Source organism: Malaclemys terrapin, chromosome 4 (genome assembly GCF_027887155.1).
Source record: "Malaclemys terrapin pileata isolate rMalTer1 chromosome 4, rMalTer1.hap1, whole genome shotgun sequence".
Lineage (NCBI taxonomy): Eukaryota > Metazoa > Chordata > Testudines > Emydidae > Malaclemys > Malaclemys terrapin.
The window spans coordinates 74,128,090-74,252,683 of NC_071508.1; the positions used below are offsets into that span (position 1 = coordinate 74,128,090).

At 41.7% G+C, this 124,594-nt stretch overlaps 3 protein-coding genes across 6 annotated transcripts; 2 read left to right on the forward strand and 1 right to left on the reverse strand.

The window, feature by feature from the left end:
- Positions 1 to 7,383: 7,383 nt before the first annotated feature.
- On the forward strand, positions 7,384 to 15,907 carry RAG1 (recombination activating 1). The gene is made up of 2 exons (XM_054027434.1): positions 7,384 to 7,454; positions 12,423 to 15,907. The coding sequence occupies exon 2, from the start codon at positions 12,443 to 12,445 to the stop codon at positions 15,575 to 15,577; it is 3,135 nt and encodes a 1,044-aa protein (XP_053883409.1). The 5' UTR covers positions 7,384 to 7,454; positions 12,423 to 12,442; the 3' UTR covers positions 15,578 to 15,907.
- An 8,331-nt stretch (positions 15,908 to 24,238) lies between these two features.
- Positions 24,239 to 33,583, reverse strand: RAG2 (recombination activating 2). 3 transcript variants are annotated; one of them, XM_054025629.1, is made up of 3 exons: positions 33,473 to 33,583; positions 30,820 to 30,875; positions 24,239 to 27,034 (listed from the first exon to the last, which is right to left on the reverse strand). In XM_054025629.1, the coding sequence occupies exons 2-3, from the start codon at positions 30,830 to 30,832 to the stop codon at positions 25,419 to 25,421; spliced, it is 1,629 nt and encodes a 542-aa protein (XP_053881604.1). In that variant the 5' UTR covers positions 30,833 to 30,875; positions 33,473 to 33,583; the 3' UTR covers positions 24,239 to 25,418. The 3 variants fall into 3 exon arrangements, with proteins under 3 accessions (XP_053881604.1, XP_053881603.1, XP_053881605.1); XM_054025628.1 differs by having other exon boundaries at positions 30,774 to 30,875; XM_054025630.1 differs by lacking the exon at positions 30,820 to 30,875.
- Positions 28,480 to 100,727, forward strand: IFTAP (intraflagellar transport associated protein). Of its 2 annotated transcripts, none has more exons than XM_054025631.1 (7): positions 28,480 to 28,526; positions 47,857 to 48,010; positions 64,975 to 65,132; positions 66,143 to 66,214; positions 68,032 to 68,098; positions 79,693 to 79,823; positions 89,063 to 100,727. In XM_054025631.1, exons 2-7 carry the CDS (start codon positions 47,905 to 47,907, stop codon positions 89,225 to 89,227), a joined length of 699 nt encoding a protein of 232 aa, XP_053881606.1. In that variant the 5' UTR covers positions 28,480 to 28,526; positions 47,857 to 47,904; the 3' UTR covers positions 89,228 to 100,727. The 2 variants fall into 2 exon arrangements, with proteins under 2 accessions (XP_053881606.1, XP_053881607.1); XM_054025632.1 differs by lacking the exon at positions 28,480 to 28,526 and adding an exon at positions 40,600 to 41,205.
- The last annotated feature ends 23,867 nt before the right edge of the window (positions 100,728 to 124,594 follow it).

A 124,594-nucleotide genomic window follows, 5' to 3' on the forward strand; every position in this document is an offset into this window, starting at 1 on the left:
AGGATCAGGGTTGGTTCTGAGACAGGAACAAGGCTGGGTGAAGGGCAGGATCTGAGTTAGAGCTGTGGAGGAGCAGAGCCGGGGCTTGATGAGAGATCAGCACAGGACAGAAGAGAGTCTGTGGACACATATGTTGAGCACCAAGCAAGCTACTGCTCCTGCTAAGCTTAAGAACAGGCCTGCTGCCTTCTGCAGCCAATCAGGCAGGGTGTCAGGAGTACTGAGCAGGTGCAGCTGCAGGGCCTTACTCCTGACAATGGCTAGGTCTTGTGAGTAATATAGTTTTAATAAACACTGTGATTTGGACATCAACATGGCCATGGGGTTCTTTCATATTATACTTGTTGTGTAAAGAGAAAAAGACCCAACATGTGCCTCAGTGTGACCTTGGGTAAGTCATTTAGGCTTTTTGTGCCTCAGTCTCCTGCTCTGTAAAATGGGAATAATGATACCTTTGTAAAGCGCTTTGAAAGCTTTGGATGAAAAGTGCCCTTGCTGTTCCTGTAACCCACAAAATAATACTAGTGCAGGTGCTCATCCTAGGAATGGGAATATTCAGGATTCTGAAATCCCAGTCAGAGTTTATTCCGACACTTTATTTCAAATCTAGTTTAAATGACCATATTCAGTGCAACCTCCAATTTCTAATGATTTATGAGGCACTGAGGCCCATAGGGGCTGTCCATAAATTACATAACACCCTTTTTGGTGATTTTTTTTGCAACCCAACCCTTGTAACACTGAAACAAAACAGGCAAAATTAAGGGCCTACCCACCCCTCCTGCATTAGGTAATTTATAGACAGCCTTATAGGTTATGTCTACACTTGGAGCTGGAGGTGTAAATTGCAGCTCAAGGAACATACCCCTGCTAGCTTTGATTGAGCTAGCCCTCTAAAAATAGAGTATTGTCCTGGCAGGACGGGTTAGCCACCTTAAAGACGTGCCTAGCGCCTTGGATAGGTATGTACTAGGGAAGGCGATCCTCCCCAGCAGGTACACTCTATTTTTAGCATGCTAGTTGATCAGAGTTAGCGCAGACATGTCTCCTCGAGAGGGAATTTACATCTCCTGCTCAAATGTAGACATACCAATTGCTGCTAGATGCCCACCTTGTGACATAAAGTGATGCTGAAACCCTGTTCACCACTTGGTGGTGCCAGCTGCATGGGGAAAACAAATACCCATTTGGCTTAATACCGCACACACTACTGCAGCAATTAGGCTTTGGCTGGGAATTAACCACAGCCGATGCCTAGGCTGCTGCAATTCAGGATGAATTAAAACATTTACAAGCTGACTTCTTTACAAGACAATTCCACGTGTGCTTGAGAAGCAACGCATTAAGCTGCATGCATAAGAACTCAAATGGCTATTTCCTAGAGCACCTGATAGTCTGTGCTAAAATCCCTGCAGGGAGACAGAGCAGGCATCCAGCCATCTAGGTGATGTTCTGAGTAAACACCTCAGAGAGGGATTTGCTAATCTATTTACCAAACAGCCTCTCCAACAATCCCCATTGTTAGTGAACTGCATCTGTGCTGCTTCATGTAAGCAAGGAAAGCATAGCCTGTGTCAGTGGAGAGAGATTTTGATTGATACCTGCTATTGCAGCCTGACTTGGAGGGCTTTGGAAATGTTTTCTCCAAGAGCTAGTGGGCGAATAGTTCCACTCAGGTTACAAGGAAGTCCAGGCAGAAGGGGGATTGGAGAGGCAGCAGGGCCCATGAGAGGCACTCTAGTTAAGGGTCCAACAGAAATTAACAGTTCAGCTGTGAGATTTCCACTTTCCTGCTGACACTTGGCAGGGACTGTCTTAGTCTGGGAATAAGCTCTGTGTTTTCACTATGGACTCAATCCTGAAACCCCTGCTAATTTGTTACTCAAGCAAAAATCTCAGTGATGTCCTTGCTCCCCCAAACTTCCACTCATTTCAGTGAGAATTTTGCCTGGGTCCAAATTTGAGCCAGGTTGTCAGGCTCTGGCTCTGCATTTGGTTTGGATTATTGTGAACAATTTGCTCTACGGTGTCTCATTAAACCCATTTACTGGGGCACGGTTAGCATCCATTATGGTACATGGTGCAATTTGAACCACTGACTCAGGAGTAGCTGCACTTCTATAGGCCTCATCACTCTTGAAGCAAGTACTCTTAAGGGGCACTGGAGTTGGGAAGTATGGAACCCTCCCACCTCTTTCCCTAGTAGCAAGAAAGGTGCTACTGTGTCTTGTATGAGAAGATTTAGATAAATAACATCTTAGCGAGCACAGTCTAATTGGAGAGAGGCAACGTGATCCCGAGGAAAGGACACCTGACTGTGAATCAGGAAAACTAGGTCTCTCCCTGGCTCTGTCTGCTCTGTGATCTGGGCAAGTCACTTTACCTCCAAGTGCCTCATTTTCCCCATCTGTAAAATGAAAATGGTGATATTTACTCTTATTTATAAAATGCTTTTAGATCTCTGGATGACAAGTGCTATAGAAAATAGGAATTAATTAATAGGAAAATAGGAATTAATAGCTAGAGAAGAAGGTGGAGGTGTTAGACTCTTGAGACCTAATGGCAGTTGTGACACTTTCTCACTATTTGATCTAGAGTACTTTTCTTAGGGTTCAATTCCCAAAAGTGGGTGCCTAAGCAAGATGCCCGAATCCCTTGTTTGGATATATCATCAATTAATCAGGGCTTATGTGAACAAAATATGGGATTTTGGGAGTAGATATAACTTTTGCCACATCTTCTGATTGCTTTCCTCAGTCTGACAGCATCACTGTAATCTCATCTTGATTCAGCCTCAGCCAGCTAGTCCTCATCCCTGCCCCAGACACCATATAAAGCACTTCATTGCATCAACTGGGAATCGGTAGATATGGAGACATGGGGCTGTTGGTCTTCAGCAGAATGAAAGCATGATAGCCCATGTTTCCTTACTACCCCTCAAACTGTCCCATACTCCTGTTGAATAAGGGTATGTCCAGGGAGGGGGAGAAGGAAGACAAGCTGGAATCGTATGGAAACACAGTGAGAGCACTCTATGAAAGAAGAGCAATTTGCATGTGCAGTCAGGGATGTAGGTGTTTATGTAGTTATGGCAGGAATCACAAGGTGGTGTGTTACACTGAGGCTATGTCTACGTTTGGAGCTGGGGGTGTCATTCTCAGTGTGTGCAGACATACGTGCACTAGATCTGCTCAAGGTAGCACTAAAAATAGCAATGTAGCAGTATGTAGCATGGCCAGTAGTGAGTGTGTGTGTGTGGGGAGGGTGTTGCACTGAGGGTGGCTAGCTTTTCCCATCGCTTGCCAATGCCCATGTTGTCACAGCTACAGTACAATTTTTAGCATGCTAGTTTGAGCAGAGCTAGCATGGGTACGTCTGCATAAGGTGAATCAAACACTAGTTCCAAGTGTAGATGTAGTCTTAGTCTGCCAACATCCTGTTTTTAGCATATGAGCAAAAGTTCAGTATTGGGAAGACTAACTGGGTGGTTAGATTTTGTTATGCAAGGTTCTGTGTAGGGGACTGGTCCTTAAAGAGCCTACTGTGTGAGCAACAGGAGAGTTTGCTCTCCTCTTTGCTCTTTGATCAGAGTCAATTCTTGAGGCAAAGCTTCTTCCTGGGAACTGGTTATGGTGTTGGGGATGAGATTTCTAAAAAAGGGGATTGTCTGCACGCTTTTTGTGACCACCTCTGTTCTGGACCTGGTGTATAGCACAGAATCATATAGTAGGGCTGGAAGGGATCTTGAGAAGTCATCAAGTCCAGACCCTGTGCTGTGGCAGGAATAAGTAAACCTAGACCATTCCTAAGGCCTTGGCTACACTTGCAAGTTAGAGCGCATTACATCAGCCCCAGGCGCCCTAACTCCTGAGGTGTCCACACTGGCAAGGCACTTAGAGTGCCTGGACTCTGCAGCTGGAGTGCCCCTGGTAATCCACCTCCACGAGAAGCATAGTGCTTGCTGCAGCCTGGCTGAAATGCCAGGGTGTCAGTGTGGACCACATGTGGCATTACTGCGCCGTGATTGGCCTCTGGAAATGTCCCATAATCCCTTGAAGTCAAGTGGCAACTCTGGTCATTGTTTTGAACTCAGCTGCAGGCATGCAGATATCCCCTTTCAAAGCTCCGTTTCTGACAGCTGGCATGCTCATCTGCTCTGGGACAAAGCAAACCATTACTGTGGAATGCTCCTGCTGCAGAGGCAGGCGTTTGTGCGTGTTTGTGTGTGTGTGTATGTGAGAGAGAGAGAGAGAGAGGCGGGGGTGGGGGCTGATGTGAGGGTTTCCCTCTTTTCCCTGCAGCTGTCTGAACTTACAAGACAGCATGCTGACACACTCTGCCCCCCAAAACACACTGTCTCTCCCCCCACATACACGCAACACACTCTCCTGTCACACTCCCCACCCATTTGAAAAGCACGCTGCAGCCACTTGCACACTGGGATAGCTACCACAATGTACTGCTCTCTGTGGCATTGCAAGAGCTGCTAATGTGGCCACGCCAGTGCGCTTGCAGCTGACAGTGTGAACACATGGCAGTGTTTTCCTTGCTGCAGTCTCCGAGGACTGGTTTAACTCCCGGCGCTCTACATCTGCAAATATAGCCAGGCCCTAATAGGTATTTGTTCAACTTGTTTTTAAAACAACAAGGAGTCTGGTGGCACCTTAAAGACTAACAGATGTATTTGGGCATAAGCTTTCGTGAGTTAAAACCTCACTTCTTCGGATGCATAGAGTGAAAGTTACAGATGCAGGCATTATATACTGACACATGGAGCGCAGGGAGTTACTTCACAAGTGGAGAACCAGTGTTGACAGGGCCAATTCAATCAGGGTGGATGTAGTCCACTCCCAATAATAGATGAGGAGGTGTCAATTCCAGGAGAGGAAAAGCTGCTTCTGTAGTGAGCCAGCCACTCCCAGTCCCTATTCAAGCCCAGATTAATGGTGTTGAATTTGCAAATGAATTTTAGTTCTGCTGTTTCTCTTTGAAGTCTGTTTCTGAAGTTTTTTTGTTCAATGATAGTGACTTTTAAATCTGTAATAGAATGACCAGGGAGATTGAAGTGTTCACTTACTGGCTTATGTATGTTACCATTCCTGATGTCCGATTTGTGTCCATTTATTCTTTTGCGGAGGGACTGTCCAGTTTGGCCAATGTACATGGCAGAGGGGCATTGCTGGCACATGATGGCATATATGACATTAGTGGATGTGCAGGTGAATGAGCCCCTGATGGTGTGGCTGATGTGGTTGGGTCCTCTGATGCTGTTGCCAGAGTAGATATGGGGACAGAGTAGGCAACGAGGTTTGCTACAGGGATAGGTTCCTGGGTTGGTGTTTCTGTGGTGTGGTGTGTAGTTGCTGGTGAGTATTTGCTTCAGGTTGGGGGGTTGTCAGACAACCTTATGCCCAAATAAATCTGTTAGTCTTTAAGGTGCCACCAGACTCCTTGTTGTTTTTGTAGATACAGACTAACAAGGCTACCCCCTGATACTTGTTTTTAAAAGCTTCCAATGATGTGGACTCCATGACCTCCCTTGGAAGCCTATTCCAAAGTTTAACTACCCTTCTAGTTAGAAAGTTTTTTCCTAATATCTAACCTAAATCTCGCTTCTTCCAGATTGAGCCCCCCATTTCTTGTCCTACCTTGTCCTAGACATGGAGAACAATTGATCCCTGACCTCTTTATAACAGCCTTTAACATACTGGAAGACTATCAGGTCCCCCCCTCAGTCCTTTTTTCTTAAGACTAAACATGCCCATTTTTTTCAACCTTTCCTCGTAGGTCAGATTTTTTAAACCAGGTTTTCTCTAACTTCATTGCACTGTGATCCCCCTCCTGACAGCAAAAATTGCTACATGACCGCAGGAGCGGGCACCAAAGCCTGACCCCGCCCAAGCCCCGCCACCCCGGGTTAGGGGGGGTCAAAGCCAAAGCCCAACTGCCCCAATGGCTTCAGCCCCTGGCAGAGGGGCCTGTAATCTGAGCCCTACTGCCTAAGGCTGACACCCTCAGGCTTTGGCCCTAGACAGTGGGGCTTGGCCCCTGGCCCCAGCAAGTCTAAGCCAGCCCTGGCGACCCCATTAAAAGGGGACCGCAACCCACTTTGAAGTCCCAACCCACAGTTTGAGAACCGCTGTTCTAAACCTTTTATCATTTTCTTGTTCTCCTCTGGAATCTTTCCGATTTGTCCACATCCTTCCTAAATTTGAGGTACCCAGAATTGAACACAATACCTCAGCTGGGGCTTCACCAATGCCGAGTAGAATTAAACAATTACCTCCTATGTCTTACATACAACACTTCAGCTAATACACCCCAGAATCATATTAGCCTTTTTTGCAGCTGCCTCACATATCAGTTTATGGTCCACTATAACCCCCAGATCCTTTTCAGCTAGGGTGACCGGATGAGAGGAAGAAAATATTAGGACACTGGAGGGGTGGGGGGACAACAACAAAAAAAAAAACTGCCGGCGGAGCGAAATATCGGGACAAGAGATCGGTCGGGATGCAGGACAAACTGCTAAAAATCGGGATGGTCCCGATTTAATCGGGACAGCTGGTCACCCTATTTTCAGCAGTACTATCACCTCACCAGTTATTCCCCATTTTGTAGCTGTGCATTTGATTTTTCCTTCCCAAGTGAAGTACTTTGCACTTGTCTTTATTAAAATTGGTCTTGTTGAATTCAGACCACGTGAACAAGTGAAACAAGTTACACTGAGAATATACCTAGAATCTACATCACTGATTTATATTCCAGTAGGTAGCTGACCTGCAAAACCCTGGCCATCTGCATTCATCAGAGGGGTAACAGTATTGTTAGAATCGGACATTACACTGGTGTCAGAAGAAAGGGCAATGATATGATTCATATTGTCAGCACAAAATTCCACAAACAAAAATGGAAGCGTGGTTATGTCTGGACTGATAATGTAGGCTTAAATGTCAGGGTCCTTAAAAGGGATTAATCCTGTGAAAAAGGATGGCATGACTGGGTCCCACATTCTTCTCCCCAATGTGTAACCGAGTGGAGAAATTAGCTCTGGAGCTATAGACATAAAGCAAATACAAAAGTTTAGTCACGTAAAGGTGCAGACACTCTCCTGGAATGGCTCTGCATGAATTCAAACTCATCTTAGAGGCCAGGGGTCTCTCAAGGAAGGACCTTGTTTTTATTAAATTCATAGTTAAGCCTCGTAAATTACCAGGTGCCACCTGGAGTAGAGACTTCTGTATTGTGTTGTGGTTGATGGTAACTTGTGGTTAGCACCAGAGCGGTACTGGGAGATGGGAGGGACAGGGATAGGGTGAGACAAACAGCACTGCAGTGAGCTTTAAAAATCAGAGGGGAGAAGGGCAGAGAGAGAGAGATCGAGAGAGATCTTGACATTTGGAACCAACTGAGCAGACGTACAAACGACTCTACAAACTGGCAGTGAGAGAAAGGTAGGCTAACAGTCTTAACTGCAATAACCCAGCTACTTGTGAGACATACAAGAATTGATTCAACTATTTCCATGTATTAATGTATATGTCATTAATCTGATTTTATAAACTCTTTCTCCCAAAAAGTAGCACCTCACTCCACAAACAGTCCCCCTCATTTCAGTGGGGCTACTCACAGAGAAAGGTATTACTCAGTGTGAGTAAGAGCATGACAATCTGACCTTGTTTTAGAAGGACCTGAGATATTCTGAGATGGCCAGAAAAGGAATTTTCTTTTTCTTTCCAAGCTAAAAAGAGGTAACGTTAAACACAGCTGTCAGATCCAGTTAAATTATGAGTGAATTTGATGGTTGGGGTGTGGGATTCATCGTGGAGGATTGTTCAGTGCAGCCCAATTAGAACAACAGAGCAAAGGCAATTTTCTAGTGAATGTCAGGGAAATGTTCCCAGCACTGAGGTCTGTGGAGTAGTCTTCCAAGGGAACAGGTGGAAGCTCCATTGCTTAGGAGCTGGAGAATTAGACTAAATAAAGTATTTGATGAATAGACTGTAGGGAACAATCCTGGACCAGCGGAATGGATGATCAGGTGACCTAATAGGGCTTCTTTGACTCTCATCTCTTTAGGACATATTTGCTGAAAGGAAATAAATGAAGTTTTGAACTTTTTCTCAGCAGGGGTTAAGAGCCATCTGCTATATTTGAGTTGCAGTTTGACAGCAAGGTCATAGGCTTGGGATCAGGTGTGGTACTAAGATGACACACCATACAAGGGTGGGACAAGGAAAGAAGGTATTAGCTACTTTGCACTGGATTTGGAACATACCTAACGCTGGCTGGTTCATCACAATAACTAGTTAGCAAACTCAGGGGTGTCATTTCAGAAAAATTATGGTGGTGGGAAGGCCAAAGTTGTATCAGCATATAGAACATTAGATGTGATTATATTATATCCTGCAAAGTTTGTGGGGGGCAAAAAGTGGAAAACATAATGGAGCATATACACCCCTGAAAAGTTTTTTAGGGGCAAACTAAGGTCAGGGGACTGCCCCTCGTGGCCTCCAAGCAAATGATACCCCTGAGGAAACCTTAGGGGGCATAGCTTGTTGGCTGCTCTCCAAAGCTGGAGAGGTGCTGATGATGCAGCTAGAGACACTGTGAATCTCAATGAAAGTCCCTGTAAACAGGTTTCTGCTTTGGCTGCAAAATCACAAAATCCAGGATCATTTTTAGTGTGTGTGTAATCAGTAAAATGGGAATAATAATACTTCCCTATGTCACAGGTATGCTGCAAAGATAAACTGACTAATATGTATAAGGTGCTCAGATATTCCACTGACAAATGTTTTGGAAAAGACTATAGGCAAGCAACAGCTTTATGTGTTACTTGCAGAATAAATATTGACCATTTAACTGATGAATAAGTACTATGCAGTAGCAGGATAATTAAACAGGAAAGTACTATGTGGTTACAAATTCACTACATGATTATGTCGGTCTTTTATAACACAGACAAGATGGGTGAGGTAATAGCTTTTATTGGACCAACTTCTGCTGGTGAGAGAGAGAGAGACAAAGCTTTCCAGCCACACAGAGCTCCTGAATAAGGGTTCAGTGTCACTCAAAAGCTTGTCTCTCTCACCAACAGAAGTTGGTCCAATAAAAGCTATTACCTCACCCACCTTGTCTCTCTCAGATCCTGGGACCAACACGGCTACAACTATAATTTTATAGCACAGTTCAGATACCAAATAATTCACAGATTAGTGGACCAAATCCTAACTCCTTACTCAGGCAAAACTCCCAGCTTCTGCATTTGACCTTATCAAACTAGGTAGTGCAGTATTCCCAGGTAAAACCTTTGGAGGTACCACACAAGTAACTCCATGATATTTAGTGCATTGCGAAGTACTCTAGTGTGAGACAGGCAGATCTTATCTCTGGACTGACAGTCACCTAAGGAAAAGATATTTTGTAATATTTATTTTTGTCCTGCTGATCTCACCTCTTCTCCTCCCATTTGAATTCTAGCAAGACAATAGAGCAGCTCAAAGGACTGTAGGAGAATAGGGTAAAACAGTGAAGGACAACAAGTCATTCAGTCCCTCTGCAGGCAGCAGAGTGTAGCTCAATAGGCAAACAGGACTTTTGTGGGGCAAGCAGGACACTGCTCTGCTGGTAGGAGATTTCGACAACTAGGTCAGCAGGGTCCAGTCAAGCAAGACAACGGGTACAGCTGTCATACATCTGCACCAGATAGTAGGTTACAGTTTTATAGCTAGCAGGGTACAAACAAGTAGGACAGCAGGCTATAGCCCAAAAGAACAGCAGGGGATGGCAGTGCAGGCGCTCATATTCAGCATTGTAGGCAGCAGGGCATAGCAGTGCAGGCAGATGGATATAGCAATGCAAGCAACTTGTTCTCAGTGGGATGGAATTAAGAGAAGCTGGAAAGAAAACAAACCCTTAATTTTTTTGCCAAGGTGCACTTGAAGGATTTTGAAGTTAAACTCTTAAGGCGAGAGCTGAGCAGGTTGACATGTCACTCTGGATTTGGAACTTAATCAGAGCCAGTAATCCTTTCCAGCTGGACGTTAGAAGATTGTATTGAAATATTGCTCCATTGAAAGGTTATATTTTTTAAAAAGAGATAATCTCAGAAACATAATGCAGGAAAGACAGATCAAAATTTCAGACACTGAAAGGAACGCAGGCATCCTCAGAATAGATACAGTGGTCTAGAGTTTTAGAGAGCATTATAGCTAAGTGAAGATACAGTCTTTATTTGAAACAAATACTATAAGGTTAAAATAATATATTCTTAAAATACATGTTACTTTGTTTCTGTTACTAACCAATTTCATTTTCAATTTCATTTTCATTACTAGCCAATTTCAGTTTCAGACTCTCATCCACTAGTACAATGTTGCAATGTTTGAATTGCAAGTCCCTGAGAGGAATATTTATTTGTATAAAATGTCATGTTTCCACAGCAACAACATCAGTGGTGTATTTGATAATAGGTTGTTTTTACAAAATCTAAAATTTGACCAGACATTTTCAATTGTCCAAACCATGTAACTCTTCCAAATAAGGTCGCAGTTCAGCAAGGTATTTAAGCACATGCCTGTCTTTAAGCATGTGAGTTGTCCCTTTGGGGCAGTAAATTGTCATGGCTCCATTACGTCAGTTGAGGATCTGTTCCGTTGAATTTAAGTCAGTATGTGGCTAAGTGCCTTCTGAACCTAAATGAGGTCATGATTCTGCATTGGGATCAGCTAACATGGAATGCCTTTAAAGGAACCACACACTAAAGATCCCACTTCAGGATCAGGGCCTAAAAAGTGAAGTGGTGGTAGTGGTGTTGATGAATTTAAAACATGGTATGAGAGATGTATATTTCCACTTTTCAGCCTCCAGTTTAACTCAATTTCATATAAGCAGTGATCATAAGTCATCAGATATCATAGTCTTTACTCACTCAAGTAGTTCCATTGACTTCAGTGGGACTACCTGTGTGAACATGGATATAGGTGTGAGCAGTTAAGGTTGGAGGATTGGATGCTGCTATCTGTTAGTTTGCTGTCCTATGGTGTGTGAAGTGAGTTGGTGGTCTCAATGCAGTTTTTATGGCCATTTGTCCACATCAGGCTCAGGGCTGAGGCACATCGGTAGGGCTGTGTGGGAAAGTGTACAGTGCCCCTACCTTCTGCTTCTGTCCTGTAGATAAACAGATGGACTTCCATTTTTAGGCATCTCAATCTACTACCTGTCATGCACACTCAATAGTTTAATCCCATCCCCTTATGGATAAAATCAGAGTATGCATGTTAATCAGTATTACTGTGTATTCTTATTACACTCAAAATGTGTAAGGTGCTTTACTGACATATAAGTAGATAGACCCCTACCCAAAAGAGTTTATAATCTCAATAGGCAACATACAGGCAAAGGAGTGTTTGGGGTCAGGTGAGTGCAGAAAGCAGGTGCTCTTCATGTGCAAGCATCCTTTACACAGGCCTGCCAGCGTACCTTACTTCTCAGTACCCTTCTCTCCTGATTCCATTTCCAGCCTGGGCAAAGGTTACCAATTGTGTAGTGTTGTACGGCAACTCTGCAGTGTGGGTAAATATCCTCAGTTTACACTGAGGTCACCAAATTGATTTTACTTGTAACTAGAGGTACTTGAAAACTGGTGAAAATCTATTGCATTTGCACACAGTCCCATCCATACTTTAATATCTTTCCCAGCATCTTTAGTAGTACCAAATGTGTGGCTCTCTAAGGATTAACAGTTGTCACACACCAGGGCCATTCAGATCTTTAAAGTAAACGTGGCAATAGAATCAAATCTTTTTCATCCAAAAGCCTAGGCTCCTACCACTTGAACTAAAGGAAACTCTCCTTTAGTTATTAGCGGTATAGAGCCTATGACACACAGCAGATCTGTTCCAATTCTGTCCAGTAGAGGGCAATGGCACATACACTAGCCATTTCATGACATTATTATTACCCCCAATTTAAGATGGTACTATGCTGTAGCCTGTGTCTGTTTAATTCAATCATGGAATTTCTTTCATGGAAACATTTGCTTATTTTGCAATATGAGTGAAATTTACTCCTGAGTTCTGAGTAGAGTGGCAGCACAAAGCCTATGCAGCACATAAGCCTCACTTAAACCCTGATTTGAGAGTTTAAATTGATCTGAAGTGGTGCATAGGTCTTTTGCTGGCCCTCTGCACAAGGGTGAATTTTACTCTTTGTGATTGTCCAGATATCTTACTGGCGTGACATAATTTATATCTACAATGGTATTTCAGACTTTGGGAAACAGCTTATTGTCAAAGCATCTACCAGTCATTAATGACTGTAGACTTATGTCTCTTAAAATCCACATGCTTCATACATTTGCACCATTGTTCATTTTGGAGTATTTCACTTACCTACAGTGCTCTCTTTTTTCCCCTCAGGTAATCCAGTTCCCGCCAGAATGGACGTGCTGACGTCACCAAGCATGGGCCTGCACACCATGCCGGAAGAAATCCAGCACCCATATACTAAATTTTCTGAATGGAAGTTCAAGCTGTTTAAAGTGAGATCATTCGAAAAGGCACCTTCTGGAGACAACCAAGTGGCAAATAAAGAGAAGGTGGCCTCTTTGGACAAAGGCACTATGGTGCAGATGGATGTGGCAGTTCCAGTGGCAGAAAAGCCACTTCTGGCAGATACAGACTTAAATCACAATAAGCAGGCTCTCGAAAAAGATGCTGACAACCTGAAAATGCAAGAGAATGCAGCTCATCAAGCAAACCTGCAGCAGCTCTGCCGCATCTGTGGAGTTTCATTTAAAACTGATCGCTACAAGAGAAGTCATCCTGTGCATGGACCAGTGGACAGTGAAACTCAGGGACTTCTGAGAAAGAAAGAGAAAAGAGCAACATCTTGGCCGGATCTTATTGCCAAGGTTTTTAAGATTGACGTGCGAGGAGATATCGACACAATCCACCCCACTCGGTTTTGTCACAACTGCTGGAGCATCATCCACAGAAAGTTCAGCAATGCCCCATGTGAAGTGTATTTCCCGAGGAACAGCACCATGGATTGGAAGTCCCACTCCCCAAACTGCACTGTTTGTTATACTGCTCGTTGTGGGGTCAAGAGAAAGAACCAGCCATCCAATTTACAGCTGGGCAAAAGGCTCAAGATCATTGCAGAACGTGCCCGAAAAACTAAAGGTGTAAAAAAACAAGTACAGGTGAACAACAAAAACCTTATGAAAAAGATTGCCAACTGCAAGAAAATACATCTTAGCACCAAACTTCTTGCAATTGACTACCCTGCAGATTTCGTTAAGTCCATCTCTTGCCAGGTCTGTGAGCATATTCTGGCAGACCCAGTGGAAACAACATGTAGTCACTTATTCTGCAGAACCTGCATCCTTAAGTGCCTCAAAGTTATGGGCAGCTATTGTCCCTCCTGCCGATACCCTTGCTTCCCTACGGACCTGGTGAGTCCAGTGAAATCCTTCCTGAACATCCTCAATTCCCTGGCTGTGCGATGCCCAGTGAAAGAATGTGATGAGGAGGTTTTGTTGGGCAAATACTGCCATCATCTCTCCAGCCACAAAGAGATGAAAAGGAAAGAGATTTACACGCACGTAAATAAAGGCGGCCGACCGAGGCAACACTTACTCTCATTGACCAGGAGAGCGCAAAAGCATCGTCTGAGAGAACTCAAGCTTCAAGTCAAAGCTTTTGCTGAGAAAGAAGAAGGAGGTGATATAAAGTCTGTGTGCCTAACCTTGTTCCTGCTGGCTCTGAGAGCAAGAAATGAACACAGACAAGCAGATGAGTTGGAAGCAATAATGCAAGGGAAGGGATCAGGGCTTCACCCAGCTGTTTGCCTGGCAATCCGAGTCAACACCTTTCTCAGCTGTAGCCAGTACCATAAAATGTACAGAACTGTAAAAGCTATAACTGGGAGGCAGATCTTCCAGCCATTGCATGCTCTCCGCACTGCTGAGAAGGCACTCTTGCCAGGTTATCATCCATTTGAGTGGAAACCCCCTTTGAAAAATGTGTCCACTAATACAGAAGTGGGAATTATAGATGGGCTGTCAGGGCTGCCACACTCAGTTGATGACTACCCAGTAGATACGATTGCCAAGAGGTTTCGATATGATGCAGCCTTGGTTTCTGCCTTAATGGACATGGAGGAAGACATTTTGGAAGGCATGAAAGCACAAGACCTGGATGACTATTTGAATGGCCCCTTCACTGTAGTGGTGAAGGAGTCTTGTGATGGGATGGGAGATGTCAGTGAGAAGCATGGAAGTGGACCAGCTGTCCCTGAGAAGGCAGTTCGATTTTCTTTCACGCTCATGAACATCAGTATAGCTCATGGTAATGAAAATGTAAGAATCTTTGAAGAAGTCAAGCCCAATTCAGAGCTGTGTTGCAAGCCCTTGTGCCTTATGCTGGCCGATGAATCGGACCATGAGACTCTGACAGCCATCCTGAGCCCTCTCATAGCAGAAAGAGAGACCATGAAAAGCAGCGTTCTGCTTCTTGAAATGGGAGGCATCCTCAGAACATTCAAATTTATCTTTAGGGGTACAGGGTATGATGAGAAACTTGTCCGTGAAGTGGAAGGCCTTGAAGCTTCAGGCTCTACTTACATCTGCACCCTTTGTGATGCAACCCGCCTGGAAGCCTCTCAGAACTTGGTCCTCCACTCCATAACAAGAAGTCATGCTGAAAACCTGGAGCGGTATGAGGTATGGAGGTCCAACCCATATAATGAATCTGTTGATGAGTTACGTGATAGAGTGAAGGGTGTTTCTGCCAAACCTTTTATTGAGACTGTTCCTTCCATAGATGCACTGCATTGTGACATTGGCAATGCGGCTGAGTTCTACAAGATATTCCAGTTTGAGATAGGTGAGGTGTACAAGAACCCTGACATATCTAAAGAAGAGAGGAAGAGGTGGCAGTCGACTCTTGACAAGCACCTTAGGAAGAAGATGAACCTGAAGCCCATAATGAGGATGAATGGAAACTTTGCTAGAAAGCTTATGACCAAAGAGACAGTGGAAGCAGTATGTGAATTAATAAAGTGTGAGGAAAGGCATGAAGCCCTAAGAGAACTGATGGACCTTTACCTTAAGATGAAACCAGTGTGGAGGTCTTCATGCCCAGCCAAAGAGTGCCCAGAATTGCTGTGTCAGTATAGCTTCAACTCACAACGTTTTGCTGAGCTCCTGTCCACAAAGTTCAAGTACAGATATGAGGGCAAGATTACGAATTACTTTCACAAAACTCTTGCTCATGTTCCTGAAATCATTGAAAGAGATGGCTCCATTGGCGCCTGGGCAAGTGAAGGGAATGAATCTGGGAACAAATTATTTAGGCGTTTCCGAAAAATGAATGCCAGGCAGTCAAAATGCTATGAAATGGAGGATGTCTTGAAGCACCACTGGCTGTATACCTCTAAGTACCTGCAGAAGTTCATGAATGCCCATAATACATTGAAAAGTCAGGGCTTCACAATCGATCCAGAGCAGAGTTTAGAAGATTCTCTGGCATTGGAAAACACTTTAGAAATGACTGATTCTATGGCATTCTAAACATAACGATCATTTGAATTGGGTTTGCAATTAAGTCTTCCTGGACGGGGTGCAGTAAGGCCTGCAAATATCACTTTTACACTGAGTGTTAAAGGGAATCTGTCCCTGCTCAGAGGAGTTTGGTAAACATCTGGATGGTAGTTTCCAGAAAATGGTAATACAGAGTAACTGGTTGGTGTCATTTTCCAGCCATTTTGTGAGGTAAAAGTGGAAAGAAAGGTGGTCAATTTACTTTGGTCTCAGATTATTGTTTAATAAATAGCCAAAGTGACCCAACGTTTTTAGACTATGTGATGTGTGTGAAATGAAGAGGATTCAGAAGATTTATGACAGTTGCAAAGAAAGTGAGGATGGTTTTTTTTTTCTGTTTGCATCATTGCATTTTACTTACTATTTAAGAATAGTTTTTCTTTTTTTAATTGATGGCCTCTCGTTTCTTAAAACATGGAGACATTTAGACAACCATTCTGAAGTACAGACTCAGTATTTTTTGTATAACACATTGATTCAAGCTCCAAAGGTTGACCTCACCAACAGTTTAAAATATTATTATTTTATTTAACATTTATATTGTGGTAGTGCCTAGAGACCAATCAGGTTTGGGGCTCATTGTGCTAGGTACTGTACAAGCACAGAGAAAAATTAGTCAGCATTTTAAAATAATAATTATAATCGAGTCAATTTGTTCTATAATGCAAGCTTGTGCATAAGCTTTGAAATCAGACCTTAAAATGAAATATTTGTTGTCTCTGTACATTGTATACTTTCAAGCTTTGCTAACAGCTGGCACGCACAAGGAATTTTGTTCAATAGGCAATCTGTACTTCCAAGATTAAATCCCAAATGGTGTATATCATCTTAGCTCCACTGGGTGAAATCCAATGATGACAATGTCACAATTCATATTGACTTCCAGAGGCAGAATTTCCCCTATTGACCTTAATGAAGCTACACTTATATACAGCAGCCAAGGATCTGGCCTATAGTGATTCCTCAGTTCTGTATATTGCTATTATACTCTTCTATAGGGTATATTTCACAGACTAAGGGAACCTTTTATTGTGTTCTAGTCCTGGCTCTGATATTGACACTGCTGTCTGGAGCATGTCATTTAATTTCTCTGCCACAGTTTCCATGCCTATAAAATGGAAATAGTTTTTACCTATCTTATAGGCATGTTGTGACAATTATTTAGTCAATAATGGTGAACTGCTTTGAAAATGAAATAGCTATTTAAGCGCTAAGCATTATTACTTCAATATTTAGAAAGCTCACAAGAACAGTTTACATTGGACTAGGGGCATCATTAAAATGGTGACAATTTTCTTGTACAGTGATATTGATAGATGCCTTATATACATAATGGGAATAGATCAGATAGCACAGCAAACTTGACTATTACAGGTGATAAATATCCAGTCTTTAATAGTGACCATGGGTAAAATGATTTTAACATATTCGTTGAATATTTATTAAAAAATGTGGTGAAATTTGGCAACTAAATTATTCCTGAACATACTAATCGAATTAATAGCATACTTTATGACCTTGATGTGGCAAAGCACTTAAGCACATGCTTAATTTTAAGCACATGAATTGTCCCATTAAACTCAGTATGACTACTCGGATGCTTAAAGTTAAGCACGTGCTTAAGTGCCTTGCTGGTTGGGGTCCAAATTTAAATTACAAAATTAATCAGATAAACTTCTCAGGAAATATAATTCAAAAGTACCTAAATGACTGGGAGTTATGCTCCTAAACTCTTTTGAAAATCCCACACTGCATGCTCATTACGCAATGATTAGCTGAGGTATTTTGATATTTGGAGAATTATACATGACACAGGATTAAATGCACAAATAACTGCACATGTGTTTTTTTTAAGCAATTCAATTTTGCTTTTATTTTCTGTTTTGATATTGCATTTGGCTCATTGGCAATTAAACTGTAAAGAGCTAATAGTTTTTATCTTTTGTAGTAGTTTTTAGTTGTGATTATATACTGTATCTTTTAGAATTTGGTATTTACCATTTATAGACAATTTATAGGGAGAATTAAGTGCTAGTAATTCCTAAATATATTTTAGTGTTATTCTGATTGATTATTTTGATTTTATTGGATGCAATATCTACTTCTCATAAAAGAGTTTTATAATTTAGATTTCACACTTCATATCATTTCCTTAAACAAACTTTAAGCATTACAGAACTTTGGGTTGCCAATATTTAATACAGGTTTTTTTGGAACTTACATGCTTCCAAATCATTTTTCAGAAGCACTGCAAAAAATGGTGCCTTTTATATATTTTGCAGTATAATTTTCCATTTATAGCATAGTGCTGATTTTGATCATTTTAATTCTTTTTCTTCGCAGATCAATTTTTTTAACTCTTTACATAATGTAGCAAACTTTTCTAATAAATTCAGAAACCAACTCAAACAATATTTTTGGTTTGGTTTGGAAATATTTCATCATGCAAATATGTTGTATCCATTTTTTTGCATGTTTATTTGCTGTGATTGTAATATACCATGTTTTTTATACTTGAATCCGTTTCAGTACTACAGCGTCCAATCTAGCAACCCTCACTCATGGTGAAATTCATCTCTGTGCTGAGGGCCAGCATAAGGCAAATGCAACATTTAAGACTAGTCTTTAAAGTAGGGTTCAAATGGGATTTAAATAGTGTATGCTAGCCCTCTGCACAGGAGTGAATTTCACCCACCTTACTCACACATGTAGTTCCATCCAAGTCAATGGTCCAAAATCTGCTCCTTTTGCGTAAATTATCTCAGTATTTTTACTGAAATTCTCAAATCAAAAAATGACTTCAACAAACTGCTTATGTAAAAGCAAGTGAGTTTTGACTCACTGACTTCAACAGGACTAAGTAAGGATTACTCATGCACTTAAGGATTTACAAGACTGGGCACATACTCTGGGGAAGTTCAATACACTGAACAGTACATGGACTGGGACTTAGGAGTGCAATGGAATTTAAACATATTCTTTTGTGAAATAACAGCGTGGAAGTTACACTATTAAGCCAGCAAGACATATTACAAGTACTAGCAACTATGCACAGTTTGGCTGGCACTCATCAGAAAGGCAATTGTTATTTTTATTTTTTGTAACAAACTTGAATTTAGTTTCATCTCTTTTTTTCCGTTGTTGTCATATTATTTAAATCAACAGACTTTCTGCTTGAAAGTTTTAACTCATTAAACTAAACAATTCAAATGCTAAACACCTGCTGCAAGTGAAGCTTTTGTACACAGAGACTAGAAAAACAATACTACAGACGCACAGGCATGCATCTGAATGCAAGTGATTCTTGACTGCTAAAAGATGCACTGGGTTTTCCCTCCATATTTGAGAAAAGATCTATCATTAAGCTGTTTGATTTTGAAGTGGCTTTAAATAAGTGGAGACACTTGTATTCATTTTATGCTTTCAAAAAACATATTTTTTCTACTCTAATAATTAGTATAAATACCTCAGATGATTACTTTGTGGGCAATGGTTTTCTTGTTGTGAAAATTGTATTGAATTCTTGCTGTTTTTATATAATCATACTCTATATTTTTCTTTGTTTAGAGTTTCTGTAAGAACTTATTAAAGGCATATTCAACTATTGTGCTGTGAAATGTTGTGTAGCAAGCTAGGGTCCTGATTCTGGTCTCACACCATTTTTTTTTCATAAGGATATCTCCATTGACTTTAATGGAATCAGTCCTGATTTATGCTGGAATAAAGGAGTTCAGAACCAGACCCTAGATATTTACAACATCATAATTTCTAATTTGAATAAGATGTTTTCAATGCATTGTAACACAGCATTTGTCTACGGTTTTTATTCTTACTTACTGTATTCCAGTTTCTTTATTTTTAAAATTGGTTTTCAATAAAGTTCTTAGAAATCGACTTTGGATTTGTATGTCTTGGACAGTTTTTTAGCTGTGCAAACAATTTAAAGATAATTATCTTGCATTTATTCAGTACCTTTCATTCAAATCATGAGTATTTGTCAACATTTACATTATAGTAAAGCCAAAGGCCCCAGGCAGGATTTGGGCCCTGCTGTTGTAGCCGTTATACAAACACATATGAAGATTCCCCATGAAGCCCAAAAGCCCACTCCAGCCCCTCACTCCATAGGACATTACATGCACCATAGCACAGTTAAAAACTCTTTTACTTTTCTTGAAATCTCCTACTTCTTCATTTAGAAATGACATCCAGTCTCTGTTTAAATTCATCTACCTTGCTCTGACCATGTCCAGCCCTTCTTCAAGTCTCTCCACTGACTTCCTCACATCCTCTGCATCAAATTCTAGCTCGCCATCCTTGGCTTTAAAGTCAATTGCAAAAATAACTCACCTACCTCTTAGTTCTTGTCTCCTTTCATTGCCTCCACTCCACCCAAGATACACAATCTCTCTCTCTCTCTCTTTTTGTGCCCATCACAGTGATAGCTCAAAAATGTATGTGAAACATCTATCAGTTTTGTGAGCACAAATGACAACGTTTCGTCTTTTAGCTATCTGCTTTTCTTGTACAATCCGCTAATTAGACATCTAAATGCTATACTTTGTACCTTCAAGTTTATACTTTCAATTGACATTTGACACAAAATGGTGGGTGGAAAAATTGAGGCCATGTTAAAAAACATAGCTCAGTGAGTCTCCTGAGATTTTGGATTAGCTTAATTCCTTGTCTGGGTTTCACTTTCCACATATACTTATAGCATCAGAATCATAGGGGAACTGGAGGATAAAGAGCACTTGTAAGGAGGTAGAGCCCCTTTCATCTCCAGGGCACTAGTTCAAATCCACCAGTTGATGTTTGGTGACCTGATTAAATTTGACCTGATTTGCAAAGGTTTTGAGCACCAGCAGCTCCCAACAACTCTGGTGCTTATTACCATTGAAATCAGGCCAAATTGTTCTTAGTAGTGTCTACATCATACAAATATCAACACCTTAAAACTACAACATTCAGAAAGCAGTAATTGGCCCCCTTGGCAGTCTCAGGAGAGGGACCAAGAAATGAAGATGCTTGGAGTTTGAACTACCTTTTCACCCCAAAAGGTAGTCATTGTGACAGTGTAACATGCTAGCTTTGTGTTTGAGTACACCACAAACAGGCTAAGATACCTACTAGTGTTATGAGGTAAAGAAGTTTATTGGCTCAAGTGGTATAGAGTTCTGTGTGTCCGCCTCCCCACCCCGCCCAACAGATATATGTGTGTTTCAGAGATGGAGGTTTATAAACTAATTGGAGCCTATATTTATCAAAAAGTGACTAGGGAGTTTGGGAGCCTCAATTTTTGAGCCCCAAACTGAGATGCCTTAATGGCAATGGGGCCTGATTTTCAGAGGGCTGGTGCTTAGCAATTTCTCAGAAGTCAGTTCCCTTTAAAAAATAATAGAGTCATAGAAATGTAGGGCTGGAAGGAACTTTGAGAGGCCATCTAGTCCAGCTCCCCTGTGCTGAGGCAGGACCAAGTAAACCTAGACCATCCTTGAGAGGTGTTTGTCCAACCTGTTCTTAAAAGCCTCCAATGGCAGGGATTCCGCAACCTCCCTTAGAAGCCTATTCTGGAGTTTAAATATCATTATAGTTGGAAAGTTTTTCCTAATATCTAATATCTCCCTTGCTGCAGATTAAGCCCATTACTTCTTGTCCTACCTTCAATGGACACAGAGAACAATCGATCATCATCTTCTTTATAACAGCCCTTAACATATTTGAAGACTGTTATCAGGTCCCCCCCCAGTCTTCTTTTCTCAAGACTAAACATGCCCAGTGTTTTTAATCTTTCCCCATAGATCAAGTTTTCTAATCCTTTTATCATTTTTGTTGCTCCCTCTGGCCCCTCTCCAATTTGTCCACATCTTTCTTAAATGTCTCAAGTTAGGTACCCAATAGTGGAGGTACCCATAATCACTAGTCATTTTTTAAAAACTATGCCTTATTGTTTTGTCTGTAACACATGGATTCTTTACAGAAGATGTGTAAAGCAGAGAGATGTGCCTTGGAAGCTTGCACTACCACTATTTATGCTGTACCTGTTCTATAGATAGAAGACATGTCAGACTCCAGGTCCCTTTTATAAACATTAAAATCCATGAATGAGTCTTGAAAGCCAATTGCAAAATCATGTCCCTAAAATGAGATTGGAGATCATGATATTGCCCATACTTGTTACAAAACAAGACAGATAGATGCAGATGTGAAAGAGGTTTCCTTACCCATACATTAATATCTGCTACATTTTATCTTCTTAACCAACCCTCTATGAAGAAGGAATACTTTCTATTGATTATCCATCTTTTGGAACCAATCAGCACTTTTTCACAGCACACATCTGCCTTCCAGTGGCATTGGAGACAGCACAAAATCAATTATCATATATACTCGTTCATTAGCCCGTTCGTTTATAAGCTGGCCCCCCAAAATGGATAGGTAAAACAGCAAAAACTGTATGACCTTTTCATAAGCCGACCCTATATTTTAGGGGTTGGAAAACTTTGGCTACCGGCCCAACAGGGTAAGCCACTGGCGGGTCAGAATGTTTTGTTTACTTGGAGTGTCTGCAGGCATGGCGCCCCTCAGCTCCCTGTGGTTTGGTTCGCCATTCCCAGCCAATGGGAGCTGAGGGGTAAACAAAACGACAATGTATTAGATATTCAATTCAACAATTCCATAGAGTTTAAAATAATCAAATTTTGGTGTAGACCCATTTATAACCCGACCCCCACTCTTTGATGCATCACTTTTTTACCAAAAATATTCGGCTTATGAACGCGTATATACGGTATATTCTCTAATCTTGAATGCTGTGTTAAGCATCTTCACAATAGGGACTAATGACCACTGATCTCTTATTTCAGTCCATCTGGGATATTATATTTTATACTGCTTATGACTTCCTTCTCCTGCAGTAATTGTATTTTCTGATTTCTGATTTGATACCTGTTAAGCTTCCTCTAACATCAAAGCTGGACTCATGGTTTCACTTAGCAATTTTCTTCTCTAGTTGAAATAAATGCATATTTTAAAAAGGCAACACAAATATACAATTTATTAGTACAATGGACTGGGCCCCTGGCTGGACAAGTGATAAGGCCAGCTTCTGTGCTATTTTTCTCAGAAGGCACATCCTGGGAGTGGAGGGGCACAGGGCGGTGACTAGACAAAAGGTGGCTGTAAGCCATTTTTTGTGCCTGGCAGATTCTAGTCTTCCATATTATATAGTGCTTTGGAAGCTGATGTAGACCCCAGTGTAAATTTCAGCAACCACAGGGGCTATTCTAACATATTGAAGCCTCTTCATGTCTATCAATGGGCTGCTATGTAGTTCAGAATAGCCTGAGCACAGAGGACTTTGGCCATGACCCCTCCTACCATTAATCATTCCTCTGATGTGATCTCGTGCTGTAGGATGTGATGGTGGCAGTGTGGCAAAAGTCACCTATGCCACTCTATGTGGTAGAGTTAGTCCCTGGAGATTGTTTCTGGCTCTTTATGTCTCCAGAATAGTGTGGCCTTAGCAGAGTAGAATCTGCCCTACAGAATATGGATCTTGGCAGCCAAATTTCTACCAACTTTAAGGGATATATTTCATGTTCTTTGGAACAACATATTGAGCTTGATTCTGCTCTCATTTATGCTGGCATGAAAAAGGAGTAACATCATTGAAGCCAATGGCCTTACACTAGTGTAAAATTAGTGTGAGAGGAGAATCAGATTGACTCACTTCTGAGTTTCTGCACTGCAGCCCCCAACACACTTAAAAGCTGGAAACTGGCATTGGTTTATTGTAGATCTTTGTTTTCCTCTATTGCTTATGTGCATACTGATTGTTATTGCAGGATTGGACATGAGTGTGGTGCTGTGAGCATTCCTGGGTGACTATTAGGGTTGCTCAGGAATGTTTGACTACATATACTGGTTTGCAAGGGTTGCACGTGACCAGAGCTGCACAGGTTGCTCAAGAGTACTGTTCTGCTCATGTTGTTTTTCTTTTTTATCCAAGGGCCAGGCATGCGAGTTGAACTATGAACACACTGCTCTAGTATCGTAGGCTCACAAGTGTTGATCTGATTATATTGATTTTTTTTAAGTGAATTGATACAGTAACAAAAGTAAAATAAAATAAATTTAAGACTTACAGGGACTTTACAAACAGGTAATCCAAGACACCACAAAAAGTTAATAAAATATTGGGCCAGTCAACCTTGACAGTGACTTTTGCCATCTGAATTCATTCTGCTTTGAGCACACAACGGTATTAGTTTCCACTCCTCACAATGGCCCATTGGCAAAATGAACCACTATGAGCTACAGTCTACATTTCAATACTTTCACACCTGCAGAGTCACCCCGGGGCAGGGGGCAGGGTAAAGAAATAGCAGGGTAGCAGTGGACCCAAGGGAAATGATAAAAGTCCTGTTCAATGTGAGGAACTCTTTTTGAAGTCAATGGGAATTCTGGGCAAGAAGCGGCTGCAGAATCAGGCTCTTTATCAGACTTAACATAGGCATCTCAGACATATATACTATACCAGTTATAGTCATTGTTTGCAAATGAAGACAGAGCTATTTCAACCTGAGATTCACAGTACTTAGCTACCCACATAATAGGTGGAAACAAAGGTAAAGGCCATTTTTATTATAAACTTTATTAGTTCATTATACTTTTAAAAATACAAACACAAATGGCAGGCTGAACAAATTGATCTTTCTTACATGGGGAGGGCCTGTCCATGAGACCCACCTTGAAAAATGAAAACAAAACAAGTATTTCAGCACCTAAATAAATGGCCTGATTTTCTGATGAGCTGAGCTTCCACAACTCCAGCTGGCGCTGATCAGTGGCTGCCTGGCACCTCTCAAAATCAAAATTAGGTCCAAAATTAATCACCCCAAAATAGAGGCTTCCCAAGTTAGAGAGCCCCTTTGAAAACTGCCTTCATATTTTTGATACAATGGGCCTGAACTAACATGGCTTTACTCCAATTTTAGGCCTGGTCCCCACTAAGTCCCCAAATCGGACTAAGGTACGCAAATTCAGCTACGTTAATAACGTAGCTGAATTCGAAGTACCTTAGTCCGAACTTACCGCGGTCCAGACGCGGCAGGAAGTCTCCCCCCGTCGATGCCGCGTACTCCTCTCGGCGAGCTGGAGTACCGGCGCCGACTGTGAGCACTTCCGGGATCAATCCGGGATCGATTTATCGCGTCTTAACCAGACGCGATAAATCGATCCCAGAACATCGATGGCGTGCCGCCGGACCAGCCGGTAAGTGAAGACTAGGCCTAAGTCACCTGATTTTAATTCATTAGACCAGTGTAAAACTGGAGCAATGCAATCATGAATTAGACCTGATATTTCTAGTTCTATTGATTGAGTAGATAGATTTGCAAAAGCAAAATGGGTAACACTGTGCTTCCTATGGATCAGAGTCTACATCATTATTCACACAGGGTAGTGCCTTACTCTTCAAATAGTTTCTGTAAAGTCAATGGGGATATTTATGACGTAATTGTACTATTCTATTTGAGGAAGGCTGTCTAAATATGATCCTATGTGTTTGTATAGTGCCCAGCACAATGGGGCACTAATCTTGATTGGGACCACTGAAAGCTACTACAATACACATAATAAACATTTATTTGTGAGCTACATTAAACTGAAACAATCTAATAATTAAAATTAATAAAATAAAACACCACTAGGAGCTCTAATATTAAATTCTGTTTCAATCATCATTAACTATCCTTGGTTTGTGGTTTCTTCATTTAATCCTAGCTGAACCTTAATCATTAGCTCAAATCTACTCAAATAACCTCCGAAGAAAAGATTTTTTTACTGGAGTTGCTAACTTCATGGATGTTTTTCTGCGCAGTGGTTTCATGGGTTGTTTTTTCACAGGCAGAACCTTCTTCGGTGTTTGCAGCCCTCTAGCAAGATCAACATGCTCATTGCAGAAGTACTTGACATTTGCCTCTGAAAGACGTATGAGCATGCCCTCAGACAGATCCATACACTGAGCATGGACCCAATGGCCATCTCCATTGGAACAGTAGATCATAGCTGGCTTGTTCAGTTCAGTCGAATAGAAAGGGACCCAAGTGTTGATGTCAATGTCACAGTTGGCAGAGCAGGTGATCCAGTAGCCTGTTTCTGATTCATCTTCTTCATCATCTTCGTTATAAGTGTCAATATCATCATCGTCAAAACAATTGGCTTCGGCACTAAAACAGAACTCCTCTGAATCTTCAAATGGAGTGGAGTCCCCTGGGTCTTCTGTAGATGTCTGACTGCAAGTTTGTGCCGCCTCCTCGTCATCTTCTCTTGTTCCTCCACATCTCAAAATGTAAAAGTAGTTTGCATCTGAAATTAGTTGCCTGTTGTCCCCTGGTATACCAAGCAATATGGCCCCATTACCCATATCACTACCAAACCATATCTTGCAGTGTTTAATATCTGGTGTCCAGTCTGGGGTCTCCCTTTCCTCAATCTCTATGTTGTTATCTTCTAAAGTGATTGTATTACAAAACATCCTCTTCTGGTTGTCACACTGGTAGCCCCCAACCATGACAAACTCTTTATCGCCAGTCTGAGTCACAAGAGGACTGGAGACAGAGATCCCCCCAGGCAAGATGGTGCAGCTCACAGCTGGGCTGCCTAGTGGCAGGTCAATTTTTAGCCTGTATAGGTTGGGGGGTCTGATGTTATTTTCAAGAGAATGACCCCCTAGGATGTAGATGGTATCATTTCTGGCAATGGAGACATGGAAAGAAAGTCCATCCTGAAGCTCTGGAAGGATGTATGAGGTACAGCATCCAAACTCAAAATCAACCAAAAACACCTGGGGCATACAGTCTACTACACTATTCCATTTTTCTGTGGTTCTTTGTCCAAGAGGGATATATGACCTTCCCCCAAATATAACACTCATGCTTTTACCTCGGCTATGAACTACATTAATGGTATGGCCATATCTGGCTTCAGGAACATCCCCAACTAACTCTTTCTCCGTGCATTTAAAGGTGATTTTCTTGCCAGGTTTGCATACTATACCCATAACATAAATCTTATCAGATAGTTCATTGTTTGGTGTTTTCCCACCATGGATGACATAATGGCATTTCTCAGACTCTGTTCTGCCCCTGAGAGGGCAGACAGCAGGGTAACGGAGAGGGGGAAGATAGCAGGAATCCTTAGAGAAAAATGCAGGCTTCAATTTGAGTTCATTTTTTTTTAAGTCAAGGAGAAAAACTCCAGTGGGGCAAGATCTCTTTGGCCAGCCTTTCTGTCCAAAAAAAAACACCTGCCCATCAAAATTCAGCAGAGAAAAGCCTGGCTGAATCAAGGATGAATTATTAATAGCGGATATCATCTGCAGGGACATTATGTCTGGTGATTGCGTCATGGTACTATCAGTATCTGAAAAAAAAAAAGAGATACAGAAAACCATATCAGGCATGCTTTAAACAATGTCAAGGCGATCAGTTAGGCAACTGTGTGACCTTGGACAAGCCATGTCAATTCTGTACCTCAGTTTCCTCACCTATAAAATGGAGTAATGATATTTACTCAGTCTTGTAAAATGCTTTGAGATCTACAAATGAAAAGTGCAATATAAGAGCTATTAAGGTCTAAATAAGGAATTATGCCAGAACTGAGTGAATATTGTAAAAAAAAATATACCCCTCTGAATATTTGACTGCATTTGTGACCCTTTTTCTGTGAACTTACTAGGTAACAAGTATAACAGAGGGAATGGGGGGAGACTGTTCACTGAAAGGGTGAATAATGCAGAATGTTCAAGAAAGGCAGATTCTGAATTAGTAATCATGACTATGTGAACCAGAAACCTGATTCTCAGAGTCGTGCCCAGTCGGAGAATAGAAACATACCATGTGACCCATGTGTTCAATTAAAAGTTTGCATTTTGAATATCAACAATATAGGTGAGCTATAGACCAAGAATTAGTCACAGAAATTATTTGGTGCATTTTGAAAAACAAACTACGCTGAGTAAATCACAATCTACAGAAATCTCCTCTCTCCACCTGAATCTCCTGCAAAATAAATTTGTTATGAATTTATTTGCTGGACTCTAACAAGGGTTGCCACCTGTTCAGGTTTTCCCAGAATCATCCTTTTTTTAACATAGCAGCCCTGGGAAATCTGAAAGGGTGCTCAGTACACACTCCCAACTGTCCAGTTTTATGGGCTCAGGATCATCCCAGGTGTCCTGTTTTTTTTGTACCTAGTGCTAACTACTCTATCATGGTTCACTACATCAGCTTCTCCGAGATGTAGTTTCAAGTTGTTCTATAATTTAACCAGGCTGAGCATAAATAAAATATTTCCTTAAAATGTATTCATAGATTGAATTTGGTGTTTGGATAGTAACTCTGGATTGGACTCCATAACTTTTGCATATGTTAAGTAATATTTACTCCTTTGATTGGCACTACTCACTTGAGCAAAAACCACTTTTGTGGGTAAAGGTGGGAGAACCAGGCCTTCCCTGAGCTGTTAGTTTGATCTTTAAATGGACACCATCTATATTAAGTAACTAATCTCAGCCTGTTGCTCGGTTGGTTGCTGAGGTCAGGTTTTGTTGTATTTAATTACTGCTGGTATTTCAAATGTTAATAAAGAGGGGACTCTTTCCCCTACCTGTTCACATCCCCAATCCCTATAGACCCTATAGCAGAACCATTCTGCACCTACACTGCCTGCCAGCCGGGATTGCTTTTAAAGAGACACTTGGAATCACATCCCTTCTGGGAACTGGAGTTTTCTCTCTCGTTAGCGTCAATCCCCCAATAGGGAACTGTCCAGCGGAGGGAACTACATTTCCCAGCAGCTGCCTGAGCCCGAGTACGTTGCAGATTTGCCGTGGCCGCCGCAGAGTGGGTTTCAGGTAGGGGAGTTGTCAGAGCTGGGGTGTGAAGGGTTAGGCTGCAGGCTCGTTAGATGAGAGCAGAGGTCTGGTGAAAGCCGTAAGATGGGAGAGGAGGGAGGCTGCAGACCGACCTGGGCGCGGGAGACGCGCCAGGGCATGGGGGTGGGTAAATGGGGGGATCCCTCCATGTGTTTGTCAACATCATGTCAGGGGCAGGAATGGCTGCTGGACCGCCTCCCAGCTCCAGATCGCAGCGTGCATTGTTCCGGAGGCAGGGCGGTTCGGTCTGCTCTGGGCTCTGCGTCTGGCTCTGATGCTGACCTATTCTGTGACTGGGGGCAAGTCACTTTGCTGCCTTTGTGCCTTAGTTTCCCCAGGGTAGTGTTCGTGAAGATATCACACTGTAGGCTGCACTCTTGGCCAGGCGGAACGGGTATCTCCTCTCCATTTCTCTCCTTGAAGCTCCTAGTACACTCTGGATGCCACAGAGACTGGTTTATTTTCCTTGTCCTATTTTGCACAGTGTACATCGGGGTAGGTAACCTATGGCACGCGTGCCGAAGGCGGCACGCAAGCTGATTTTCAGTGGCGCTCACACTGCCAGGGTCCTGGCCACTGGTCTGGGGGGCTCTATTTTAATTTAATTATAAATGAAGCTTCTTAAACATTTTAAAAACCTTATTTACTTTACATACAACAATAGTTCTGTTTTCACCAGGGATACAATAGTTCAGTTATATATTATAGACTTATAGAAAGAGACCTTCTAAAAACATTAAAATGTATTACTGGCACGCAAAACCTTAAATTAGAGTGAATAAATGAAGACTCGGCACACTACCTCTGAAAGGTTGCCGACCCCTGGTGTACATGCTGTGAGCAGGGAAGGGGGCAGAGCACAAGGAAAATCCATGTAGTCTGGGTCAGCAGTTCTTGTGGGGGGCCACAAGCAGGTTTCAGGGGGTCTGCCAACCAGGGCCGGTGTTAGACTCACTGGGGCCCAGGGCAGAAAGCTAAAGTCCAGCCGCGCAGGGCTGAAGCCCTTACCCTCAGCCCTGCCATCTGGAGCTTATGCCAAAGCCTAAGCAGCTTAGCTTCACGGGGTCCCGGACAACTGCCCTGCTTGCTACCCACTAACGCTGGCGCTGGTTTTTGTATGCAGAAAAATAGTTGTTGTGGCCGTGGAGGTTTTATAACATGGGGGGAGGTTTCAGAAAGAAAAAGGTTAAGAACCCCTGGTCTGGGTTACAAAAATGTAAAGACCAATATGCTGGTGGGAAAATCCAGTTTTGTACGTTTTTCCTTCTTCCCCCTAGTCATATTGTTTAGAATATGGACTGAACTTGGCATAAACATGATACTGGCCCATCCAGGCATCAGAAAGATACTTGTGGCAGAATAAATAAAATGATTGGGCTGTGAATTGTAATCCACAAGCCCTATTCAATAATCTGGAGTCTGCGAGTGAGGAAACATTTAAGACCAGGCGGTCCAAAAATGACTCTGTTCTCCATACACACACAAGACCTGATGTACTGTAATATTTCTCAGTGAAAATCCAGTTGAACATTGAGAAATTTGAGAATTCGCAATAAAAATACTGTAACATTTATTTAAATGTATGGGCCAAATTCATGTCAGATTTAATGTCACCATGTGGGTGTTATGAAGGTCCTAGAGGATGAGGTCATAGTAGTTCAGGGAGGAATTTGACCCACTGTATCAGTAGCTAATCACCTTCTGTTTGGTTTGAAAATCCCAAGATGTTTTTTGTTTGTTTTCATATTATGCTCAATTTCTTTGTTGTTTGTATTTGTTATTTGCCTTTGTCATTCACCACCTGCTTCTTTGAGACAGGTTCTAATGGAATGTTTTGCATTTGCTTTCTTTATTCTAAAACCTCAGTTTAAAATAATGTATAAATTTACAAAACATGTTGGAAAATAACACTGAAGGGTCCATTCTTCCATTTACCTCTGGGGATCAGAGAAATTAGAGATGGAAAAGACTGACCAGTTTATTTGCAGCATCCTTTTGTCATAACTGGATTGTGCTATTCAGTCATAGAATCACAGAAATGTAGGGCTGGAAGGGACGAGACCCCTGCACTGAGGCAGGATCAAGTATATGTAGACCATCCCTGACAGGTATTTATGTAACCTGTTCTTAAAAACCGCCAGTGATGGGAATTCCACAAACTCTCTTGGAAGACTATTCCAGAGCTTTGCTACCCTTGTAGATAGAAAGATATTCTTAATATCTAACCTAAATCTCCCTTGCTGCAGATTAAGCCCATTACTTCTTGTCCTACCTTCAGTGGACATGGAGAACACAGGTAGATTGATCGAGGTGATGATAGGCACAAACCTTGACAGAAACAAAACTTGTAGGTTACAAATTATTTTGTTAAATAAACCTTCTTAATTTCCCTTATCCCTTGTCATCTCCCAACAGCAATTACTAGCTTAAATTCCAGAGATCTCACACCCCTCACTTCCAACATTAGACACTTGCACTCTGAATAAGTGAGTGGTTTAATGAGTAAAGGAGAGAAAGGTTTCTTATAAGAAGAGAGGGTGATGGGTCAGGAGTGTTCTATGGATGTGTTCCCTGGGTAGGGGGCAAGGTAGAAGATGATTGCGGGGGGAAATGGACAAATGAGCATTTGTCCTGGCACCACAGGTGGAGCACAAGATGAGTTGGGAAGGACACTATAACTAAGGCTATAATTTTTTCATGGTGGTCGCTGAAGTCACAGAATCCTTAACTTCCAGCAACCTCCATGAATTCAGCCTTGTTGGCCGAAAGCTGCAGGGTCCCCCTGCTGCTCCCTGCGACTGTGGATGCCAGGGTCCCCCGGAGTTTCCAGCTGCCATGGGCAGTGAGGCCACAGCTCCTGGCCTCAGCAGGTGACGGGGAGACCCTGCAACTCCATGTGGCCGCGGGTGCCGGGGGCCCCACGGACTTCCCAGCTGCCATGGGCAGCGGTGCTGCAGATCCAAGCTGCCGTGGGTGGCGGGGCCACAGCTCCTGGTCTCTATGGGCAGCGGGGCCCCCCCGCAGCTCCCATCCAACACAGGCAGTTGGGCCCCCCCAGAGCTCCCTGCCACTTGCGGCGGAGGTGGGGCCACAGCTCCTAGCCGCAGTGGAGCTCCCGCAGCTCCTGGCCGACACGGGGGGTGGGGGCCTCCCAGCTCTGAGCTGCCGTGGGCCCCGGGAGTCCTTCAGAGCTCTGCAGGTGGCGGGGGTACCCCGGAGCTCTGAGGCTGGGAACCCTGGAGCTCTGAGACCCCACAGGTAGTGTGGGCACCCAGAGCTTGAGGCAGCCCCTGCAGCTTGGTGCAGCCCCCGCAACTGGGCTCCCCATTTTGTCAGGGATATTTTTAGTAAAAGTCAGGGACAGGTCACAGGCTTCCGTGAAATTTTCTATATTGCCCGTGACCTGTCTGTGACTTTTACTAAAAATATCCCTGACAAAATCTTAGCCTTAACTATAAGAGACAAGGGCAACTAAGGGGGGTGGGGCAGAGTTATGTAGGCAGTGTTGCCAAATCTTGTGATTTTCATGCTATCTAGGATTTTTATTAAAGCCCCAGCTCCACGACAGGTGGTTTGATGAGAATCTCATTTTTCATTTTAAAAGAAAAAATAAGTTTGTAGCCCTTATAGTCGCAAGAAAATTGTGAGAGCGTGATCTGTGTGCACGCTAAAGGCTCAAAAGCCAGAAGAGAAATAAAAAGAACCTTGAATATATTATGTTTTAAAATCTTATGCATTTTTGGGGCTTGAGTCATGATTTTTGAATGCTTGGGACTGGCAATACTGTGTAGGGTATAGAAAGTGGTAACAAGAAGCTTGAATTTGATGTGATTGAGAAGGGAGAATGAGTGGAGGGATTCAAATAGAAGTCTTTCTACATGAGGATAAAGAATAAAGGTGCTTTTTAAAACTGAGTTGGCTAAAATGATTTGAAATCTCCCGTCGTGCCTACTAGATACAGATTTGCACCTTTAAAATCGTGTTGTGGGGATTGTGTTAGAACCTAGTGGGGAGCCTGTGTTACCAACATGTCCAGCAAAAATGTCTTTGTTTTTTCAGAAATAGCCATTGAAAAGCTTGGGATGTATAGTTTTCAGATAACTCTTTTTTTCCCTTAACTGTGTCCTCTTTGACTATAAATGCTGTTTGATTGGTCACCTAAGTCACATGATAATGTTTCTGCTCTCCAATTGGATGACTGAAGCAATTTAAACAGGAGGATAATGAATAACAAACATCGCTATTTAATATGAATTTTCAAATATATAATCATTTGGCTAAAATTCATAAAACGTTTAGTACCCACAGCTGTTTTCACAAATACCTGGTAGCTGTCTGGATACTAAATTGCAAGTAATGAATGATATGACCCCATGAATCTAGTGAACTAACTCAGCTTCTAGTCACAAACAGATTTGCAAAGCACTTTATTTGCTATTTGAATAGCTTTTATTAGAATGTTAGACTGCTGACTCTCTAAGAGATTAGATCCCAGGGTAACATTGAGTCTTAATTTGTAAACGCTCCCTCTGCTGTTTCTTGAAGTCTCCCATCAGTCTGTAATCACTGGTATCTTGGCAGGAACACAGGTGCTTAGTGCAGGGATTAAAAGTTACTTTGCAGGATTACATTTATTTTCCTCTCTGATGATTCTGCCATTGCAGCATTTTCTTTAAAAAAGATTAACCCAGGGCCTTCTGAAGGAGCTGGGGCTAACTCCCCACAGCACACACCCAAGACTTGTAGACTGAGAAGCAAATGTGGCTCCTACATTCTTTAGGATCAAATTCCCATCTGGACGCCCCCAGACAGCTCTAGTCTAAACCAGCCAACTACTGAAGCATGTAGATAACATTTCTCAAAGCTTTCTCTAACTTCGGAACCCAGGGTTTGTTTGGGTAAAACAATAAACATATTAGACCTACCTGGCTGATGGAGGGTTTTTGCTTCCTCCTGAAACCTTTGTTTGTAACGGGGATTCAAAAGTCAGCACTTGTGGAATCTTCTGTGACTGCACAAAGAGGGGCTGTGGTATGGACAAGCAGGCAGGCAGAAGGTATGTATGCTTAGCTTGCAGATGTGCTCCTTAGTACTCCTCTAATGTGGCTAACTGTCTGTGACCGTTTTTTTTTTTTTTTCAGATGGTGCAAAAAGAAATCCATCTTGCACCTTTAGAAGTTTAACCTGTTCATGCCTAGCCAGCTCAGAGTGACAGCAGACCTCTGTTATTTAGATTGTAAATTCATTGGGGGTAGATGCTATTTTTTATTTGATATTTGTACAGTGACCAACCCAGTGGGGTCTGATTTTTGCTGTGGCTTTTGGATACTACTGTGTTATAAAGTCACTGCTAAATTCAAAGACAACGTTTGGAATTCTAATTTCTACAAACTTAAACAACCCCAACACTTTGATTGGAATATTTTTTTCCCCTTGGAATTCTCAGGCTATAACTAGATTATGACATTGAAACCGAGTAAAAGAAGTAGTAAGTGTGTGCAACCGAATAAGTGAAGTCTTAAGCTCTGATTCAAAGCCCATTGAAGTGAATAGAAACTTTTCCATTGACTTCAAAGGGCTTTGTTTCAGACTCTAAAAGAATATTAGTACTCTGCACACTTCTGTGGCACTTTTCATCAGAGTTCCTCAGAACCCTTTTCACACAAACCATAATTAAGCCTACTAATTCCTCTGAGAATAGATCCCTTTTACAGATGGAGCAACTGGGGCTCAGAGAGGGTAAGTGACTTGCTTATATGATCACTCAGCAACTCAGTGGAAGAAGCAGGAACAGAGTTCACAGCTGCCTCACCAGCTCCCTTCTGTGGTTGGCAAGGGATCATTTCAGCTACCGCTGAAATACAGCAGCCTCTGAAGGTGGGACACAGCAGATGTTTTACGTCACAGAGCAACTCCGCACAACAGTTAAGAACAATCTGGTATCCAATTAGGGTGACCAGATGTCCCGATTTTATAGGGACGGTCCTGATATTCAGGGCTTTGTCTTATATAGGTGCCTATTACTCCCCACCCATTGTCCTGATTTTTCACACTTGCTGTCTGGTCACCCTATATCCAATTGAAAGTGCAGTGGGAATTTAAGGGCTTGGCTACACTTGCGAGTTAGAGCACATTAAAGCAGCCCCGGGCACCCTAATTCATGATGCGTCCACACTGGCAAGGCACATAGAGCGCCCGGACTCCATGGCTGGAGCGCTCCTGGTAATCCACCTCCACGAGAAGCATAACGCTTGCTCAGCCAGGCGTGGAGTGCTCTCAGCAAATCTTTCCAGGTGACCATGCCTACACGCGCCAGGCGATCCCCAGTATGGAGCAATGGCGAGGTGCTGGACCTCATCAGTGTTTGGGGGGAGGAAGCTGTCCAGTCCCAGCTGCACTCCAGCTGTAGGAATTACGATACCTTCGGGCAGATATCAAGGAACATGATGGAAAGGGGCAATGACTGGGACGCACGGCAGTGCAGCGTTAAAGTGAAGGAGCTGCGGAATGTGTACTGCAAAGCATGCGAGGCAAGCTGCTGCTCCGGTGCTGCACCCACGACCTGCCGTTTCTACAAAGAGCTGGACGCAATACTTGAGGGCGACTCCACTTCCACTCCGAAGAGCGCCGTGGACACTTCAGAGCCCAGTTCAACAAGGCAGGAGGAGGAGGAAAGCGGGAGTGAAGGTGCTGAGGAGGAGGGAGACAGCCCGGCAACCCTAGATTCATGCAGTCAGGAGCTGTTTTCAAGCCAGGAGCAAGGTAGACAGTCGCAGCCGATGGTGCTTGGGGAAGAACAAACACCAGAGGAGGTGCCCGGTAAGTGGCTTTTATTTTGGGAGGGAAGTTGTTCGGTGTGGGCTCTTGGAGCGAGGAGGGTTAGAGCTGCATGCATGCCTAGATGCGGAATCGAGCGTTGATGTGCTGTCTCACATCGCGGTAATCGGCCTCAGTGGTCTCTTCAAAGGTCTCATGGAAAAGCTGGGCAATCCGCTTGCGCAGGTTCCTTGTCAGAGCTACTGTGCTCTTTGTCCCAGTAAGGCTAACATGTCCGTGCCACTGTGCCATGACGGGCGGGGGGACCATTGCTGCATACAGGCAAGCTGCATATGGGCCAGGGCGGAAGCCGCATTGTAGTAGAAGATACCTCCTTGCTTCCCACGTCACCCTCAGCAGCGAGATGTCTTCTAGGACGAACTCATCCTGTGGAAAATGTGGGGACAGTGTACAGTAGATATTGGCTCTCCCCAAGGCACAGAACCCCAGAGGACAGTACAGCTGTGAAACAATCAGTCCCCCTTGCCCCTGTGCTTACTCACTATTTTGGGGCTCCTGTGGGTTATGTGTGCTTGCTTTGGGATGGGCAATTTCTGCTATTGTGTACACTGGACTTGTCTTTAAATATGGTCGAATCATTGCTCTGACTAGTGTGAATGATGCTGCCTCTGTTAAGTGTTGTATTTTGGCTTTACAGATGCAACCTTGAGATCCCAGCTGTCCTTGTTATCAACGGTCGAAAGACTCCAAAGAATCAGGAAGCAGATGTGAAGAAGCAAAGAGGACATGCTGCATGAAGTAATGCAGCAGTCCCTTAATGAAAATCAAAAAGTGCAGGAGTGGCGGGATAGTGAAAGGAGGGTCCGCCAGCAGAATGCGGATCGCTGGCACCAAAGCACGGAGCAGCTGCTAAGCATCATGGAGCATCAAGTAGACTCAGTACAGGCGCTCATAGCAATGTAGGCGGAGCACTTCTGCGCCCGCCTCCCCCGCAGCCCTTGTCCCAAAACTCTTTCCCTTGTGCCCCCATGTCACCGCCAACCCACTTTTCACAACATCCAGGTTCTTATCACCACCAGCTGCTTCCAACACCTGTAGCTTCACCACCCAGCCCTGAAACTACAACCCTTACCCACTGCACTCAACCTCATCACCACGCATTTTAGCCAGCCTGAAGTGCAGCACTCATTGCAAGGCACTCCAGACAGGAAGGCTGAATATGATAACAGGACATACGCAAATCTGTGACTGTCTCGTTTCCCACCTTAATAGCCCTGCTCTCTGGCTGTTCAAATTCAGCCTCCAGGTGTTGAACGTCCGAGGTCCATGCCTGAGTGAATCTTTCACCCTTTTCTTCACAAATGTTATGGAGGGTACAGCATGTGGATATAAGCGTGGGAATGTTGTCATCGGCTAGGTCCAGCTTCCCATACAGACAGTGCCAGCGGCCCTTTAAATGGTGAAAAGCACACACAGTCATTCTGCACTGACTCAGCCTGTTGTTGAACCGCTCCTTGCTGCTGTCAAGGCTCCCTGTGTAGGGTTTCATGAGCCACGGCATTAAAGGGTAAGCAGGGTCTCCAAGGATCACAATGGGCATTTCGACTTCCCCTATGGTGATCTTCTGGTCTAGGAAGAAAGTCCCGGCTTGCAGTTTCCTGAACAGGCCTGTGTTCCGAAAGATGCGTGCATCATGCATCTTTCCGGACCAACCTGAGTTAATGTCAATGAAACGCCCACGGTGATCCACAAGCGCCTGGGGAACCATAGAGAAATACCCCTTCCGATTAATGTACTCGGAGGCTAGGTGGGCTGTTGCCAGAATTGGAATATGTGTCCCATCTATCGCCCCTCTGCAATTAGGGAAACCCATTTGTGGAAAGCCAGCCACAATGTCCTGCACGTTACCCAGAGTCACGGTTCTTCTGAGCAGGATGCAATTAATGACCCTGCAAATTTGCATCAGCACGATTCCAACGGTCGATTTTCCCACTCCAAAGTGGTTAGCGACCTATCGGTAGTTGTCTGGAGTGGCCAGCTTCCAGATTGCAATAGCCACCTGCTTCTCCTCTTGCAGGGCAGCTCTCAATCTTGTGTCCTTCCGCCGCAGGGTGGTGGCGAGCTCAGCACACAGTCCCATGAAAGTGGCTTTTCTCATCCAAAAGTTCTGCAGCCACTGCTCATCATCCCAGACTTGCATGACGATGTGATCCCACCACTCAGTGCTTGTTTCCCGAGCCCAAAAGCGGCGTTCCACTGTCATGAGCATGTCCGTGAATGCCACAGGCAGTCTCGTGTGGTATGCTTTATGCGAGTTGACATCATTGTCAGATTTCTCACTGTCAGTTTGTAGCTTAAGGAGTAACTCGACTGTAATTCGTGACGTGCTTGCGAAACCCATCAGCATGTTCCTCAGCTGTTCGGGATCCATTCCCTCAGACCGAAAGGGAAGACAAGAGCGCGCAGTACAAAAAATGTTGAAAGATGGTGCCAAATGTGGACAGAAGCACAGGGATTGCTGGGATGTGAAGCGATGCATCACGGGGCAACGGGACAGGACCCAGAATGACCCGCACCTCCCTGCCCCCTTTGCAGAAGCTACAGCGCCATAATGGGAAGAGGTGCTCTGTGAGATAGCTGCCCATAATGCACCGCTCCCAATGCCACTGCAAGTGCCGCAAATGTAGCTACGCCAGTGCGCTCAGGGGCGGCTCCAGGCACCAACGCACCAAGCGTGTGCCTGGAACAGCAAGCTGCGGGGGGTGGCGTGCCAGTTGCCGTGAGGGTGGCAGTCAGGCTGCCTTCGGTGGCATGCCTGCAGGAGGTCCGCCAGTCCCGCGGTTTCGGCAGCGAGTATGCCGAAGGCGCAGGACCGGCGGACCTCCCGCAGGCATGCCGCCGAAGGCAGCCTGACTGCCGTGCTTGCTTGGGGTGGCAAAATACATAGAGCCGCCCCTGAGTGCGCTTGCAGCTGACAGTGTGAACACACTGCAGCTCTTTCCCTGATGCGGTTTCCGAGGGCTGGTTTAACTCACAGCGCTCTAAATCTGCAAGTGTAGCCATGCCCTCAAGGGAAAGAGCCTGAATTGGAATTTGGCCAGGACATCAGGGTGAATACACTCTTGTAAAAAGTGCCAGGAGACCTTTAATGACTGTAATGCAGACATAAGAGTGCATTTATGTCTCATCTGAAATATGCACCTCCAGCAGCACAATGTTCTCTAACACCCGTGTTGGTACGTTGCTTCAGTGCTGACACTTGGAGGCCATCACATTAATAAAGATAGACTTGAACCACAATGTTCAGATCCAGAATTGAACTTCCCCCAAATTCTGGGCTGTTCAGATCAGGTTCATTTCTATTTCCAGTAGCACCTAGATGATATTTGTCAGTTTCCCATCCAAGTATTGACCCAGCCTGACCCTCTTTAGTTTGTATGATCAGAGGAAAAGTTGGTCTGACTGCAGAAGTGCTGCACAGATTTCAAAAGAAAATTGACAATTTTTTTCTAGTGCCTCGCCTCATATTTTAGATTCATTTTACTCTCCCTGTGTCACTTAGTGTGTCTTGTCCTTAGAAAATGCTTGTCTTTCTAACATAATCAATTTGGCTCAGAGGAAAGGGAAGTTAAACTTTGCCTGCAATAAAGTGCTAATCACAAGTACTGCCCTACTGGATGAGAACAATGGTCTTTTTAGTACAGTCGCCTTTCTGCAACAGTGATCAGCTCCTTCAGAGGAAGGGGCATGAAATCCTGCAGTAGGTAGTTTTGGAGTCACCTGTCCACAAGGGAAATCAGAAGAATCCTGTTCACAATTATGTGTGCTCAGAAAACTCAGATTCCTAACATGAAAATGTCGGATTCTCCTCCTGAATTTGTTTGGCAGTTAAAGGCATAGCACCATACAAAAACTGTATCCATTTAACAGACCCATTCCTTTAAAAATAGTATTTTAATAAAATGAATTTAGGTAGCAGGTCTTTAACTGGTCACTTGCTAACTGGCCATATTGTTTCAATTGGTTTATTTCTTCTACGGGAATTCATTTGAAATATGTCTCTTACATTTAATACAGGATCCTTCATTCCAAATGATCCCAAATTGCTTTAAAAATTTCAAAAAACATCTGCCAATGACATGCAGTCACCTCTGAGGTGGACCTCATCAGTTGGCTAACCGTGCACTGCAGTTTGCTATGGAGAGTGAAGGATGTCTTATTCAAATGCAAGAGGGCTGTAGAGCTGACACTGGCTCTGGTGAAAAGTACCAGGGGGTCCTTAATGACTTCAGAACAGTGCCCTTTAACACTATACCTTACTGGGCATCAGAGCCGTCCCTTGGGTACGGCGAATTGGGGCGACTGCTCTGGGCCCTGTGCTTTGGGGGGCCCCACGGGCTGCTGGTGCGATTGACCGGTGCCAGGCATGGTTGGTCCTGGAAGTGACGGATTCGTCACTTCCGCCCCAGGCCCCTCACCCCCCTAGGGACGGCCCTGCTGGGCATTCAGCACTGACATGGGCTGTCTATACTGCCTGCAGCAGCGAGTCTCAGAGACAGACTGGGGCTCGTGACGCCTGCGCTATAGCACTAAAATTAGCAGTGGAGACATTTGGGCTCAGGTTCTGAAGCCAAGGGAGGGGGGTTGGCCAAGCTCCAGGCCAAGATGTAATTTCTGCACAGCTATTTTTAGCTCTGTAGTGTGAGCCCCATGAGCCCACGTCTGTTGACCCGGGCTCTAAACTCACTGCTGTACTGTTGCTCACTGTGTAGATGTACCCAGTGTTAAAGAGTGCCCAGCTGCATTCCTAACATCACCTTTTGAAGCAAATGAGGTTTCTTTGGAGGCCTCCCATACCAGAGCTGATGATACCCACCAGCGCTTATTCTCTGAGATCTGAAAAGGTCACACCGCATGGGATTGTGGCTGCTGGTTTTAGAAAAAGAAATTTACCCTTGTAGCCAGTCCAATTCTTTTCTTTCCCTAAATAATCTTTTAAGTAGGCAGCACTGTCAGAGCCATTTGGAATGCACAACACCTAATTAGGCACTGAACTCAGGTAATATTTCCACAATCAAACGAGAGCAATATGGTTGCTTGCAGTTAAAGTTCTTAGATAGCAGGGCATCTGCAAAGATGAGATTTAGGGCCAAGTATTATAAAAGCACAAGCAAATCCCAGTCAAGTAAATGGGTGCTGCACACATGTGCATCTAAAGGCCTGCTCCTTCTCCCACTAAAGTCAGTGGGAAACTTCCAGTGACTTCAGTGGGATTAGGCTCCTAGGTCTTGAAAATAGTTTGAACTAAAACAAAAAACATCCAATAATCATTTGAAAGTTTTTCTCCTTCATAACTGAAACATCCATGCTTTGAGTTCGTTCATATAGTTCAGTTGATCTGCACCTGCTCATAACCAGAGGCTTAGGGTCTTCTTTAAAGTTCATACCAGGAGCTGCTCTCTAGTTGCAGGTGGCTGGGGGTTGGGGGAGGAGGTAGGGCAGGACTGTAACACAAGGAGGATAGGGAGTTTTTCTGTACAACTGCAGTGCTGCAGTACAACCAACATGACAAACTGCTATAAAGGAATGTAGTTTTTAAAAAGTTGTTGCTCCTGTCTCGAGAAAGTTAGGGATCCCCAAGCATCACCCCTCTTATACCTCTTTTATTCTCTGTTCTCTTGAGGTACCATGTTGTAGTGACTTTTCTGATATATAGAATCAATGTAAGCTCTTCTTCAACAGAAAGAAAAAAGCTACAACTACAGACAAACAGACTTCCATTCAGCTTGAGTTCCACTTTTGTCTCTATTGTTTACCAGGGATCACACCCTGTTTGGAACTATACAGCACACACGACCATCTAGAGGCTGAATGATATACTGTGAGTAAACATATTACAGGGACTGCTGTTCTGGCCAAGGTGGATGGACCACAGCTTTCTGAGGAGTTTGTCACTGAGGTTCTTGAGCTGTCCAGTAGGCAGGGGATAGGACTGTGAAATGCAGGGTACTTATGACCCATCTGTCAATTGCACCATATTACGAAGCACACTTGCTTAATTTAGACTCTTGCTTAATTTAGACTCACATTTACTTCTGCCCTACGGAGACCTGATGCTAACTCATTGTTTATTGCAATAATAATAGTATTGTAGCAAATCCATAGCCACCTAAGACTTCATGGTGACCTCCATGCTGATCACCATTGTGACAGTGGGGACAGAATTCAGACCCTCTTGCTTCAGAAGCATAGACCCCTACTACTAAGGCTAAGTGAGAAATGGCTGTAGGTGTTAGCAGTATAGGGTATATGAGACACAGTTCAGCTGTAGGAGGGGCCTGCTTCCCCAGCAGCTACACTGCTGCATGCCTGGCTCTCCCTTAGCCCCTATTCTGCCACCCTAGCCAGGCCACAATTCAGCGCAAAGGAAGTTCCTTGCATGGAGGTTTTGCTGGTGCAAGAGCAAAGTAAGTTTTACTGATGAAAGGTGCTATAGAAATGTATGTGGCTTATCACTGTCATCTAGGCTGGAAGAGAACAGATTTTGGTTTTATAATCTGGATATCTCAAGGAGATTTGGAAAACAATGATTTGAGTCCGATATAGGATCAGGCACTGTACAGTTAAAACAGAGCATCTGACGTTAAACTAATACAGTTGGGAAGCCTGGGACATTCGGATTTAGATGATAAACTCTTCAGGACAGTGACTCTGTCTTCCTGTATCCCTACATGCATCGAAATACTGCTCTATAAATAAATATACTAATGAATTACCTGTTTTTATTGAGGATGATTGTTGACAGATCCAAATTCCCAGCATTGGAATGTGATTTTCCCCTTTGTATGATAATCAAAAAGACGATACCACATGACGCAGTAGTGGAATATTTATTTCTGAACAGTAGAATTATGTAGGGTTTTTCTATGTGCGGTTAGGCACTGCTGCTTTCTCAGTTTATAAGTTCGTAAGTTCATTTTGCTTTCACTGGTTTAAAAAATATCACTTAAAAAAATAATAATGACTTGCTCAGAAATGCTGTATAAAACAAGAAGTCCATGTTTCATAGCTACTACATTTTTCATTTTTTAATGGAATTAATAACTGTGTAATTGAAATCATGCTAATACTCAGCCAGCTTGCCTCTGGGATACACTGCAGACATCTCTGGTTTGGTTTAAACAGCTGAGAGGAAGACTACATTTTGGGAAATAAAATTGATTCTGCACAATCTGCTGATGATCAGCAAGCCTTAATGAATGATAGCCTGAAGTAACCTCATTACTGTAATGGATGGATGAGCAGGAAAGGAATGCAAATTTTTCTAAAAGAAAAAAATTTGGTTTCTGCTTAAACACATCATTTTCAGAAACTCATATTCTGTTACTATTCATAAGAATGTAAAAACAACCATACCGGGTCAGACCAATGGCCCACCTGGCCCAGTATCCTGTCTTCAGACAGGAGCCAGTGTAGATACTTCAGAGGGAATGAACAGAACAGGGCAATTATCAACTGATCCATCCCCTGTCATCCAGTCCCAGCTTCTGGCAATTGGAAGTTTAGGGACACCAGAGCATGGGGTTGCGTCCCTGATCATCTTGGCTAATAGCCATTGAGGGGCCTATCCTCCATGAACTTACCTAATTATTTTTTGAACCCAGTTATACTTTCCCTCCAGTGCTTCTAACAAGTGGAAAGGATTCAGGAGGATTTGACATCCTCTTCCCCCAAGGAGAAACTTCATAACTCTTTTGATGTATTGGAGGGACCGCCTCTGGGGAGAAAAGGGATGATATCAGTCACCATGGTCCATTCAGGCCTTGTTCTCATTATTGAGACTGTTAGCGACAGCAGACATCAGATCCACTAGGAATTGGACTAATTCACCAACATCTTTTACATAGGCAGCCAAACAGCTGTCATGTGACAGTGCCTTTTGGTTGATATCAACCTGAGCTAGATTTGAACTGGTGACCTAGCAGTCAAAATTTCCCCAAGCCAAGGGCTCATCAGGCTGATGCAGTTCAGGCACCTCCATGTCATAGCTAACAGTACACAAGGGAATGATGTAGCCAGCATCACGTCCAACTGCCTTTGATTGCCCTAGCCCAATAGGTCAGGTATCTGTTTTACAGCTGGGTGAACTGGAGGTGGCCTTTCACTGTGAGATTGAGCAAGACTCAAACCCAGGTCTTTCAGGACTGTCATTGAGCACCTTACTACTCAGCCATCCTCCTTTGAAAGGTCTATATGCCCCTATTCTTCCTTCAGTCTGATTCTCTCCTCTGCAAGACAAAAAATTGACTTTAGTCCCTGCCAGTTTTCTGGTTCTATATTGTCTCTTTTCCTCTAGATTTGGGTGGAGGTACCACAGTGTAACGAATCCTTAAAAAGTCACATCCTGAGAAATATGGCCACATCAAACGTAGAAATCCTGAAGGATTCTCAAGCATTAGGAGATCCAGAATGCTAAGCTAAGAGAAACTCAGTTGCTTTGTTGATATGAGTTCAGCTAGGGTGCCTCTTGTATATTGTGAATTGCATGAATGCACTAGCCTTTAGCTTTTGGAAAGCAGGGTTCAGATATGGGTTAGTTCAAAAACGAAAATGAGAGTTTGCTGGTCAGCCTGGTTTCCCTTGTTTGCACCACAAAATTTCTGCACAGGGCTGACACAGTCTGAAACAACTGCTGGTCTTTATTTAAGAGAGACATGGGACTGGTGTAGAAGCGATGCAGCAGGAAGCCACAATGGAGTAAAAATGTGCCAGTATAAGAACGTAGGTAGATAGTGTTGGGACAGTTTTCCTAACACATTTCCAGCCATGTACAACTTGTCTATTTCAAGAATGCTAATAATCCACCAAGTCTCAACCCTTATCATCCAGACCCATGCAACATAGAACCCAAAACTTCTCCAGAGTGACTAGAATTAGAATGAACAGACCATTTGGGTGTAGAATCCGCATGCAAAGCGATTTGCATATTTCATGGTGTGGAAAACTGGAGATTTTTTATGATTGATAGAACCTTATGCTTCTATAAAGAATCCACCTGATTCTTCCTAGTCACCATCTCCTAATGTTACTAGGCCTGCAATAGACCCCGGAAATAAAATAGCAAAACCCTAACACACATCAGCAGGGGTAAAATATACATATAGGTGACAATAAATGAAAAGGAGGTGGGTTTTTTATCTCCCATCTCAGGATTTATCAACCGTATAACTAATTATTTTGTTCTGTAATGCGCTTTTGTGGTTTTCAAAAACTGTAAAAGGAAATTCACCCTATGAATTATACAGATTACAGCACTTATTTTATTTCCTTAGCCAAGATGAACTATATTTCACTCTTCAGCATAGCTAAGGCCAGACACTGGTCTCATTTACACTGGTGTACATCTGGAGCAACTCCACTGACTCCACAGTTACACTGCTGTAACCAAGAGCAGAATCTGGTCCATTCTTCTGCAGAGAGACTTTCAAAACTTGAGAAAGTGACTGTTTGCCAAGCCTGGAAAACCACTGGGAAATTTTCTCTCATGTCATTAAGAAGCAGCAATAGATTCAGTGGGTTTTCTCCCTATAGTGCATGTATAAATGCCAGTATCCAGGACTGGCTCTTGAAGAGATTAGGGTTCCAGACTTTACCCCTGGTATTTGGCTGGACATCCGCACCTGGAGGTCAACATTGCATCTTCTCTCCAACCTTAATTATAAAACCAAGGCCCAGCTTTTTGTGTCGAATCCTGGTGTGCCATTGCTACCCTGCCTGTTATTCAGCAGGGAATGTTCGCACTTACAACTGAGCTGAGATGGCTCCAGTTCCAGCATTTAGAGCCTCTCAAGTTCTGTTACAAGTTAGCGAGTACACAAGTGAGTGAGAGATGGGCAGGGGCCCTGGTCTAAGAGCCAGCACAAAGACTGGAATTCAAGCTGATCATTAAGGAAGAGTGGTTGCAGAGCCTGCTGGATGGGAAAGTCACTGATGAGCACAGCTGGAGTTATAGTTTGGTAAAGAGTTACAGTTGCCCCCAAAAGTTGGGAATCACTGGTCTAAGATACTAGCACAGGGATTGAAAACCTTTGGCTTGCGGCTCGTCAGGGAAATCCGCTGGCGGGCCGGGACAGTTTGGTTACCTGCAGTGTCCGCAGGTTTGGCCGATCGCAGCTCCCACTGGCCGCGGTTCGCCGTTCCATCCCTCTGCCCGCGCTGCTTCCCGCAGCCCCCGTTGGCCTGGAAAGGCGAACCACGGCCAGTGGGAGCTGCGATCAACCGAATTTGCAGATGCTGCAGGTAAACAAACCATCCCTGCCCACCAGTGGATTTCCCTGATGGGCTGCATGCCAAAGGTTGCTGATCCCTATACTAGCACATAATAGAGCAAAGGATCATTAGGAGATCTTGGCTGTATTCCCAACTTTACCACTAGCTCACTGGCAAATCACTTTAACTCTCTGTGCCTCAGTTTCACCGTTTGTAAAAGGGGGATAATATTTCTTGGCACTTACCACCCAGGAGGGTTGTGAGTTGGATTCATTCATGTTTGTAAAGCACTTAGAAATCCTTAGCTAGCAGGTGCTGCAGAAGGGCAAAGCATTGTCATTAGTATTTAGATCTTAGATTAACAGATTAACAAATGAGGTTCTTTCATAAGTCCTTACAAGTCTTAGCCGTTCGCACAGTGAAATTTACTTAGAGTAGTGACACTAATAACTGAACAGTGATGAAAATATAAAACAAAGCATTGCTTCCTCTTGAAAACCACTAGAATTTGCATAAACCACGTTGTCCGTCTGGTAAATGATTATCTGCTCGGTCAGTGCCTAGAGTGGTTAATATTAGCTTGTTTTTAGTGAAACTTAAAGTTCTGTGTTTTGGACTCTATGTGTTTTGGTTTATTTTAAACTTCAGAACAATCACCTCCTGTGACAATCAACAGCACGACAGAGTTAGAATTCATGGTTTATTTTGATGCTGTGGTTTGGATGTTCCGGGTTCATTCTGCTTTAACTGCAAATCCAAAATAAAAGGATAAATAAACATAGTCCCACTGAGATCAACGGTAATATTGCCATTGACTTCAGCGGAGCAGGTTTTCACCTCTAAAGTTGTTTCTTAGTGCTCCTGTAAATTAAAGACTGTATTTCCAAAAGGCAAGAAGCCCTGGGCAGCGTGAAGACATTTGTGTGTAATTGCACGCTTAATATGCATACACATCTATAAAAATTGTGTATATAAACTGGGTAGTTACACATGCACAGCTAGGCTCCCACCTGGCCACTTGAGTGTGGGACTGCAGTAATGGGTAGAAATTATGTATGTGTGCACGCTAGCCTGGTCCTATATGTACTGAATTTCCATAATAATACATAGCACTTTGAAGCACTGTACAACAACATTAACGATGTAATTGAAATGCAACTGTCTCAGGGGCCGTCACTTTCCTTATGCCCTATTGAAAGTCAAGATCAGTTGGATGCTGCAGCTGTCTAGTCAGAGCGTTAAATTCCTGGAGACAGCAGAGCATTGTCAGTCGAGGTCCCGTAGTTCTCGGCATTTGTTCTTTGCCTTCCACAATGTGTCTCTTGTGCTGATTGGGGCCTTTGTGTTCTGCGTCAATACAAATAAATAATAAGGTAATATCACATTCTTCCAAAGCTTGGGTTTAGTGGCTTTGAGAATATAGTACAAGATGCACCTATGAAATGAGCTGGTGGATTCAGTCCAAGTTCCCTGTGTACAGGTGTCCCTATCATAAAATCCGGCACCACAACTAGCGCTAAGTGGCACCCTCTCAGCAAAGAAATCAAGGGTTGGACAGGCAGTGTTACTGAATTACTTAGGTCTGGTCTATACTACCCGCCTGAATCGGCGGGTAGAAATCGACCTCTCGGGGATCGATTTATCACGTCCCGTCGGGACGCGACAATCGATCCCCGAATCGGCGCTCTAACTCCACCAGCGGAGGTGGTAGTAAGCGCCGCCGACAAAAAGCGGCAGAAGTCGATTTTGCCGCTGTCCTCACAACGGAGTAAGTCGGCTGCAATACGTCAAATTCAGCTACGCTATTCACGTAGCTGAATTTGCGTATCTTAAATCGACTCCCCGCTGTAGTGTAGATGTACCCTTAGACATGGTCCCTCCTGAACAGGGTGGAAGCATGTTGGTAGGACATTCTGGGAGACACAAGCACTGTTGCGTTGCCTACACAGTACCTGTTCTATGGATAGACACCTTCTTTCTCCCAGGATTCAAATAGGCCACTTATTTGTCACCTAAATGCACCTGAAATAACTGTGGCCCTAATCCTACAAATGCCTTCCCCTGTGCCTTCCAAGAACCCTAATGAAGTAATCACGGCCTACAGAAGGAGAGAAATAGCTGATTCTCTGAATTCCAGTGCTCACCTGTACTATGCTAACTAGAGAAACTTCCTCTGAAGTTAAAAGACCCTCTGATTTGTTTTCTGCCTGAAGAATAAAAATGGTTTTGTTATTATATATGGTTCTCCCATTTTTCATTACAGAGGAATCCTCTTAGAAAAGGTATGCCTGTTTGATTGTCATGGTCATGGATGATGGAAAAGCAACCGTCAAACAACAGTGTCCTTGATCAGTTTATTAATAGCCAGGAGCAGACATATGAAGAATTTCTCAGCACGTTCACTTATCTTTGGAAAGGTATGTCTGCTTCTAAAGTTTCCCATAACAAATTACATTGAGAAAGGAAGAGTGTAAGCATAAAGAGAGGCAGTGTTGTCTAGTGGATAGGGCGCTCTACTGGGAGTCAGGACACCTGGGTTCTTTCCTGGTTTTGCCACTGACCTACTGTGTGACCTTGGGCAAGTCACTTCAACTCTCTGTGACTTAGTTTCCCCTGCCACCTTTTGTTTGCCATATCTATTTAGATTATAATCTCTTGGGGGCAGGGACTCTGTTTCTCTCTCTTTGTATGTACAGTGCCTCGCACAATGAGGTCTCAGTCTTGGTTGGGGTCTCCAGGTACTAGTGAAATGATAATAGGTTGGCCAGGTTTTTTGTGTTTTTCAGATACAGTGCGAGTGGAATTCACAACCACACTGCTATCCACAACTTTACTTCACTTAGTTTATAGGCTGTTGGTCTTGACATAAGGCTAGATGTGTATTGTATAAGAAGTTCTGAATTTTTGTTGCGCATGCAGCTCAGTGAGTGTAGGAAGGTGGAAGATTGCAGGCTGCTTGGAAGAGTGCAGGCTAGAATTTCCAACCCTGGGCGATGTCAGTGGAAGCTGTGGGTGTTCAGCACCTCTGAAATCAGATCATTGTTATGTAGATGCCTGAATATGGATTTAGTTTCCCCATGTTTGAAAATGTTGACCACAAAGTATAGTGCATTTCACTGAATTCAATTGCCAGTTGATTTGACTTTCTGATTGATTTGATCAACCCCTCAGGAAAAATGTTAATAAAAATAGCAAAACTTTGTTCCTTTATTTTGATCAATTTTGACCACATTAGTTAGATTTTATTGGGTGATTCAATACCTGTCTTGAGTTTATCGCTAATAAGGAGGGGACCAAAAATTTGAATGCAAGAAAGATAAAGAGTCCAAGGAAGATACACAATAATAAAAGATGCCTTGTGGCTCATGGTTAGGGCTATGATTTTGACATGGAGATTATTCAAATTCATGCTTTCCATGGCCACTGTAAAGATTGTGAAATCTTGAAAATGGCTGCTAAACACACATTTGATTAGGCCCCCAAACCAAATGACGTTGCGAACTGGTGCACAGGGACGCAGGTTCAGCCTGTCTGCTACTCCATCTCCACTTATTGAGGGGTGAGGGTGGGGGCCAAACATGAGTGGCACCGTGACCCAGTAAGACAAGTCACAAGGCCCAGCCCTGCGGTACAAGAGCTGCCGCTGCAGGGTGAATGTGTGGTGGGCTCTCTCTCGAACCCCTCATCCCCGGGTCTCATCTTTCAGCACCTCCACTTTATTCCTGTGTATGATGTAGAAAAACGTATATTATTTGGTGACCTTTCTGAGACTTACTGGTTTTTTTCCCTGCCTCTCTGCTGTAAAATTTACTAAAAATTTCTTTACTCATGGTTGTGTTATTCAGGCAGTCTGATTGGCATTATAAGTGCTGATTACATGTGTTCTGCAATCTGTGTTATGCACTGAGCTGGTCATATGGATAACTTAGATCGACAATTGATAAGGAAGGATTTAAAGTGAAGGAAGACCCTGTAGTGAATGAAAGACTAAAGTGTTTCTTTCAGACAGCCATGCTTTCTGAATGAAGTAAGCATAGCAGGTGGAGCTGAAACTGTCTCCGAGATCCAAACACCCACAAACTCTAGCGAAGTGCAGATCTGGTTTCAAACTCTACAGTTCAGGCTCATCACTGGTAAAAACTGCACCCCTGGGTTCTTTAAATCAGCCTTACAAAATGAGTATGCCAATTTAATATTCCCCAATTACATTGCTCTTGACCACCACTTTCTATTAAGAGTGATATCTTCATCTTATTCCAGAAGCAGAATATTTTCCAATTACACCATGCGGCATGCTCCATTGATTGGCACTCAGAACCCTGCTCTGTCCTTGTCTGTCAGGCACTAGAGCCTTGTCATTCACAGGCACTAGAGTAGAAAACGCAGTTGGGGGAGTGGAAACGGTCTCAGCAGTGCTCCCATGCCAGCCTTCCCACTCCCAGAAAACCAGAGAGAAGGTGAGACACTGGGGGGATCAGATAAGAGGGTTAATACTAGGGTCTGGCCTGAAACAAAGTTCTTTATGTACAGCTGTTGCACTGGGGACAGCTCAGATCCAAGACACAGGGTGCATCTTGCTATGCAGCTTGCAGAAAGCCACAGCATGTACTTCATTCACCTTGGTTCTCAACACAGCATCTGACTCTAAATGTGTGTATAAAACGTATCTGAAGTTCTAGCTGAAATAAATGATTGTACCAGTCCAGGAAACTGCATTTCTAAACAAAATAATTTGGGTTGCTTTTTTTTTTCCCTTTCAGAATACCCAAAGGCACCGGTTCACATTATAAACTAATGACCTGCAAAAATTCCACTTAAAGCACAAAGCCTTAAGAGCTGGAACAGTGCAAAAATGCATTTTAAACTATTGGACTCCTATTTTATTTCTTTGGTACTCAAATATAATGAGAAAGAGCCATTTGGATTTTAATGAAAATAATTTAAAAGGGCAACTTGGGTAGATCAGGGTATATTTGATAATGAAGCTCAGAGGTTTTCACTTCTAGGTCAGCACCAGTTCAAGTCCCTTGTATGGCCAGATGTAAAAATAAAAGACTGCTGATGTTTTGCACATTTATTTGCATGATTAAATTTGCATGCACTGCAAACATGATTATGCTTTTACAAACCAGGTATGTACATGTGAAAATGCCTAGTTTGTGTCTGCAGACTCAGTAATTTCACATATACATTTTTAGACCTTTAAGTACCTATTTTCATCCTCAAATATCCAATGTGCATATGCCCTTGTGTGTGCGAATTGAGATACTTAGGTATACCCACATTTTTAGATGTGGACTATGGGCATCTTTTTAAAAACAATTTTTCTTGCAAGTGATCCCCATCTAATGGCTCTTTGGTGGTCAAACTGCTGGGAAATTAGGAGAAAAAATCACAGAGAGTTACTTGGATCCCATTGGTATTTCAGGGTGTCTGTGTGTTTAGATTCTTACTCATGGTGATTCTTGTTCATGTGCATGGGGTCAAACTGCCTTCCTGATTTGGGGTCAGGAGGAAATTTTCCCTACAGGTTTTTTTTTTATCACTCAAGCATCCCGTAAGGCTCTATCTGCCTATTATTAATACATTATTTTATCTTTATTTGCTAAGCATCAATAGCTCCAACAAAACACAGAAGAATGGATGGTCTCTGTCCCAGGGAACTCATGATCTAAACAGACAGGCAAGACAAAATACAGTGGGAGATCTAGAGGAAGGGGCCCTTTGGCAGTACAAATGTGTCACCCAGGAGTTTCCCATTGTGTGTATGTAGGGGTCATCTCTTTGTTTTGTATTCCAAAACCTGTTTCTTGGAATTGTAGAAAGCTGAGTAGTAATGGATCCTGGCTATGATAAAGGCTATGATCCCAATAAAACAAAACTAATTTTTTATAATACTTACTCTCTCTCTCCCTCTCTCTCTCTCGCTCTGTGAATGTGTGATGTTACTCTCTATTGGCTGCTCTACAGGAAAGGTAGAGGATCTATTACTACTCCTAGTTAAGGAAATTCTCCTTTAGCTCAAGTGGTCTAGGTCTATGGTTTAGGAGTGGAAGGCTAAGATTCTCAGCCTGTTTCCCCAGTTTTGTGTGATTTATCTAGTAGTAACTGTGTCTGTTGTGACTAGCCCATGGAGCCGTGGTAACTTGCTTGGGGGAAAAAGCCGGGGGTTTAGTACAAGAAATTAAAAATTTTTGATTTTGTGATTCCTAAGCAGAGCTAGCTTGAGTCGCTATTATTGCATGCATACTACCCGTGGCAGTGTGAGGGTTCAAGAAACGAAGTGTTATACCTCACTTCTACCAGATCTGATAACAATGGCAGATGATTAAATGTCATTTAAAAAGAGTGAAGGCAGCATTTTAAAGGTCAGCACTCCTACAAAAGATGACCCAGATTTTTTTAATATATCATCTTTTAAAAAATTGACAGTATGTGGCAGCACTCGATGCATAATTGGTAGAGATTGTAATCATTTTTATTGACCCTATAGTGGGTACACACTTGAAGGCTAAATTGCAGCTCCAGTAAGTCCTATGGTTTTCCTGTGAATACTGTCCCAGGTATTTCCTTCATCCTAAGGATAGCATTAACAAGGGACATATAGTGTTTAGGGCATTGATGGACCTTCAGACAGGCAATATAGTCTAGTGCAGTGTTTCCCAAACTTGAGACGCCACTTATGTAGGGAAAGCCCCTGGTGGGCCGGGACGGTTTGTTTACCTGCCCCGTCTGCAGGTCCGGCTGATCGCGGCTCCCACTGGCCGCGGTTCACTGCTCCAGGCCAGTGGGAGCTGCGGGAAGAGGTGCGGGCCAAGGGACGTACTGGCCGCCGCTTCCAGCAGCCCAGATTGGTCTGGAGCAGCGAACTGCAGCCAGTGGGAGCCGTGATCGGCCGGACCTGCGGACGGGGCAGGTAAACAAACCGGCCCGGCCCGCCAGAGGCTTTCCCTACACAAGTGGCATCTCAAGTTTGGGAAACACTGGTCTAGTGGTACAGTTTGTTTCTGGTAGAAAGAAACTCCTGCATTGTCCTGCTCTCAGAAGCTTCAGCATAGGCAGAATACAACTGCCTGCTTATATAATGGGATTTGGGTAAATCCATAATAAAGGCAGTGGAAAGCAGCATTCTTTTATAATCATATTTCTTTCAACATATTCATTTATATTTTTCCCAGTTTCATTGTAACCTATTGTGCTCATGCTAGTATATGCATTTCTTTTTGGTTCGTTTGCACCTTTAAATTTTTAATATAAAAATGATGAAATAGAAATAAATAAATAACATTTACTTCCAGGCGCTGGGAAGTTTCAGTGCAGAGCAAATATTAACAAGAATAGTCTGATTGTGCAATTGGACCCACTTGGATGGACTTTCATGGCTTGGCGAAATCCCCTCGATGTCAGTGGAGCTCTGCGTGGATACAGAGATCCAGTTGCAGGATCAAGGCCTGAGTTAGAAGTCTGAGAAAAGTGGGTTTACAATAGAACTGATGACACAGCTTTATTTAGGTTGGAAGATGAGTGATATTTTCAATACTGACCATTCAGTAGAGCTGATTTATGCTCCACATCCCTTTGAATTTGAGCAAAAAAACCCTCACATATTTTAACTGCCTTTTCCAGCTTTAAAAACATGTTTTGAAATCTGCTGGTACAAAATAATAAGACAGCATCTGCTTGTTTTTCTAACTTCAGAGTGGAATGGGAAGTTCACTAGAGCATAAAGAATCTTCTTCCTCCCTTCCACAGAAACACAGAGAAAAATTAGAAATGGTCCAAGCTGCAAAATTTGCATCCGGATTTTAAATCACCCTTCTGAAAATCTGGAGGTGTTTTGATCCAGCATCTGGATTAGCCTGTTATATAGATAGAGGCTGTCAGTAGTTAAATTCTGATCTGAATTCGAGTTTGAGAGTGTTTGGGTACTGTGTTTACTTTAGTGTGGCCAGAAAGAAAGTGTGAAAAATCAGGACAGAGGGTGGGGTGTAATAGGAGCCCATATAAAAAAAAGCCCCAAATATCAGGACAGTCCCTATAAAATCGGGACATCTGGTCACCCTAGTTTAAGGTCAGTCCATAGTAGTTATTATATGTTCTATAGTTCACATCTCAAATATAGGGGTTTAGTTTGAATCTTGGATTTTTGATCAGACACATTAAGAAAAGGAAGTTCTTTTTGTATGCAGTGCTATTGTAGCCGTGTTGGTCCCAAGGTATTAGAGAGACAAGGTGGGTGAGGTTTGTCTCTCTTTTCACCAACAGAAGTTGGTCCAATAAAACATATTATCTCACCCACCTTGACCCTCAACGCTGTTGTTTTGATACTTTTGCACCCAGCAGCAGGCTGGCTAGTAGAGGAAGTTGGAAACTGACTGGTCACTTTTGTGCTTCCAGGTGGTATTTAAGAGGCATTTTCTGTGCTGTTGTGATCAGGTTAATTTAATTCCCCAGTGAATGTTGAGTGGTGTAGTTAGTTCACACTCCATTTAGCAATATCTGTCTGCTTCCTTTTTTTCGTTAACCACGTTAAAAAAAAACAAGTTTAAATTTCAGCATAAGTGGCCATGAAGGCCCTTTACACATGTGAGTTTAACAGCATGAAGCATGGCTGAAAATAACACAAGGGACAGCAATAAATTTACTTTAATTTAAAAAATGGACCAATAGGATGGCATTAACCCCAAGAGAAATTTGTAGTAGGCCTCGTATGAGTGGATTTGCCAATAAAAGCAACTAGGCAATTCAATAAAACTAATTAAATTAATCTGTCATCCCCAGGGAACTTAAGCAGGGCATGAAATAGGGAAACAGCCTCAATTCAGAGCTTTTTATTGATGTGTTTTGCCGGATCATTGGAAAATAATTGGTGGGGAGAAAAAAAGGTTTGCAATTTTCTATTGATCATAAATTCACTGCCCATCTCTATGTAATCTCTTTCATCATGGTGTAAAAGCAAATATCATACAGAGCCCTGAAGTTAAAAAACAGCTATGTGGATACAATGGGCTGTAACAGATTCGTATTGCAATAATAATAGCTTATCTGTCCTCTGAATGATTTTCATCCATAGATCTCAAAATATTTATCAAGGGAAGGTAAGTAGCATTATCTCCATTTTATAGACAGGGAAACTGAGGCCAAGAGCAGGAAATTTATCAGCCCAAGTTTACAAAGTGGGTCAGGGCAGATTTAGTGTGGCAACTGCTAATAGTCACTGAATGACACTGCCTCTCAAAAGTGCATGTCAGCAATTGTTTCTTGCTGTTGTGTGGGATTTCTACATATTATAATCAAACAATTTTAAAAAAATGTTATTATTTTCTTGTAAATTGTAAAAGATAAAACATCGCTAGCTTGGTTGCATAGCTGATTTTTTTCTGTTTCCAGAAAGAAAGATATAGAGCAGATTAAGTCATTTCTGGTTTGGATATTTTGCTATAAATCTCTTTCTACTGTTTTATACATTGTATGGTTGTGTAATATGCCTGTTTATGAAATAGTAATACATAGTATATAACAATAGTTTGGTCTGCCAGAGCACTCTTCCACCAATGATACCAAAATGCTTTGTACATATCAATTAGCTAAGCCTCACAGCACCCAGGTGAGGTAGGGAAATATTATCATTCCCTTTTACACGTGGGCAAATAGAGGCACAGGGCAAACAGAATGTCCCAAAGTCATATAGTGGATCTGTGGGAAAACCAGGAGCATAATCCAAGAGGTCTACATCCCAGTCTTGTGCAGTAAACACTAGACACAGTGGCGAAGGTTTCCCAAAATAAATCAAAGTGTCTCAAATTGGGCACCTCAAAATTGATGAACTCCAAATCATTAATCCCTTTTTAAAATCTTGTCTGTTGCTTCTTTTTATCCTGTTCCCTGTTTGTCTCATATATTCTATGATAGTAATTGGTATAGGAGAAAAAAATTGTATGGAACTATTAGTGTCAGGTGATTGGGCCATTTAAACTGCATCCAATTTCGACAATACATGCAATGCTTAATGAAACCAGCTGAGATATCTACTAGTTTATTGAATTCCACCTTTATGAGATCTACATACAACTTTTCAAGTCAGTCTCTGTCCTTATTTGAATATTGTTAGTGTATCACTCAACCATTCTACTGTCTCTCTCTTCTTGGCAGTTTCCAGTGTATATACATGTTTAGCAGCTAGGAATTGTGCTGGGGAAGCAAGAAAGGATTCTAACTTCCCGAGTAGAGCTTAAAAGCTTGTGGTAGGCTTTGTTATAAAACAGAAAAGTTCATGTAATGAATGCCTTTAAGAACCAAAGACAAATACACCACGCTTCCCTCAGTCAAGGTAAAAGTAAAGTCTAAACTGTGGCTCTATCAGTCAAGTTCAAGAGAAGAAGCGGTAATTACCCCTAGGTGTCCTTCATCTTCTTTTGATAGCCTTCTTCTTGATGCTCCCTGACAGACTTGTGCCCAGTTTTCCCTAAAGAATGCCCCTCTTATTGTGTGTTTTTTGGAAGGAATTAATTATTTCCTCACAGCTGGCCCACCTGCGGTCAGGTCAAGCAACGGTAAGATCACCCTGTATACAGAGGGACCAGGCCAATTTCTCCCAACCAATTTCTGGAGAGAGTCTGTACCCCAACCACATGTGCATTTAAACTCTCAAGTCCAATGCAAATTGTACAATATATACCTTTAAGAAGTTGCTCCTGGGTTTTTTCACATAGTCACTCAACATTCACTTGATTTTTTTAGCCAGAGTTACGTATATGATCTACTGTTTTTACCCTATCTGGGCCAGATCCTCAGCTGATGTAAATTGATGTAGCTCCATTAATAGAGGAGCTACACCGATTTACATCAGCTGAGGTTCTGACCTTATATTTTTGTCTTGGATGTTTTGAACCTTTGCAGAATTATTTTTGGCCATTGTTGTGTCACAGACATTTGTTTCTGTGTTGGAAAAGGTAGGATCTTGCCCATTCAGGAAGCTGAAATGGTCAGGTGAACATGTGCCTTGTGATTCAACTGAGTGGGTGCATATTCAAATATGGAAAGTTTTTAGCAACATCACTGTTGAACCGTGGAAGAAAAATATTTTTTTTTAAAAATGGTCAGATGGGCAAAAAAGTGGCACAAACAGGAAATGTTTCATCTACAAAGTCCAAACATTGACAACATGAAAAGCAAAGCATAGACAAGGAATTATTTTTTAAATATCGTATTTAGGTTACATAAGGAAAAAGGAGAAACATTGATACAGTAAGAGAATAGTTAGGCTTCTGCAAATTTAGAGCTGCATTTGTTACAGGGAAGTAGTGTGGTACACTAAAATAAGGTAGATATGTCAGTAGTGGTTGAATTGTACCTGCCAGCAGCAATCAATTTGTTATTGCAGGATGATAAACAAACAAGACAAAGAACTTCAAAAGGAAAGGACTAAACATAAAGCACTTGGACGTAACAGTCAAAATCTAATACTTAGGATTTGATTCTTTATTCACACCAGTGTAATTCAGAAGTAATTCCAACACAATCAATTGGCCAGATTCATGGAGCACTGATTTACACCAGCTAAGGGTCTGAGACAGTGGAGTTGCACCAGAACAAAACTGGCATAAGCGAAAGGAGAATCAGACCCTTATCGGTTGTAGTAGAACTTTTAATGAAAATCTATAGCTAAGTAATCTTTGCTGTTTACCTATGGGCTGGTCTGGGTAAAACCAAAGGAGTATGAGGGAGAGATCTAGAAGGGCTTGATTCTCCTCTGACTTACACCAGTATAAATTGGGAATAATTCCATTGAAGTCAGCAGAGGTACACCGTCTTAAAACAGGTATCAGTGAGAGGAGAATCAGCCCCATAAATGTTTTTGTTATGGAAGAAGGAGATATGATACAGAGGGGAATAGTCAGGAAAGATCCTAGGAAAGATTCCCTACAATATTATATTGATTGTTGGCTCTAGTCTTGTTTTAAAATATTTCAAGCTGTAGGGTTTTCGTCATTCTTCTTTGGCTATTGTTTAATTTAATAGATTTCACTGTCAGGAAATTGTCAGATAATCCTGATACCACTCTTCTCTGACTTTGTGGTAACTGATTTCACTATTCTTTGAAATTGGTGGGTGACCAGTGGGCATCTCTAGGAGAAGCCAGTCCAGATGGGACGGCAAGAATTATTTTAAACAATACAAAGGTTGGATAGATGGACAGAGAGAGCACATCAAGTTGGATACGCTTCTCTGATACTAATGTTTTTATAAGCCTGGCACCTACTTCTCAGAGACACTGGATTATAATTTATGTACCTCACAGACTCATAGACTTTAAGGCCAGAAGGCATCATCATGATCATCTAGTGAGACTTCTGACCATTGCAAGCCACAAAACCTCACCCACCCACACGCCTGTATTAGACCCATAACGTTTGGCTGAGTTACTCAAGTCCTCAAATCTTGATTTAAAGACTTCAAGTTATAGAGAATCCACCTTTTACTCTGGATTAGACTGGCAAGTGACCCGTGCCCCACTCTGCAGAGAAAGGCAAAATCCTCCAGGGTCTCTGCCAATCTGACCCAGGGGTAATTCCGCCCCAACCCCAAATATAGCCATATGTGGGCAAGATCGAACAGCCAGACACCTGGGAAAGAATTCTCTGTAGTAGCTCAGAGCCCTCCCCATCCAGTGTCCCATCTCCGGCTGTTGGAGGTATTTGCTAGTAGCAGGTGTAGATGGGCCATACGCTATTGTAGGGAATCTCATCATACCTCCCCCCCCTATAGACTTATCAAGACTTCCTTAGAGGTTCATATTTTGCTTTCCCACTCACCCATACCTGTTTGTTGTTTCATTGCTTTAAGACAGTGTTTCCCAAACTTGGGATGCCGCTTGTGTAGGGAAAGCCCCTGGTGTGCCGGGCAGGTTTGTTTACCTGCCGCGTTCGCAGGTCTGGCCGATCACGGCTCCCATTGGCCGCGGTTCGCTGCTCCAGGCCAATGGAGCTGCAGGAAGCGGCGGCCAGTACGTCCCTCGGCCCGCGCCGCTTCCAGCGGCTCCCATTGGCCTGGAGCAGCGAACTGCGGCCAGTGGGAGCCGCGATAGGCTGGACCTGCGGATGTGGCGGGTAAACAAACCGGCCCGGCCCACCAGGGGCTTTCCCTACACAAGTGGCGCCCCAAGTTTGGGAAACACTGCTTTAAGATATTGGCAGTGGAAATTATGAAAAGTAAAACAGAGTTTGGAAGACTTTCTGCAAGTCAAATAAATGAATCCCTGCATTATTTTAGGCGTCCTACTCTGCTACTTTTTATTGTGTTTGTGTCCTTTATTTTGGGCCTTTGTGACATGTTATAAAGGCCAGCGTGGTACATTTGGGTCTTGGCAGGTAGAGAGATATGGCTGTGAATAATGAGTCAATTATTGCTTAGCCACGGGGAAGGTAGACTGATCCTCCCACTGGCTGGAATGTGGTCCCTGCTTCTTCCCCCGTCTCCTTCACAAGGAAGGACAAACAAATGGTTGGCTTTCAGACCACTGACAAAGGAATTTAGCGAAAACATTTGTCTACAAAATGTAGTTTCAGTCCAGTTTATGATGGAGTGTTTTTAAATTACTTATTTATAATCTCTACTGCAACCGCTTCAGGGGAGGCCAATTGCTGAGATCCACTTGGTAAGGAAGCTATGGACTGCTCTAGCTAGTATGTACAAATCAAGAGTAAATCTCACTAGCCCAGAGGGACTGTGCCCCAGGCTACCACTGTAATGTTAAAATAAATCCCCAATTTATACGGTGTAGCCTCACTACAGACTTGATAGCATATCTTGTATTCCGTTGCAGCATGCATTTTCAACTGCCCTGGGTTGCTTGGATTTTTTTCTTCCCCGTGACTTTTGCTTCCTTTCCAGTCATGAATCTAGCATCTCATTGCTTCTGTGAACATTTCATCAAATGAAATGCTTAGTATTATATAACCCAACAGCCCTGGAAGGGCCTTGGCAACAAAAACATTTCTGACAGTATTTCACGTCTGACCCGAGTGCCTCACCTTTGGCTTGGGGAAAGGGAGAGTTCTACTGGTTGGGGTTGGGAATACTACCCGTGAGCTGAAAGGCCTGTATCTGTTGAAATTACACTTGATTGTTTATTTGTTCATTTGATCTGAATAGCTTTTCCTTTTGAAATCAAGGGAATAACTGTGCCCCCAGAAAATATATAATCAACATAGTATAATGAGCTTGTGTGTGTGTTTTGTGGATGTGTTGAATCGGAACTGCTCTTCTATGTATCATAGGCCCTATTAGGCTAACGAAGACATCCCTTTAGCTGAGGTTTTGGAGCCGAAGAATGAGTTCTATCTTCATTGCTGCCATGAAGTTCTGAATGGCTTTGCTCTACAGCAGGGATCAACAACCTTTGGCATGCGGCCTGTCAGGGAAATCTGCTGGTGGCCCAGGGTGGTTAGTTTACCTGCAGTGTCTGCAGATTCGGTTAATCGCAGCTCCCACTGACCGTGGTTCGCCTTTCCAGGCCAATGGCGGCTGCGGGAAGCGGTGCGGGCTAAGGGATGTGATGGCTGCTGCTTCCTGCAGCCCCCCATTGGCCTGGAAAGGTGAACCGCAGCCAGTGGGAGTTGCGATCGGCCGAACCTGCAGATGCTGCAGGTAAACAAACCGTCCCGGCCTGCCAGCGGATTTCCCTGATGGGCCGCATGCCAAAGATTGCCAATCCCTGCTCTACAGAATAATAATAATACCTAGCTCTCGTATAGTGCTTTTAATCAGCACATCTCAAATTGCTTTACAAATGAAGGTCAGTATTATTATCCCTATTATACAGATGAGGAAACAGAGGCACAGAATGATGAAGTGATTTGCCCAGGGTCACCTAGGAGGCCAGTGACAGAGCCAGGAATAGAATCCAGGTCTCCTGAGTTACAGCACAGTGCTCTATGCAGTTTTGTACGTTGATATGGATTTGTACCTGGAGGATCATAGAATGTCAGTTTTACATAGCATGGGCTTGATTCTTCTTCCATTGAAGTCACTGAGATTCTTCTTCATTGACTTCACTGAGAATTGGATTGGACCCCTACTTTTCCAGTGTTACATTTGTTGCATTTCTGAAACAAGATACTGGTTGCCCTGGTGGCCTGGTAAAAGCAATCAGCTGGAAGTGTGCCTGGTATCAAAATAAATTGAGATAACATTCCTGCAGAATAATGAAACATTAAAAAACCTTTGGAAAAACTTCTGTTTCATGTGTATTAAAATTGTGACTTAAAAAATGCCAAAAGAAAGGTGGTGGAGCCTTGTTGTTCCATGAAACAGTTAGATTTTGTAAAACATATGTCTGACACTTCTTGCAAAGCAAGAAATATTAGGGGTGGGATGAAAGAGTGGCACAAAGCGCTGATGAAAAATAGAAATGAAAATGAGATGAGACACACATTTATGTATCAAATTTATGTTGGCAAATGCATAGACATGGGAAGCATCTGGCTAACTAAGTAATCAGAGCTTCAGGCCAAACTGTATTCTGGGGCTCACAAACATCATTTTGTGACTTGATAGCTCTGAAAAGGACCTTTTCTCTTTCAGTCCTTAAAGCAGGCTGCTTAACTTTTGATTAAAAAAAAATTAAAGCTTTTCCAATGACTCAGTTTGCTGTTTCTGTTATTTTGAGGAAAAAGAAGGATGCCTTCAGATAGAAACCAACCATCTCATCTCAAGGAGAGGTCTTCTAGTGAGATACAAAGTTGTTTCATTGGCTTGAAAAAAGGGATGGTGGTGAGGGGGAATAAGTGGCGAATGCCCTTCTGTCATTTTCATTTTGTCTTCTTTTAAAAAAGAAGCCTGTGGAGTTGTAAAAAAGCAGTGCAAAGTCCAGTGTTCAAGCGGGATATCTAGGAGGTAGGAAATGCTCAGAGAATCTTGAGCCATACATTAGCGGAGAGAGAAACCTTTCTGTTATTTTACTCTGACCTGTAAAGTGCATCTTACTTCATTAATTCCTAGTAATATAGGCCTGCTACTGCAGCCTTTACTTATATGAGTGAGGGCTGCAGGGTTGTGGCCATAGTATTGTCATGATTTGTATACAATAATGACTGGAGCACAGAGGTGCCCCTGGGGATTAATAATTAACTGGGAGAGTTGATTTCTGAGGATACTAATCCTGAGGCTGTCATTAAATTCTTGGAAAATGCTCCATCCACATTGCACATTGAGTGGTGTTATAATGCATGAGTGACTTTAAATGCATGAGACATGTAATCATGCCTTAGAAAGGCATTGCGGATTGCTTGTTGTTGTTATTAGAAAATGTAATTTTCAAATTAAAAATAAGGCAGATAGACTTGTGCATTTATTATGCATTATGAGCATAGGTGTGCTCTTGGCATGAAGTGAGACATCCATTTGTGCCTGTTGTTCTAAAGGCATTTCATAATATTTTTATAGAAGAAAGCAAAGTCACAGTTTACTATTTTCCTCTTGGCAGCCTCCAAAATATTTTTTGTAGTGCTGCAGGAAGAAAACCCTTCTATTGTTCAGTGCATGGTCAGTAATCAATAATCCAGTTATTAAACATGTCCTGAACTGTCAGGAATGCCTAGACTGAGCTTGCATTGCTGAAATCTGGGTAGGTGACACTGCTAGCTAAGTCCTAGCTCAGCAGATGCATCACAGATTCAGTTGTTGGGATTTTCAGAAGCACTCACAGTTGTCCTAACTCTGCTTCTATTGAAGTTGGGGAAATTTTCAAAGGCACAAAGGACCATTAGGTGTCACCCATCTACTAATGAAAGTCATTTGTTCTTTGAAAATCTTCACCATTAGTGGTAAAACTTCAGTGGGGGCAGAGTGAGGCCAGTACTGCGTACTTTTGAAAATCCTACCTAGAAGTCAGAGTAGCCATACTATTCTAATCTAACCTTCAGTGCCAGAGAAGTCCTCCAAGAGAACCAACCTTGTTTGAATGCATCCACTTAATCTTTGCACTCAGGAACAAGACCAATACTGGCATCCTACTGACGGTTGTCCACCAAGCAGAAAGTGTTTCCTAGTGTAATTTCCCGCATCCAATGGGTTTTCAGGAATGCTTTGGAAAACCAAACCAGGAACATGCCAGCAGAGGGTGATCTGCAGTCTGCCCTGTAAGCTATCTTAGAGGGATCCCAATAATAGGGTAACCATATTTTGAGCCTCCAAAAGGAGGACACTCCACGGGGCCCCGCCCCCGCCCCGCCCCCGCCCCAACTCCGCCCCTTCCCCAAAGTCCCCGCCCCAACTCCGCCCCCTCCCCTGCTTCCCGCGAACATTTGATTCGCGGGAAGCCTGAAGCAGGTAAGGAGGGTGTGGGGGGAGGAGGCGCGGCCCAGTCTGGCCCCCCCGGCGTCTCCAGCCTGGGTTGGCTCGGGCCCTGGGGTGCCGGCCCCGGGCCCGGCCCCCGGCCGAGCACCCCCGGCCCACCCAGCACTGCCGGTCCCCGGCCCGGCCTCCGGGGCCTCGGCCGAGCACTCCCGGCCCGCTCAGCACCCCCTGGCCCCGCTGGCCCCGCCGGCCCCCGGCGCTCGGCACCGCCGGCCCCTGGCCCCCGGCGCTCGGCCCCGCCGGCCCCCGGCGCTCGGCACCACCGGCCCCCGGCCCAGCACCCCCGGCCCAGCCCCTGGCCCAGCACCGCCGCCCGCATGTCCCGATTTTCCCGGACATGTCCGGCTTTTTGGGATTTCCCCCCAGACGGGGATTTGGAGCCCAAAAAGCCGGACATGTCCGGGAAAATCCGGACGTATGATAACCCTACCAATAAGCACTCATGCATGGCTCAAATGAGAGGATTCTTTACTAGGGCTGCCAAGAAGGAAAGGATGCAAATAAACTAGTACAACAGCTTAGTTGCATACAGACAAGGATGAACATAGTAATTCCCAATTTAGCCTTAGGTGGGTGTCCAATACAGGGTAGAATGCTAACCTTGTCCCATGGGGTTCCTCAAGCATAATACCTGTGGTGTCTCTTCTAGTCTGTTCCTTTATGAGGGGGCTTGTAGATTGCTGTGGCCAGATCACAGTCCCTGAGATATGTCACTGGGGCCCCTCCACATTGTACCCCTGTTATCCAGTTATAGCATTTGCCTCCTGCCTCCTTCCTGCCAGCTGCTGCAGTGTGGGTGACAATAGGCTACAAGCCCACCCCAGAATCTCTTGTCTGTATGTCCTAGGACCTAGACAGGCAGAGCTAACAGAAACATTGTCTATAAAGGTGCTTGAGTTCCCCAATCCTGTTGTCCTGGGAGACTTCAAACACCCACAGTAGCAATGACTCTGACGAAGAAACCTCAGAGCCGTATTTCTTCTCTAACCACCATGGGATTCTCCCAGATGGTTTCCATATCCACATACATAAGAAGCTTGACCTGGCCTTCACTCTAGAGGAGGAGATAAGAGGTACAAGAGCTACTCCTATCTTGTATGGCAAGAAGATGCTCCCACAGTATAGGGATATGAAGGAGGAGAGGGAAGTTACTTAGTACAGTGGTTCTCAAACTAGGGCCGCTGCTCGTTCAGGGAAAGCCCCTGGCGGGCCAGGTCGGTTTGTTTACCAGCCACGTCTGCAGGTTCGCCGCTCCAGGCCAATGCAGCCGGAGTTTGAGAACCACTGACTTAGTATATTGCGTGGGGGCTGGCCTTCAGGGTGCAGGGAGCAGCATGAGGAATGGCCAGTGGGATTTTGTGAATGCAGCTTCCACAGTTGTGCATGCAAATGTGTTAGATTATTGAAAGTAGACATATAGTTGCTGGAGTGTGTTCTGGTGTTGAGGAGCAGGAGTCACATTCTGGTGTAAATCTGACGTAACTCTATTGAATGCAGTTACTCCGGATTTTACTGGTATTACAGAAGATTCTGGTTCTGTCTGCACTGGTGTTTATTTGTCAAGTGAGGGCACGTGCACAAGTATGTGCCATTTTGCCAACCTGTGAACAAGTACCCCAAAGCATTTAAATGAAGAACAAAGTAGCAACCTTTATTAGGAACTGGGCTTTTGTCTTTCTGTTTTTCATTCATTGTGTTATTTTATCTAGTTTTCTGTTCAGCATATGAAACTGCATGACAGCAGTGAGTACTTGAAGAACAAGGGTAAAGGGGACTTACTGTGTTTTACATATACAAAATGTTTATTCAATTTTATGAAAAAGACCACACAATAGATGCCATAAAACACATGCATGTATCTCAAGCTCCAAGTATGAATGGAAAATGACATTGAATAGACAAAAGAAGCAGTTATAGTAATAATGCTTGTTCCAACAAGATACAATGTGCATTTGTTATGCATCTTTCTTTTTTCTTGGAGGGTGTATTATGTTTTCTAATGCACTATGATTTCTCCCTGCAGAAGAGGTGAAAATGAAAAGCCGAGTATCTGAAATGGATTCCATAGAAAATACATTTTCAATGCTTGAGTTGTCAAACAGAAATAAACAGAATGTCTCTCCTGTAAGAAACAAAGAGCCATCAGTGTCTCTCTCATCACAGACTGTGGATGAAGACCAGGTAACGAGACTGGCATCAGTCCACAGAGGCAAACATTAAATTAAGGAGAAGACAGGCAAAAATATTCATGCATGGAGAGGAAGAGGCTCTAAAGGCCCTTAGAGATTGAAGCAGAGGAGATGCACTGGCTGAGTGATAGTGACTGAAGGCAGTATCTGATCTGAAGCAGATTCCGTAGAATCCTATGTAAGGTGTGGGGCACTTGAGAGGGAACACAAGAGGCACTTGAGGGGAACACACCAGCCATTTGCTGTACCTGTAGAGCAACTGTAGTATACAGGGATGGCCAGGCTCGTGCAGGGATCATAGTCCTGTGTGAATGAAACTCAGATAGAAGTTTTAAAAGAATCACAGTCTTTCAGATCCTTGTATAATACTACTGATAACAGAAACTTTGTGCTGTTTCTCTCACCAAGAATATGGTTCCATCTTTGGATAAACTGCCTTTCGGTCTCTTGTCTTAGCCACTTGGGAACTGGTTTTGTGCCTTGTAAAGCACGATGAGACCTCCACTATCTCTTAGTTAATAGAATATCCTAATATTTATCTTTGTTGCTATAGAACAAAAGTTTCAGACATGATTGCATGTTTTTGTCACATTAGTAGTTTAAGAAACAAATCCAGTAATAACTGGATGCACTGGAAACATTGCTACAGTAATAGCACAGAGCATTCGTAATGCAATGAATTGGCTGCTGTAACCTTTACACCTGCCTTTGGGAAAAGAACAGAGAGAACGACTGCCATTGAAAACATTGCTTCTGTTCTAAACAGTGCTGTTGTGCTTATTTTGATTGCTCATTGTGTTTTTCCATTGGACCTAGTTTGGATATATTTAAGATGATATTCCCTATCCTCTGTTCAGAAACTATTTCATTCCCTCTTTTTTTCATTCCACATACATTTTAAAGGACCCACACATGCAGCCCTTTTGCAAGTGTAAATCAGTGGGAGCTTTGAATGCGATCTGTATTCTTGCTTCATTTTAATGCACGTAAATATCTTTGCAGATAACGATGGGTGAAGGCTGGAAAGTTGGCTGCTCTAACCAAGGTGACCTCAGTCTGGCAAGAAGAGTGAAGGTAAGATTTGCTTCAGTGCTTTTCAAGGTAGGAATTATAAGCAGAACACATCTAATCTCTGTCTCATGCACTGATTTACAAATTATTTTACTTGGGGTGGGGAAAGTGTCTGGAAACACAGTGTTTGCTTCCACGATCATTCTGAGGGAAGGAAGAACTCTAGCAGCACCATCTAACCAGTTTTTTTTTCTGTTAACAAGTTTATACCTTTAATATGATATAAGAGTGTGCTCTTTGTAAGGGCTTAAATTGCAAGGGGCTGGTTGGAGGGATTGGTCTTGAACTGGATGAGAGGATTAAACCTTTTGCAGCTCTAATTTCTCTGTGGTTCTGTGCTGTAAGCTCAGTGCAATATGGGCCAACTCTCCAACTCAGCAATGTTACTTCAAAGGAGCATAGTACAGCTGTGCTTCGTGTTTGCTCTGGTTTCCAGTTCACTTCCAGGTGTAGTTCAAGATGCTCATTTTGACCTACAAATCCCATTCTGGATTGTGTCTCCTCTCTTCTTTTAACCTAAGACCTGAGGTCAGTTGAGATGCTCTACCTGACAATCCCTGAATATGTCTGCAAGTTGGGAGAAAGGCATTCCCAATGGACAGTTTCTACTGTGAAGGTTACTCCCCACTTTGCTCCTACTGAGCTCAGATTCATTGACCTTCATCCCATGTTGCCAGGGCATTCCATTTTTCCAGGCTTTTTCTAAGGAGCTTGGTTGAGTGGAATGTGGGGGAAGCTCTCCGTTTTTTAGCACGAGGTTGAGTCATTTTGAGATTTTTTTGTAATGTGTGTGTAACGACTAGACTGTTCATATGTTCAGAGTTGCAGATAGACACATTGTTTATTAGCATAGCATAGTTTTCTATATCTCCCCTCTAAGAAAAGCAAGTTCCAAGCCCAAGGAGGACAAGTTTCCTGTCATTTATCTTGTATATGTTATATATTTAATCAGTGAACTCATTTTATCATTTATAGATGCTTAGGAGGGAATTCTATTTTGAATGGTTAAGAAGGTCTCAAATGGGGCAGAGGACTTTTTCTGGCCCTCTACACCCATCAGTACAGAGGGTGAACTTAGTGAGTGAAATTTTGTCAGGTTTGAATATTTATAAAGTTGTGCCTGACCCGTATGTAGGCAACACTGGTGGGGAGAATCTTTGTGCCCCCTCCCACTATGCACCCATGGAGAATTTTAATGATAAAGCAATATTCTTACAAAGCACTTTAAATACGCTTAAGACATTTTAAAATGACCATTGTTGAGGCTAAAAAGAAATAACAAAAAAAATCCTGATTTAAGTCTGAAAAACATTCAAGTAAGTTGTTTCTTTGCTTTTTTCACTTCAGCCAGCTTGAACAATAAAACTATAATGGTCAGTTTCTCTTTTGTTTAGAGTCAGTTTCACTTTCTGGATCTCATGCAGTGGATTCCCAAGACTGCAGAGTAACATTTGTCTCTTACTCCATTTACAAAAAAAAATGTTTTTACATTGAAAACATTGCTATTCAAATTAGGCATACTAGAATTTATGAAATCTTTTTTTCTCCTCCCCAAAACCTGAAGTTGATACTAAACTATTTGTCAGTGTTTCTTTAACTACTTTTAAAAATACAGAAAGTATACCAAACATTTCTTTCTTTCAAATAATAATAATAATAATTTTAATAAACTTTCAAACTCCTGTAAAAGCTACAAAGGGAATGGAGAAACTGATGTCTACAGTCATAATTTTTGCTTTGCTCCAGGTTGTAGTGAGAACAATGGAAAGAATAGACTTAATTTTATTTGTTCAATCTTTTGGTTTTGGGTCTTTTCACAGGTGGACAATTACTTGGAGTTGGACGATTTTGACACAGATGATGAATTCGGTCAAGGGACATATAGTGGTATGTTTCTTTTCTTTCGCTCTTGTGATTGCTCTCTGTCCCTACCTCCAAATGTCTGCATTTTCCTTCCCCTTTAGATTCTGAATCAGGCTGTGGTTAGGAAAAAATAACTCACGCCTTCACTCTGGAAGTAAGTAACAGCCTAGGATTTATTATTCTGGCTACTGGTGAATGGTATTTTTTGATAACTGTTCCTGAATTTTTGTCCACACTTTTATTTTGTCCAGAAATCATTCTGATTTTTGCAAAATTTCTCAGCAAGGCTACCAAGAGATGCAGAATCCTGAAATTCGGTATGTTTTTACTGTGGAAAAACAATTTCACTCAAATGTGGACCCCTGTTCACTATAAATATTTTGTTATAGTGTTAACATTTCACAAAGTTGGACCCATTTTGAATGTGTAGAGACATGCCCCACAAAATTGCAAATATTTCATTGCAGATATTTCATACACCTATAGTCATTTTAACTCCCTCCCCTCAAAAAAAATCCTACAGGTGCAATTCTGCCAGAGTCTATCCTAGATACTTGTGTGTCCCCCACCACCCACCATTACCACTGTGCTTCAGAGCACCGTACACAGTCTTTAACATACAGTATTTATCCTCACAACACACCTGTGAGATAGGAAAGTGCAGATGGGAAACTGAGGCACAGATAGACTACGCAGCAATTAAACACTCGTGGCTGGCCCAGGCCAGTTGACTCAGGCTCATGTGGCTGTAAAATTGCTGTGTATAGATGTTAAGGTTTGGGCTGGAGCCTGAGTTCTGGGGCCACAAGAGGGAGGAGGGTCGCAGAGCCCAGACTCCATCCCAAGCCCGAACATCAACAATTGTTTAGCCCTGCAGCCTGAGCCCTGTGCGCCTGAGTCAGCTGATCCCAAGCCAGCCGTGTCTATTCAACGGCTCTTTTATTCCAGCGTAGGGGTACCTTACGTATCTTGCCTAAGATCACACAAAGAATCTGTGGCCGAGTATGGAATTGAATGGAGGGTTATGAGTCCACAGTGAGTGCTCTAACTGCTTGACTACCCTTCACTTCTCTGTGTGTACAGAGCTTCCATTGAAGCCAGAGGGCCTGCAGGAGAATATTCAAAGTCTGGCTTTAATTTGCAGAAGAAAGCAAATAGAGAGTTAATGTTTCGTCCTTCACCCCTGGCATTTCAGAACACAGGCTATGAGATTGCACTCCTGTATTAGGCCCGGACAGCAAAGGTTTCTATTCAGTGTGATGGTCCTTAGTTTCCTCATTTTCCCCTTTATAGATTTACAGGACTCAGGTCTGAATACACCTCTCAAATTCTAAGTATAGCTGTTAAAGAATTAAGGGTTCCATAGGTGCAGTGAGTTTACTCTCTAGGTTGCCTTTTGACTGGAAACCTGAATTCAGATCTGGTTTATATCACTAGTAAAATGAATTAAGTGATCTTAATCTAATCCATAGTGAACACCTGTCCTTATTTCAGAACAGGTGACAAGGTGATAGGTCTGAAATAATTGGCAGTAGGGCTGTTGATTAATCGCAGTTAACTCACGCAATTAACTCAAAAAAATTAATCGCACTGTCAAACAATAGAATACTAATTGAAATGTATTAAATATTTTGGGATGTTTTTCTACATTTTTAAATATATTGATTTCTATTACAACACAGAATACAAAGTGTACAGTGCTCAATTTATATTATTATTTTTATTACAAATATTTACACTGTAAATATGATAAACAAAAGAAATAGTATTTTTCAATTCATCTCATACAAGTACTGTAGTGCAATCTCTTTATCGTGAAAGTGGAACTTACAAATATAGATTTTTTTTGTTACATAACTGCACTCAAAAACAAAACAATGTAAAATTTTAGAGCCTACAAATCCACTCAGTCCTACTTCTTATTCAGCCAGTCGCTAAGACAAACATGTTTATTTACATTTATGGGAGTTACTGCTGCCTGTGTCTTATTTACAATGTCATCTAAAAGTGAGAACAGGCTTTCACAAGGAACTTTTGTAGCTGGCGTTGCAAGGTATGCCCCTTCCATGCTTCGGCCACCATTCCAGAGAACATGCTTCCATGCTGATGAGGCTTGTTAAAAAAATAATGTGTTAATTAAATTTGTGACTGAACTCCTTGGGGGAGGATTGTATCTCTCCTGTTCTGTTTTCTGCATTCTGCCATATATTTCATGCTATAGCAGTCTCAGATGATGACCTAGCACGTTTGTTTTAAAAAACACTTTCACTGCAGATTTGACAAAACATAAAGAAGGTACCAATGTGAGATTTCTAAAAATAGCTACAGCACTTGACCCAAGGTTTAAGAATCTGAAGTGCTATCCAAAATCTGAGAGGGACGAGGTATGGAGCATGCTTTCAGAAATTTTAAAAGAGCAACGCTCAGATGCGGAAACTACAGAACTCAAACCACCAAAAAGAAAATCAACCTTCTGCTGGGGGCATCTGACTCAGATGATGAAAATGACCATGTGTCGATCTGCTCTGCTTTGGATCGTTATCAAGCAGAACCCATCATCAGCATGGACATGTGTCCTCTGGAATGGTGGTTGAAGCATAAAGGGACATATGAATCTTTAGTGCATGTAAATACCTTGCAACGCCGGCTACAATAGTGCCATCTGAATGCCTCATCTCACTTTAAGGTGATGTTGTAAACAAGAAGTGGGCAGCTTTATCTCCTGCAACTTTTAACCAAACATGTTTGTCTGAGCGATTGGCTGAAGTAGGAATGGGTGGACTTGTAGGCTCTAAAATTTTACATTGTTTTATTTTTGAATGCAGTTATTTTTTTGTACATAATTCTACATTTGTAAGTTCAACTTTCATGATAAAGAGATCACACTACAGTACTTGTATTAGGTGAATTGAAAAATACTATTTCTTTTGTTTTTTATAGTGCAAATATTTGTAATAAAAAATAAATATAAAGTGAGCACTGTACACTTTGTATTCTGTGTTGTAATTGAAATCAATACATTTGAAAATGTAGAAAACATCCAAAAATATTTAAGTAAATGGTATTCCATTATTGCTTAACAGCGCTATTAATCGCACGATTAATCGTGATTAATTTTTTTAATCGCTTGACAGCCCTAATTGGCAGTTCTCACTCATGGCAGGTCCAGCACTAGAATAGCACAGATAATGGTCAGGAGTGAAGAGCACTGGCAAAGGTGTCTAATAGCTTACACTGCAGTTTCCCACACTTGCCTAGCTGTATGATGCACTATCAGTCATTTTTGTGAGCATTAATATTAATCACATACATTTAAAAACACCAAGTTAAACAGATTGCATTTAAAGAGGTTGAAAACTACAAAAATGATCATCTGCTTGCCTTGCCTAAATATAGATTTATGGTAGGAATGCAAACCATATTGGATTAATCTGGCAATTGCTGCTTTTATGGGTGATTATAAAATAATTGTAACGTTCTACCTTCACTACTGCAGATTATCACTGAGCCAACTACTATCCTTTTACGTGACACTTGATTTGGTTTGCAATAGCTTCTCTCCTCGGCCTGTCCCATGAGAAAACCTTCATTGCACAATACCCCTTAATGCAGGAGTAATCCTCATCAACTCTCAACAATCTACAGTGTACATAACACTAAGGGTTTATATAGTGTATTAGAGCCTTGAAAGCGCTGCACAGATATGAACTAATTCCTCATAATCCCCTGTGAATAAGGTAAATAGCATCCAAAGTTACAGATGGGGAAACCGAGGCATGGGAGTTAGCTTTATATTGCCTATGGCAACAGTGGAGACAGTTGCAAAGCTGAGATAGAATTCAGGAGTTCTGGGCTCCTGGTCCAGTGCTCTGACTACTAGACCTCACTGACTAGTTTGTATCTTGTAGGGTAAAACCATCGTAATAAGCCTAATGAGAATGAAGGTACTGTCCTCTATACTGTAGAATACACACCTGTAAAAAGTGTAAATCTTAAAAAAAAAATTAATGAACACAAGCATAATTGATCACAGGTGTTAAAATGTCCCAGTTAAACTAATATTTTTTTAGGGTGTAACCTGGAGGAAATCACTCTCTTTTCTTTCCTTTTTTAAATTCTGTCCAACTAACCTGTCCTTTCAGGGCCGGGTGTAGCTGCTGCTTATGAACAAAAGAATTCATAGAAATACAATTGTCTCTATAAATCAGCTGGCCAATATACAAATAAACTGTAGTTATTTTAGTTAGACAGCAGTCTTGCAACTGAAAGCCTGGAACTAGTCTTTGAATTGTGGGAATTTGGCATAATAACTCTAGTTAGCCATGCAAATCTGATTCCCCAAACCATAGCTTTAACCCACTGTGTACAGACAGCACGTGCATGGAGGGCCATTTAATCTCTCTCTTTCTCATTAAATTTAATCTCTGACTGTAAGTAGCTTAAGGCAACAATACAAAGGATCAGAAATTCTCATGGGACATGGAGAAATACCTGGTTTCCACACTGTGGCAGTATGATTCATTTTACATCTAACCTTTTTCAAGAGTGTTGACAAATCATTTTCTGCACTGCTCCAAGAATGACTCAATTACTGGGTCTTCTCTAAGTAAAATGTAAAATAAAAAATAAATCCTATATGCATAACATCTATAAAAATCTCAAAATGTGTTAAGGACACAAGTACATATAAATGCAAAATGATTCTGAGTGCTGGGTGAGGGGAACAGCATCAGAAATAATACCACTTAGCACTTATTTTGCACTTTTCATCTGTAGATCTCAAATGCTTAATCATTTCCCCCATTTTACCGATGGGGAAATTGAAGCACAAAGAGGGGCTTGAAAGATTTGTCCAAAGTCACTAGCAGAGTTGCAAACAGAACCCTCCTGACTTCCAGTTTTAGGGCCTTTTCATGGACCTACCATCTCCCAGTTAAGCTTAAGCTTTCAATATATAACCTCCTGATTTTTAAGGGTTCATAACTTCATGGTAAAAATGCCCTCCAAATACGAGCTCATTGGGACTTGGCATTCTGTAAAAGACAGTCACTGTCACTTCCAAAACCTCTTTTAAAGGTGATGTGCAAGAGAACTAAAGTAAAATGGTGCCTACACACAGAGACATATTCAGATAATTCCAAGAGATAATAAAAGAGCTATGATAGATAAAATTTGGGTTTAAAGAGATTTTATTGCATGTTGTGATGTCCCACTCCCCAGGGCTCACTATCTTTTAAAATCTCCATGGAAAATTAGTGACTAGGACAAACAGATTTCCTTGTAATAAGTGAATCAGGGCACATATACGGAAATATTATCTTTTCATTGCTAAGGGCAACTCTCAGGTTATGAGGCCTGAGCTAACACTGCTTCAAATAATTCTTGGCAGTGCAGATTATAATGGTTCTGAGGAACCATTTTGATTTATTGGGAGAATGTTCCACGTACTGGGATGGGGAACCTAGTTTGTGACTCATCTAGAGCTTGATCTTACCCCATTGAAGTAAATGGGAGTTTTATCACTGACTTAAGTGAGAACAGGATCAGGCCTTAAATACAATGATACCAGTACGAGAGGCCTGTCAATGGGGCTGCTTGTGTGAGTAAAGGTTTGCAATATTGGGCCTTAAGACCAGCACCGAAGAAGAATACACTATCCTGTTGAAACTGCAGTGTAAATGCAGAATGGAGTAATTTTCTAAGGCCCCAGTTCAGCACACCATCCTTATTCAGCAAATCACCTAAGTATGTGCTTAAGCAAGGAATTTTCTGAATAGGGATGGATGTAAGCATTTTACAAAATGGGGCCTACTGGTCTAATTGTGATACACTCATACTGAGTAGTACCTTCCTCCACAAATAGTTCCATTGGAATCAATGTAATTGAAGAGTAACAAACTATTCCACATGGCTAAAGGTATCACAACCTAGCACTAAGCTGGTTTAGGACCACAGGACACTATGGACCTGATATTCAAAGGTGCTGAATACCCACAACTCCAGCTGAAGACAATGAGGGCAGTAGGTGCTCAGTACCTCTGAAAAATCAGGCCTGATATCATCAGTTAACAACCACTTTAATATGTTTTTCTGTGGGTGAAAAGGATCATTACCCATTATTTTGCGTAATCCATGCTTTCTTGTTTACATTTTGAACCTATATTTACATGCAATAAAACAGCTTGGAGAATCAGATTCAGAGTAAGTACTGTGAGTTTTTTTTAATACTAGGAAAAAAAAATCCATGAATAGCTTCTTGTTCCCAGCCTCTGCAACCTAATTTTAGCACTGCTTCAAGACAGTTTCACATGAGGTAGCTCTTTAGGGCTGACAACCTGACACTTGAGAATCAGAGGAGATAGGAAAATTGAGCTTTTAAGCTTTCTATTTATTTACCAAACCTCCTGACACCCCCTAGCAATTTTTTTTTGTCAGATGAGTTCTGAAAGTGGTAACCTACTTGGGTCCACTATAGTTAGACATGGTGGGTTGTATTGAAGATATACAGTCAAGACTTTGAATTTCTTCACACTTGTGAGTTCAAACCAGGTCCATAACATTAGCATTAGGTTTTTTTTAAGTTTAATTAATATGTCAGTGCTACATAACTACCTAAGAAACTGGCTCATTTAACAATGTTCACTGATTTAGTAACGACTTGCTGCTGATCCATCATAACACCAAAGACTAAAGATAAGAGAATTGCTCAGTTTCCAAATCTGCCCTGCTGTGCTGTGTTGTATGTTACTAGAATCCCAGGATTTCACAACCACCTCATCCAGAAAGGTGATTCTCCATAGTATTAAGAAAGGTGCATTCCAAATCCTTCTTGCTTTTCTGATATCAGTACCTCCTCAATTATCTCAATCTATATGATGTCATTGGCAGCGTCCAAGGCGATCCTGTTGCTAATTAATCACCACCAGTGACAATGTAATTAGCAGCTTAATTAGGATCATCATCTTCCACTAGAGCTGTAGCATTGGGCTAAGCCAGCTGTGAGGGACTGGCTAGATCTTACAGAACCCTACAGTTCCTGTGGAACCTCCCACTGAGAAGGAAGGCTGTCAAGACTCCCTAATTTTTCTCTCCGAAGGAGTTTCTTGATTAAACATTACCAAGGAAAGCAGCATTTACTGATTAGGCTCTCATTTGCTGTCGCACAGCCAGGGTACAGAGAAAATGCTCATTTCTGACATGTCTACTGGCAAACAAAGGTTGATTACCACATTCTTATGGATTGAAAGAAATCTGAAACATTGTTTGCATTACTAACAAGCTTTAAAAAATTAGGACTGACATCCTGAGTATGACAAAGCACTTCTTGCTGAAAGCAAAAATACATTTCCTTCTGTTGTCCTAATTTTTAAGTGTTGTCTTTTGGAAGATTTTGCCAGATGGTTTCATTATGGGAGTCCCCCCCCTTCTCCACAAATTGGTCTATTGGGAATAAACAGTGACATATTTGTTCTTTATACAGAAATGATCAACGATTTACATCAGGAGGGAATGCTCAGGCATGCCTCCTGCAATAAGTACATTGACCAAGTGAATTTGAAACAAGTTGGGGAAGATCCCACCATATTTAGATGTTGGCCCACTTCTTCCTTCTGTAGCAAAGGAATAGTTTTGATCCCTATGAGTCATAAACGAATGGGTGTGTTCTAGTGAGGTCCGGCAGGGATTGGTTCTTGGTCCTACACAAAAATATAGCTAAATGTAAATGTATACCTCTAGGAACAAAGAATGTAGGCCATTCTTACAGGATGGGGTGGGGGGATTGTATCTTGGGAAGCAGTGACTCTAAAAAAGATTTAGCCATCAGGCCCCTCAATCAGCTGAACATGAGCTCCCAGTGTGATGCTGTGGCCAAAAGGGCTAATGCGATCCTTGGATGCATAAACAGGGGAAGCTCTTTTTTTTTTTTTTTTTTTTTTTAAATGGAGATATCCTATCTCCTAGAACTGGAAGGGACCTTGAAAGGTCATCAAGTCCAGCCCCTGCCTTCACTAGCAGGACTAAGTACTGATTTTGCCCCAGATCCCTAAGCGGCCCCCTCAAGGATTGAACTCACAACCCTGGGTTTAGCAGGCCAATGCTCAAACCACTGAGCTATCCCTCCCCCCAAAAAAATTTTTTACTGGCAACACCAAGATCTGCAAAAAACTCTGAACACAAGACAAGAAGCTCAAGTAGGAGTAGAGAGGTTATTTTACCACTGTATTTGGCATTAACGGTTACTAGTACCACTGTATTTGCTGCTGAATTCTATGTCCAGTTGTGGTGTCCACAATTCAAGGATGTTGCTAAATTGGAGAGATTTCAGAGAAGGGTCATGAGAATGATTAAAGAATTAGAAAACAAGCCTTACAATGATAGACTCAAGGAGCTTAGTCTATTTAGCTTAACAAAGAGAAGGTCAATGGTTGACTTGATTACAGTCTATAAGTACCTATTGTCACAGTTCAGGACAAATTCAACTGTATCTCCCCTCCATGATCCAGCAAGGGCACCAACTTTTAGATTTCCAGCTCACAGGTATCACGTCTCTTGGGTGGAGACCATGTCTGTCTCCCTCCTGACCAGAGTTTTTCTAGGCTGCATGGTTCCCTGCCTGCATTGTGAATTCCCCAGCAAGCCAGACTGCCTAGATAGACCAGCACTGCACTTTGCTTTATCTTCAGAGGCCACACCACCCTTTATAAGCAAACACAGTTATTCTTAATATAAAAGCATTGCAGAGAAAATATTACAAACAACAAAAATACCTACATGCATGCTAATAAGTTTACCAGAGCTCATCCCCAACTCCAATAAGGGCTCTGGCAGGTGTCAGTCCTTCCAACCCTTCCCTAGGAATTGCTCCCCGCCCCCTGGGGAGAAGGTTCTGTCTGTTTGCTGGATCAGGAAGAAGACCCTGCGACAGTGTAAACTCAGGCTATTTATCCAAAAGTCCTTTCTTTGTCTGTTGGTCTCTGGAGAATCCAATTTGACCCAATATACGTGAGCCACTCCAGGTGGTGGTACCTCTCTGCAGGTGTTACAATATGAATAAATTGGTCTAACCAGCCCACTCTCCCCCTGTTCTGTTCTTAACTCCTGGAGGACTGTGGTCACCCTCCTTAATGGAATTATAGACAATCTCTGGCCCAAAATGATACATAAACTTAATATAGTAAGATCTCCCAAAGATCCCACAGGAAATTGCCATATCTGTTACACCTACATGGGGAACAGACGTTTAATAATCAGCTCTTCAATGTAGCAGACAAAGATAAAACTTGATCCAATGGCTCAAAGTTGAAGTTAGATAAATTCAGAAGTGGAATAAAGCATACTTTTTAAATAGTGACAATAATTAACCACTGTCAAGGCTCCTTCCCCTCTCTGAACTTTAGGGTACAGATGTGGGGGCCTGCAAGAAAACTTCTAAGCTTAACTACCAGCTTAGATCTGGTCCGCTGCCAACACTCCCAATGTGCTAATTCCCTTCCCTGGGTAGCCTTGAGAGACTCTTCAACAATTCCCTGGTGAATACAGATCCAAACCCCTTGGATCTTAAAACAAGGAGGAATTAACCATCCCCCCTCCTTTCTCCCACCAACTCCTGATGTATCAAGATCCAACCCCCTTGGATCTAAAAACAAGGAAAAATCAATCAGGTTCTTAAAAAGAAGGCTTTTAATTAAAGAAAAAGGTCAACATCATCTCTGTAAAATCAGGATGGAAAATAACTTTACAGGGGAATCAAACTTAGAGAGCCCAGAGGACCCCCCTCTAGCATTAGGTTCAAAGTTACAGCAAACAGAGGTAAACACCCTAGTAAAAGGTACATTTACAAGTTGAGAAAACAAAGATAAAACTAACACGCCTTGCCTGGCTGTTTACTTACAAGTTTGAAATATGAGAGACTTGTTCAGAAAGATTTGGAGAGCCTGGATTGATGTCTGGTCCCTCTCAGTCCCAAGAGCGAACTCCCACCAAAACAAAGAGCATAAACAAAAGCCTTCCCCCCACCAAGATTTGAAAGTATCTTGTCCCCTTATTGGTCCTTTGGGTCAGGTGTCAGCCAGGTTACCTGAGCTTCTTAACCCTTTACAGGTAAAAGGATTTTGGAGTCTCTGGCCAGGAGGGATTTTATAGTATTGTACACAAGAGGGCTGTGGCTCTTCCCTTTATAGTTATGACAACCACTGAAACCATTTACTAAGGGTCATAGTGGATTCTCCATCACTGACCATTTTAAAGTTAAGGTTGGATCTTTTCCTAAATTATATTCTCTGGGAAGTTCCATGGCCTGTGTGATGCAGGAGGGTAGACTAGATGATCACAGTGGTCCCTTCTGGCCTTGACATTGATGAATAATGGAAGGAGCTTCCTCTGCAGCATGGGGCATGGGTCACTTGCAGGTTTAAACTAGTGTAAATGGTGGAGTCTCTGTAACTTAAAATCTTTGAATCATGATTTGAGGACTTCAGTAACTCAGCCAGAGGTTAGGGGTCTATGACAGGAGTGGGTGGGTGTGGTTCTGTGGCAATGTGCAGGAGGTCAGACTAGATCATCATGATGGTTTCGTGGCCTTAAAGTCTATGAGTGGTTGAACATGTCAAGGCTTAGCACACACCTATTAGCAATCTTATTCAGGTTCTTTCTACCTTTCAAAAGGCTTTGCCAATCTAATTGACCTGGAAGATGCTCAAATATTATGGAAATGAGAGACAATACAAACCCCTAAGATACAAAGATTTATGGAGCAAATTACAAAGAAATAAGGCTGAAAGGTGAAAACTTTTATTCCTCGACTTTCATCTTCTGGCTCATGATTTGAACCTAATTTTGAGATCCCAGGGGGGATGAGCTTCAGCTCTTTAATAAAGAAGAGTCCCTTTTACAAAGCCGCTGTGTATAATCTTGCTGACTTTGACACAATAAACAATCTTCAGAGGAGAAGCTAGATGAAGCTAGGCCTCCCTGGGACACCCATAACCTAAATGGATCAATGGGACTATGTAAATTCATCTCCTGTCAGCAAAACTGGGAAGTGAAGAGATGTAGGTGGATCATTGCCCTCTTGTGAACTTCCCAGGTGCCCCACCACACCCACAAGTCACCCCAAGAAGTCTCTATCTCCAGGGTCCACTGAGACAGGCTCCATCCTATCTAGTTTACAGATGAAGAAACTGAAGTGAAGGGATTTGCCAAAGGTCACCCAGCAGGTCAGAGTTGGGGATAGAACCCATGTTTCCTGTCTCCCAGTCTACTGACCTCTGCACTGGCCCTTACCTCCTCTTTTGAATAGAGGGGCATCCAGATCTAAACTTCCCAAGAGTTTGGGGGTCTAGATGATCTATGGTTTTGATTTAACTTATTTGAGAAATTGGGACCAGCCATCAAGTTCATATCCAATTTGACTTCCCCAAAGTACAGGCATTTTTTTGATCTGGCTTTTGGTTCAGGAATGCATCTACTCTAAAGATAAGTACCAGTATTATATTTTGTACAACAAGAAAAGTATAATACAAGTGCTACCAAGCTTCTGAGCTCTGAAAGATTTTAGAGTATGATTTTGCTAAATTATACATTAAGTGGAAGGATTGAGTCAAGTATTTTGTATTCAGCAGGGTCATTAGTGCTTCCAGGAGAGGTGGAACAGACAGTGACTTGCTATACACCTTCCTTTGATCAGCCTACTAATCTGGAGTTCGGGACCTTGTCAATTACACAACCATCAATCAGCAAAACACAAGAGGTATGAGGTCAGATTTATTTAAACATAGTTTTCTTTTTCCTGAGTGGATTTTAATGCTATTTCCATACAGGAACAGAGGGATGTAGAGGGAGCTTTGAGGAACTGCCTTGAACTGAGTTAGCAATTCATTTTTAAATATATTAAAAAAAATTAACAAGTTAAAGTAATTATGCTCTTTGATGGAACAGCTCCTGATTTGTGATGCACACTGTGGCTGTATAATAAATGAGCCGGTGAAATATATCACTTTTTTGCTTACCTGTAATTTTAGCCAATACATTTTTTATAATTGGTAAAGCTCACAGGCTATTCAAGCAAACCTTTGTAGCTCCTGACCTTTTAACAAAACATTAGGTTACATAGAATGAGGGACCATTTAATTTCCTGATGGCTTTGGCAGTATTACACTACACAAACTCTTGCTGGGGTGAGTGCAGAAATCCATGTCCCAAATTGCAGCTAGCGAACAAATCCTTTAATGCCACATTAAAAACAAAACAAAACAAAACAAAAAAGAAAAAAAACAAAACAAAAAAGAATCCCTAGAACATATCTTGATCAGAGATTTGGAGTTTATCTTTTGGAAATTATTGTCATTGAGATGCAATTCAGTATTAGCACTGTCTACCAGGTGAAGTGCAGTGGACCATGGCATGTCAGCAATCATCAGCAATCAATATATGTTTTAATTTAAATTGCCCCTTTCTCTCAGAATTTCAGCCCCACTCAAATCAGAAATGTAGGTCTAGAATGCTTGCAGGCTTATTTTAAGTCTTTACACCTCCCGACAAATCAGCCAGTGTGAACATTAACTTTAGAATAAGGAATTTTTCTGTTGCAGAGGTGGTGTGTTGTTGTTGGTTTTTAGTTTTGTTTTGGGTTTTTTGGTTAATCATTATAATGGACGCTGAAATGTTAAGATTGCTTCTGGCTAAAATCAGGCAGCTTTGCTAGTTTCATTTGGTTATTGATATCCTATGAGGCTTAAATCAAGATGATAAAGATATTTGACCAATGAAGGATTGATGCTACTGCATTGCATATGCAGTTTTGCCTGCTGAGCTCAAATGTATTTGATTCTTTGCAATCAACACTAGAAAATATACTGTTAAGAGCAATTCTGCATTGGCAGGGAGATGGACTAGATGCTCTAATAGGTCTTTTCCAGTTCTAACCCATGTGGTTCTGTGATTAAAATAAAAACCCCTGAAATGACCTATAACATGGTAGTTAACCTCCATCTTTATACCTTTAGAAATATACATTTTTACACAAAAATACTATGACATATTGAAATGCATATCCCAGGAGATTAATGTATGGGGACATAAAGAAGAAGGGGGTTGCAAAAATCTCAAGTGTTAATAAATGAACGCACACGACACTGGAAGCTACAACTTATGAGAGGTGGATGAAAATCCCATTCACTGCAGCATTTATTTCTATTAGAGGAACAGTTTGATCATACAGTAGAATCTTGGAGTTATGAACACCAGAGTTACGAACTTACCAGTCAACCACACACTTCATTCGGAACTGGAAATACACAATCAGGCAGCAGTAGAGATAGCTCCCCCCCAAAACAAATACAGTACAGTACTGTGTTAAAAGTAAACTATTAAAAAAAACAGGAGTACTTGTGGCACCTTCGAGACTAACAAATTTATTAGAGCATAAGCTTTCGTGGACTACAGTCCACTTCTTCGGATGCATACCCGAAGAAGTGGGCTGTAGTCCACGAAAGCTTATGCTCTAATAAATTTGTTAGTCTCGAAGGTGCCACAAGTACTCCTGTTCTTTTTACGGATACAGACTAACACGGCTGCTACTCTGAAACCTGTTATTAAAAAAAAGGGAAAACAGCATTTTTCTTCTGCATAGTAAAGTTTCAAAACTGTATTAAGACAATGTTCAGTTGTAAACTTTGAAAGAATCATAACATTTTGTTCAGAGTTACGAACATTTCAGAGCTATGAACATCCTCCATTCCTGATGTGTTCTAACTCTGAGTTTATACTGTACATAAAATAAACGGAGTGTTATAGGGGACAATGGAAGGATGTGAAGGTGTGCTAACATGCTTAATGTTTTACCGGATATAAAATGAAGCTAGTTCCTACCTTAAATTATACACGTGTTTATGGCCATCCACTTAGACAATATAGTTAGGGGCTAATTTTCAGAGTTGCTGAGCTCCCACAATTCCAGTTGAAGTCAATGGGTGCTGTGAGTGCTCAGTACCTTGATAAACAAGTCCTAAGCTTTTCAGGGCAGGGAACCTGCCATGGGACATGGGAGAAGATTATTTCTAGAGGCTCAAAAGAGCACAATCATCTCCATCCCTCCTTTCAACCCAAACATGTCCCAGCCCATCAAAACAGCTGTTGGAGGAGGGCAATAAAATATGGCTATCTATTTGGCTTTTCCATCCCCCACCCCCTAAAAATACTCCAAACCACTAGTATGCTACAGGATGCTGAAGGAGAGTCCATGTCACTGACCTACTGTGTGAGGGATTTGGGAGAACGTGTAGTTTTCATCAAATGGCCACAGTTAATGTGTTTACTGAGGGGAAATTACATGCAAGTGTGCTTAAAGAGACGCTTATCTTCCTGAAAATTATCCCTCTCTCAAATGCAATGAGAACAAGGATGAGCGACTCAGTAACTTGTTCATTTTGGCTAGCAACTTAGCTTCCACTTTCTCCAATGGTTGTAGGCATGTGTGCTTCCCCTTATAGTAAAAGTACCACGTGCTGTACGAATGCTGTCACAAACTGCAGCTTGTGAGTGTTACTGCAGGATATGAGTCCATTACACTAGAATACTCGTATCCCTAGCCCAGACAGTCATCCTTTTCTCGACTCCTGCTCATGCCTTTCTTTCAACCCTGCCATCCTTTTTCTCCGCCCTGTGTATTAATTTCTGCTTCCCCAGTCCCCTCCTTTCTTGCTCTCTTTCCCCCACATGCTCTCTAGATGAACATAAACTTGCCATCCCACGATACATATATGCTTCCTTCCTTCATCACCTATCTCTGTCCAGTTAAAGTATTTATATAGTGCCAATCACTGTGACATTATTAATTATTATTATTATTATTATTTATATTATGGTAGCACCTGCAAGATAAAATCCTGTCCCCACTGAAGTCAGTAGCAAAACTCCCATTGATTTCAGTAGGTTCACAATTTTACCCATAGTCTTGTACCAAGATCAGGGTCCTATTGTGTTAAGTGCTGTACATACCCATAATAAAAGCAAGGGCTTGCCTCAAAGAACCTCCAGTTTCAAGACAAGACAGACAAAGGGTGAGAGGAAGAAAATGCCGTATGTCTATGCTGCAAAATCCCCCTGCGGCAGCAAGTCTCAGAGCCTGGGTCAACTGACTCAAGCTCGCGTGGCTCCCGCTACAGTGCTAAAAATAGCAGTGTAGATGTTCCCGCTCGAGCTGGAGCTTGGCTTCTGAGATCCACCCCTCTCTCTGGGTTTCAGAGCCTGGGCTCTAGACTGAGTGAGAATATCTACACTGCTATGTTTAGCCCCATAGTGTGAGCCACATGAGCCCGGATCCATTAAGCTGGGCTCTGAGAATCGTTGCCATGGGTTTCTTTGTTTTTTGCAGTGTAGACGTACCTATAGGTTAAGTGACTTGTCCAATGTCACACAGGAAATCTATGGCAAAAGTGTGAATTGAAGCTAGGTTTTCTGATTCCCACCTCAGTGCCTTAACCTCCAGACAATCCTTCCTTTCTGCAAGTATCTTAGCTCATCATTATGTTCATGTGTACTCTGCCTACTCACATTTTTTCTACCTTTTCCACATGGGTATTGAGCTGGTCAGTTTTCCCTCGAACATACAATACATTCAGCAGTATTTATCTGTGGGGAGAACTCTTTACATAATTTAAACAAGAGAACTGTAGATTGCCCTGAGTTATGCAAAAATAGAGGTTAGGAAGGACAGAATCAAGGCTTTCAGTTTAATGTATCTGCACAGAGATTAAATAAAAAGAAACTGAATTGCCAACTATTAATAGACTCTTGAAACTCTCAATTTAGGGTGTTTTATTTACAACATTACTTTGCAAAGTGGCCTCCAGCAAAATGCTCCAGTTATTAATCTGAACATTACATTCTTTCTTCTTTAATTTGGACTTGTGGTAGCTGTGAATGAAAATGATTCTTCCTTCAGAGGTGTCTCCGTTTGAGTAAATCACATGGGCAATCTTAAGAAAACTGGCAGTTCTCTAATAGAGCACAAATTCTATTCCCAGAGAGCTTCCAGAAAAGATTTCAATTAGATGTTAAATTAGACATACACATATTTCTCTCAGCTCCTTAGGCAAAAATAACAAGATAATAACTTGATTCACTGTTGTTTTTGTTCAGCTGTGAGGGATTCGGTGGTCCGTAGCAGAATTTTTTCCTTTTGAAATAAATCAGAATTTCAATTTGCAATCTAAAGGCCTTTGGACTGATTTGCTTCATACAAGGCTGAAATGAACTAATACTTGGGAGAAGATAAAAACCAACCAAACCCACTGCTTTCAACGCTTGCCAGAGAGATGAAGCACACAAATAGACATACAGCTGAACTAGACTTTTTGAAACTTGCAATGAGGAGATAGAGTGAAGTCTGGTGTGTTCTACTCTTACATCCAATTTCATTTGGAATTACATGTACATTTTTCTTTTTTATAAACACTTTTCCATTACACATCTGCATGTTCATGAAATGGTTTAGTTAAATGCAAATCAAGACAAGGTCATAGTGGCTGACTGTGTATTCTCAATACCGTAATAGCTTTGGTGCAGAGGTGACAGATTTGATTTTGTAGAACTGCTACAAAGGTTTACTGCAATCTGAGGTTTTCTTATTTTAATTACCTGTAATCATGGTATCAGACACTGTTACAGCTACAGCAAATGGAAAAACATTTTGAGATTTAATAATACATTATAGGGTTTGTTTTTGGATTTTTCTCTTAACTGAACACTTAGAAAATTAAGATAGATCAGTTAGATCTTAAAGGCATATTCCATGGCATGGTATTTTAACAGGCTTCTCCTGGGAGAATTAGTGGAATGGGTACTGAGTGGGTTGAGGGAGTAGGACTTTAGTTTTGGTTGGTCAAGAGAGCTTGTTTGTGGATATTGACTCAACTGAGCTTTATTTGAATGTTATTTATAAAAAAAAACATGGGTATACCGTTCTGCACCTAAGATTTGACCCAAAGCACACTTAAATCAATAGAAAGAGTTTCAGGAATTAGACAGGTACAGCTGACGAAAGGAAATTAAATAGATCAAGACACATAAATACCATTCGTGCAGTCTGATCAGTTCTAGAGTCAGTAGTTTTAGCTTTTGCAGAGAACAAGGTTTTTGGCGGCAACACTAATCCTTTCAGTGGAGCCACAGTTACTGACCTCCTGTAGATCTGGAATCTGATCCATTCCTTACTGAAGTCAGTGGGACGACTCACGTGCAGGATCAGACTCTTTTTTCCTAACTGTAAGTCTGTTCAGCACCAGAAGGGTGATGAAATTTAAGCCATTTGCATAGAACAGAAATATAGAAGTTGAACTTCTGAAAGTGCGTCCAAAAAGTGAAGGGAAAGCATTCTAATTCTTCTGAAGAGACTTAAAGCTAAGTTAATACTAGTCAGACACATTGAGACCTGGAAGATTCTACTCCCACATATTTAATGTTGTGCATTTCCTTTGGTTTTTTTCCAGCAGACTTTGCAAACTGGAGGGTAAATATTTTTGATTGTAAGCCATCCCCTCCTCCCACCAACAAAACAAAACAAAACAAAACAAGAGTCATGCTTCAACATAGTGAGGGTACACACATTGCTGCATTGTTAGTGCTGGACCATCAAAAAAACCTCATTAAAATTATCATGATTGCTTCTTAGCCTTGTGACTAAAATCAAATGTAGAGTATGATCAGGTTAATATCTACTGTATGCTCAAAACCTACTCTTGCAGGAGGTGGATCTGGTGATCTTACAGATCTTTTCTATATCTAACTCTAATGTCTATGATTTATTATGTGAGATTCATTGTGGCAATATAACCTCTTGCATAATCTCAGCAGAAATCCCATGGGATAATGTGACTCCCAAATTGAGTAGCTAATGAACACAAGTGTGAATTTTAAATAGGGGCTGGAGTGATTTCCTCTTCTTTTGAGGAAGCCTCTTTTTTCCAGGATTATCCCCGAAGCGATCCTATGTTCTTAATCCTGGCTCATTGATGGATGTTTGTGAGTCTCAAAATAAATTTCAGAGATTCCTAAATATTGTTGAACTATGACCCAATGACATTTTGACACAACAGGATGATGCACTACTTCGTCATTGTGCTATGATTTAAATGTCACTTTCCCGTGATGCACAAGCCTCTTCCATTGTACAGTCCTGATTGGAAATTCCAGTTAGCTCCATAAGAACCCTTCAATAGGTCTTAATTGAATTCTGCTGGACTTTGTTGATTTCAGGTAAATTACAAGTTTGCACTGAAACTAGTAGTCCACTAGACCTGTTACTGTGTTTCAAAACTTTGTTGCTAACTAGAATTAATAAGAAGCAGGAGTATTCTGAACTGGAATTTCCACTAGATGGCAATTCCTAATAAGACCTTGAGGATTTTACAGCTTTCATCCGTATGCAAGAAACAAAAAAGAGCTGAGATTGGATTTCATGCTATGACATAGAATTCTTAGCAGTTTTCTCACACCAGCTTCCATGCCGGCTTTCACTTCTGCAGCCTGAAAAGCTGCTCATCCTGCAAACACATTGATGTAGGATCTTTAAATGCCACAATAATCAAAATCAATTTTCAACCCAAAAGGTAGGAAACTGATGCAAAAGGTCATCAATTTAGGTGATCGTGTAAACTTCAAGGGAATATGGGGGGGGGGGGAAGAGGTGGGGCGAACACTTCTGCACCAGGATTATGTACTGTAAGAGATCTAAGATAAAGGCTAGACATTTCCTTCCATAGACTACAATTTAATGAATTTGTTTGAGGGGAAAATAGGTGGATTATAATAGAAAACCTATGTGTGCCTGCTTCAGGTTACATTTTACTACTTCTGCCAAGGTCATTGTTGATACCAGAGTTTCTGTCATGAAAGTGCGAGTGACAAAAGTTAATAATAGTATCACAGGAATTAGAAGTAGGAAAGATCTATGAGTGTGAGGTCATCTGGCCAACCCTCTTGCCAGTACAAAATTGTTCTCCAGTGCTTTGTCTGGTCTTTATTTAAACTGACTCAAGAGATGGGGCAGTCCCCATGGGAGACTAACCTGCAGTGTAACAGAGCTCATGCTCAGGAAATTGTTCCTGTTATTCCGCTCACATTTTCCCATTAATTTTATCTCATTGCCCCTGGTTACACCATCTGACCTCCCCTCCCTTGAACAATCCAAGGTGTTACTAATTGATGAAAAAATCTCAACCCCAGTGTGCAAATAGTAAGATGTTGAGCATCTGGCACAAAGCTGCATGTTACACAAACTCAAGTGGAAAACAGAAGACAGAGCAAAACAAGTCTAGGCTGAGATTTTCAAAGGTGCTCAGGGGATTAAGGCACACATCTTTTCCCTGTTTTGCACTCAAGCTGGTGTAACATGCTGATTTGTGCCACACTCTTGATATTTTCGACTTGTGAATTCTGAAGTGTCCCATCACATGCAAAGCATTTGGGGCTCAATCTTGCAAAATGATCTTATCCAGCACAGCATCTAAGCTTGTGCTTAACTTTAAGCAAATGAATAACCTCATTGACTTCAGTGGGATTAACCACATGCGTGACATTAAGCATGTTTAAACACTTTGCTAGAGTTGGGCTGGAGTGTTCAGCACTTTGTAGCATAGATTTCTTGATGCTCAAGAAAAAAACATCTTACTGATAATGAATTGTCTATGATTATTGAAGCCCCATAGGGTTGTCTACACTGTGCACTGAGGCCAGGCACTGACTCAGATTAGAGTCCAATCCCCACTTCTGTCCACAAACAAATCAGTCTGATTTGGGTCAGCAAGCACTCAGATCCTGAGAACTAGGGCCCTGCTTGTAGGGTGGATCAGAGCCTGAGTCCCACTGTGGCTTGGGTCGAAGCCCTGTCATTTAGCAGTGTGGATGCAGCTTGAAACACAGACTCGAGTCAGAAGGTCTGTGTAGTACAGTATGGACATGTTAGCACAACTGTGAGACCGAGGTCCAGCAACTATAAACCCAGGTTTACAAAGCAGTGTGGACGCTCAAGCATGGGGTTGGAAACAACAAGTCCACAAACCTAGGTGCCACACACCCGGGTTTACAGTGCAATGTAGACCTACCCATAGACATATTATGCTAAATTGGGCAAAGCACAGGGAACAATCCTGTACTGGTGGATAGCAGGGAGGATGTAAAAGATGTGCTAACAAGATGTCCCCATCTGTAATTTCTAGGATTAATTTTATCTAGTGTCTTGTGAAAACATTTGGTCTCTCTTCTTGTCCTTATTAATATGCAGCCTTTAAAATATTATGATTTACTTATTTATCCTATTTATAAATTGTGCCAACTGAAGTCTTTTCAAAACACATTTATAATTAAAAATATTCAATGCAGCATATGTCATCTGAGCCAATACTGACTAATTCTGCAATACTGTACCTCCCATCAACCAAATAACCCATTGCACACCTCTGCAAGCAACTTCTTTGGTTAAAGGAAACAGGTCTTGCAGGGTTTGAATAACTGAAAATTGATTATGCTTCTTTGCTCCTTATAGGCATTCCCGTTGCTACAAAATGTATTATCAGTTGAGTAAACAGCACTTAAAACTAGCCAAAATCTTAAAGTTGCGGGACCTATCCTTGCAACTTAACGTAGCTCTACATATTTTTTTCCATATTGTCACAACCCTGCTGCTACAAGTGGTGGAAATGTAATAGATGTATGCAAGGGAGGTTTTTTGATTCCTTGCCTTGAGCAAAAATTAGTTAATGATATTCATTCCGATACAGTATGGTACAAATGGGGCACATTAAATGGCTCAAATTAGGTCAAATTGAATAATTGAATTTGTTCTTTTACTTAAAAGCAGCTTAATCAGCTGAGAGTGCTGGAGTCTAAAAAATAGTTTAATTAAATATTAATCAGGAGTTTATGTTTTGAGCTTCTTTATCGTTACTTGCTGCTGTTTTATTTATATTTCTATATTTTTCCCTGTTGCAGCTCTGTGGGGATGAAGTTCAGCTGTTCTCCCTTGATGAAGAATTTGACTATGACAGTGTGGCATTGACCCCCAGGTTCTCTGAGGCTGAGATGAAGGCCATTATAAACTTGTCTGAACAGAAAAAAGTAAGGATCGGCTTTAAGTCACCAGGATCTGAAGACTGAAGCTGACGTACCTTGCTGGGCATTCTCTGTTATTCAGCTGGAAAAATATTTTTAAGGGGAAAATCCAACTCCCTCTTCTGCAATCATAGAGGGCTCTTTTGCAATGAAGCCAGTGTGGGCCTGTCATAGAACCTGTGGGATGTTCATATACCCTGTGCAGCACTGGGCTGAAGTAGCCTCCCCGTAGTATTATTTTTTATTATTTGTATTACTGTAGTGCCTAGGAGCTCTAATCATAAATCAGGACCCCATTGTGATAGCTGCTGTTCAAACACAGAACAAAAAGGTGGTCCCTGCTCCAAAGAGCTTACAATCTAAGCATAGCAGCTCCACCGCCTGGAGGGTAGATTCCTCTCTCTCTGCCCCCTTTACATATCCCTAGAGCAACTTGCCTAGGTACTCACACTGGATGCTGGGGTCTGGATTGGTTCCTATATGCATACAATTCCTATATGTGTCGGTGGGTTTTGAAAGACTTAAGCCCTGGTTCTCAGCCCCAGTTCTAGTTGCTTTGTTGTTCTCTGGCAGCACAAAGCAACAGGAATGGTTCCTTAAAAGGCAGCTAGGAATTCCTGTGTTGAAGAAAAATCCTTGAGTGGCATATAATGTGTGCAGTGCTAGAATAATGATTCCTTAGGGGTCAGTATAAACTGGTGTAAATTAGACTACGTTTTGTGCTTGCTTCAGCCCCCAACCAACCCAGAGTTGTCTCAGGACCATTTTTGCCTGGCTCTCTCAGGAGTGTAAACATTAGCTTGTGGCAACTGAGCATTCAGCATTTAGTCTCTTTTTCTGGCATTATAAGGTGAAAAGATACAGAGCTGTGGACCAATGATCAAACCCAGGAAGGATTTTGATACCTTCTGTGTGATTTCAGTTCTTCAGATCAGTAATATTCCTATTTTTTCAATGTTTTTTTCCTTATGTGGGTTTGAATTATGTGTGTATAATTCCTGAAAATCACAGTAACGTCTTTTTTTTTGGTCACAAAAAAGTCTTCAGGGCAGGAGAAGCAGAATAGCAGTGATTTAACCCATTACCTAACTTGACAAGCAAAATTTAGACTGTAAAGACGCACATTTCATACATTTATATAGGAAATGGTCCCAAGGTTTTTCACCACGTGACATACATTCAGCACCACTGAAATGCAGCAACATGTGGGGTGGAGCGTGAAAGTGCAAACATCATAGATTCATAGATTCTAGGACTGGAAAGGACCTCGAGAGGTCATCGAGTCCAGTCCCCTGCCCACATGGCAGGACCAAATACTGTCTAGACCATCCCTGATAGACATCATGGTGCATAGCATGTGAGGAAAGGAGAATATGTGGCCAAAGGCCCTGGGGAAGATGCTTACTCTTACACAGAGAGTCATGAGATATGTAGGACTCAATCCTTCTTACTTTTCATCAGCCATTGGGGCTATTGCATGAGTAAAAGTACCAACACCTGGTCCATAATGAGTCAGATACATACTGGTGTAACTCCATTAACTTTAGTGTGTGGACCAACAATTCATCTTTGGCATAACACCATTAACTTTGCGATAGAAGATTACAGTGATGAGTGTGGTAAGAATGCCTAGGTAGATAGCTTTGGGATTGAACAACATGCAGTTTAAACACTTTGAATGAAATCCATAAGGCTGGCTGGCTGCTCCAAAGCCAACAGTTTCCATGAGTCAAAAAGGGGCATCCTCGTTCCAAAGGAAATGATTTGTTTCAATTATATGGCAAATTATAAACAGGCACCACTGACAGCAGGATATTTTTTGTTTTGATTGATTAGACAACATCATTTGAGGCAGGGTTAATAAACAGGGGAAAGGAAGAAGAGAGTGCCCAGATACTATGTAGATAGGCAGTCATATAAAGCCCTAACATAAGCTAGGTAGAGAAGGTAAACAGTATAGAACCAACCTGGGGGAGAACATGAGAACATTTTTTAAAACTGTCTTTAAAACTATGCTAAAGCTGTGGTAAAAATGGACTGAAAACACTGTCCTTAATTCATTTTGTTTTACCAAGTACAAAGCCCTGTGTATAAAATGGGGGGTGGGGAGGGGAGAGCCATGGCTAGATTTCAGCTGGATGAGAAGGGGGACCTGGAAGGGCATTGTTATAGAAAAGGTTGAGATCCAGTGTATTAAGACATCCAGGCCTCCCTTAAAAACATTAACTATGGCTCACTGCATCCCTGTTATGTAAGTTCAGTGAAGCTGAACTACCTCTAGTAGGCAACCCTCTGTTTAAGAGAGCACTGTAAAAGATCCCCAGAGTTTACAGACGTTGTTCAACCCCAAGCTGAAGAACCAACACTATTCAGAAACAGAGTTTTGCAGGTCCATGGGATGATTTGTTTAGGCCGGGTTTCATTGCATTCGTTGCCCTATTTTTCAGAAGGGTAAACTCAGGCACAGCGAAGTTAAGGGTCAATTCCACTTCCATTGAGGTCAATGACAAAACCTGGCCAAAGTTGCATATTGTATCACTAGGCCAAATGTAGCCCTGGTAAATGTAAGCACATCTACTAATGACTCCAGTAACAGTTGTGTCCCCTACCCTAGGGATGAAGTTAGCCACTCCCTTCCCTTTCTTTCAGATGGATGCACTTCTCTTACCTACTTCTCAGGGTCCATATTATGTTCTATACACTGTTATTCAGATGGATCATTACGTGGTTCAGTTTGGGATAAAGAAATACACCTCATTGGTTAATGCTGAACAATTGTTAAACTCTGGTACAATATTCATCTTGTGCAGAGAGGTGGGAGACTTCACTTAGGCCTCTCATGAGTTATCCTTTCTTCCTCTGCTTATAGAGATAAATATCATAATGGAGAGCAGGCACAGTAAGTTAGACTTGCTGGTCAGCTCATTTTATTGACCTGCTTAGATGTAATTGAGTTGTTAATGTACCGTTTCATTGCTTATCTGCTGCTGGGATATCATATTTCCTATGTTGTAATTATTCATCAAGTCTTTATTCAGTTTATATTGATACCTAGATAGATATAGATAGATAGATATCTGGTATTGTTTAATTGTCTGCATAATAAGACTTGGGGGCCTGACTGGTAGATTCCTTCCTCCCCAGCCAGTAATTACCATTTGGCTGGGGGGAGGGGCGGGAAAGAGGGGGGAGAGAATGACCACACACACACACACACACACAATTTTCCTCTCCTCCAGAATCAGTTCTCCTGTACATGGCAAAAATCCACAGAAAGGACAAGAAACAGTTCAAGGTTCCCCCTTGAGGAGTTTTTCTCTAGATTGTTCCTTCAGGGTGGGGTTTTCCCCCCTCCCAAAATGAACAGGATTTTGAACTGCAGATCTCACAGATCTCGGACAATTCATCAGACTGCAGAAACTATAGAGGGAAAATGTAGAAAATAGAGCTTAAATTGTTCATTTGTTAGTTTCAACACGAAGTCCTCTTGCACTCCTTCTCTACCTGCAGACACTTAAGAACACCAAATTTGTTATATTTAACAAAGAAATCTAATATATTTTCAAATCACGTTTAGAGCAGTGATTTTCCTAAACCAAGTTAGTGTTAATTATAATAAAGATTAATATTTTTTTAAGAGGATAACTTGCTTGCAAGTGGTGCTAACACACACACACACACTCTCTCTCTCTCTTCCCATTTCTTTTAAAGTCTTGTAATCTAACCTATCTAGATGAGGATTGGGCAAACCTAGGGCAAAATTATGTACACTTTGGAATTGTTTTTAGAAGTTCCCACATTACTCAGAAATAGTGACAGGTTGTTGAAGAGGTTCAGATATTGGGCTCAGAGCCAAACCTTTGTGGTATAGAAATCAACATGGAACTAAATTCCATGTATAGCACAAATCCAACAACCCCATATATTGCACAGTTTGACTAACCAACAACTTAGATGTCAAAATATCCACTTGGCTAGCAGGATGAACTATGGTTTTTACCACTCATTTTTAGTAGCACCCAGTGATAGCCTGATTTTCACTTTGGCCAAGATTCTGCAGTCCATGTGAGGGCAGGAAAGGCCAAGCAGAGACTGAAACCTGTTCAGTTTCACTTCACCAGGGGCCTGCAGCCTCTTCAGACTGCACCATGAAGGGTCCTAAGCCCTAATTCAGTTGCATGCAGGTATGCACATCTGCTGGTCAAAACTCCCTGCATAAAGAATTGTGGTGGAGCAGCTGTGGGTGCTACTGCAGCCCTGAAGCTGTAGTATTGGATGCAGAGTGGCAACTGAAAAGGGTGGGGCAAAGATTCATTTGCTCTGATCCCAGCAGACCTCATCAGCACATAGTTCATTTACTGAGGCTGAGTGCTGCCGAGAGGGCTTGAAAATGTTGGCTTCACAAACCGCAAAAATTCAGCTCACGATAGTTCAAGTGACACATGAAAGATGAGGAAACCCTTGATAATGATTCTTGACAGCCTCACGAGATGAGTTCCTTGCACCACAGAGATGAGCACTTGTGATAAATAAGGGCATTCCCACCGCTATGGACTTTCTTGTGGTGAACTGGCAGTTAGCACAGGTGGGCGTGAGGTGCCACATGTACCTTGGGGGTTCTCTTGAAGGGAATGTATCCTTTTCATGGATTGGTTGGTTGCTTTGGCCAGTCCCTGGCATCTGAAATTCTGCCAGGTGTTAAATGTCTGCCTGTCCTTTCTGAAAACAAAAAGGTCTTTTTCTCTTAAAGGGCTTTAATTAAGTTCTAAACTCCTCAAATGATTATGAGTTTGGTAAAGCCGTTTGAGGAGACAGCTTGTTTTGTGTTGGCAGAACTATTGTACAGCCATGTCACATGTTTATGACACTGTCAGATTCTAAGGAAGCAAAGTGGAGATATTTTAGCTTTACCACTTGTTTATGAAATATTTGCAAGAAGAAAAGCAAGGGTTAAGATGTACTGTCATTCTTATAGTCAAGCTAATTTATATGAGAGCACATGGACTCACAGCTAAATGGAAATCAATTGTAATAAATTGTGAGAATGCAACATGGTTGCCTTATTTACATAATCTCTGACAAAGACAATGGCAATGAAAATTCCCCAGAGCAATCAATTGCGATCTTATACAGGATATTGGGTATCTTCTTCAGAACAACTATTCACATACTCATGTTTCAAAATAGCAAGTAAGGATGGATGTAAACCAAACCCCAGATCTGATTTCAAGCTGAGCTGCAGGGGCTAACCCCACTCACTATATCCAGGGCCAAATCACACTCCCAGGTCTGAACACCCCCAAACTTTGGGGAAGTTCAAACTTGGGCCTGTCTCTAAATGTTTCTTAGTGCTGTTTCTAAGGGCTCATCTGTACTCCAAAAATAACAAAGTAAGGGGACCTGCGTGTGTGGAAAAGTCTCATGGAATTTAATAATAATGAAAACAATTGGGTTCCATAGAAATGTAATAGCGTTCTATAGAAATTATTGTAAAAACATAGAAATTACATGGAAAATTATCTTTTCTATAAGTTGAATCAGCCTAATAAAAATTCTATAGCATGGATATCATTTTCTAGTTAATTTTATAGAATGGTTCAAAAACCTATGGGAAGTTTATGATTTTGTCATGAAGATGATTACAACACAACTGTCCTTTGACCCCATTACAATAAGGTTAAAATCTGTAGGCAGGACTTAATTGTGTTTCATAACCATGCTAAAGTCCAAGGCTTTTTCTTGGTTGCATGCAATGATTACAACAGAGTTAGAGCCCATCAGCATAACATTTTTGAACTACGTTGTAACCGGGCCTTCAGACATGGTTGTTTTTGTCGTGCAAACAGGCCCTAGCAGTAAATAAACCTCAAGATTCAGAGGTATGGTAGAACACATCTGCTATTCTGTTCCTATGAATAAAACCTTAGAATATCTAATATGCATAACTTTCAGAAAGATGCAAGTGTCATCCATCATATTACTCCTGTTTCTCAGAATAAATCAGCTAGAGGACAAATTCCACCCATTACTTAGAAGTGTCGATGCTGCCATTTAGATTCGCTGCAAATTGCACATTCACTCTTTAAAAGATGGAAGCTGAGATGCATTTTTTTGGTTTGTGTCAGATTTACAACTAGCTTCCCTAAACATGACAAGACAATACATTTGTCCAATGAGCTATTTTCCTGCTGGATACATTTTTACAGTAAAAGAAGATGGAAGGCTAGGGTCTGTCCCAGACAGCATCGATGCTGTGTTAGTATTTTTACGCATAAGCTTAATATTTACAAAGCTTTCAAAAACAAAGAATCAGGAAAGTACAAATTATGGTCAGACTGCTTATTGAATGAAAATGTAATGCAGGATTGTCCTTTGTTTAAGTTAGATGCTTAGACTTAGTGTTTTGACAGCCTGGATTTTGAACTAGACTAGTTAACAACAGAACTTTTGGTGGGCTGGGAAACTGACAGCAAGCACTAGCTGAATAGTATTCACTGAATAAAAAATTTGACCAATTTAAGGCCTTTTTGTTTTGTTTATGTAACACTTGCAAACAGTTCCTGAATTCTGCAGATGTCTGTCACTCATAAGCGTTCATCAGATAGACTGGATGAATAATTTCCTGACTTGGGCTTGTATAAGGATTGGATGCAGAAAGATTTACTGTTTGCTGTTTGTGGCATGTGATTTGTCACATGGCATATTTTTCGGTCTCTGAGTCATTGGATGACTGAAACTCTTTAATCAGGAGAATATGAACGAGGGATAGTAGATAACGAGCAGACAATAATAGAAATGAGATGTGAATAGTGAATAATGCATCTCTGGTACAAATTTGTGGAAATTTTGCTGTCACTAACACCACCGTGAATACTTACAATGATATTAGTATTCACAAACAAGGCCTAATCCTACAAGATGTTGAATACCCTCACCTTCCATTGTCTTTACTGAGAGCGCCTTGTAGAATGGGGCCCATAAATGAAGGACCCCATGAATAGCTGCAAATTGAATTGCTTGACGATATATTCAGTCACCTGTGTTTTCATTACTCATGTAGCTGTATTGACACCCAGGACTCTGCTCCTGATATTTAAAAAAAACTGGACATCAAACTTCTGCAAGTCATATTTGCAACTCAGTCAGTATTGTGCTTTGCAACCCATTCCATATGCTCCCTTCTCCTAAGCCACAGCAGCAAGGTAGATATCTACCAGGCCATTACTTTTTCATAAGTAGATGATTGACATCATTTAATTTAAATTTATAATAAACATCAAAAATATTTCCTGAATTAAACAGAGATCTGTGTTGATGCTGGAAGTCCCTCAAGGGAAGTAATAGAAGCTGACTTGCTGGTGTTATTAAAGCTAGCCTGGACAAAACATTGGACTATACTATAGAGGTGAATGCTTTACTCTAGCCAGAAAATGGACTGAATAACCCGACATGGCTTTTCCATCTCTAATTTACAATAATATGAGAGTCTGAGTGGTTTTAAATTTGAGATTTTATTTGTTGAGATTTCAATTTAAGTGTTGGGCTCCGTTTGGAAGTTTTGATTTTTTCTTCTGCTCACAAACCCAAAGAAATTGTCTGCTAGCTGCTGATTTGTACACAGATTGGACATTCTGTGACATAAAACATTGCTCCCAAATACACCAAAAAAGACATCACAATGTTGAGCTATTTGAATATCTATTTGAATGATCAGTAATTTGAACAGACTGGTATGTTAAAATAACCACCTAAGACACGAGGGAAGGCTTCATTTTTACCTTTACAACTACTGTAGTGCTTAATTTACAGGTGGGCCTGAATTAAAATGTTAGATCAGATTCACTCAGAACTTTTGGAAAGCTCACATCTGGAACTTGATCCAGACATGAACTTCATGGCTCGGGTACATAGCATGGAACTGAACAGGAGTCCTGGATCCAAACCCAACTGAACTTTGTGATTCAGCTTTGTCTTGAGTTTAATTAATGATTAGCCTGACTTTGGGACACCTCAAACCAGACTTGCTCCAGAATTCATTAATTGCTGGTGTGAATCAGCTTTAGATTTAGAAATTAGATTGACAAATTAGATTAGAAATACACTGACAAGTGGATGCTGAAATAAACAACAGAAGAAGCTATCATAGGTAGATATTGGGCACCTATCAACATAGGCTCACAGTGTCAGGAGATGGCATCACTACCCTTTCCAGAAATGGATTTAGCAAGAAATAATTTCCAAGGGAAACAATAAACATGTCTCTTAGTTGGAAGTCTTCCCTCCCGTGCGTTCCTTTTTCACGAAGAGAAGTTAAAGGTGGACTGTAAATTAAGAAAATGAAAATCTAGTTAAAAGTAGTTTAGTCCATTTTCTGCTTAATGGTTGATGCCAACCACGTGGTGGTGATGGTAATGGTAATCGGAGATCAGTACACAAATAAATTAAATTAACCTTTTAAAAATTATTTCTCTAATCCCCTGTGAAATCCTCTTGACCTTCCTGCTTCACTAAAAGTGCCCCAGAACCAGCACATGAAATCAAAGAAGTCTAATTTCAATCCATGGTATTTATGATCTCATATAATGAAGCATTCTGGAATACCTTAAGTGATATACCAAGCGGATTTCACAGAGGGGAAAATACTTTTTAAAAGGTGAATCTGATTTCTGTGCTAACTGTACACCTCTATCTCCACCCCCTACAAAGAAAAGCATGGTTAGAAAGTGCCCACCATTGCTATGGTAATGGGCATATCCCAAATACTTTAGACAGCTCATTCAGCATATGCGCCTGCTTTTACTCAGTTTTCAATTTTGCTTTGCAGATCACCTTTCCCAACCTTTTGTTTCTGCATGGAATTTACATAACCCACAAGCACAGAGGAAACAAAAAGCTGTGGGTCTTTCAAACCATCACCATCTTATTAGCACTCTGAAAGATGTTTGCTGAAGAATTCAGTAAAAGAGGGTGCTGATTGCTACCTCATGTTAAGGTTTCTCTGTTTTAATATTTAAAACAGAGAAACCTTACTCGAGATTTCAGTGGCCTCCGAGTCACATTTTTTATGATGGTTGATGCAATCTGTCAAAAGACGGGAAGAACAAAGTAGCTTGATGGTCTAATTTGAAGTAACCTCTAAGAGCTCAAGAGGTCTGATTACACATAAAAGCACCACAACTTTTATAAAGCTGCATTTGAATGCCACAGGAAAAAATGTTAGAAATTCAATTAACTTTCCCCATGAAAAAATGCCTCATCTGGTGGCTAAGCTCACCTTACATAGTTTCTTGATTATGTTTGGAAGCAAATTGCCTTGATTATACCTTTGACGGGAAGGGAAGCCTGTTAATTAATTGCTACATGCTATAGTGGTGCTCAATTGTATCCTGGAACGATTAAATTAGCCTTCACCGATATTGGTCTCCTGTAGAAAATAAATATTGCTCACTCAGTCAGTCTCACTTTTTGCTGAGTTGGCACAACTAGCTGTTCATTACCATGCATGTTAAAACAAAAATTATTACTGTGTTATATTCAGAAAGGTAGAAGTAGTAAACAAATTGCCTACATAGTTGAAATGAGATTGAAACAAATCTCCCTGGTTCAGAGCACCTCTGAATTTTAGAGAAGTTTGGATTTGAACTTCACAGCTGGCTTGTATCACTACACATGCTGAACCAGAGCCCCAGATTCAAACACACCAGAGTTTTGGAAACGTTCAGGTTTGGATCTAAATTCTTATTTCTACTGGTCAGTGGCTGAACATGGTTCAAGTGAGAAGTCAAATTGGTTTCTAAATTTGTCCTGTCACTACATAAGAAAAAAATCCCCCCAAAATTGTACAATTATTATTTTTAATAATATGATTAATACTATTATTATTTTATTAGTTTCTGGTAGCATATACAATATTGTAGGTACTTTCCAAACACAACAGAAAGTGTGGCCCCTGACCCAAGGTGTTAATAATTTGAAAGATTTACATACTGTCAATTCCTTATGTTCAAAATGTGACTTACATGTAGAGACAACGCCAAGAGTAAAATGCTGTATTTATAAAAATATGTCCTGGTGTTATTAATATAGCAAATTATTAAAACAAAAAGAATGTAAAGAATCTCCTTTACTTGTCTCTGCTGTTAGTTTATTTTCACATTTTGTTCAGTTAGGGCAGTGAAACCAGACTGGTCAGTTTCACTTTCTGGTTCTTGTGAATTGGTGATATAATCATCTGCACAATCTCAAAGTGTAGTTGTGGGGGCTTTCCTGATGTATTGTGGGATTAAATATTCTGAGAACCAACTAGTGGGATTAAATGTTTGGAGAGGCAGATTCCCCACAAGAACATTTCTCTGTTTTATGAAATTGTCCACAGAAGTCAAAGCTAGGAGAACTCATTATCTCAGCATGTCTAATATCCCAGAGCAGGGAACAATACTCTGACTGTAGCCCACTATTATCAACCATTTCTGCTTTCTTAGAGATGAGCAAACCAGAGTGAGAGTTGAAAGGGAAGCTAATATTCATAGCTAGGGAAAAATCCTGAAGAGAGAAAGGTTTCTTGCAGTATGCTCTCAAGGTGAATCTTTGGCAGGAATGAACTCTAGAGCTGACGAACCACGACTGGAAAGGCCTAACCTTTGGTCCTTAACACAGTCACACAGGGCCAAATTCATTCTTGGTGTAACTGAAATGTAATATCAATAGAGTTACACTAGGGATGAATTTGGGTCAGAGTTTCAGCAACTATATTATAGGCAGTGTACTTTTATTTGTTTGTTTGTTTGTTTTGGGAATTTAGGATGTAGTATATTTTGATTTATGAGTTTCCCACCCACATTAATTAATAACTCAAATTGTCTCCTGAGAATAGAGGAAACCAGAAAAAGAATATGAAGTGTGATTCTAGTGTTGTTGAACTTCCATAAGAGGTTAAAGGATGATAGACATGCTTTCAGGGAAGGTTGATTAAGAGAGGGTAGCACAATGGCTACTAACTAGGAAGCTATTGTCTGTGGAGGAAGAAAGATTGAATGAATGACAGCAAAAATGTGAGTTTGAGTGTGGAAAACTTGATTACAAAATTAATATTGGGCTTCTTTGATTGGCATCATTTCGCAGTCCTAGGGCACTACTTTGATATTTCTGTGCACTGATTTCCTGCTTCCAAGTTCAAAATAATCATCTATGTTGTAATGGAAAAAACACATCCTTTGGAAGCACTTAGTTTTTTTAAACTACATACAGGAAAATAACATGGTCATCTAAAAAAAAAATCTCACTTGAGAACACATGGTGGCAATGTTGTACCATTTCTGACTATACAGTAGTTCAGAGTACTTACCCAACCAATATTAATTTACTAAGCAATAAATAGGGAGATGCAGTACAGTGGTGCTTTAACCAGGGAACATTATACTTGTGCTTGGTAGCACTGACTATGTTTTCTAATAAAATATAGAGTATGGTATGGGAAAAATACATTTTTGTCTTTTTATAACACTTGTATAATTCAAATGCATAATAAACACAGATACAGCTTGAATTCCAGAGCAATAATATACCCAGTTTTACAGAAAAGATCTGACTAATTAGTTTTATTCCATCAAACCAACAGTACCTGCCTGAGAGGAACATTTAATGTAATAAAACAAACCACCCACCAAGCACACAAAGAAACCAGGAGCCGCATCACACCAATGTTACAAGGCAGAGTTCTTTTACATCTCGGAAGAAAGATTTACTGCTCTGATGTGCTCACCATGAACTCTCTCTCTTTCTCGCTCTTTCTGTCAGAAAGCTCTCTATGCTAAATATAAACTTTCCCCTTAACTTGAATACCCAAAAACATCTTTGAAAAAATGGTGCCACTGCAAAATGTTTCACAGAGCTCAACAGGAAAAGCTTCAAGAGGGACGTTAGCATGAGTTTGCTGGTCCAGTTGCCAGCACAAAAATGTCCACATCACTAAACCTACCACCCGTGGTATTATAATTGACCCTCCTTGTTGACAAACTCAGCATAGCAGCCAAAGAGTCGATGGGCCATGGATTTTCATTACCCTTGCAGCCCTGCAGAAGGTTCCTCCAAAGCCAAAGCTGACCCCAGAGGTGAAAGTAAGCCAGTACGGGCTGGTACGGCTTACCAGTAAGAAAGTGGCCCCCAGTACGGGCCAGTGCACAGCCGACAGGGCCTGGGGACTTAAAAGGGCCCAGGGTTCCTGGCAGCAGCTGAAGCCCTGGGCCCTTTAAGTTGCCACTGGAGCCCTGGGCGGCGTGGGCCAGGCAGCACTGAAGGATTGGCTGGGGGAGTCTGGCCCCAGCCCCGCCCCTTCTGCCAGAGGCCCCGCCCCTTCTGGGGGTTCAGAGCCACCCCCCCCACACCTTGCCCAGCATGGGAGAAGCTCGCACTGCTATGGCCAGTGCTGTGTAGAGGATTTCAGTCTCCAGGACTGTCAATCTAACACCCTTCATGATGTCCTGCTCTGTTATTGTACCTCTGACTTTACACCTGTGCCTGTCCCTTGTTTGGTTGTCTCCCATATTAGCTGACCTCTATGTCTTTGTGGCCCCTCCCCTATTGCAAAGAGGAGGCCATTGCTTTTCCTGTAGCTCCATGCCCTGCTTAGATGTCAAATAAACTGATATCTTCCACCACCAGTAAATTAACATTTTAAGGGGGCGTTTTTTAAGGTTGTTACGCTTGAGGGGAGAGCTACCACCTGTCACCATTGGGTTATTGCGATAGCCCTTCACCTCTATAGAAGTGAATTCAAATCCTGAATTCAGAGATGACTTACACCAGGGATGACTTTGGAGCAATTGGTTTATAAAAATAATGTAAAAGGTACTTTGCTTATGCCTGTTTAAGGTGAAGACTGGCAATCCTAGAACTCTTAAATTCTCTCTTTATCTACAGAACAAGCAAAGCATTAGCAGTAATAGGGCAATGTTCTTCATTTATCACTGCCTCGAATTTTAGATGGCGAGGCCACTTTGACTGCTAATCAGGAGTTCAGTATCTATTGTCATTGGTCTCAGTTCTGAGAAAGAAAACTAGAAATATATCTCTGAACTTGCCAATTCCAAAAAATATTCTTCATGCAGGAAACTTAAAATGTCATTCCTTTGGGTGTAGATACCAATCTATGTAACCTGAGTTTTAGGATTCTTTATTTCTGACATCAATAACTTTGAACAAGAGAAGTGAGAAGCCAAATTTGTGTGGAATGGTGGTAACTTTGGGACTAAAATGAGTAACATTCCTTGAAATGAACTGTACTTGAGAGATATGACTAGAAATTGGACAGAGACCATCACATTCATTTTACATAGGCCAACAAATAGCCTTCAGATGGCACTATTTACCAGGGTTGATTGATACTGGTTATTATCTTTGTATCCGGCTACTAATCCCAACAGATATCTTGTTCTTTGATTAAGGGACTGTAAGAAGTGTTTGTTTTTTTGAAGGAGCTGAGAAGGTAAGTTTCAAAGGTATTTTTTCTTTTATTTCCTCTATTCAACCTCCTCCAAGTTCCCATCTGCGTTATATCTCCTTAAATACTACCTTTCAATTGCACTATACTGTGCCATTTCCAACATCTATTGCCTCTCAGACTGTTCTTTTGGTCTTGTGAGGATTACAAATGAGTAGGATTTTCATTATGTGCTGTTGACCCTAGTCTGGACAGGCATGAGGCAAGGAAATATACAACTTCTGTATTTCCAAACCATTTGACTTACATGCTTCCTCTTCTTCTTCTTTTTTTTAAAAAATAAAGTAAGCTTGAATTGAAATGAGATGGAACACATTTATCCCCATTATTAAGAAAATAATAATTTCTCTTTTGTAAAAATTACTACCTGTGATCTACAGAGAAGATGTGAGGCCTAATATTTTTATTTTTAAAAGGGACATTAAGATTCATTCCTTACTACTTCCACTTCTTCTCCTCCTCCTTTTTTAAAAAAGGCTTTGGGCTCTCTCTCTCCCCGACAATACACATGGGTAAAATATAGTAGTTCTGTAGTCTCAAACAAGCACTAAGAAAAGTAGCTTTGATATTGATTAAGAAAACAAATTGCGCCCTCAGGGCTTTATATTAATGGCATGATGATCCTTTGCAGTGCTCTCTGCCCATCTTGCTTAAAGGATGGTGTGAGTAATGTTAGGCAACAAGTCCCCAGAATCCCTTGCAAGGATTCCTTAGCATGCAGATTTATTTCCACTATGTAGCTGGAAATACTTCAGGATGTGAAATATACTGTAGAGAAATACCGTAGTTACAGATAGCCCGGCTTTGAGGGCAGGTTCTGTAAAAACATTGCCCGAAGGATAGAAAATTACTGAGAGTGTTGACTCTGGTCCTGGCCATTATTTCACATCTGAGGAAACCTCCCTTCCCACAGTGGTACTATTTTACTAGGGTGTTGTTTGAAAAAAAGTCTTTGTTTTGTGTGATTTTTCTTTTTGAGACTAATACACAGAAAAGAGTGTGAAGCTTACTAAAGTCTTCTGGATCTATCGTCTTGTTTTTATGGAAGCAGAGACGATCTAAGCCTGTACAGGGATGCATTGCTTGGGTTTGAGAACTTGATTTTCCAGGGAGTCCACAAATGGTTTTTGAAGCATAGGGCCAAATTCCTTCTCAGCAGGTAGAGGGGATGAAAACCTAGTAAATTCCCAGTTGGGGGGCAAAGAAATAGAGTCATTCACCTCTGCACCAACATAATCCCCTTTGCTCCCATACATGAAGGAGATCCAGACTAGGAAGGGATGGGGGCAGGAGGGAAAGAGCTGGTGGAGATATGGCTGTGCCATATGGATTATCCTTCTCCTCATCCCCCCACCCTCAATGCCCTCGAAGCACTAGGCCATCCACTTTGAAGTTAATACCAGTTGAGGCTGTATTAATGTTTGTGCACCTCCATTCTGCACTAAGAGGATTCTGGAGGCAGCTATCTGCATTGGAAGCCCTGTCAGCATGGCTCCATGGGAATTATGCTCAGAGGGAGCAGAAGAAGGCTGGAGTAGGATGTGTGGACAGCCCTGGCCTCCCATAGACCTGCACATTTGGGGTGGTTAGATTTCCCCTTCCCCCCATTCTGCAGGGGGAAAGCTTCCTTTCCTGATGCAATGATCAGATGGAAATTCAGTGAGGGGAACCTCATGGTATTTCCTGAGTCCTATTTTGGGGTAGGGAAACAAAGAACATAATGATGAACAGGTTCATAAGTGATAACACATGCATTGCAGCACTGGAACAATTCTCATCAGTTGATCAGTGTCCTACCTTCAGGACACTGTTTCTTAGTCACTTTTGGTTAGCCCGTCTCTTCACCACCCCAGGATGGGAAAAGCCATCTCCCATCATCAGGTGGTTTCAGAAGCAGCAGGTGGGAGGTATAGGGGTATAACTGGGGAAACAAAGGGATCCTTTGCTTGAATCAGGTGTCATGGCCCCATTTGAAGCAATGTTAGGAGTAAATTCACCACCTCCCTAAGAAAGGCTCTACTGCAGCAAACTCTGTCACCCGCACTACATGTTAACCTGGCCTTTCCAGAAGATATAATATGGAGAAGAGGCATATGAAGATGACCATGCTACTAACACTGGTGCACATGTGCACCTAAAGGTGAGACTGGGGATATGCTACATCACAATGACACCAGAGTCCAGTGCTGGGCTCAGGGCTGTCATATCGTAAGAACTATACTCTCAGCCTTTCCCTCATATATCTTGGGTTGTTTAATTCTGTGGACAGATTTCAACACTAGGTAAAATGCCAATGTTTCCTTTCACCCTTTTCATCAAATGCCTGAAAGTTTAAACTATTTGTCCAAATGAAATGGAGATTTTTGACCAAATGGCTGAATGTCTTGTTTGACAGAGCAAGTGCAACAGAAATACACCACAGGTTATAGGTTACAGCCCTGTCCTGCTCCTTTTATGTGTCATGTGGCATCTTAACAGAGAACATTCTGGGATATGCTGCTCCCATGATGGAATACCTATTATTTTCCTTTCTATGATGGATGCATGGTGGTATTGCTACCAAGGATTTTTTGCTGTTCTAGGCATTTGTAGGAGAGAAATGGAAAGAAAGATCTATCCCCAATGAGGAAAAAAAAACAAACCCTCTTCTTGCTCAACTTTTGTTTAATTTAAATGTTATCCCTTGGGGTGAATGAGGATGTTTGAAAAAAAATTAACAAAATGTCAATACACTGGTTTCAGCTTTTATGCTGCCTGGATTTCAGGGATAAAGGCACTAATGTTGCTAGTAAACTTTGGCCTAGAAATACTGTCCTTTTCAGTTTCTAACATTACATAAGGAGCAGTTCTTTCTAGCCTACAGCAGCAAGAGTTCACATTTATTTATTGCCCTCCACTTATATCACACGAAGTCTTCAGATGCTTTACAATTAACTAGTGTAATTGGCTTCTAAAAATCAAAGAATTCACATGGGAAAAGCCCTGTAATAAAATAAAGCCTGGATTTTATCCAGATTTCAGGTAGGAAAAGGAAGAAATAGACCTCTAATACCATGAATAAAGGCAATCAGTGACAAAAAATGGCACCCGAGTTGTTAACAGGGAGGACAGAGGGGTCTAATATCACTAAACAGTATGGAGAATGTAAGTAAACATGGAATGATCAAGTCATCAATGAAATCCAGGAACTGTCCGGATAGCGTAGTGTTGTCAAAATAAGCAATAAGACTGCTGTATTCAGGAAGCACGGAATAACTCTTATGAGTAATTTGCCCCAGCCTTTTGCTGCTCAGGACGTAAGCTTATTGATAACAGTCCATTCCACTCTGGAAATGTATCTTCCTCATAAATTCAAGGGAGCTTGACAGTTGCAGAATTTTGCCTGAGCTGTATTCATGGGAATCCAGCATGGTGGAAAGTATCAGAATCAGCATGCACCCAGACAACAGTATAAGTGCAGTAGATAAGCTGTTAAATGTTAATGGCGTAGTCATTTAAACATCTTCTCTGAAACACCTAAAATCCCTAGAATCACAGCTTCAAAACCTTATAAAGCAGATAGAGTGCAGTTTACTCTGGGTTGTATTTTGGGGGAGGGGGATGAGTCCTTAAAATAGTACTCTGTCTGCTCTGCTTGGATATTTAAGATCCGGTGGCAGTTTTTGTAAGACTAGAGTGTGACGGGTTGGATCACAGAAACCCCCTTTGGAGCTGCCACCTGATGTGCCAAGACTACCTCTGCTCCTGTTTTCCCTGCCAGCTCAGGACTTCAGCACCCTGTCTTGCTGAGCCAGACACTCCCGTCTGCTCCAGCAAAGACCCAGGGTCTGAATTACTTGCCCCAAAGCTGCAGGTTTACCTGAAAGCAGCTCACAGAAGTGAGTTTGTCTTTAGCACTCAGATGCTCAACTCCCAATGGGGTCTAAACCCAAATAAATCCATTTTACCCTGTATAAAGCTTATGCAGGGTAAACTCATAAATTGATCACCCTCTATAACACTGATAGAGAGATATGCACAGTTGTTTGCTCCCCCAGTATTAATACATACTCTGAGTTAATTAATAAATAAAAGGTGATTTTATTAAATACAGAAAGTAGGATTTAAGTGGTTCAAAGTAGTAACAGACAGAACAAAGTAAGTCACCAAGCAAAATAAAATAAAATGCACAAATCTATATCTAATCAAACTGAATACAGATAAGATCCTCACCAGTTCCAGAATGCTCCCTTTTACAGACCAACCTCCTTTTAGCCTGGGTCCAGCAATCACTCACACCCCTTTGTTCCAGTTTCCTCCAAGTATCCTGGGGGGTGGGGGGACTCTCTCTTTAGCCAGCTGAAGACAAAATGGAAGGGTTTCCCATGGGTTTAAATAGACTCTCTCTTGTGGGTGGAGACCCCCCTCCTCACTCCTATGCAAAGTCCAGCTCCAAGATGGAGTTCTGGAGTCACCTGGGCAAGTCACAAGTCCATGCATGACTCACAGTCTTTACAGGCAGAAGCCATTGTCCACATGGTATCTTGTATATCTCCAGGAAGACTTCTTATGTGGATTGGAGCATTCCAAGATGCATTGTTCCCCAAGTGCTTCCTGATCGGGTACTTAACCTTGCGAATTCCTTCCTAAAGAAGCTGACCAAATGCCTCACAAAGCTTACTTAGAAACCAAGCAAGTATACAGCCCGTATTCTTAACCACAAGTAGAAAATGATATATGTGTACAAATAGGATGAATAGATATGGTAGACCATAACTTTTACAGAGATATGTTACATGGCACAGGCAGCACAAAACATATTCCAGTTATGTCATATTCCCATAAAGCATTATGGGGTACAGTGTCACATAGAGGTTTTCCCTAGTGTCCTAACTAGAAGTCTTCCCCTGCTACTCTTCAACTACTATGCAGTGTACCTCACCCCAACCACTGTAGAAGTGGGTAGATTTTCTAATTACTCAGAAACAAAAGACCTTAAAATGAATCCTGGTCTTCAGAAATGCAAAGTCTTTTAAATGTTTTTTAGAGGAACTCAATGTTATTCAATGAAATTCACCCTACAGAAGAGAAGGAGTTGTAAGGTTTTTGGAATGTATACAGAACAGGAGTCAAATAAGTGTGATTTGGGTGGCGGGAGCACAGCTCCTTCTCTGCTTAGAGTATAGTGCAGTGGTGGGCAACCTGCTGCCTGTCAGGATAATCCGCCGGCGGGCCACGAGACCGTGTTTACATTGACCATCACAGGCATGGCTTCCCGCAGCTCCCAGTGGCCGCGATTTGCCGTTCCCAGCCAATGGGAGATGCGGGAAGTGGCACAGGCCACAGGGATATGCTGGGAACAGCAAACTGCGGCCACTGGAGCTGTGGGCAGCCATGCCTGTGGACGGCCGTGCCTATGGACGGCCGTGCCTGTGGATGGCAATGCCTGTGGACGGTCAATGTAAACACTGTCTCGCAGCCTGCCAGCGGATTACCCTGACAGGCTGCGTGCGGCCCATAGGCCGCAGGTTGCCCTCCACTGGAATAGGGCATATCTACATTGCAGTTGTGTGTTTCTCAGTGTGGGTAGATAGACACGTGCTAGCTCTGTTTGAGTTAGCATGCTGAAAATAGCAGTATAGACATGGGTAGCATAGACAATAAGTTGGGCTAGTTGCCTGAGTACAAACATGTTTGGGCTAGCACGAGCAGACATCTATGCTTCTCCAAGTATGCTGCTATTTTTAGCACGCTAGCTCAAGCAGAGATGGCATATGTCCATCTACCACTCTGGGAAGCATCTTCCAAGCTGCAGTGTAGACATATCCATAGGGAGAGCACGCACTCCTCTTTCATGGTGTGGTGATGAGAGCTCCCCCTCCTGCTTCAATCCATTCTACCCAGTAATATCGAGCGATGGACTTTGATGAACTCCAGCCAGTTTTTGTTTTTTTTACTACAGAGCTGCATTTTAGAGATGGGAAACAAATAATAATACGACAGGGTCTGAAGAAACCTGACGATGTTCTCTTGTTAATAAAAGAAAATTGAATAGAGGAAGGGATAAGACAGAGGAGATTAAATGACTCCTTACCTCACAGTGCACTGACATTTTCCCATCCTGATTAGAATTCTAGACCACATCTAAGAATTGTGTTAGTAAATGTGTATATTAAAATTCAAAACTACTTGCTGAACTTTAAATTCCCTCCCCAATGCTCATTAGATTGAAAATTGAAAAAAAAAAAACCTGCATTGCTTCTTTATTTGTGAATAAAGCTGCCTTCATCTGGCTTTATTTTGTGAGTTGCTAGTAGCTGAAGACTTGCTTTACCTATATTTAGAATGGCTAGACTTACAGAGTGATACATAACATATTGTGAATTAAATAATAATTTGTGAATAGGTGTACAGTATGCAAAAATGTCACAGAGTTTGCAGAGATTAATGCATGAGCCAAGTGCAAATATATTAACTTAACCAACTATCTGGAAAGTAAGCTTAATGAAAACTGGAAATGAATGCAACTGGGGGAGAAAAAAAGCATTATGGTGACAGAATATTTTATGTAGAATATATAACCTAACATGGGGACGTGTATGACATAAGGGCTCATCTGTGACCTCAAGTATGCAGACATGTATCACGAGCAGGAGAGGACATATGGTACTGCATCTGACTCTGACAAACACAGCTCTAATGCTGGAGGTTTGGAGCTAGGTCTTTTAAATGGTTGTGCCATGGCAACATGACATCACATCTCCAGGTACTGATGCATTGTTGTGCAACATTTTCAAGCAAATACCCATGTCTCATGCCACCAGCTCCCATTCTACAATGCAGGTAAGTTTAAAAGGCTGGGCCACAGCTGAATGACTCTAGATCTGAACATCTCTAGTAAATTACTTGATACTGAAAGATCTGCTCATCTGCTCCTGCAGACTGGTGCAGATTGCACATCTGAGGTCAGTATTGAAGCCAATCCCAAGGTCTTCAGGTGTCTGTGTAACCCTTTAACACATGTGTAACTCTGACAGATCCCAGTAGACAGAATTGAACCTGGGACTTCTGGAGCTAAATGCACGAGCCTCTACTGCATGAGCTAAGAGCCATATGACTTTTAGCTAATGCTGTAGAGCAAACTCATTAATCTCTCTGTAAGTGGTCTCAGGGCCACTAGATGAGACAGAGCACGACACCTAGGAGGTGTGTGGGTTACACATTGAGATTATTTGCATGACACTTTTCTCTACATTAATGGAATTTGCCATGCAAAAATTCCTGAACTATTTTGTTGATATCAGAAAGGTGGTGTGTGTGGGCTATTTTGTGCCTATACTTGGCATGGAATGACACACTGTTATTGTAACCTTTTCCAGTAATAGGAGGTAGTTATGCTTAAGCTTAATCAAGACTACAGCTACCTGGGAACGCTACCATCAAGGGAAAAAGTCCTGACTCAATGTCCCACATATTTTTTCTATGGTGTGAGGCCAGCTAGCCTAATTTTCTCCAAATACTTTTTGATTTCAGGTATTATAGATGGGTTGTGCTACAGGAGTGACCAGACTACACTTCAGTGTCTTACCACAACTATAGACCCAGTGCTCTGATTAGATGGGAGCAATGACTCTGGCTGATGCTCTCCTCCTCAAAGGGGAGGAGAAGCTGGGGAGCAGCACTCTAACTGGCATGGTTTTCTAAAGCTCATAGTAAATTGCCCTGGATGACAATATTGGCCAGAAATGTATGAACTCCCACATTTCAGTATTAACTGCCCGTGAAGATGGCCTAATGTAGCATGACACATGAGCTGTTGTCAGAGGGAAAGGAATTTCCTGAGGATCCCTGGCCTAAGTGCCACATAGGTGAATAATGCAGGAGAGAAACCATGCCAAGGTTCTCACGTTGATGTATTTAGCTAAATAACTGTAATGATCCTGTTTTCTGCCGATAGCTCCATTACATTTATGGGATCCTGCTGTGCACAGAACCAGCTGCCATTTTGTGAGGTAGAACAGATGCAGCATGTTACAGAGAGACATACACTGTGCTTCATTATGAAGACTTTTTATTTTTTCTTGTTTTGCTGGTTACCATAATCTAAAATAAATCACCCAGACGCAATTACCATTTGGGACATGGAAAAACAACACCTGCACTTTTGCTAGACTAACTCTTCTCCTTCTAAGGGGGTTAGATCAGAAACTATGGGTTTGTTGACGTCAGTAGGCCTCACCCTAGGTAACTCGGGAGGGTGGAAGGCCACTAAGTGTCAATGAAGCCTTCCTGCACTAGGCCTAAGTGAACCAAACTCTATCCTTCCATGTTTAAACTCTAATCAACCTCAAAAGCTAGGTGCAATTGGAATATGTAAGCAACCAGTTATCTGTGTGCAACCCCCTGCTCAAGCAGTAATAATGAGGCCTGCATGTTTCTGGCTGAAGGGAAAAAGGACAAGATAACGGTTTAAAGAAGTTACTAACAAGCTAGGCTTATAGCTGCCAAGAATGACTTAACTATTACCAGGGATGGGAGGGGTAGAGGGAGGAATGGGGGGGGGGGGGAGAAAGGGAGGGCTAGAGCGGAAAGGGGGGGGGTGAGGCTTAACTGCAAAATGTATAAAAGAAGAAAAACTGTTCCTGTTAGTGTGCTTGATTTGAGACGTGCCAGTCTCCTTGCACCGCTTTGAGATATCAAATAAACTTTGTTTGCTTCTCCACCTGGTGTGTTCGTTGATGCGAAGCACACCGGACACTGTTGCTGTCCTCGGGCACACCTGTGCTGGCTATAGGTTCATGGTCCTCAGACATCATAACGGTTCCTCACATGACATTTTGTCTCTGTTTACAATTTTATTTGCAGATTTCCATTTAAGGAAATATCTCATCCTGCTCCATTTACATATATCCTGCATTTTTTTTATAATATTTTTTTCTAAGATCCTTTATGTAGAAAGACTACTACCAATTTTGCCATAGTAATATTAAGGTATTGTTAACTCAAATATGCACATCACTAAGTAAACACTGAACACAGTAATTGCCCATATGTTTCTTGAAAACACAGTTTTAAACTTTGATATGTGTGATTTCTTAAAATGATACTGAAGAAATCAAATACTGTCTATTTTAGTTAACAATTTTGTATGGAAGATAAAACAGAACTGATGACAGTAAAAGCTATTTTCTAAATAAGCAGCCAATGTGTGGTTGTAGATGTAAGGGTGTACTGTAGAGTTGAATCTATATGGGTTATAGTAAGCATGCCTGCTTTTAGAAAAGTTGTTAATTATTATTTAGTATTTGCCAAGCAAAAAAAATGTGATTGGTTTATTTTTTAATCAGCTCTTCTGACTTGGGCCATTGTTTTCTCCAATAGTTCTAATAAAGAGAATGAAGCCATTCCATTTTGTTTAATTCTTTTATTCTTGCCCACCACATTTCTATAGTAGGTATTTGTTATTTGAAGCCAAGGGGCAAGATTGTCCCTTTGCTTCCAGCCATGATTAAAGAGTGGTGAGTACTACTTTAGAAGCAATATATGGAAAGAACTGTGCCTCCCCTACTGTCCCCTTGCTCCAAGGGGATAGTAAAATGCTACTGGAATGGACCACTAGTATATTACTATTCCATCATGTACTGGCTCAGTTGCACTGGCTGGTGTGTTGGAGGGGTAGAGCCCAGGTTCTTCATATTCCTCACTCACCTACTCAGAGAAAAGTGGGTACATAGTGCCCAGTTACCTCTGCACACCTGGACTCAAGGTCTGACTCTCTCTTATGCATGCAGTGAGGCCCACATTATGGCCGGTAGCTATGAAATACTGTACATGAATTGGCTTCCCCACACCATCAGGTTCCTTCCAGCATTTTGCTGTGAATTCCATGTCTATTTCCTTTTGTAAGACTGATGTGCGATAATATCGAATGAAAATTTTCTACTGGTATTCACTCCATGAGGGATCATAGTGCTATGCATTATATTCTTCCAATACTCCGGAGAGATTTGTTGGTTCATTTCTTTCCCCCAACCTAGCTGCACAATATCAATATAGCCTTATAGTTCTGCAGAGAAAGGTGAAAACAATGTACACATTTTTTTTTCACTAGAAACCTTATTATCTTCTAATTTCTGCACATAGCTCTCTACTGAGGATAAATCTGATTTAAACTACCTCCAGGTCTTATGATTTTGTAAATAATGGGTATGGTTCTGATTTTACCTCAGAAAATGTCCATTGACTTCAGTGGAGTTACTCCTGATTTACACTGGCGTGTGGGGAGAAACAGGCCTAATATCTTCACCGTAAGACGATGGAAAAGGCCTGGTATAGGAACATATTTCTCTTGCCATTCTATGTTTTGTCAAAACATTTCCTAGGGCTGGATTCTGTCACCATTAACCACTGGTTTTAATGGGAGAGATTGCCATTTACACTAAACCCCCTTAGTACTCCCCATGCAACATAATTGAGTCCTGCAATAAAACGTCTTTACACTGCCAGACTGGTGTAAAGGGCCCTTAGTGTAAATGAGAATCTGGTACTATATATCTACTCACTGAGTAAGGTACTACAAAATGAATCTGATCCAAAGTCCATTGAAATCGATGACAGTCTTTCCATTGATGTCAATAGGCTAAGGACCAGCCCCTAGGTAAGGGTGGCAGGGTCTGAGTCTTGTATATTCTAATCATTCTGTGTCCATTTTCCCCTTACATCTCTTGTGACATTAAGTATCAATCATATGGGACGTTATAAAAGGTGATCAAAAGCACCAGTGTTTTCTTATATTGTCTGCACACTGGAAATCCACAAATTGTTTCCTGAGATTTCATGTTTGTTTCTGATTTAGATACATACCTCTTTCAATGTTATGAATTGGGTCTCATCTTTTCCAGTCTGGTAACCATTTTGATCTCATCATCTGTGACTGACTCTACCATAAACTTGAAGTGAGATACGCAATAGCATAATCATACATTTGACCCGGATACTCTTCCATAATTTCTGGTTCATATGAATCTTTCCATGTGCTTATCAATTAATTCTGTCTCTGAGGTATTGTTAGTAGAAAATATTGGAAGAAACCCAATATTTCTAGGCCCTTTGATTATTTCTATTAGATCTAGTAAAGATAAGGGCAGAGTATCCCATCTATTTAAATAATCTTTTATTCCTTGGAATAATTTACTGTAATGTTCTTTAAATGAATCAATGAGCACTAGCTTTATTTGTGCTTCGTATGTACTCCAGTCCCCTTTGGTTCCATTTAAATATATCCATAATACTAGTATTATCTGTTTACCTGTTGTTTAGCATCATAGCTGCTGTTTTCTTGTCATTTATCTTATAGCCAGAAATTGGGTCATATTCCTTTATTGTTCTGAATAGTTCTGGAAGGGTTTCAAATAGACTATAAATCATCATCCACATAAAAGGGAATTTTAATGTAAGACTTTTCTTATTATTATCCCCTTTATTTTTCTCTCTCTCTAATATTTGTCACAATTAAGGGCAACTGCACCTGTATTCCCTCTCTGTAGTCCAGCAAGGACACCCATTCCAGGTTCCCACTTTCTCAGCCATCACCTCTCTTGGGCAGAGACCCACATCTTTCTCCCTCCTGAATGGGGATTTTCCAGGCTGCAGATTTCCCTGCCTACACTGTGTTATTCCCGAGCCAGACTGCCTAAACAGGCCAGCATATGCTCTTTGCTCTGTCTCCAGAAGCTATAAATAGTCTAATTGCCCACCGTTATCAGTTACCACACAGTTCTTTCTAAGCAAGCACATTTATTCTTAAAATGAAAGCATTACAGAGAAAATATATCAAAAACAACTAAAGAATCTACACACATGCTAATAAGCTTACCAGAGATTGCACCCTCAGCTCCAGCAGGGGCTCTGGTAGGAGCAGTCCTTCAAACCCCATAAAGGGTTATTTTCTGTGGTTACAAGTTCGTAACTGCCTCTGCTCAGAACAAGCACATTCATTTGGTTAGTCTTTCCTTTGTACAGCTTAGGCCTTTGATCTTCAGATTCCGGGAACAGGTAATCAATGGTCCCCTCCTCAGGGCATAGCTGGAAAAGACTGGGCTTTTGCTTTTGAAAGGGGGGATTTGCATCCACATCCCCCTAGAGACTTCCCAGGCAAACACTGTTAGTCCAAAAGTCCATTGTTGTCTGGTTCAATACAGTCAAATAGCAAAAACAAACAAAGCAAAGCAAAACAAAACAAACAAACAAACAAACAAAAGGCAAAAGCTGGTATGTACCCATGGTGGATGGTGCTCAGAATAAATGAAGGCACTGCAGGTGGCCTGCTCCTCTCTTCCACTCCTAACATCCTTCTGCTGCAGGTAGATCTTAGTTTCAAAGAGAAAAACTGTGGTTGAAGATAAGAGAGGCTGGGTTAGTGGGATATAATGGAGGTGAGTACGGAAGTAGAAAGGAAAATGGGTGCCCTTTCCCATCCCCCATGCTCTTCCACTTTCAGAATGAAAAACTGGGACACCTGAGAAAAATCCTCAGCTCAGAATCTCTCCTAATGTGGTTCTGCTATACAAATGGGCAGATTGGGTACATAGGTACACAACCCTGGTATGATATGGGATTCCCCATGCAGGAGGACACTGGTGAGGGTGAGCCCAGATCTGCCACTAGCTCAGTCCTCCACCTTGTGGAAAGGGCAAATAGAAAGTAGGCTAAAGAAGACTGCATGGAGGAGGGCACTGTTGATTTCAATGGGAATTCCACATGGAGAGCAATTACAGGATCAGGCACAGTTGAAAGGGTGAAATAGATTTCACTGTTTTATTTATATCTTCACTTCATTATATTTGCCACTCCAATATGTTTAATTAAAAAAAAAGAGAGAGACAGTTAAATATAATAATAATAAAGAAAGCAAACCTTGTTCCAAGCAGGTGTCAGGCCAGCTGGTGTTCTTACGTGTTTACAGTATATTACAGTCTAGTGTACTTTAATGTTAGAGTGCAAAAGAAGTCTTTATGTGATGGACATTAAACACTGTGATTTTTTCTCAGTGTATCAAAGTTACAGAAACACCCTCACTAAATAACTATGTTCGATGACTTTCAACATTTCTCATTTCATACCTGTGGTGTGATGGTCTAATTGGTACACTGGATGGATGTATAAATCATGAACAGAGATGGGAATCACTAAAGTTTTGTATTTACACAGCCTACAAGTTAGAACACACATTTCTTACTTTCTCTCTCTCTCGTCTCTCTCTCATCTCTCTCTTTGCCCTCTCTTTCTGATATGTCTGGCTCAACCCTAGACTAAATTTATGATGGATCTCTTTGGATCCAGATCTGATTACTGCTCCATTGATACATCTCTAACATGAACTTTTGTTGGACATTACCGGGTGACCTGTGAATATCCATACTCAGCCCTTGTAATCTTGCCTGAATTCTCAGAAAGGAAGCCCTCAATTGTATTTATAATACAATGGTTAAGTGTGTATGATTATGGCCTCCCCTACTGGCTGGTGAATGTATGGAGGATAACAGTTTAATATTGCTACCAGTTAATAGATTTATTCCTTTAGCTCAAGTGGTAGAGGCCTACACTGAAAGCTGCATGTTAAGTACCCACTTATAATCCATGGTAAGAGTCATTTCATTTGGAAAATGAATATGAAGTTGGAGTTTACCATTTGGGATTGGAAAAATAATTATAGACAACATACAGTCTTATTTATTACTCAAAGTTGGATAGAAGCTCAGGATTTTATTGTTTGGAAATGGTTTATTTCCCAAATTATACAGCAGATGTAACAGACTATTACCAAATATACTGGTGTTTAGAAACCACACTAGCTTTCTGTCAGTACTTTTGGGAATGTATTAAAATCTAGACAATTTGGGTAAAAATATAGGAGGATCCGTCAACCATGATTCAAGTCATTACCCTACTCTGTCCATCTCTAATGGCACAGAATGAAGGATCACACTTTCAAAAACAGAAGCTCAGATGTTTTGGATGACTTGGGTACATATGATATTTGGATGGTCTGGACAGCTGAAATGGAATCCACTTTCATCACAGGGGGTTACACTGGGAGTGGACTGGTCATGGGCATGCTGGTACTTAGGTGGGGAGGTTCTGAAGAGTCTGAGGGAGGGCATGGTGAATGGATGACAGCTGGTGCTGGGAAGGGTCAGAAGGTGTTTGTGGAGGGGGTCATACTGGTGCAGCAAGATGGTGGTGCTGCTGGGTGGTGATATTGATGAAAGAGGCTGGGTAGAGACTAGTAGTTGCTTCCTCTCCTCCCTCTCCCCCTCTTCATATCACACTCAGCTCCAAGGAAGCACCCTTTAAAACACGGTAATGAGCTGACTGAGCACTGAGAGTAATAGAGACTGGAGCCAGTGAAGTGACTCCAGGGATATATTTGGCCCTAAGATATGAAATCATTTCCAGACATGTTTTGTAACATAACTGTACAGTTACAAACCCCATCACAATTGTGATCAGAAGGTACCTCAGGCTCTAGTAACATGGCTGTTCTTTATAAGAGAAAAATCTCTTTCTATGTAGGTATGGAGAATGAGAGAGAGATCTCTATTTTTGATAAATATATGTGCCTCAATTTACTTGCTTGATACTATTATTCTGAAAAAATGGAATTGAATAAAAAAGGGCTGTTAGGAAGAGCAAACAGAAAAGAAAACAACAGTCAGAGATAGGATAGAAGAGCAAAGGGAACAATAGCTGAGCCATTAATTGGGAAGGTGCTCTTTCCAGGCATCAGCCAAAGAGATGCTTGGTCTTTTATTCATCCTCCTCATAGCATACTACCTGGAAATTTCAAAAGAGTTGTTTAGGTCAGCTTGAAATTTTCACATGGTTATACATACAAGGCCATTAATACCCTTTCTGTAGCCTTCACATCAATATACCCTGCTGAGTTAATGTTTTGGATTCATTCATAGACTCTCAAGGGCACATGTAGACACATAAGAACCTAACAGGCAGTGAAGTAGTGAATCTGAAAAGATGAGATGCAGTGAACATAAGACAGTAAATGCTTCATTTTTAGTTTCCTGGATAATCACAGCTTGGAACAGAGCTGTTGAAATATTTTAAAATGTTCTTTAAATTGAAAGCACAGCTCGTGAAGCATAGACAATCGTATTTAAAGAAGTTGGCTGAGATCTGTCATATTTTGTAGCAAACCAATGAGGGTATGTTACAAATAGAACCCTTTATGCTACCTTAAGAGAAGGAGAGCAATGCAAAGATAACACACTGGGTTTCTGCTTAAGGCTTCTTTAAAAAGGTAAATTTGGCATTGGATTATTACTGTGTGTAAGTTATATGCAAAACAAGCTGCCGAACATGGGACTGTTTCTATTATTCACCCTTGCGAAAAACAAGAGCATACAAGCAACACACTGGGGCTGTGTGTGGCACCAGCAGGATTCATTCATCCAGGACATTCATTTCGGGAGGCCATGCATTTTTATTTCCAATTTGATGAACTCGCTCTCCATAATGCAATGGAACTGAGCATGTTAGGGAATGCAATAGTATTTTAGCATACAGTAAGCAGATCCATATTAATAACAGGCTCATAGCCCAAGGCAGATTTACTCTGTTTAATTTTGTTTGTTGCAAAGGAGAGGTTAAATCTAGATACATTATTAAGCAGATACAGCAAATTTTTATACAGTGTTTGCAGGAGCAACATCAGTTCCTAGGAGTTCCGTAATACTGTATAAGCAAAACACATGTATATGAAACAGCTCCGTGAACAGCCTTGTTAACATCTAGGGCCAGATCTATGACCCTCCATCTGGCTGCTTTGCACTGCTCAGGCAATGCAAAGAAGACAAAAGGGACCACTAGATCATTTAGTCTGACTCCTGTATATCACAGGCCACCAATACCACAAAACACCTGCACTCTAAATCCAGCAACAGAAATGAGAACAACCCACAGGAGACTAGACTATTATATGCCACAGTCTGCTAATAGAAGAGACCGAGGGGCACCAGCATCTGAAGACCCTGCAATGGCAGGGAACTGATTGAATGAGATATACACAGTTAATTCTGGTAACAGGTCTGCACTCACAAGCTACAGAGGAAGGGGGAACACCCCCCCTCCCATGTCACTGCCAATCTAACCTGATGGAAAATTCTTTCCTGACCCCACATAAGGCAATCAGTTAGACCCTGAGCATGTGAGGGAAACCCAGACAGTCAAACACCTAGTGAAGCCGGTGGAGATCCCTCTGACAGAGATGGCTTAATACAGCGCTACACTAGGCATATTAGGAGAGGGTGAAAGGGTGCATTCTCAGCAGGTGAAACTATTACAGCCCAATTTGCTGCCCAGAGCTTGTCGGAATTTTTTTTCCCCATGAAAAACTTTCAAAGAAAAAACATTTTTCTTAGATTTTTTGGGGTGGCTTGGTTGAAAAATCAAACCTACGCCCAAATTTTATAATTTCCTGCCAATTTTTTTCAGTTTTTGATGGGTTTTTCTGTTGAGAAAAATCTGAAAACTTTTGTTTGAAAATGGACATTTCCCACAGAAATTTTCTGTTGGAAACACTTTTTGACAGAACATTTTCAATGAACTCAATTAGAGCAGTTATACCAGAGTTCAAATTGGTCTTTTGCCAGCTCTAGAAGGGGATGGTGTGGTAGTGGTAGAAAGGTGATGTCAACTCACTTTTTTCTTCCTTCTTCAAGTGTTGCATGGAACACAGGTCAGCTGGACTTGGGGACCTAGGCCAGCATCTTTAACCTTGTCATGAAGCGGTGATCTTGACAGACCCTCATAACAATAAAGAAGCATAACAATGAAATAGAGCTTTATATCCTCAACTGCTCTAGAAACATTAGCTAATTAATGACAAGCAAATATCCACAAACTAAGTGGGGTCAAACCTTGTCAGTGATTGGATGGGAGCTCTCCAATGACCTGAAGGAAATGGTATTGGTGAGGTATAGGTGCCACTCTTCCCTCTGAGGGTGCATCTACATTTGAGCAGGGAGGCGTGATTCCCAGCTCACGCAGCTCTACTCAAGCTAGTGCTTATAAATATCAGTGTGTCTCCAGGTTAGCCACTTGAGTATGTACCCGGGGGGTTGGGCAGACTGTACTTGGGGAAGCTAGCCTGAGTGGCTGACCACTGCAGACACACTGGTATTTGTAGGTGCTGGCTCAAGCAGAGTTAGTGTGGGTACATCCATTGCAAACTGGGAATCACACCTTCAAGCTGAAGTGTAGATGTACCCTGAACTAGTACTGAACCAATACTCTGGCTTGATTTTTGGAGTAAGAGTTGGTCAACACAGTGATTTAAAGAACCCAGAAGAGGACTTCTCTCATTTTCTTCTTAGCTTTACTGCTGATTTTTTTATACCTAATTTTGACAGAGAAGAAGTGGAGATTTGAATGCCTGGTGTTGAAAGAAGTTGGACCCTGATTCTCATTTAAATGGACATTACTGCTGATTTAGACCAGTGTAAATGAGATCAGCATTGGGGCCAGTCTGTCTGTAACATCACTATGAAGTAAAAAAAAATTAAGAACAATTCAGCCTGCAAAACAGACTTTGATACAGAATCTGTGCAGTCCTGGTCATATCAATGGGAGCTTGGCTTATTTGTACTGGAAGTTAGAATTGCCTCTTTAATGCAGACTTCTTTGAGAAGATCAGGGTGTTGTTTATGCACTGTGAATAGCTACATAATAAGCACCTGACTTGCAAACTATTCTCTGAAAGATACCCCTGTACAGCATTGTAGTACATTATTGGAGCAATTTGGGGATGAGACATATAATGCTTTCTCAGCCTATTTGTTCCTATTTGACCAATCTCTTTAAATGGGGTTTTTCTAATGACCTGCGATGCAGCTGTGGTCAACTTCAGGCAATGTTGCATATCATTGTTGAGTGCCCACTGTCTTATTCTAATAGCAGACTACCGGCTATCTGCCTGACTGATGATGAGGCAATTAAATGGCTGGGCACATTGCGCATGCGCCGATGATGACTATGAAAAATACCTGGGCTGCTTTTGCAAAACCCTTAGACTATATCATTTAAATTATTAAAGCGTAATTTAATTTCAGTTTATCCATGCTGTTGAGTGTTGAGTTCTGATCCTGGAATCTTCCAGGTAGGAACCTGCTTATTATAGGCTCAATCCTGTTGGGTAAGAGTATTGAGTGCCCTTAGTTCCCATTCACTTTCGGATCAAACCATAGGTACTACTGATGTTACTACCCTCAGTGTGCATGCTAATAGCGTCTGTGAGATGTCCCTATATGCTGCTTAGAATACACAGTGCTGACTCCTGGCATCCTCTCCTAGATGGGAAGTACTGTGCTCTGGTTTGTAGTAGTACAGCTGATCAATCAGTTGCCAATATTGCCAACGCATGATTTTATCACAAATCTTGTGATGATTAAAGAAGTTTTTTAAAGCCCAACTCCTGGAGTCATGTGATTACATGAGAAACCCAGCTTTCATTTTCTTTAAAAAAATTAATGTTCTAACCCAAAGAAAAGCTCGAAAACATTAACCCTACAGAGGCTCCAAAACCTAAATGAAGCAAAATTTATCTATTTATTTATTTAACAAATCATGATTTTAATGTCATTTTCATGATTTTGGGGGGGCCTGATTCATGATTTTGTGATTCTTTGAGTTGGCAACACTGCAGTTCTTTTAAAATCCTGAGGTCTGTGCCTCTGGTTCAAAATGTTCCCACTACTCTACCACCATGTCAAGGCTAATTCCCCACTCTGGCACTTTGAGTGCAGAAGGTGGGGTGCCACAAGGATTCTAAAAATTAATACTGGCCACTCCAGGCTTGTATTAAACTCCCAAGGTTACAGTTTTTCTCTGACCTTGGATTAGTAGATGCTGCCACCACCCAAATTCAGAACTTCTTTGAGAACCCCGGAAGGCGCACTTGGGAATTCCTTCCTGTGGGGTAAACTCTAGCCCTTTCACCCCCCCCCTTCGGGGAAGAGCTGAGAAAGAAAAAAAAGGGGAATCAGCTGTTTTAAACAACATGTGCACAAACCTCTTAGGATACAAAAATCCAATTCTGTTCTTAAAAAGGTAAATTTTATTTAAAAAAAAGGAAGAAAATACATCTGGAAACTCAGGCTATTGCTAGATTTTAAAAGAGCAAATACAAGGATTAAGCATCAAGAATAGCTTTCTTGAGGTCCAGCTTAAAGCTTACAAGCAAAACAAAAGCACCTGGGTTAGCACAGAGGAATCTACAAGCCATAAAGAAATAAAAAGGATAAACCTAATTGCATCTTCCTAGACATTTCCTGATCTACTTACATATCTGGGGTTTTAAATGAGTAGTTTCTAGATATGATACTCATGATTTTTTCATACCTGGCCCCGAGCTTCTTACGGCATCACTGCTGCCCTGTCCCCTCTCTAGCCAGTAGTACCCCCACAGACAGACAAAGGGGGAGTTTTTTTCTCAATTTTAAAAAGTTCTAGCCTTCCCATTGGCTCTTTTGGTCAGGTGCCCACTCACTTCCTTTTACCTACACATAGCAGTGAGACTTTTTAACCCTTTACAGGTAAAGCAAGTAGAGAACAACTACTAAGAGGGATTTTATAGCTAACTGGCTGGCTCGGTGTCCATAAAAGTGAGTTATCCCCCCACGCCCTTCATTTATCACATGTTCCTTCACCCAAAGTGTTTTGTATTAGGCCGGTATTTTTACAATCAGCTTGAGATCTGGTGGTGGTTTCTGGGGAATGTGGAGAATTGATGGCCTGCTACATCCCTTCTAGAATGCTTCTGACACCTCATAGAAGCACCTGGGGTCTGATTTTTTCAGAAGTGCTGAGCACCACAGCACCTGTTGAAAAGCTGTAGGAGCTCAGTACTTCTGAAAAGCAGGCTCAGGGTGTCAGATGAGTTCCCAAAAAATGAAGCATCCCAAATGATTGGGCATTTTTGAAAATGTTGGCCTAAATTTTCCAGAGTGACTAATGACTTTGGGTGCCTCCCTTTTTTCATTCCCTTAAAAAATTCTGGCTTTCAGAGGGTTGATGCTCAACACTTTATGAAAACAGCTCTTTCAGGTGTCTCAAAATGGGTATCAAATAACTGTAGTCACCTTGGGAAATAGGCCTTTTGGCATTACCTGCAGTTGCACAGCTCTCTCTTGACACACCGTATAACAAAATTATAGCTTTATTATATTTTTGGTATTCGTCTTTCTTGCTATCAGTCAGTTTAATCAGATGCTAAGCATGGAAGAATTTTCTTTGCTTCTGCCTCATCTTATGACATTTCTTTTATAGCACGTAGTTTACAGTAGTGTCGCTGGTCTTTATAGCTGCTACATGTAGCCTACATTATTTATGTACTGTGTCTCATTCATTAATGTAAGGCATTTTGAATTTATTGTGGCTTGATTTCTCAGTGAGACTAATGATAAGCCAAACATGGTACTGAGATTTTAAGGGGAAAAAAATTGAGAGTAGGAAATATTTGGAAGTTCCACCAAACCTTCTGGTTGCCGTAAAACGGAGAATTCAATTTCCAGTCTTTAGGGAAAAACTTCAAGGAGCAAATCCCACAATACTATCCACTTGATGGTATGTTTTTCAAAAGCTATAAAAGACCAACGTCAAAGAGAGAGAGTGGGGAATATGAGGAAATGGGAAGGAGTTGGCAGCATTAAATTAAATGTCAGAAAAGAGCAATATTAACTGCACTGCAGCAGACTCATTCAGGAGCTGTATTTCATGGCCTTAAAACCAGAAATGTGCAGTTTAGGGGAAAAATAAGAATGGATGGCAACTTAATACAAGTATGTCAGCATCACATAGGCATGTAGCAAGCTTCACGAATGATCTGTTTATTTTTGCATGGACTATTTTACAGGGAGAGGAAAAAAGTCTGTGTAGAGGCAGACTGTAAAGGGCTTAGTTTTGCTAACAATGTCATATGAGTAGCCCTCCATCATGCACTAACCTCACTGACTTCCATGAACATATTCCCTGAATATGGATTGCAGGACTGGACCCAAAAAATTTAATTCCACAATTATTAATTAACACATGGGGTTTATTTTGCAGAGGGGCAAAAAGCAGAAGTTGAAACATGTAAAAGCGATTTCTTCCTTTCCCCTCTAAACTTCATGTACTGACTTGGCAAGAGCAAAGATCAGCCATTTGTAACATACAAAGAATGATTTTATGAGGCCGACAACTTTCAGAAAGTAACTGAGAAGGGGGAGGGGAGAAATTGCATTGCTCTAAGATGTTAAGCTATTTGATGAGATTGACTTTTTGGCTATTCTAGTCAGACATTGGATCTGTGCCAGATTCTGCACAAGAAATTCCAGTAATTAATCCACAGAGACACCTTTGCAACTAATCAAATTTAATATGGGACATTTCTTGGCACAAGTAACATTTTATCATTGCTTAAGACTTGTATAAATTGGCATCATAGACCTGCTAGTTTGACTGTAGCCAACACCTGTTCTGAACACGTGAACTCTGACTTGTCAATAAACCTGTCTCAATCTTTCCTATTAAGAGAAGGAAAAGGGAGTATGTAATGAGGAACTGGAAAGCTCTGAAGCCTTAGCCCTATTGCTAAGATCTGGGACATTTAAGAATCTTTTCTACACTTCTTGCATTAAAAAAATGTTCAATCAAATTATTTTAGTGCCAGCTGTTAGCATTAAGGCGAGTGAGCAAAGGTGATTCAAAATGTGACCTCTAAGGGAAAATAGAGATGAGATGACCGGAGGTCTCGTCTCGCAGTGCCTACCCCTCTAATCACAGGAATTGTATCTTAACACCCATCCGAACCAAATGGCTATTCTGTGCTCATTGCTGAAGGGGAAGATGAAAAATCTCCAAGATCCCTGTCAATGTGTCTT

Bases quoted from the DNA above. Each gene is read 5' to 3' on its own strand.
- RAG1 (XM_054027434.1), top strand. From the start codon at position 12,443: ATGGACGTGCTGACGTCACCAAGCATGGGCCTGCACACCATGCCGGAA.
- RAG2 (XM_054025628.1), bottom strand. From the start codon at position 30,804: ATGGGCTTAATCTGCAGCAAGGGAGATTTAG. The intron at 27,035-30,773 runs GTTAGATATTAA...TTTTTTTTTCAG, and splicing joins CTGCAGCAAGGGAGATTTAG to ATACTGATAGTACCATGACG.
- IFTAP (XM_054025631.1), top strand. From the start codon at position 47,905: ATGATGGAAAAGCAACCGTCAAACAACAGTGTCCTTGATCAGTTTATT. The intron at 48,011-64,974 runs GTATGTCTGCTT...TTCTCCCTGCAG, and splicing joins GTTCACTTATCTTTGGAAAG to AAGAGGTGAAAATGAAAAGC. The intron at 79,824-89,062 runs GTATGAGGTCAG...TCCCTGTTGCAG, and splicing joins CAATCAGCAAAACACAAGAG to CTCTGTGGGGATGAAGTTCA.